The sequence below is a fragment of the Teleopsis dalmanni genome, chromosome X (genome assembly GCF_002237135.1).
Source record: "Teleopsis dalmanni isolate 2A chromosome X, ASM223713v2, whole genome shotgun sequence".
Taxonomy (NCBI): Eukaryota; Metazoa; Arthropoda; class Insecta; order Diptera; family Diopsidae; genus Teleopsis; species Teleopsis dalmanni.
Window position 1 is genome coordinate 49,272,033 of NC_051848.1, and position 144,179 is coordinate 49,416,211.

General features: G+C 30.8%; 1 protein-coding gene across 1 annotated transcript; it reads left to right on the forward strand.

Moving 5' to 3' along the window:
• Window positions 1-39,752: 39,752 nt before the first annotated feature.
• Window positions 39,753-62,082, forward strand: LOC119687407. Its single transcript, XM_038101705.1, has 6 exons — window positions 39,753-39,959; window positions 40,135-41,319; window positions 41,544-41,605; window positions 45,538-45,688; window positions 47,156-47,385; window positions 57,744-62,082. Exons 2-6 carry the CDS (start codon window positions 41,300-41,302, stop codon window positions 58,550-58,552), a joined length of 1,272 nt encoding a protein of 423 aa, XP_037957633.1. The 5' UTR covers window positions 39,753-39,959; window positions 40,135-41,299; the 3' UTR covers window positions 58,553-62,082.
• The last annotated feature ends 82,097 nt before the right edge of the window (window positions 62,083-144,179 follow it).

A 144,179-nucleotide genomic window follows, 5' to 3' on the forward strand; every position in this document is an offset into this window, starting at 1 on the left:
AAATTGATTTAAGATTATTCCGTTTATTATGATTGAAAGAATAGCAATACTATTTGGCTTAAGGTCAAGAAAATGGATTGTTGAAACATATACTTAAATTGACTGTTCGATTTATTTTAAGAGATATATACATTTAGTTAGTAATTTAGCGTTTTTGTAAAAAAATACCAGATGGATTGCTAATCATTTAAATAGACTTAAACTGTAACTGAATGAACACCTTGAAATGCATTGATCCCTTGTAAGGTGAATAACTTATGAATGCAGCTGTGCTTGCAGCAATTTTCAGTAACAACCACAACAACAACATTAGCAACAATATTAAAAGAGTAAATAAAGTTAATCATATTAAAACGATACATGAAATACTGGTTTAAAATAAATTTTATTTAAGCATATGTCGATAATATTAAAAATAAACTTAGTAATAAAAAAAACTTTAAAATGAATAATAAATATGGTAACCTTCAAGAAATTAGCTAGTTCACTTCCGCATCCTGGTGCGCTAATGGAAAATTTTAACTTCTGAATCTTAAGCTTATACCATACATCATTTGGAAGGGGTGCATATTGAAATTGTAAGTTTTGGGGTTCCCGAGAAGAGTAATTTTATTTATGAGTATGTGGATAATTCGAAAATACAACAATACTCAGGCGTATCATTTTTAAATAGAAGGAAAATCTTTTGAAGATATCACACTTCTTGAAGCTCTCATACTACTATCTAACGCAGCCAAAGATTTCGAAAATATTTTTGTATAAATCTCGGGTAGAGTGTATACCTGACGAAATCAGTCAACAAGATGTGATAACCTGTTAGTGTCTTGGCGCTTTAAACTTGGGGAAAAAGTCCTCAACCAATTTGTTGGTGATATCTAAAAATAGACAGAACACTTATGATGTATTATCATTTATAGCACTATTTCTAGTAAGACAAAAATTAAGAAAATAAGTGTTCAAAAATCACTAAGGTAAATTCAGTAATTGGAGATATTGTTTTGCGTCATGAGTGCAATTAAAGTGTGCCTAATAATTGTTGTGAACACACTTCTACAATTAATACCCCCACATTTAGCTATATAAAGTAAAGCAGTAAGCAGCGCTCTCTGGCTTTCAAAGAAGTCATAAGACCTAACAGTTGCTATAAAGACGTTTTTACAATTAACAGTTGTAGCGCGAAAGTCAAAGGGTGTGAAGAGTCCATATATAGCGGATTTTGCCGAACTTTCATGACATTTACTTTTTTCTGCATTTTTAATAATGAAATTCTCAAAAGAAGTCAAAAACAAGTACCGTACATAGACCACCAATGAATTTTTTGGTTCAATGTTTACTACACAAATAATATAAAACGCAAAAATTTAATATTTGAATAGTCAGGAAGTTATAAAATCTCTTAAATTCTGGACCACTAAGTCCAGCGTGGTCCAAAATAGTGGAAATTGCATATATGAGTTCGCAATAAAGCTTGATGGTAATGAATATGATGGTAATGAAACACCTGACAAGGCTGCGAAGGAAACTACCCTTATTCTCTTCATAATATCCAAACCTCTTTGCGGTAAATTCTCATGTCGAATTATCAATACTTTGAACTATCGTTAATGAATTGTTTGAGAACACGAGTCAATTTCAACGTTATAAGGTAGTCCAAATATTTTATTCGAGTCAATAACAAAAATGTTGACGGGGTTTTCTGTTTTAATTGTTGCGAACTTTAAACTATAACTGATTTCTCAATCGTTCGTCTAGTTAATTACTATCGTTTAGAATTAAAACTACAAAGCACTTTTACTTGCATATTACCTAAAATGTAGAGCGCGACCTTAGTCTAACTTGTCTGTTACTGCCCAGTGACTGTCAGGAAACGAGTCCAGCACCTGTATGCGAAATTCAAAATGTACAAATGAGCTTAAGAAAGTTTTCCAGGAATAACAACATAGATCTCATAGGTCGCACTGTGCCATTATAAGCTCTAGCCTTTTTAACTTAAATATGCAGATCAACTTAAAAAAGTTTTTCCAGAAATAGCAACATAGATGTCATAGGTTACTACGACCTACCATTGTCTCTTATAATATTAATACCAAATATTAGACAATATAAGTGTATTTAATACAAGTGGGAGTTAAGAATAATTTACTCTCTTCCATGATTAAAGAAGAATAATGATTACTAAAAAAAATTGTATCGCTATTTTTCTTATCAAACATTTTATTTAAAAAATGGCGTGATATTATTCTGTTTTACTAATGCCATATATCCTTTATATTTTAGAACTCTTATGTCTAAATATAACTACCATTTAAGGTTTATTCAATAAATTTGTTATCTGTTATTTGAACACCAGTGTGTGCGATATGAGATGTGAATTGAGTTTTACGGGGAAAAAGTATGGATTGCCTCGATATCATCAAAAAAACTTTGTTAAATTATTAATATGTACATTTACTATAAAGTAAGGTCTAACACACTGAACCACAACTGATATAAGTTTCTTTTAATAAAATTTCAATATGACTCTAGAACTGAAGAACAAAAAGCAATGGATCACATTACTTTCGGAACAAGAAGAACAATAACAGTTCGTTTAAATACTCCCTTAGTATTTTATTGATATTCTACCATAAAGCTGTGGACATAAAGCTAAGCTGTTTACATGGGTTCATAAGATGACATCCAAAACTTTCCGTTCAAAATAAACTGATTATCTATTACATAAATTTTTAAACAATCCGGGATGACGCTTTTAATGTGATGAATGCATCCTGCTGTAGTACTATTGTACGGATCTATCTTCCCTCTGTGGATAAGGGGTTAGAATATTCCCGACGTAAAGCATGCCTTTCGTAGAAGGCGTCTAAAATCCCAGCGTTGTGCCGATACTGGTTTGGAGTGTTCATGGTAGTAAGTGACATGGAACTTGCGACACTCAACTAGAGGTGTAAATCTGGTACTATGGGGGTCAGGAGCCTATAGCTTCAGCTGTTCTGGCCAATTAAAGTTGGCTGAGTTGTAGTGGTTGTGGTTAATACCCAAACATACGCGGGTAGAATGATCAGGTATTTGTTTATCATTTATTCGGTGTGGAGTTGCGTATTCACCACTAGGTGCTGTGACTCTAAAATCAGCAGAGGCATTGGTGGACTTCGCTCTTTACCAGGGAGAAAGTTATGTCCAAAACATATAACTTGATTTGAAACCGGCGGAAATTCATCAGAATTTCCAATGGGGCGTTTATCGGTGTAATATATCACTAGGTACTGTTAAATCTGACGTCTGTGTGAATTCATCGTGGAATTAGAGTCTCCACTATTAAATAAATTGAAAGAAACCAATTTTAATCAATTAGTTTGTCCACTGATGGATGGTCTAAGATTATTCTGTTCTCGAAATATTCGAGATTACAATCTCCATACTAGATACTAAATATAATTTTTTCTATATTTAATGAAATTATAAATATTTTTTATTGTGATAAAAACGAGTATGTTAGCAAACTGCAATATATATTTAATTCTAAAAACAAAATCATTTCTTATATGAACATGGAATAGAAAATATTATTCTACCTGTTCGGATACAAGTTCGAACTGCCATCAAATCAACGGTAGTTTTATAGTTTCAACTTGATACTTGGAAATAGACTCCTAGGAATGTATATTCTTACGGAAGAGGCAATAAAACTCTGTGAAGTAGGTTCTATATTACTTTTTATTGACGCCACAGGGCTTAAAGACCAGAAGGGGGCACAATAGACCCGACGGTCGCAGTGTCACATCCGCTAACAATAGTAATAAATAATAATACTTGATATTCGACATATCGGCTGGAGTCATTGTGATCATTGTCTTTTGATTTCGATTTTTTCATAAAAACAAATTGATAATTTATTCTAATTAGACGTGGATGTGGCACTAAATGGGTAAGGCTAATTTTCAAGGCATATGCACGTACAGTAGTGTTCAGTAGTGATCTATGTATATTAGAAACAGATTTTCAAATTATAAACTAATAATACATTTGTTAGATATTAAAACATAAAACTTCGGCAGTTTAGGAATTATACTCATTTAAATAAAAATATTCGATAGCCTTTTATAAGGAAATATCTGAAAATAAAACACACCCTCTTAGTATTAAAATTTCTTCATATTTTTTTCATTGGTTTACAACACAATGGATCTTTTGCATATAGTGATTCTTATCTCGAATTGCGTTTTGAGATTACTTAAGTGTAGCTCCAGATTCTTTCTTTTTTGACTAGGTTCACGAGAGCCATGATTATAGAGAGGGATGATGCAGGGATCGGAATCTCACTCATCAAAATAACGGCAGAGTTATTGGGGGCGTTTATAGCACAAGACCTGTATGAAATCCACGGGAAGAGTGCTGGGGGCTAAGATGTCGGGGAAGAGAGGGAGGGGGAGGTTGTGGAGCCTGGTGAGGTACTTTCTGCCAGATACAGTTTCTAGAATCTGAAGCAAAAGTATGTGTTCTAAGTCTATAAAGGTGTTTCGTTAGACATAGGTACATTTAGAACGTTTTGAATATATGTAACAACAATAATAATAAATTGTATTATTATATATGTATGTATTGTTCTTTTTTTGTGTTTCCTTTTTATCCATTGAGTAGTAAATATTTTTTGTGCCCCAAAATTGTAATATTAAACCATAAAGGCGGTAAGGCAATCTCTTTTAAAAGGTCAAAAAAATCGACCACAATTTCATGCGCAATTTCAGGTGCACGCTTAAATCACTTTTTCTGCGAAATTTCAAAAAAAGTATTAAAAACAAAAACGTAAAAAAAAAATTATACAAATATCAAAATATAAATAATAAAAAAAAAATAGGGAAAAAAATGCTGTAATTATTATGTATTAAATGAAGAACTCCGTCCAACTTGATTTATTGTTCGAAAAATGTGCAATGAAATTTAATATCAAAGGCAAAAACAACAACTAAAGTCGGTTCACAGTTAATAGTTTTTGGTTAAAAACTGTCAATCCAAGCTTTGAAGACAAGCGGGGGGAGTTGAAACTACTCGTATGTGCAAAAATGCCAAAATTACGTAGTTGGATAAGTCCTCAATTACCCTTCAATGTGAAAACCACGAAGACAGTAGCGGATTTGGCAAAAGCAGTGGTGATGCGGTATACCTTTATTGTTTACTAATAAAGTAAATTATTTATAATTTTATATATAAAAATATATATATATTTATATAATGGTGCATATACATATATAAAAATATATACTATCTGGCATTCTGAACACATAAATCACAAATTTGAAAAATAGTTTGTCAGATCTTTATAATATAGTGCACGGCACAACGGAGATCTTTGAGAGCAAGCATTCTCTTAATGAACTCTGTTAGAAGAAACTATCTTTTTAAATCTCGCTATCTTCATGACAATACAAGTAGATCCTAATTTCAAAGGAGTTTTAGCAAGGTTTGGAGTGAAGCCTTACTATACTACCTCAACCAAACTTTTTTCCAGACATGACAGTCTGTTATTTTTTCTATATCCGAAACTTACAAAGGACAACGTTTTTCAACATTAGATTTTATAAATTCAAATAAACAACAGATGTCTTTCAAAATCTTTGAAAAGACGTTCCAATAGTGTTTCCCAAATATAAGTGCTAGACATTGAAATAAAATTGGCTGCTTTGAAGGAGATGGAATAAACTTTGAAGATTATATTTTTCTTAAATACTTCAAGTTTATACTTTGCGATCACAACTCCAAAGTCAAATAATGTAAATAATGTATTTCATTATATTGCCAAAACACTATTAATGTTCCGACAAACGACTAAAATGCTATAGCTGAAAGCTTCATATATATGCAATTTATTTGGATAAATTTTTACGCAATACAACAAATTTAAAATGAAGTGAAATAATGTTAAAATACTACTACTATAATATATTAACCCGAAATAACTCACGATTGCTATATGGTAATGCAAATTAAGACGCTGCATGCCAATATATAACATATATATTATAACACCTACAGACAAAGATTGACCTCATACTCTTGCTCAGAAAGTCAAAATATATTAATAAAATATAATATATAATATATGTTATATATAATAATATGTCTCATTAATAAAATCAGCGACAAAAATAATTCTGGGTATTATCGGGTTAATAACAATTGATTCTATATTTATCACCACTAGAACGTGTAGTCGGATGGTATCAAATGCTACGAATTGTTTATGATTTTTTATTAAACTTAATAATCAATTATTAAACCATATATATTTCCCTTTATAGTTAATAAGTATAAATATAAGGACAAGAAGTGCTTTCATAAAACATATTACTGCTTCAGAGCATTATCTTCGTCATTATTTGCGCTATTATTTTAATTTTTGATACCGCCCGCATTAAAAGAATTGATTATATTTCCGTTACTTATTTTTTATATGATTCCTGGTATATTAGTAAAATATTCTTTAAAGTTATTAATATTATTAAAAACAATGCTATTTACATAAAGGCAGATAGAATATATTGTATTTTCTATAAAAAATGGTAGTATATTTTATTCGAATTAAAAAAAAATATTTTTTATTATGTATAATTATTGTATTAGAAAATAATTATTTTTTTTTTAAATATTTTAATTGTTTGTTATTTATTATTTTCCTTTTTAATAATATATAATAATTATTATAAGTAAATATTCAAAAGAAAAACTTAGAATCATCTCAAGCATCTTAACAGGGCATTGTAAACTAAAATACCACTTTACAAGACTGGGAGTCAGCCACACATGTGCTGTTAGAATGCCCTGCGCTAATGCACATACGGAATAGGTTCCTGGGAATGTATATTCTTACAAAAGAGATAATAAAATTCTGTAAAGTAGGTTTATTAACGCAACAGGGTTTAGAGACCTATTCTAAAACCCAGAAGGTGGCACAATAGACCCGACGGTCGCAGTGCCACATCAACTAACACGAGGCTCCATAATCGTCCCGATATCACGCTGCTTAATAAGAATGAACGTAAATGCTATTTCATTGATGTTGCGATACCTGCTACCAGAAACATGATCCGTACATACACAGAGAAAATTAGCAGATATACTGAGTTAGCAATGGAAACTAAACGAAACTGGAATCTTAAGGAAATCAAGACCATTCCAATAATAATAAGCGCTGATGGTGTAATTGACAAACATCTCTGTACAAATATGAGCACCTTTGGATTCCCGCAAAACCTCGTTAATACTATGCAGAGGTCAGTGATCGCCGATACCTGTCATATCACCAGAAGTTTCATTAACTAAATTCTCATATACAATATATTTTGTTTCAAGCTAAGGGGTTAATTATATTAATAATACGTTCGAGTTCTAGACTTTTTTGTTGCTGATGTTGTAAGCATAAATGCAACAGTGCAATTAAGTACTAAAATGTTATACTAAAACTTCATATTACAATTGTTATTTTAGTTATAAGCTTTCTCTTTAATAAAAGTCTTTGAAGAAAACGGTCGTGTGCGGAACTTAGTTTATATATCTAACAGATGTAACCCGCAGATACCTGACAGCAGAAAACATGTTAGATTTATGGAAGATAGATTTATATGGAAGAGGAGTGGATTACGGATATGTGGGAATTTTGGACTTTAGTTCATAGCAGGTAATCTGTTAATTAGCACTTAATATCAAATTTTTATACAAATTTTGAGGATATGTACGTCTCAATATAGTCTTAATATTTAATTAAAACATAAAATTATTTGCAATTAATTTAGTTTGACTTGAAAGTCTGATCTCATTGCTATATATATAGTATAAATATATATATAGTATAAATATATATATAGTACAAATATATAAAAATGCTCGTGAGAAAATTTATTTTCCGACCTTAGAAGGGGTTTTTTTCTGTAAGAAACTTCTAGTAGCTTCCAAATCCAGTTTCTAATTCCAATTAGAAACTGGATATAATGTGCACATAAGGGCTGGTGAGCGGTTAAGTTATATGTAACAATATTTAATTAAAAAAAACTGTGAATTGTAAGGCCCTTAAAAACAATTCCGCTGCTGTACGTGTGAACACGTTTCCTAAGCCACAACTTCAACAAAACATCAACAAAAAATGCCGCATTTTTAAGCGCAGCTCTCAACAGTGAAAGAGTTTAGTGCGCCCAGCCTTCAAGCGAAGCTCAGGTAATTTTTTCAAGCCTCTCTTGGGAATGATTTAAGCTTACCAGCCTCGTTCAAAATTTTGCTACTTAGTTTTTGTTTGCCTTAAATAAATATTTGTGTTTCGAAGTGAATTCGTGGTACAAAAATAAATAAATCTAATTTTGGAAGCGTTGAAATCACGATGTTGAGTCTTTATTAGAGCTAATCAAATTATAACATTCACGGTATGTATTTTCATTTATTCGAACACTTTTAGATATAATTTGCTACTAATTAAGACAATTTGTTGAAAGTATACATAACAATATTTATACATATTGTGTATATATACGTACATATTGTTTATACATAGTATGTGTATTGTTGATTTTAAACTTATATCTATTGATATAAAATAAATTAAATTAGTAATTGTTATCAATTTTTTTATTTAAAAAATAAATACAAAGTAAAATAATAATAAAAAAATAAACAAAAATAAAAAAATAATTATTATTAAAAAAAAGTTAATTTTAACCCAATTTGACAAAATAATATTATTAACAAATTAACAAAACTTCAATTTACAGTAACCTTAAGTAAGTTAAGTTAAGTGGGTTAAGTTAAATAGGTTAAGTTAAGTAAGTAGGTATAAATGGACTTTAGATGGGTTTAGATTAGTTGTCTCATCAACTTGGTTCTGATGTTCGTATTTCATGCGAATTTCTGAACAACAAATAATAAAATGAAGAAATAATTCCAAGGAACCTTGATGATGGGCATTTAGCGGTACTTAAAAAAGTTGTTTGGTTTAATTATTTAAAATTTAATTATTGGCTTAATCATTGCCTTAATTCATTACCACTTACAACCCGTTAAAGAAAAAAGTAGGTGGAGAGGTAAAATTTAAAGAATTTCTCTTCATACCCGTAAAAACAGTTGAACCAAAAAAAAGATTATTCAAATGAAATAATTAATGAAGTTTTGCTTCATATCTATTATTCTCTCATTTAATACAGAAATTTCTTCAAATTGCAAATCGAAATTGCTGTACAGATTATTACATTATACTAATAAAATCCTTCCACCATCGATCTATTAAATTTATGAATGTTTTTAATTAAATATTATGGTATTTGTCCTCCTTTTATTACAAAATATTATTTCAGACTTACTTTCAGGGATGATTTCCACCAGATATATTCCCCTTGATCTTCTTTTTCAGTTTAATACATATAAGTTCCAAATATCTCTTCATTGAGAGTGTGCTTCTCGATTGTTTTATTATTATCTATATATAGTTAGATTGATATTGTGAAAGAGATTGGTGTCTTCTTTTTGGACATTTAGTCTGTTTTTAATTTACAATGTTTTTGAAACAATTTTAGTGAATTTGACTTTTATACAACAACTAAAATTACTGACAGTTTGGTCTATGAAGATCTAATCCTAAGCATTACAAGAGACGATAGCTGCAGACTTTGTTACGAAGAAGAAGAAACAGCAGAACACATTCTGTGTCACTGTTATAGTCTCACCAGACTCAAACTTCCGTACTTATGAATTGGCTATTCATTTATAACGGAATAAGGCAACATTTTTTCAAAGAACATAACTGCTACTCGTCTATGGTATTGAAGTGGGTATGTCACAATAATCCTTAAAAGATGCAGTGACGTGATGACAAGTTCCCAACATTGAAAACCGCAAAAATTTCAAAATGACATGACCACGACTTTCTGTTTAACCTGGTCTCAAGGTCATTAAATAGTATATAATTTTATTATATATGTGTGTATAAAATTTTTCATATAATTGTCACGAGTTGTCAGATCTACTATGAATTGAAATATGTTGTTTAAAGACATTTAATCATAATAATCAGGAATCTAGTAATAACTCAAACAAAATTTTAAGTTATATTGGAAAGCTATTTTTTTTCTTAAATAATGATTAAAATGACTTTTCACTTGAGGAAACAAAGGCCGCTTTTAAATGTACGGAAGAACATGGAGCAATGTCTTTCCGGACATTGATATCCGAATAAAATTGATAAAATTATTTGATTAATAAAATTCCCCTGATATTAACAGCTGTCTTATATTAGGTATATTATATTAGGAGGTTAGATTATACCGGCTATCCAAAGGGAATCCATTCAGGCCTATTGTGCTACAGTATAATGGAAAAACTCTTATATTATATTATCTTATGTACCGGCAAACACTTCTCTGTGTCTGTCCTGTATGATAATGTCAGGATGACTCGCATTGACAAGAACCTTTTGCCACTCGCCCGTAGGTACCTCACCCTCACTGAAGACCATGTTTAAGCGTTGCGCTTTAAACCCCTCAATACCAGATCCTTTACTTCAATGAGTGAGACCGAAATCCTCACGTCATCGCCATTTATAATCGTGGTTTTTGTGACCCTGGTTACAAAGTTTACCACAAATCTCACCACCGCGCTTGCGCTATAACCCCACTCCCTTGCTTTGTGGCTTAGATGAACCGAGCCCATTAGGTATTAAACATATACCTATGCTCCCATCTTTCTCCCATGATTACTGAAATGAAGTTTCCACACTGTTGCGAAAATCTTTTCCATTCATTTCTAATAGGTGGTTTATTAAAAATAGGTGTTTTATATTATTTTACAACAATATTTAGTGATTACCCAACATATGTTCGTTTGGGTCACAAAATTTGAGCAAAAACTTACAGATTCAGAGCAAATCCAGATTTGCTAATCGAAAATGACATAAGACTCGCGTGTGTTCTATTTTTGCTTTGTCTATGCTTTATATATAGAAATTGTTAAGATTAGTTTTTTTGTTATTATTATTCCATTATTCCATTAATATTACAACTATCAGAGATATCTAGTAAAACTTTTAATAAATGACGTTTAGAAGTTTAAGTCATCTTAAATCAGCATTTAAGATAACATGTTAATGATAATTCCAATATATTTCAAGGCAGGGAGTTCCAAGGCAGGGAGTCTTTTCAATCCCAATTTAGATAAGTGGTTAGCACTGCTTTTTTGAATTGTGTCATGTATAGTAGGGATTTTCAGTTCTTTGTCAATATCGTTGTTTGTGATGTACCATTTAATATCTGCTATTGTTTGCAAGATTTTTGATTGCAACCTCTGGATAGTATTTATATTTGTCTTACAGGTAATTCCTCATATTTTAATTCCATATTTCCAAATCGGAACAATAATAGCTTTGTAAATTAGTAGTTTATTATAAACAGATTGGAATTTTTACTAAGAAGCCAATATAGATATGCAAATCTTCGATGCGATTCCTATTTTCTATAACAGATATTATGTCCTCCTTCCAAGTCAGCTTTTGGTCTAATAGTATGCCCAGGTATTTGGCTTTCTTGCAGATTGGTATATACATATATATTTTTACAATTTTCAGTTTCTGTTCTATAAATTTCCTGTTGGTGAACGGGAAAGTTTTTGGAAAATTTTTTCGGCGTTTATCTTAATCCCCCTAGTTGTTAGACAAATGTGTCAAGATTGTTATTTGTCAATTTGTTCACTCATTTTTATTAAATGTACAACTGTTACGTTTTAGATAATACTAATTATACAAAATAGAATTAAAAAAAACAAAACAAATTATATTTAGACGTTTCGGGGTATATCGCCGTTCCGTAGTTACCAAACTTCGTCCGTATTTCTCTAATATATTATTCCCAAATAATTAATGCCATGTGCGAGTTCAAGTAAATTGAGGTAAAGTGAATTTAAATTTCCTAGCAATTTTTTTTGCACTGCACCATATTTCTCTAATATATTACTTTCAAATAATTTAGGCCGTGTGTGAGTTTGAGTAAATTGAGGTAAAGTAAATTGAAATTTCCTAGGAATTTTTTTTGCACTGCACTTATGTTGTACTTTTTTAAACCTCGTCTGTACCATATTTCTCTAATATATTACTTTCAAATAATTTAGGCCGTGTGTGAGTTTGAGTAAATTGAGGTAAAGTAAATTGAAATTTCCTAGGGATTTTTTTGCATTGCACTTATGTAAATATTTATTTTTGCACTTATTTATTATTTTCAAATTTAGGTCGTGTGCGAGTTAGGCTAAGTTGCGTTCTAAATGAGGGAAATTCTAAGTTGTGCCGATAATGTAGTGATGTGTCGATACGTGTTGATAAATGGCCAAATGTGTGCAGTGGTAAAAATCCGAAAAAATCTCCCATTTGGTTTAGCATCAACTTAGCCTAACTCGCACACGTCCTTAATTATAAATTTATTACACATCTTTTAAAAAAGTTTCACAATGGGAACACCTAATTTACCTAATTTTTTCCTAATTTACACTACTCGAAATTCTGGTAAATATCAATATTCGCTGCCATACCGACATAATTTACTATTTCCCTCGATTTACCATTAATTTACTCGAATTCGCACATGGCCTTAGGGCTTTGGTGATGCTAATCTCTGTAGCGTTCACTTTACGGTTCACTGCACACGCATGTAGGCAGGCATAAGAGGCAGTGAAAACTTAAAAGTGCTGACAGCTGGTCACCTTAGACACTTCAACATCTTTTTTTTAAAACTTTTCAGACCAACTTCTGAACTGTCGATAAAAAGCCAGTAATTTCAGTTGTTGTCTGAAAGTCAACTTAAGCGTGCGCAGTATAAAAGTGTGGTGCGGTTCTAACGTGTGTGTGTACCGCGTAAAGTTTAACGAACGAACGAAAAAAATTTTAAAATATTTTTGTTTTGATTTTTTGTGTTATTTGTTTTATTTTCTTTTTTTTCTGTTTGATTGTTTTATTTCTGTATTATGTGTGAATTACTTCCTTGCAAATAATTTAATAAATGTTTAATAATTTTCTACATACATATGTGCATACATATTTATATAATTACTAATATAAATATAAAAAATTAAAATGTAAGCAAAAATCAAAATCACTTCTTAATTTAACATATTAAGATATATTATTTTTATATATAAATGTTTTTATTTTTTTTATATTGCATTATTATTTATTTATTTACATATGTACATATATTGCTCATGTGAAATCATGCTCTTGTACAAAAGAAAAAAAAAAAGAAATAATTTAAATTATTTTTAATTGCAATTGCATTTTGCAATTGATGAATTCTAATAAGAATCTAAGTTTTGTCAAAAAACCATCGCAACGACGAAATCCAGTTGGATACGTCTTCGTGACCGTGAGCGAGTGCATGCATGCTGTTGTGTTTTGTTTATATTAAGACGCTTTGCACGGCGCTTTTACAACAAAAACAAAATCAAACAAACCGATGATGTCTCCCCAAACAGTGAAAATAGCAAAAAAAAACAAAAACAAAAACAATGCAAGCAACTAAAACAACAACAACAACAAACGACAATAATGCAGCGTTAGATTGACATTGCGGTGTGAATGCACAAAAAAAAAAAAAAATTGTGTGTTTGAATTCAAATTAAGGGCGTATGCGTAGCATTTTAGTTTAAGCATAAAATCAACAAAAAAAAAAAATAAATAAATAAATCAAAAAAAAAAAAACAAAAAACTAAATAAATAAAAAAAAAGTCAAGAGCGAAGTAATTTCAGTTAATCACTTCTGTTAATCGTTTACCATAATAAATAGTGTGTGCAAAAATAATGTGTATATGTGTGTATGTGTGAGTGTGCAAAGTGTGCACTGCAAACAAGTCAATCAAATTAGGCTTTGCCAACTGAACCGCTCGCCCCGCGGCGTCAGTTGGCCATTGCCACAAAATTTTTGCAGCAAATCAGTTTAAAAATTCAAATAAGAAAAATATAATGCATGCGTGTTTGCGTGCGTGAGGCGTTGTCGACCCTGGAATTACTAGGTTTTTTTTAAAAAAAAAAAAAGAAAAATATATTTTAAGAAAGAATATTGTCACATTACATAAACTATTAAAATAAAAAAACAAAAAAAAATATATACATATATAATCAACTTTATAGTGCTTGTCACTGTAAAGTCAACTCGTTGCGGCAAAATTCTTTACTCTTACAAATCAAGCTAACTTCTTTGTTTACCCTAACAGTGCAAGCCATTAACGGCTTAACACAAGCAACAAAATAAAACAACAACAACAACAACAACAACAACAACAACAACAACAAAATAAACAACAACCACAAAAATAACAATTTGCAATAACACAATAATAAATGCAAATATGTAACTAGAATCACAACTACAATCAACAACAACAATAAGAACAACAACAACAATCAACACATTTTTACACATTCACTTAGTGTTTACACACAAATAAAAAGTCAGTCATCTTAGCTGCTGATACGTTGGCTAAATCTTTAATTTCTGCAATTAACTTAATTTCTATAATAATTTTTTTTTTGTTCTTAGATAATGAAAAAATAATTTTTTTAAAATTTAAAAAAAAAAAATTTTATATATTTTTTTTTTTATTTTTTCCACTTAATGATTTAGTTAACGAGTATGTGCTTAAATTTTACATTTCAAGGAATTAAGCTGAAAAGTTATAAAATCATAAAAAAAAACAAAAAAAAACAAAAAATTAAGTATTCACCCGTGTGTACATAGCGCTTATCAGTAATTGAGCCGTTCAAGTTCTCAGCAAATTATTCAACTCAACGCTGCTAAAACACACAAATTTGACAAACAATCACTAAAAAATAATTTAATAACGATTGGTGATAAAAAAAATATGATTTGCAAAACAAAAACCATCACAAAAACAACAACAATCAGCAATTAACATTTAGAAGCAACAATAACACAATTAACATTTATTAACTAATCAATCCTAATTTGTTGTTGCTTTTGTTTTTTTTTTCTTTATTTCAATTTCAGTTGCTTATCGATAAGAAAATCAAAAATGTTTGCTGTAAGTAAAAAAAAAAAAATGCTTCACAATATTGACAAAAGTAAAAAGCAAAAGCAAAAACAAAAGAAAAACAAAAACCGAAATCAAATAACATACTTTTTTCCACTGTTAATGTTAACAGACTATGTTACATATGCTTCTTCTTACCTGTTGAAGTTTTAACTCTGTTCAGATATGCAATTTCCTTGAGAGAACACTCCTGTCTTTTTTCCACTGTTAATGTTAACAGACTATGTTACATATGCTTCTTCTTACCTGTTGAAGTTTTAAATCTGTTTAGCTATGCAATTTCCTTGAGAGAACACCCTTGAATGGGTGTTACACTAAATTGGCCAGATAGATTTATTGTTGGCCTAATGCCACGCATAGAATAAACACACAAAAACAACTCTTTATGGATCTTACAAAGTTCGTAACTAAGGCCTTGTTTTCAACCCGTAAACACAGGCAGCATCCATCGAGAGTGAGAGTTGCTAATATTGCAATAAATTGGAAGGACACCTTCAAATATCTTGGAATCACGTTTGATATGTGATACACTTGGTACAAGCACATATAAGATAAAAGCAGTAGTCGTGCTAAAACACTGCATTGTTTACGACCACTTTTTAAACATAATAATCTTAGCGCTAAGCACAGAAAGTTGATCTATAGCCAGATAAACAGACTGGTACTTCTCTACAGATGTGTTTCGTATAGTAAAGCTGCCAACTCTACAAGTTGCTCAAAGTCAGATTTTCCGAAAACTCTTCGAAATGTCATGATACATCCGCAAGAATAACATGCTAAGAGACTTTAGAATTGACCCGGTCAAAAAATACAAAAGGGACAGAGCCCTGAAGTTATACGCGAAAACTAACAATCAGCCCTACATAGTATTATTTAAATTGAGAGTAGTCACTAGCCGTACGCGGCGGTATGCAGATCTTAGATCAGTCATCGAATAATCAACGAAGCTTGTGAGGAATACACATAAATAGTCAAAGAGAATTAGTCAAAAGAAAGAGTCTACAGAGAGAGACTTTGAAAGAAAGAGTAAAAGTGCCCAGTTGCACTAACTCGGAAAAATCTGCTGCTAGGGCTTATTTTATAATGATTTGTGTGTTTCTATACACGGATTTCATTTTGTATGTAGTTGAGCAGAAATAAACAATCTATATCTCTGGAGTAAGTGTGTTCACTGCAGTTGACAATTATGCGATCCAATATAAACTAAGCTGGTATGTTCCATATCAGCTATATTATATATTCTTTAGTCAAGATAACTTTTGTCTAGTAATATTTGTAAGCGTCAAATTAAGTGCATTATTACATGTATTAAATAATAATTAAATGTTATCAAAACCTTTGCAATCCAGGTTTGAATGTACAGAAACGTAACGTTAATTCTTCTTAACTTGGTTCAGTGTACACAGCGTATTCATATTTTTTAATCAATCAAGTCATATTTCTGGGTATATTTCATATATAACTCCAATGAAAATGTACATATTTGAAAATTAAAGTAAAGCGTTTCTGGTCCTAGAAGTTTGTATTTATATTTTGAAGAACCGTTACTTTAGATGTCCTAACTATATTTTGCAATTTTGACAGTACAACAGTGAAGGATCAGTAAGACATATATTTTTTATAATAAGAATATTATTATTACAATAATCTAAAAATAAAATATAAAAATGTAGAAAATAAACAAAAAAAGAAATAAACATAAAAATACAAAAAATAAAGATATTTTTTTTTCAATTGGATATAGATTGATTTCTGGATAGATCTTCTCAATATTTATTGTTTGTTAAGTTTGATGTTTTCATTCCATTGTGGGTCCATTTTTTTCTGGAGTAGGCTACTACTACTGCTACTTCTATAGTAGTCTTTTGGATTTTCGCCACTCACCAATATTTCATTGCAAATACTTATATTTCTGCAAGTATACGAGTATTACCACAAATACCTACTTTCGGTTTAATTTTGGACTCCACCTTATATGATTGTATAGGAAAATATGCAGTTTATTTACTGAAATAGTTTACTATTACTATATATTTAATATAACTACTTACTGTATTTTGAATACAAATGGTACATAAATACGCCACTCGGAGGCGTATATTGCCCATTATGATGCCCTTCAAATTTTTACCGAGAGAGGCAAGTTGCAAACCTTTGTTATCTTCGTGTATTATCCTTGTTAAACCATTTGGTTTTCTAGATGAACTTAAGGAGATCCGATAAGTTTGATTTTATTATCTCTGCCAGGCCAGTGATCCCTAAAACATTAAAGTCGCCTGGACAGAGACACAAGAAGTGGTTGATGGATTCTACACCCTCTTCATCTTGGCAACTCCTGCATAATCCACTTATTGGAACTCGCCACCGTTGGAGCATAGGCACAATGGCACAGTACTCCAGTAAATGCACGAACTGCAGGTTTGCTAAGGCCCAAAAGACTTTTCGTTTTATTTTTATCCTTAAATTACTAGTCATCGCATTGGTGAGCTCCTCTATGATCCTAAACAGTTCGCCTATCGGTGTTTACTGGCAGGTCGGCCTCTCTTATATGCAGTTTAGAACCTCTTCTGGCCATCTCATCTGCTAGTTCCTTTTCTTCAAAATATTGCAAAGAGAAACCTTGTGACGTTTGATGCTTATCAGTAAGGTGTGACATCTTAGTACAATCTTGGATTTGACCGTTATGGATACAATTGCTTTCAGTGTTGTGGCCTTAGGTATATAAAAGTATAAAATAAATTTTACTAAAACTGAAGTCTTCGTGTTTAGATTTACAGTATATTATAGATACTATAGTTTCTCCGTACAATATTGACTAAAAATAAATTCATATTCTTATCAAAACGAACGTTTTCAGGTTTCAGTTCTTGTTTATCTGTCATTCGTCTGTTTCATCTGAAAATTATTCGTTAATATATACTTCAATATTAACTTCTTTCTCTTTCGCCGTGACGTATTAGTCCACTTAATTACCAATTGACCATGTTGTAGTAAGAACTCAAATAAATACATTATTTAAGGTTTTCCATTTATTTATTTTTTTTATTATTTTTGCTCGTCATTATAAAATATGTGGACACCAATACATTGGGATCTATTGCGCCTTTTCAGTCTTTAATCAATTTGTATGCCACTTCTCACATACTGGGTGTATGTCACATACTATTTATATGCATATATAATTAATTTAAGAGCATAAAGTCTATGCACACAAACGGTGAACAGATAGCATTTCAATTTAAAAAATTTTATTAAACAATTTTTTACTTTCATTAGTTCATCAACTGGTCAATAAAAAGTAATTCATTAAAATTGCTTCCGATTGTTGGCATCTCAAGGGCGACAGTGTTCAGTGAAAGTCTCATACACAGCAAAACAAGCGTAAGTTCTCTGTTGTTCTGGAAGTGCGTAGACCTACCTTAATTTTCACATTATGTGCTTCACCGCATGAACATTGCTCTGAGTAAAGCAACGCCGTCGCTTTGAGTGTTAAGGAAGCTTAAAATTCTTATGAGTCATGTCTGAGATTAATTTGTTGATAGGTGTGGGGCGCGCGGAGCTTGAATGCTTGTCTTTAGAGCGACTGAGTCTGGGAATTTTCTTTGGGATTTGACGTTTACTTTTTAGATGAGTTTATTTTTTTATAAATAAAACTACTTTGACTTCGTGTCTAAAAAAGTTTTTATGATTTTATTTTTCAGTTTAAATTCGTATAGTGAAAATCATTGCAAAATATTTTTAGAATTTTTAATACTAATTTTGACAACACATCATCGCGGAATTTGATCGAAATGATTCATCTCGATCCGATTATCCGGTTATGAGTATTTGCAAACTTTTTGTGATCAAATTAAATTCGAAAACAATGTTTTAAGTAATAAATTAACATAAATAACATAATAAGTATGAATTCACTTTATTTTTAATTAATTATAAATATAATTTTTATTCACTACCGTCGCTTAGCTTGATAAGGAGCAATGGAGAACGCTACACTTGAATTATTAACCAGAGCAACGTAATGAAAATTATGCAATCTAACTATTAAATATAACTTAAGAATCAATACAGGTATTCTAATAGGGCACTGTAGGTAAACTATTGTCCAAAAGTCTCGAAACTTGCGAGTTATGTGGACCCACACATAACCTACACGAGAACACGAAACGAATACTGAAAGCTTCTCTGACACTGATCCATTAAAAAAGATAATGCTATACTAGAATTATTAACCAGGGTAATGCAATGAGAGTTGTGTTACCTTACTATTAAATATAACTTAAGAATCACTACATCACTACACGGATGCATTGAAAAAGATAATGCTATACTAGAATTATTAACCAGGGCAATGCAATGAGAGTTGTGTATCCTAACTATTAAATATAACTTAAGAATCAATACAGGTATTCTAATAGGGCACAGTAGGTAAACTGTAGAGTGTTTGCTTGAATCAAGCTATAAGTTCATACTTTTTCTATAACAAATTTGTGTAATATTTAAATAAAATATTTTTGTCATAAATCAAATTTTTAAGTGCAAAATTTAATTGGCAGTCAAGCACAAAGACCACTTTCCCTTTCAGTATTTATCGTATACGACTTACCTTCCAACATAATTTTCCATAAATTTTTTCTGGTTTTCGTTGTTCACTGTTTTTGATAAACAAATCAACAACTTTTTTTTACAAGTATTTCGCATGAGTTAACAAATTTATCACACGAATGTTCCTTTATCAGTACCAATTATTTAATTATGTACATTAGTTAATTATGCATGTCAAACTATATCAACGCTGCGAAGAAAGAAAATTTATATTTTTAGAGTCACATTTAGAATTCGGAACATCAAAATAATTAATTTGTTTGAAACTTTGACGTTATGACACTTTTTTTATTGCTTTATAATATATCTAGATCTCTCCAATTAAACAAGTATTATGATTGTCTAAGACCATTTTGTGGGCTTAAATGAGATCACTTAAATCTTTTCCATATATTTTATAAAGAAAAAATTGTTTTTCCAATGGTAATTAAATATGTTGTGTTCGAATTGAGAACATATTGAACAAATAAGATTCATAAGTTTTGATATATGGTGTCCTGAAATTCTAGTAGCGGTCATCGTTTCTTCATTTGACGCGTCCATAGCTGTTTTACGTGTTTATCTGCCCGTGTGAGCTTATAACCACAATTTTCTCAACACACGTATTAAGATAATGTGTAGATTAACACCCCATTGAAAAAGAACTTCACCGGTTCCAATTGAAAAAATATATTTGTACATAAGTTTCTAGAATAAACGGAGCACATCAGAGCTCATGCAACGACACATTAAGTGAAAATATAAATGCTAACATACTTCCTGGATAATTCAAGTAAAAAATCACTTGTTACCAGGTATAAAGTATGCCTCATTTCTGAAATATTCTATTCACTATTCTTGAATAGTGAATATTTATGTATTTATATTTATACTCATAAATAATTGTACTGAATTGCAACTGAAGCAAGTCAGCAATTGAAACTGCATTATCTGGATAAAGTATGACATAACACTAACAATACCCAGCAATTTTACGACAAATATTGAATGTTAAATCTTTTTATTTTGGAAACTATAACTTAATCTAAACCACAATGCTGAATGATACCGGTGATGTGACGTGAAGTATTCTCAACCTCATTTGACTGAGCATAAATGGAATGAAAACTAGAACACTTTTGGGATCTCAACGGAGCAATGCGCTGTGACCATGTTAGAATATTTGTCCTGTCCACCGATCCTAATCGAACGGAAGAACGTTTTGAAAGAAGACCAATTGTCTTCAATATCCTTATATTAAAAATTTAGCATTCTATATGTTTAAACAGACATATTCTGTGGTAAATATAAGAAATTTAAATCAATTTCTGGTAGTGTTAGAACGGTACCCACATTAAGTGGATATTCTTAAGTGGATATATTTTTCTATTATTAGTCAAAGTTGATAATCTTGTTTTTTTTGTTGTCTATTATTTTTGAATTTTAAAGACTAATAACATCACATTACAAATTATTTTATATAAACACACTATAATAAAATATATAATGATTTATAAATTATTTTAAGGGGTCTATGAATTAATTAGGGTGATCATCAATGGCGTGTCTATCATTCCGTTTCAGTGTAGAGGAATTTGTCATATTAGCAAGAAGTCTAGCCAGCGGATTTACATGGTTTTCAAGATTTGAAATATGTTTCTGCCTTATTCTTTCGAACTCGACTTTAATCATCGGAAATCTCAAATCGAAATGTTTGTTTTCATTTCTTAGAATCTTTGCTTGAGCTCTTTGCAGGATTTCTACTTTTGATGAACAGGTATTGCTATATACTTGTAATCCATACATCCAGATTGGCTGATGACCGATTAGCTAGCGAAGGCTTATAGCCTTGAGCTTCATATGAGTCTTTTTTATTTTAATATGTTTCCGCCAAGTTAAGCGTTTATCAAGGTGAATACAAAGGTATGTCACTGTTTCTGTTTGCGGAAGTACTATTCCGTTGAGAGTGATATTTGGTGAGAAGGATCCGTTAAGAGAGAATGTTATACGACGACATTTTTGCTCATTGACTTTAATTCGCCATAGTGATAACCATCTTTCCACAAAGGACAAATGAATTTAACTGGAAGCGATCATAATATTCTGTATATAATAATCTAATATTCTGTATATAAATGTATATATGTATATATATATATGAACTATATATAGGATGACAATTGCTTAATTTTATTTCCGCTTTTCTTATGAAATCGCAGTTCGACCTTCAGCTACTTTTGGGGTAATGACCAAAATTTTTAGTGATGCCAAAACTTTTTAAGTTCTCCTTAAATATACTTGGCAAGAGTTCTGTTCATATGTAGAATAATTTTTTTTCGGATGGTAAATTAGGTCTATTATAAAATTAGGTCTGTAATAAAAAATCAAATTGAAATTTGGTTTTTAGCACAAGTTTTTCCTGTTTTAGTTGAAATAGATAATAAATTTTATTTTGTTAGTAAATTTTTGAAAATTAAGTGAAATGGAAATTGCATTTTTTATTGCTTTAAAGATTACTTTTTAATTAAACCTAGATATTTTAAATATTCTAAATGTATTTTTTAGTAGAAATGGAAATTTTACTATGTAAATAATAATAAAATATCGTGTTAAAAATTGCATTTTGAGGAAATGTTGTTGTGATAAACAACCGGAATAAATGCATTAGGCAAATTGATTATACTCATGCATATATATATATATATATAAATATATAAACATATATATTAACTCTTGTTACATGCAATAGTTTTTACATTTGTATTAATTCTCATGTAACGTTTTTTTCCCATTACCTACGTATTGATATAAAGTATTATTAAAAAACTATTAAATGGAAATAATAACACTGCTAAATGGATAAATATATAAGTACTCAATAATAATTACCAGTTAAATTTAATCATAAAAGTAATTACTCACCAAATATTAATTTGTTATTAAGTTCAAAAAAACATATAAATTTATAGCGATCGAGTAAAATGAAACTGAGAAACTGTTCACTTGATATTTGACAGTAAAGCAAGCTTAAAACAAGTCCCAATAGAAACCCATAAAAATCATCGTAACGTAACGTAAACGTAACTTATCAATATTACTAACTTTCTAAAAGACAAGAGACCTGTTTGCAGAGACCCATTTCATCAAAGATTCGTATAACTCAGCACCTGAAGGCATTACGAGGAGGAAAAAGTCCAAGTTGGACACTTCCAGGCAAATGTAATTTTAGTTGAAATGACGACTATACACTATACAGACCCCCAGGCACCCTAATAAAACATTTTAATATAATTCTATGATAATAAAACTTAACAAGAAATTTACAATAGACGGAGATTACAGATAGATGGTTTAGATTACCAATTTTTAGACTTTCTACAATTTACTAACTCAATTGGGTCGCTTATTTTATTTTAATTGTTTATTTTTTTAAGTGTAAGTCCCCAATATGCCTCCAGATTAACGAACTCTAAATTAGAGTTTGAGTCAGAATTAAATTACAACGTTTTATATACCAGCTTTTAAGTTGATATATAAAATTTAAAAGTTAAATTTAAAATGCTATATTTTAAACCCAAAACGTTAACTCTTAAAGGTTCTAAGTTCTATTTTAAAACCATAGAACTATTTTTCGAAACCAAACGGTTGAGACTTGGTCACCATAAATTATAATATAAACATAAATCAGGGAAATAAAGATATTGTAATGCAATATATGAAATAATATCTTAATATATATTATATTATTAGCCGCTAATTCATCAGGATCATATATTATACTTGTTACATAGAATCTCCAACTATTTCTATGCCTAGCAATATAACGTAACTCATTTAAATATTTACCGGTTTCATTTGTTATCGTTCTTTTCTAGGTGTTACGTGGTCTTTTTTTTTGTCTGTTGCCTTGGGGGTTTTATAAAAGTGTTGCGTGATATATTTTGTCGGAGTGTGGCCAAAACAATTATATTTTCGATGCTCGACTTGCTTGTTGATATCTGGAGCAAGTATCTTGGTAAAGCTTTGAAGTTTTCTTTGTATATCACTGTTGACCAACCAAGTTTCTGATCCATAAAATATCACGGATTTTACATAGGCATTGTAAATAAGGATTTTTATTGGAGAATATATTTCATTTGAGTTCCATACACTACTAAGATAACTGAACGGTACTCTGGCTTTTGATATCTGATATATACATCGCACCTCTATGTGTATTAATGCAGTTACCCAAAAAGCAAAACTCATCGACGTAATCGATGGATCTAACCTCAATTGTGAGAGGAGTTGTTGATATATTCTAGACGATGCATGTTTTGGTTTTAGCAACATTAACACATAGTCCAACTTAAGCCGCGATTTTTACTAGATCGTTGATTTTTGCTTTTAGGTTTTCTCTTTTCGAAGAGACGAGCACCATGTCGTCAGCGTAGTCCAGATCTTCAAGATGTTGGTTAACTTTCCAATGTATCTCTCTCTTTTCATAAATTATTTTTGGGAACAGCATCAGGAGTAATTGCAAATATCACAGGCGAAAGTAGGCACCCTTCCTTTACATTAGTGAGCGTGAAGAAACTGTCTCTTATATTGCCGTTGTACAGAATCCGATCACTGCATTCATGGTGTTAAGCGCGAATGAAGTTTACTATTTTTTCAGGCTTCATACATGAGGATGTATGAATGAAAATGAAATTAATGAATTGATGAACACTCTAGTGATCGTTTTATTTTCATTGTGGTAGGAAATTGATATTACAACACAGATTATTAAAATATTTGTGATAGTGGATTACTTTTGAGACTGCAAGCTTTCTCTTGGCTAATTAAACAATAATACATTGAATGCTGTCATCAATAGGCTTTATTTATGTGTTGGTTGGTTGCAGTGGCAAGACATTAGATAACTCCTATGTACCTCAATTAGAGATTTCCCCTTCGATATTCCTATGTCCAGGAACTCAGATGAGGGTGATGTCAGTCAACCGATTTAGCTTGTCGATTGCCTCTCTAGATTCTTTTACTATTTTTGATTCTGTTGTGAACGATTCAAGGGCTTTGATTGCTGCCTGACTGTCAATAAAAATGACAACACTACATCTGTCCTTGATGTGACTTGCAATTTGCCGACAGGCTTCTCTAATTGCTAAGATTTCAGCCTGAAAAACCGTGACCTCATTAGGTAGCTTAAGAGAATTGTTTATGTTTTCAGATGATGCGAAGATCCCTGCTCCTGCCCCTCAGTTAATTTTCGAGCCATCCGAGTAGATTGAGATATCGTAATTTGCTTCGAAATTTTTTTTTTTCCATTAATTCCTTGAAGGAATATTATCTGAAAATTTCTTTCAAAGTCTAGACACGGATTTAGATAATCCGATGTGTATCATATACAGACAGTTTGGAACTGTATCTAGAATTCGACTATATGTTATCCATATGTTCGTTCCGACCAGACGTTTGTTGCTTAAAGTCTAACAGCGTAGTTACAAACGATATCTTTGTTGTGAAGATCGATGGGTAGCGGGTGTACCATCACGTCTGAAGGAATATTTATGTGTTAATTAAAAGACAATTGTTGTTTTTTTAAGTATATTAGGAATGTACTTTAAAACACAACATTTAAAAGCTTTGTGAATAAAGTCTAGAACTAAATTAAGAGAAGAGTTCTTAACCTTTTCTGATAAAAGAAGTTCTAAATGAAACAAGTTCCTTTTGAGCGTTGTTAAAGCTGGACATTCACAAAGAATATGCATGTTAGTTTTTTCAGATAATTGTGGTATATGCAGGTGGTATTTCAGTCCATAATGAACTGTAAAGAAACCCGTTAGCCGCCCTAAATTACATTTTGAGAATTTAAGGATGTTTTTGTAGGAGTACTGTGATATCAGTGCTTTACTTTGTCTAAGTCCTGGGAAGTTTTCCCAGTACTCCAGTCACATGTAATTTTCCCAGTCCTTGATTATTTGTCTTATACTGACCCAGTTTACCCCACAAAAGAGTTGACGTCATGTAAAAGCAGTTTTTGATGCAATTCTGGCTACCTCTTCAGCTTGTTTCCCAAAATTCCTCTGTGACCCGGAACCCAGTAAAGGCTAACCTTATTCCGAATTGCAAGTAGCTGTTAGAGCTCATAATACACTGTGGCTTATAATACAATACTAGCAAATTGATATAAATTATCATTGGAGAAGAAATAGTAGATGTATCAATATCAGTTGAAAACAATACTGTATTCTTAATTCTTAATGTAAATTGCATTAACTATGATCAGTATAATTACTTGAAATAGTCACTGTTTGAGAGCGTTAGAGTTTACGGTCGTGGTCTTTTCTCGTCTGGTGTCACCGCTGTTAACTGGTTTCAAATGCTAAATGTGGATTATTCCTATCCTGTTTCTGATTTTATTTCAGATTCATTCGCTAATCAGTTTTGATTAAAAACAAATTTTTTTTCCAAGCCTGATCATGCATTCTATATTGATCGTGATAATTTTGTTAAAGTGGAAAATATGTATATATTATTTTTATAGAATAAAGGTTAATTTTAAGTCGAATTGCTTTATGTAAAAGGTGCTAATTAAATTGGCATGAATTAAACTTAATGCAAACCAGAAAACGTTATTTCCTCGATTTTTCAGAATTCGCAAATAAAATTGGCAAGTAGCTTTGACGAATGTATAATGACTACTTTCGGATGAAATGAAGTTGATCAGTCATAAATTCTTGATCAGTCATAAATACGTAAAAGAAATGTCTGAATAGTATTAACATTTAATATATATATTACTCTTTTGTATTTGATCTTTTAATTACTTAGTCGGTGACTAAAAATCCAATCGTCGGTAGGTAATTGATAATCTTAATTGATAGCATTGAATGATATAATTGATGTAAATATTATGAAATCAATTACTTGACGCATAAATAAATAAATTAAATTTATAAAAACCGTTAATCGTGAATTAATTTATTTTAAACTCTTTCCAACGCTTTTTATTGAAACAGTAATTCCATGTAATTTATGGGTTTATGTTATTGAGCTGTGTAAACTCTTAAGTTAGACGATGTTAGGCAGTAGTGTTTCTCGAATTTAATACTAAATTTCATATACTCCTCACACAAGTAACATAGTATGAAGAGGATATTATATGGTATATATGACGAGAGTAGGAAATATTATTTATACTATGGACCGTGAGCATAGCTAGAGCTCTGGATGGGGAAGACATTTCATTTGTTTTCTAATCTATTCTCTCAAACAAACAATCAATAGAAACTTTATATAAACATATTTATATATATATATATATGTGTATGGTTAACGAATATTAATTCAAATACTTGTTGTATAGTAAAATGTCCAGTGTAAGCTATTTAAATAATCGTGTATTTACCACATAATGGCATGGTCCCAACAACATATTGAAATCAATATTTGGACAATCACAATATTTTATTACAACTTCAAGCTGTTTTTCTCCTTTATACTTTCCGGTTTTATAGAGTGTTTTGGCAAAGTAGTGAACTTCAACAACAAAAATTCTTTTCATATTATTTTAATTAATTAAATTAATTATTTTTATATTAATAAAAAATTAAATCAATTTAATTATTTTCGGTTTAATTGAAAATATATTTGTTCAATTTTAGTTTAGGGTCTGGTAGGATGCTCTTTTTTTGGTTTAGTTTTATCACAATATTTGTGTTTAGTTTGGTAATGGCAATGGTAATGGTTTATGAATTAGGCTAAGGACTTTATGCACTGTGTCCAGCTTGATCTATTGTGCATCACTTTGTATTTAGATATTTAGTATCTCAAGGAATCAAACCAACTCTTTTGGAGGGAGTTTTAGAAGGTCTTCATTCTCTAGTTGGTATTCTTCTTCTTCTTAATTCATATATCTCCTTGTGGAGCATAGGACCTTTAGTTGGTATGCGCCTAATATTTTTTTCCTTCTGTGGATTAGTGCATCACAGTTAGTGATTATATGTTCCATAGACATCTAATCACATTTTTAATGTATATAAAATAATTTATATGAAAGACATTAATCTCAACATTTTTCTATGAAAAAAATCATTGGTTTATTAATTTTTTTTTACAAAAAAGTTTTTTCAAACAGTAGTGAACAACAACAACAAAAATTCATTTTATATTATTTTAATTAATTGATTTTTTGGCTGACCATACAGCTGTTTCGACTATTGCCACCCACCATCAGTGGTCTTGGAAATAATTCTTGTATTTAATTATTCTTAAGCAATTATTTTTGAGACTCCAAGTGCAAGAAATCGAACTCGGGTCCTGCCAAAAGTGAAGCTCAGCATTGCTATGAAAGTTTTATTAACAAATTTACTATTAACAAATTTGTTTTTATATTAGAACGAAATCATAAACCAGCTGTAGAATACTGTAAGGTGCTGAATTAAAATAAACCGATATTTTTTTAGGTTCGGTCAGGTTTTCGGTCCGTCAAAAATATTGGCTTTTTCGGTTATAGAAAACCGTAAGGTTTGGTTTCAATTTTATGCTGTGGTTTTTTTTAATCTTTCGGAACCACAAAAATGGACAAACCTATGGAACTCAGTTGTATTGTGTAGTGTGTTTTTAATTATTAGAAGTAAATGTTTCAATATAAATATAAAAAAAAACACGCAATGCAACTTTAATCTCAGTGTTCAATGTATCTAAAGGGAAATACACCGAGTCTATTTCTACGCGTTCTCTATAAAAACTACTTTGGGGTTTTCCCACTTTCGATTTGTTTGATTCGTTGAGTTAATAGTAAAGCGGGTTTGGGTATTGTCAGTAAAATTTCAATGACGTATTATTTTAATAACAATGAAATACAGTACAGTACAGTGGAATACAGTAACAATTAAATAAATCTCATTCCGAATGAATAACCAAAAATGCATTCTAACATTCTGCTATCATGATCTTTGAGTCAAAAAATATTATAAAAAAATGTACATTTATATGTATAAATTTATATATATATATATATATAGTTGTATATATCAAGCGTTGATGTTTATCTTGGCGTGTTAAAATTATAAATTTATTTGCTCAGTCAATCACAAGTTTGAGCGGCTTGATTAACGATAATCATTTTGTTGATTTTGGTATGCCAAACTGAAGTAATTATATTAAATTAAATTAAAATAAAGCAAAATTATTAAATAAATGCTACAAAAATAATAAAATTTTTTTGTACCTGAAATAGTGTAAACTTTGTAAAAATAATTAAATAATTTTTTTTCACAAAATTAATTTTTACTTTACATAATTAAACACGTTTGTGTATTTTTTTAGAGAAAAAGGCAAAATTAATATAAAAAAATTGTATATTTGACGTTGTTCATCATTATTATTTGACATATGTTAAGCAAAAAATAAACAAAAAAAAAAAAAATTAAACTTTATTTATAAATATATATATTGGATATATTTTAAATTAAAATACAATGTGTGCCAGTAAACAGTGAAAGAGCATGAATTGTGCTGTCATTTTCAAGCGGCTCATAAATTTTCCAGCTCATAAAATATTGAGTTCTCTGAATGTAATAAATATAATTTGACTACTGAGCATGACTTTCTCAGTATTACGTTTCTAGATTATATATATATATATATATAGGTACATATAAGTTCTATACATATGAAAGAATACAGAAATCATAAAACAAACAATGCCTCCATTAACAGAATACTATTGAAATTTAACAATCAAAAAAAAAATATAATTAATTAATTCAATTATTCTACAGCTGATTTATGATTTCGTTCTAAGATAAACACAGCTAGTTAATTTGTTAATAAAAACTTTCATAGTAATAGTAACAAAACTCCAGAAAAATATGCGAACAAAAAAAGTCAAGTACGACTTTGGGTTATTTGGTCAAGCAGCGCTGACTTTGAGCTGTGAATTTGGCAGGGCACGAGTTCGACCACTGGTACTTACAGTGTCTCAAAAAAATAATTACGAATAATTAAATACAAAAATTATTTTCAAGATCACTTATGATAGATATTTGACAATACTTAAAACAATTAATTAAAATAATATAAAATGAATTTTTGTTGTTGTAGTTCACTACTTCTCGAAAACCTCTTTAAAAAATATGGTTTCTTTATTTTGCAATTAAAATGTTCGAGCTAAATTCTTTTGTATATTTTTGCTATATCTTTTTTTATCAAATTAAGTATTTTTGTGTATTCGTTATACAGCCAGGTTTTCAGAATAATTGGCTTTTCTAGAATAAGTTGATTAAGTTTGTCAGTGTCCAACTTATATGGGAGCTGTATACAAATCTCGCTTCATGAATATTGGTATTCCGCATACAACGATTCAGTTAACCATTATGCACAGAAATCTGTGAATGAAAAAGAGCAAATTTTGGAATAGTGAGATCATAATTGAGATCATAGTGAAAAGTTCCAGTCAGTTGCTGCCATCAAAGAGATACCTACTCAGTACGACGCTATCATTGCTGACTGGATATAAAATGAGTTTCAAAATGGATTTCAAAATGAGTTGATGCTTCATATCGCAAAAATGGCTCTGCATAAGAAGAGAAAACTATGTCAGTGTCGGTGTTTCTTTTTGGACTATCTTTAGTTGAAAGTTTTTGTGGTCCGTTGTCTTATGGACCTAATAGAGCTGTTATACCTTAAAATTAAGAACATAGTCAAATTAATTGATTTATCATGTTGGTTTCCTTTGACTTAAGGCGCGGTTCAGATTTGCAGTTATGAGTGTTTTGAGAACCCCATACCAAACGTTGTCGAAAGCCTTTGCAATGTCTAGATACACCGCCGAGGTAAATTATTTTGTTTCAATATCGCTTGTTATTTTATTTACAACTCTGTGAACTTGTTGTATAGTCGTATATTTTTTCCGAATGCCGAATTGATGTTCAGGAATAAGGTTTTCTTTGTGGAGAATTGGTTCTAGTCTTGATAAAAGTATTTTTTCAAATAATTTTGACATAACTGATAATAAGCTAATTGGTCTGTATGAACTTGTAAGAGTTATATCTTTATTTGGTTTGGTAATAGTTATTACTTCTGATACTTTCCATACATTTGGCAATTAAATGTAAAAATGCGCAATTAAATATTCATGCAGTGAGACTTGAACTCACTAAAACCACCTCTTATAAATGAATGGAGAAGATTTCTACAACAATGTAGAAACTACATTCCAGTAATTAGGAGAGAGAGATGAGAGCAGATAGAAGAAAGTAATTTAGTTATGGCATGTATTTAATTGCATTACTGTGATCTGCTAGTCGAAACGATTGTTTTTAGTTAGGTTCCTGCGAAAACATATCACTAGCCCCTTTTTTTATGGTTTTTCGTATGTAAGTCTTTAATCCAGGCTTCCTTTAGCCCAGTCATCACTACCGATATGAGTAAAGAATTTACTTGAGTAAAAAACTCAAGTTTAACACTATAATCGATATTATGTTAGGTTAATAATCTAGTGGGTTCTATGTCCACTCTAGACCAGTATGAAGCCTAATTTCACCTCTTGAAGCCTAATGTGGGAGACTGAAATTAGTTGCCATCCAACGCGGATGTACAAATAATGCATTTATTGGGATTGTGTGTTGTGACCCTGTCTATATACATAAAACGTGTATGTTTAAAAAAAATGAAATCCGTAGATCGTTTATAATATTTAATTGGCATATATTTTGGGTTAGCTCAACAGGAGACACACATTTTACGATGCACGTCTTTCTTCTTGATCATTTTGATATCGACAAATATTTAATTTTCAATATGTAAACATGTATATTAATGAATATATTTTTTAAAATCCTTCCGACCTATTTAATATTTCGCATATTTAAACCAATTTTTTTGCCTTATAATTTACGTTATTTTGACAAATTCAAAAATTGAAATTAATTTAGTTAAAGTTGTTAAAAAAGCAAATAAATCAGAAAAATATATAATGAAAAATTGTGTTGTGTATTACAAATTGAACTCTACCCGAACCCTCGGTATTCTTCTGCATGTACCTAAACTGGTACATGAGTTTATATGTAATTAATATCGGCGCAGTAATTAAAATGTAAATATTTAGGATGATAATCAACACTTTTATTTTGTCGTGATATGATTAACTCAGATTTATGTACACAGTGTATTTACCTTTCAATTATTTTAATTATTTGTTTATATACTTCCAGTGCCAATACTGGTGTTTGTAGAAAATATCAACTGTGCTGTGCTCTAAAAAAATTAATAAAAATGTTCGTTTAATATCAATAAATCTATTATCGGTCATAAAGAATTGAATGATGTGGATTCTAGACTTACATGGCGATATTTATTTAAACTAATACTTTTGAAAAAATAATTTTAGAAACCGAAACCCCTTCTTCAAATTAAGGTACATATTCGTGGTCTCAAACTACAATCCGACTTCGCTATTCAATGTTGTATGGAACTAGCCAGAGAAATCTATAAATTTGATTATCTCCCTACTTATAAAAGATTTCAATTTTATCAAAACAGTTAGTAAATGGTTTCCTAATATTTCAAATCCTTATTTGACTTTTGATGGAACTGACAACTAAGGTAAAATACAGTTCATTTCTTATCCGCAGAGTCGCAACCCCGAAAAATGTCTTGAACTTAGTCTTATTGAATGCTTTTCTAATGCGTAATGACCTGTTAGTACAGACAACGTAATAGACAAAAACTGATTGCATCCACAAAGAGTTACAGCATGATATGATATTTACTTCAGAGGTGTGATGAGCCCATGATGAAAGTGGCAAAGTACAAATGATAAATTTTGATTGCTACATTATTGCGATGTACATTATTTTATGTATGATTTCAAAAGGACGGATCCATTAGCCAAGCAATACATTTTGTTTTGGCTTTGTTGTGTGATATATTTTCCGGGTGTTTGTTTTGGGGATGTGAATTAGCCACCAAGATCATGCATTAGTACTTAATCACTAATGCATTTTCGTAGGTTTTCCTGAAAAATAGTTGGCTGAAGTTATGGCTGAACTATTATCAGCTCAAATCCAGTAACGTGGCATTTATGAACCTTGTCTAAATACAAGAGATTTCCAATTACTACGATCGCACGCTATTGCTCTTAACGTACTAAATGATTTGCTCCTTTCTTAACTGATGGTCTTTCTCCATGTTGTCTGTCGTTTGCCGACCGCGATTTCTTCTTCCCCGCAGATTCCACTCGAGTGTAGCATGAACAATTTTGGTGTTTGGCTTGTGAAGAGTATGTCCCAGCCATACGTATATCTTCTGAATTATTTCTTTATCAATTGACTGTTGGTTAGTTCGTGGCATGAGGAGTTCATTACTAATAGTTCGTGGCCACCATATTCTTAAAAGCTAACGCAGACATCTATTTGCAAACGTTTGTAACTTATGAGTGATAGCTGTAGTCACATACCAGGTCTCAGATCCAGTGATAGCTGTAGTCACATACCAGGTCTCAGATCCATACAGCAAAACAGATTTGATGCCGGCGTTGAAAATTTTGATTTTCATTTTAAGATAGATACTGATGAAGTTGATTTTCAACTGATGAAGTTGATTTCCAACTTCATCAGTACCACACTATCAAGGTATTCAAATTGAGTGACATCTTGAATATTTATATGTGCTATACAGAATAATTAAACGATATTGAGTTTTGCAACTAATGGCAATGTTCAAAAAATATTTTGAAATGAAGTTAATAGACATTTATAGGTCTGTTTTATTATGGATAATTCTATGCTTAATTGGTTAACCCAATTATAAGTGTGCATAGGTAATTCAATGCTTAAAACGATTTAACTTGATAAGCTCATTTTTATATAGATTTTGTATGGAGTTTGTATAGATTATTTATGATATATGAGAGTTCTTGCTGTATATTCTTTGGGTAAACTGCGGTAGTGTGAACATGCTGTTACATGTGTTTTGCTGATAGTGTAAGTAATGATTGTGAACACCCCTATTGTATTAATTTTCACTTCTTTATTTGGTTCGAGTATCGTGTACCTATAATTATAAATATTCTAATTGCATTGAGATACGTTGAGGACTAGCATTGCAATTTTTTTAATCAAGTCAATAATATAATTTCGTTAATTTAAAAAAAAAAAATTAATAAGCAAATTAAAAAAAAAACGTCGCGATGACGAAGATTTTCGATTACACTGAAAACATTTTTTGTGCGTTTGACATTTTTGTTGTTTTGTTAACTGATTTAATTGTTCTGATTCGAAAACAAACGATAAAAATTGTATAATTTTATTTGTACTTGACGCTGTTAGACATACAGACATGTTAGGAATTTGTTAAAAAGTTAAAAATACAAGTACGTCTGTCGGTTTGCGGGAATGTGTGACTGGAAATATTTACTGAACTTCTCGAACATTGAATAAAATCGAATTGGTGACCACGTGATGAACGGCAAATGTACGTCGAAATGAGCGATGAGTGATGAGCAATGCGCGCGGAAGCTAATAAAAACCGAACTGTGGAAAAATTGAATCTTTTCAATACAATTAAATCTCATATCTTGCAGATTGTTGAAGATTGTTGATATTGCTTGCATATATTTCATGCTTACTTTATTTCTGAATTAATTGCTTTCTGAATGAACGCTCCCTAGGAAGTGAATAGCGTAGTCTATAGAAACAATTTTTTTTCAAATGTCAAGAACATTTTAAATTAACATATGATTTGCTACCTAAGAAATGAATTGTCAACTAGAATTATCATATTAATTTTCAAACACATAATAATTTGTGTGTCTACCTTAACCATTTAACCAATCACTCGATTAGTTAATTATAAGTGTTACTTATAATAAATTAACGTTTTAGCAATTCAAATTTGTTTTCTAATTTCTCTATTACGCGACACCATTACACAAATGAACACTTCTGGTTAGTTAATTAATTATGGTAGAAGAAGGACCAAATCCTTCAATCAGCCAAGAAAGCCGTTTTGAATCTACAAATTCTCGTAATGATGGGTAGAAAAGAGAAAATCAAGCTAGTAACTAGCCAGAGGTATTTATAAAGGCAAGAATCTGGTCACTGCTAATGCTAGCGATATCACTGAGTGTGTTGCAGAAGGGTCCCACACATAAACTTAAGTCTAATTCTGGGTAAAGCTGGACATAGACACAGCAGGTGTTCTTGTGTTCCTTCTTCGAGAGCTGATAGACACGCATTGCAGAAGATACCATAGAGTAGGCCAAGCCTAGCTCCATGCTCTCCTATAGTTCAGTGCCCCATAATAATATTAATGTAATACAATAATATTAACCTAGATACCTCTGATTTGCTTCTGTGTATTAGGTTAGAGGTTCTACATTTAGAATAGAATGGTAATGTAGTCCTTGACCTGACAGCTGAGGCCGCATGGACCCATTGTCGCAAAAAATGGTGATAAATCAACCTCCGAGTAATCAATTTTTTTTGCAGCCAAATTTTTTCCATAGATCAGTTTATGGTTCCTAGTTGGTAGTAGCTGGAAATAGGATTCAAAATATACAGTGAATGGATGAGCATTTCAAAGTGCAGTTCGTACAATTTTGCCATCCTTATGATAGATCTATCACATGATGTGTTGTCTTCAAAGACGTTTTGCATGAAAGTAAGCCCGTCTTGCCCCCGTCTCCATCCCTATCGCGATCCATTAATACGAAACTCAAAATCTCACTAGTTGTACTTTGTGCTTTTAGTCGCTTTGGATAGATTTTGTCAGCTGACTGTCGATTTAAAGCTCGAGTCTAGTGATAAATCTTCGACACATCACATGATAATGAAAGTAAATCTTCGTTGTCATATGCTGTATGATGGAAATATTCAAAACTCTGTTGCTTTATTCCACCAGTAGAAAATGTATATATTCATTTTGAACACACCTTTCGTGGCGTCATCTACACATGTATATGTCATCTTACACACTAATCGAATGTTGCAATATTTTCAATTTAGTTTAAAAAACATGATTAGTTTTTTTTTTTTTTGAACTGAAACTGTAGTAACAAGACATCCCAATTTTAAATTAATTTTATCAGTTTATTTATTCAGATTTCAATTTTTGCACTTAACGATGAATTATAAATTTTAGTCTCACAGGATGAGCACCAGTACTATACACCAAAAAATTTATAAAAATAACAATATAATCCGGAATACAGGACTATTTAACTTATTGACAGATGAGTAATACAATGACTCTCAATATTTTAATTCATTATTAGAGAGTTTGTGACAGAGACAACACTCTTCAACATTTCATAATATCTTATTAAGTTAGTCACCATAGGAGAGGCTGTACCCTTAGTCGGAAGGTTACCACTCTAGTATTGGACTATTTAACTTATCGAGAGACGAGTAATACAATGACTCTCTACTCACTATCACAGAGTTTGTGACAGTAGACGTAGAAATTAAGACAACACTCTTCAGCTTCATCTTATTATCTAACTAAACGTAGGAGAAGCTGTACCTTTAGTCGGAAGGTTTCCCACTATAGTATTGGAATATTCAACTTATCAAGAGACGAGCAATACAATGACTCTCTACTCACTATAACAGAGTTTGTGACAGTATACAAAGAAATTAAGACAACACTCTTCAGCATTTCATTATATCTTATTATCTTAGTCACTGTGGGAGTGGCTGTAACCTTAGTCGGAAGCTTGCCACCACAATATTGGAAACTGAAACTCTTTGATAAGTAAAAAGTTCTTAAAAGTATATTGCTACTTCATCTATTTTCGAACTTTCGAAAATCCATGTAATGAATATTTTATTTATTAAAACATATTACTTTTGTTAGTTAGAAAAACATTGGAATGAATAAGAGCACTCTATCTCCATTCCAAGTTTCCAATAATTTTATCAGGTCTATAATTTATCACGAATTTACACAGATTCTTGAAATTTCGCTATTAAACGTAAAGAATAATACGTAGCTATTTTTATAACACCTGGTAATATTCGTATGAACCGCTATATATATTCGTTACTCTTTACTTCCCCTGCGATATTTCTAAAGAGAATAGTTACTACAATTTCTAGAGAGTATTATTGGGTGCGTCATGCAAGATAAATCGAAAACCTTGCGAGATCAGTTGGATACTCTTGGTCGCTAGTTTTTTAACTATTTAATTTCTAATCCTTTTTTTTAAGCAGTAAGCAAGTAAGGACAACACCGACGGGTGACTTCTTGTACGATTTAGGGTATAGTATAACTTCTATGAATCGATCGTTAATTAATTGGTTTTAGTATGTAGAGTTGTCATTATGTTATAGGTCACTTTTTAATTACACTTATCAAATCCTAAAAATGATATTTGCAAAACACATAAAACAATAATATATGCATTCCTATTTCATCACTCCATATCGGCAGTTAATCCATCATATCAGTAACTAAAATTATAATGATGCTGTCTGTATTTCTCGATAATATATGTGTGAAGGGTGTTTAAGCTTCGACAAGGCCAAATTTTTCTAATTTTTTGTATTTATTTTTGTCTTTTACATTCACTTAAATTTTTATCGACATTATTTTTTGACATTAGTTGTTTTTATCGTAGCGTTTTTTTTTACATTTGATAACTAATTGCTTGCATAATCGGAATATGAAATATGAAATAATGCCATTAGCCGCTTTCAATTAATACTTTTACTTATCAAATAAATTTTTATTCAATAAAATTACAAAACCTGAAGTAGTGATGACTTTTTCTTCACTTGTTTGCGTGCTTAACTTTTTTAATAATACTTGTCCCCACATAAAATTGATTACATTTTGTGGTGTTAACAATTTTTGTAATTACTCACAATCTACTCATTATATATATTGTTTTATAGGCATTGTATATATGTCTAGATATCGCACGCTACATACAAATATTGAGAACTGAGTAAATGCCATTATTTCTATAAAGAATCACACTCTCGCTTCTATAAAGTATTCTAATTAATTTCTGTCACCAGGGACTTTGTGGTTTGTGCTTGTCATTCTGCCTATCAGTCGTTCAATAAATTTTATCTAGAATTATAATATTGCAGACCTAAACTTTGTTTACATTAAGTTTTTGTTCAACTTTCTAAATGAAATCAGTAGAAATCAGTACATCTACTATAAGCTCAACAGATTAGTGAATGAATTATTCTGGAACATTCTATAAAAGGAAAGAGTAATTAATTTTAATGAATAATAATCAGATACTATCGAAGCAACATTAGGTTGGTGTGGCGACCTTGTGTACCAAGAAAGCCCACTTGAGCTCATATAACGGCTCAATGCGGTACCACAAGAATAGCGATGGTTCGTACGTAGACTAGGTGCTCATTATACGACCAATGCAGAAAGAATGCAACGATTCTCCCATTAGGTGAATGTAAACTAACCTGATAAATCTATGAATTTGGTTAAGTCCCTAATATTACAGTACAGCTCAATCAGATCGGTAAACAAAGTGGTCCCAAGATTTTTAATGTTCTCCTAGCTAAAGATAGGCACTGATACATAAGATAAAACACAGTTTCCTCCTCGTCCTCAGAGTCACAGCCGCGACAAAGGTGGTGATAAGAAAGATCTAGTTTCATACCATGCCTCCCAATTGTGCAGTGACCCGTCAGCAGCGTTGCCGAGCAAATTCTCATCCTTTCATCTGCAAATTCTCGTAATTTGTTATGATTCAATACAAACTTAATGGATATCGAATATCCATTATATTTATTGTGATCAAATCTTTCGTGTTTTTATTTTTTGTTTTGTAAACATACAAAGTTAAACTATATTAGCTATCTGTCGTGGTTGTTGTCTCCAAGTTTTTCTACTTCTCTTAATTCTACATCGAATATCCATAGTAATACCTAAAACTATATTAGATACCAACATAACACTTATCTATATCGGCTATCTATCGCCGTTGTTATCTCCTAGTTTCTCTATTTCTCTTAATACTATATCGAATATCCATACTTTATTAGACACCAACGCAGCAGTTATCTATATCGACCATCTGTCGTGATTTTATCTCCAAGTTTTTCTATTTCTCTTAATTCTTTATCGAATACCCATTGTAATATCTAATACTTTATTAGATACCAACATAACACTTATCTATATCGGCTATCTATCGGCGTTGTTACTCTATTTCTCTTAATTTTTTATCGAATATCCATTGTAATACCTTAATACTTTATTAGGTACCAACACAACACTTATCTATATCAACTATCTATCGGCGTTGTTATCTCCTAGTTTTTCTATTTCTCTTAATACTATATCGAATATCCATTGTAATACCTTAATACTTTATTAGGTACTAACACAACACTTATCTATATAGACTATCTGTCGTAGTTATTATCTTCAAGTTTTATTTCTCTTATTTAGTTACATATCAACAAGAAGCCTATCTACATCGACCATCCATCGTGATTGTTTTTTTTTTTCAACATAAAGTTCAACTGTATAGATTGTTCAATAGTATTTTCGACTCGTCCGTTACCCTGTATTTTTAGACTATATATAGATATATAGTGTATTATGTTATGCTCCTTACAAGAACTAAATAATCGATTTATAATTTTTTCTATTGAAGTAACTAACAATTTATACACTGTAATTAAAAACCTTGCTAATAGTTAGCAATCCTAAAAGTATGCTAAAAGAGTTCTTATAGATACTTTACTTATATTATCTCTGAGTTTTTGTTGTTGTTGTTGTTGAGGTTGTTGTTTTTTTAACTAAAATTGGTTGTAAAAATTTTTGTATATATTATTTTTTTTGAACAACAAAGATAACTTAACGCATAGCCCGAGCTGATATTCTGAGAAAGGCATTGCGTTGAGTAAGGCATCTGCCTACACCTGTGGAAGTGACGAGCGGTCTCTCAACTCTCAACTCGGCGTTCTCAGCTGAGGCTTATCAGTGTGCAAACTTAACAATTTTATCTGAGCGAACAAAAGTAAATAAATAAATAAAATAAAAAAAAAAAAATAAAAAATAAAAAAATTAAAAAGAAATAAAATAAAAATGTTGTTGGTTGTACCTTACAAAACAATTCGTTTAATGTTGTATATACTTTCTTATATTAATGAACACAATAACTGGTAAAGAGAAAAAAGGCAAAGAATTGCCTTATCGTGACGATATCTCAAAAACAAAACTAAAGTAGAATTGGAATTATTTCATCGCATTTTTGTTAATTACACCAAGCAAAGCGTAAAAGTCGAGCGTTAAAAGTTAAGCGTTAAGAGCGCAGCGTAACGCAGGCAGGGCCACTCACGGTACTTAAATGATTTTCAAACCTAATTGAAAGCACATCGGAAATTAATATAAAATATAATTAATAATTAAGAAAATTAATTGAAATTTATAGAGTAATTAGAATTCATACAATTAAGTTAAAAGTATTTAAAACAAATGATTTATCATATATTTTTCACAATTTTTCAACGACAGGTTTGTCTCGAAAACGCGGATAGCTAAGTGCAAATATTGATATTAGCATATAAAGAGCGGAACTAATGATTAAATAGCGGAGTTGCAGGCGGTTAGCGGTCTGGGAAGTATCATAGGGGCAGCTAGTAGTGTCGCACGGCACTACGACTTTTCAAACAAATCAAGTAAACACAAGTTAACGTCAAATAGAAAACTGAATACTGATACTGAAATACTGAAATACTGAATAAAATTCAATTTGAATAATAAAAACAATAATATTTGCAATAACAAAAACGATTTCAAACAAGTAACGAGTAAACAACAACAAGTTACATATAAAAAAAAATAGCTGCCAACTAAAAATATTTACTTGCAAGCGGTAAGCGGTAAGCATTAAGCAGTTTATATTAAGCACCAAGCGGTAAGCGGCTACCGCGCTAATCACAGACGAAACTAAAACTAAACTCTGAAGTCATTCGCATCAACTGTCGCAGACGAAGTGACAAGCAACAAAAACAAACAAAAAAAAAAATAATAATAATAATAATAAAAATATTAATAAAAAATTAAATTGAAACAAAAACACAAGATTGTATAGTGAAGAGCAGATTTGTCAGTTGGCGTAGATTTCTAGATTTCTAGATTTCGTGGTCAACGCAGTGGAGCAAAGATACTATTCAATAACTATTCAAACAAAAAAAAAAAAAAAATAAAAAATTTCTATAAAAAATTTAATTCTCATAAAAAAATAACTAAAGTAAATAAAAAATAATAATTAATTCACGCTAACAGCGAGCAATAAAATTATTAACTGAACATTCAACGGCCGCCCAAAATTAGCAGCTGATAAAGTTAAATATTGTTAGTACTTAATCTGCTACTCAATCAGGCGGTGAGGCAGTAAGCCAGTAAGGCAGTCAGACGTCTACAACTAGTTAAGCGCTTCCATGCGTTCTTCTATTTGAACGAGCATTAACCGACATTCATACAGCGACTATACAGCAGCGACTACAACAACTAATAAGCAGCGCATCTTCACTGGAATTGGTAACGTCGCATACGCATTCATATTTTCACCCGCAATCGCGCAACTACTTCGCCCGTTCTACTCTTTGCTAGCAGTTCTCGGCTAGAAGTTAGCATAAGCGTAATCGTTTGGTAAATATTTGGTAGCGCCAACAAAATGTGCCGCTGTTGTCAAAAGTGAGTACAGATTCTTAATAGATTTCCTTTTTAACACATTTTTATCAATATTTTCGTCTTGAGCGATTCTCTAAATCGCTAGAACGCAATTTTCTTTTCTTCCATTATTCTCACCATTATTCTCACTTCTATCCTCTCTCCTAGCCTCTCTATCCTCTCACATATTAAATATCTCATTTCCTTTGCGATTTTCTTTGTGCGCTTTAATTAATTTGCATTTACAGTTGCTGGGAAGATTTCTATTGGAATTGCATAGAGGAACGGTTCTGTTATGATGAGTCAATTGGTGAGTACAAAAAAAAAAAAAACAGAAAAATTCAAATAAGAACTATAAATGGGCGTCTTCAAAACGAACTTGGTAACTCAAAGTCTTTGTAGACGGAAAATTTATAATTTGAATCGAATGTATACTGAGTTCCCAATATTGATCTTAATATATCCATTCTCTACTCTAAATAATATTATGTAAATATACAGTGAGTTGTCGGAATAAACCAAGTTATAGCGCCCAGACCTTGACATTATATCCTACAAGGCTATAATGTTTTTTTTAACGTTATACTCGTATCATGTTTCATATGCATTATTTGTTATTTAGAGAGAAGGCTTTGGTATGTTTGTTTTTTACAAGTACTTTATAAGTTTTCATTTATAAAGTTCCAGAGCTTACTCTATATAAAATATGAGTTATGATATATAAACTAATAATTATGCATAAAAAATTAATATATAACATAGTCGTTGAATCAAGAAGTGAAAAATTTTATTAAGTCTTTATTTAGTTTGTTTATTTGGTCCATGCTCCTTTAAGGAGCTTAAGGTTTTACAGATCCAACTGAGCTGCAGCTGTACATGTTAACTGATCGTACTTTGTCGACTAATTTTTTTTCATAATATATACAATATTTTGTCAATATCTTAAAAATGCAACATGCAAAGTAACTTTCTATACATAAGGATCCATTCAGGAGAATACTTTCTTTCAAGCGATATTAGTTTAAATCGGTGTCGATTAATACTACATTTTCTGTCAAGTAATATATGGTAATTTATACTGCAACGGTCTATAATAAAGCAGTCTTCATAAATAATTTGTATATGCATACAAAGCAACTATGAGGTACACTTTTGTCTCAGTCTTACAGATTTTCGAAACAATAAAAAAAAAATAACATTTGGAGTAAGTTAGTTGAAGTTAGTAAGTGGATGGAGAGTAACGAATTCTTTTCAATTAGCTAAGAAAGCCGTTTTGATTCCACAATTTCTCGTAATAATGCATAAAAGTATGGTCAAGCTGAGCTTCGAACCGGAACCGAACCAAAAACCATAAAACCGATATTTTTGTGGGAGCGAAAACTGGAACCTAAACGACATATTTTTTTTTGTTTTGAACCGGAACAAAAACCGGAACTGATAAAATTCCGGTTCGAAGTTCTGTGTTCAAGTAAGAACGTTTCCCTAAGTCCAACTAATCGAAATCATAATTAGTTGTTTATGTCATAACTGCTTAAAAAATACCCTATATCAATATTTTCCAATATGGAGCGAATGTTTCTTAGCAATATTTTATCTCTTTTGGAGTTATTCCAGTTTATCTGAAATTTCGAGACGTCGGAAATGTATTCATGTTAGTTTCCTCAAAATGTATTTCACTTATTCTTCATTGATATATATAAAAATATACATTTAGATATATATTATATTAATTATATATATCGTTGTTATTACTATATCATTACTATATATATATTATATATAATTATAATGATAATATCATGGAGTATTAATTTTGTAAAAAATTGATAAAAGCTGTAATTAGTTTCTTATTGAACCTAACAAACTACAAAAAAAAAATGAACTAATCTACTAAGTTTAGAAAAGAAGCAGAGAGAAAACGGACACATAATATCTGGTGCCTGACTTCGTACTTGGTAGTGATATTCCCAATATTCGTTCAGAGAGAATTGAAGACTACAAAGGGCTAATCAAAACCTATGTAACCTATGTAATCTGCACATTACTATAAGATTAAACAATAATTATAAAAAAATTATTGTCTATAGCTTATTTAAGCTTAAGAATTTTTTATTCTTTACAAAACTTAAGTCAATATAGGTACTATATATTACTATATATATATATATATATCCAAACTAAAATTTATAATTTGAAAATGGCAATTATAATTAACTATAAATAAATATCAGAATATTAATTTAAGTGATATATGAAAAGTGCGACAGATGTAATGATTCAAGTAGATGGTTTTAAATTATTCAATTAGTATTATTTTTACTGGCAAGGCGAACTTTTATGAGAGAATAATTATTATCTTTTTATTTTTTCCATTATTAAAATTTTTTTTGAACAGAAAAACTAATAAAAAAAATAATTTAGTTATCAATTTGCAATCAAGTTAACATATTTCCATTTCCTAACAAGGCCATAGTTGAGGTAGGTGCTGTTTTTCTTATTCCCCGACAGAGATACTGCGAAAAGAGTCATTTCATTGTAATTTTTGGGTAGATAAAATATTTAACAAATCCAAAAAAATTAAAATAAACTTGTGATGAATTTTATGTTCTACAAATCTGGAGATAATTATCGTTAAGATTAATAACTGGGACCGCAGATATTAAAAAAATTTTCTGTTAATATGAAATATATACATAATATATATTATATATTGTTTTATATTATATATAATAATATATATATATAATTATGTAATAATATATATATATATTGTATTAATATACATATAATATATATATATATATATATATATATATATATATATATATATATATATATATATATATATATATATATTTCGGTAAATCCCTTATACCAAGTGCTGCCTTATTTGATGAAATGAAAAAGTTGACGACATCTTCGTCTGGAATATTTTATAATAAAAACTGCCTGCCTTTTATATGAATTTTTCCTTGTTCATTGGATTATGAAGACAATGATTACCGCAGTTAATTTTACTATTAAAAGCAACTTAGCGAATGTTAGTTATTTCCTGAGTAAAGAATTTCTTTGGTTCTTTGGGTTTTATATGGAAAACTGGTATTTAGAGTTATACTTCAGGCAACTGAATTAGATTTTTGTGATAATTTTTAAGATTTTGGTAGTATTTCAAATCATACAATGGACATATTATAACTTACGTGGTTAACTATTAGATATTAAATGGATTCATTAAAACTATGTGTACTTTATATTGCTATAGAGATTTCTGTTGAGTTTAAATTTTTATATATATATAATAAAGAGGTTTATCGAACAGTAGTGAATTACAACAACAAAAATTCGTTTTATATTATTTTAATTAATTGAATTATTGGGTGACCATACAGCTGCTTCGACTTTTGCCGAATACCCACCATTTAATTATGTATAAATAATTTTTTAAGACTGCAAGTACCAGGAATCGAATTCATGCCCTGCCAAATTTCAAGTTCAGAGTCGGCGCTCCTTAACCAATTGACCCAAAGCCGTACTTGATTGACTTTAATGTTCGCACATTTTTCTGGAGTTTTGTTAATTTGCTGTGAAAGTCTTTTTTTTTAATTGTTAAATTTCAATACTATTATGTTTGTATATATAATATTAATTAATTAAATCCTTTTTAACTTTAAGTAGTAATTATAAAAACAATGGCCGGTTCTCTTCTTTATACAATGGAACTTTTCACAAATGAATTATTTTCATTATAAGTGATTGGAATTTTATTCATGTAAACTCAATTAATTATTATTTCCTCTGATTAATTTCCTAATAATTTTGCAATACACCATGACGAAGGGGATTTGTGTTAATTTTTAATGCCATCCATCGCATTTTACGTCATTGCCACTAAGCAGTTAGAACAAAATACTCTGTATTTATATCTACAATAAATTTTTATCTATGTTAATTGCCAACAAACCAATTAAAAAAGTTAAAAAGTTGTTCCCCAGTTAGTGAGTCAGAGTCTTGGGTTGGAGCTGCGTAGAAATAGACTTTAGCCCCTCCATTTACGACGCCGCAAGATTTGATTGAAAGTACGTGCAAAGAGTGGCGAAGTGCTCGTACTCGTGTACTTGACGCAATTTCTGAAAATATTTTTATGAATTAAATTAGGCAAGAAGCTTATAATTTTTATTATTCAAATTTATTTCGTTTTTATCATTTAATTTTTTGTAATTTTTTCTTATTCGATATTTTCAGCCAATTATAACCCCGAAGAAGATGAGGATTACATTGCGTCGCAGAAGAACGGTGGCGTGATCGCGCACATAGAAGCGGCCGACAATAACAATTTGACAGTACCACCTATTTGCGATCAACCGCTCCGACGTGGTAATTCGGCGTTTTTAAGGTATAATTATTACAATAATTAAGCGTAAAAATGTTTGTTTTTTCTGGTACCTCAAATGGTTCACACGTCTCTGCACTAAACAAACCCACATGAAAAGATACGAATTTGATAAAAGCAAGCAGAACTGAAAAAAAATTATCAAAAAAATAAATAAAAATTGGAAAGAGAAAAAAAATTCGAAGAAAAGCATTAGAGAAAAAAGAAATGACTTAACTTCTTCTGACAATCGAATAATAATTCTATTTATTTTCTTACACGCTACACCAATAAATAAAGTCAGTTCAGTTCATATGTAAGTTTGTGTCAACTTAAGCCAACATAAGAATATGAGAGCATTAGGTATATATCGTTTATAATATTACAGATATTGGAGATATTAGAGATAGCGAAGAATTCTGCATGTCAAAAAAAATAGACTCTGAACTAGTCCTGAGATTCAATTTTGAAATACCAAAGGATTTCACCTACTATCTTAGATTAATTACTATTAGCAAATAGTACCTGTTATTTAAATAGATTGATAAATTATTCAAGTATATTAAATTCTCTGCCTCAAATAATGTTATAACTCAAAAACTCTGAAACTTTAAAAACATACAGTTAGGAATAATTGTTAAAAAAATTCCTATTAATCAGTAAAACTATTTGGAATTTTCTAATAAATTTATGAAAAATTTTTTAATATATAAATAATTTGTAGCATTAATGAAGAGCTGGTTCATTCCTACAGTTACAATAAGGTATCCTTCCTCAGCAGAACAGAATTGAGGTTGCTGGTGAGATATTTAACAAATCACCATGGACTACGTTATCTCCTTAGCAAAATGGGTCTGTTCGAAGAGATAGATTGTCGAGTCTGCATAGAAGCAGAGAAAACTTGCAGTCACATTCTCCAGCCTCGATCTGGGCCGGGAGAAGGTCACAGGGTCGAGAACAACTCTCCCTTTCTGTCATTAGAAGACTGTTAGGAATATTACGGGACGCGGCCCGTTGGGAGGACAGCGCCCTTTGGTACTCTAGACCAAAGGGAGAAAAGAAAGCACCAATACACCTTCTGTTACAGTGCCCTGGTTTCGCAAGACATAGACTTTCTTATTTAGGGTTTCAGTTTTTCAATTTGTCTCAATAGGCTTTGTGGCCAGTACTAAATGGTTATAGTGGAAGGTGTTGAATTCTTAAGGGTATCATAATGATCTAAGTGCATCTTTGGACGGCCTCAGTAACCAAACCTAATCTGAACTATTATCAGTGCTGAAAAAAAGTATTCTTTATAACATTGAAGCCATTGCTTCATGTCGAACAAGAAACTTTCGGCACGAAGGTGTCTATTTAGTACCAAAAAGTTGAAAAATTATTTATAATTTCCGAATGAATATTAAAAAATATAGACTATATCGAATTATTCACAAATTTTTAATTTTATTAATGAGCTCTCATTTTGAATTTATGTACTTCTTTTAATTTTAGTGATAAAATACATGAAGAAGATTTTCGCCGCGAAACACAGACCAATGTTCCCATGTTAGGTCCAGAAACGCTTGCAGTATTCGCAAATTCGCAAATATTTCAGGATCATCCACAGGCCAAAATCAATCGCAGCAGCACGAAAAGCTTCTTGGTCGGCGTACACTCGCCAAAAGAACGACCTTCGACTCCAAAGGAAACTGATCAGGAACGTTTATTGAGGCGTCTGGAAGGTAATGATGATGAGGTGTATGGTAAAAGTTCTAGTGGCGGTCGTACTGGTTATACGCCCACTCAAACCAAAGTTAAATTCTATATCAACTAAGTACTCTGTTGCACATATACTAGGTTTAAGTAATGCTTAAATACTTAAAAAATAAGTAATTCTTTTTCAGTAATTAGTAATTAACTTATATGTATGTATGTACTCTAGTTAGTGCGCAATGCAATGCAAAAATAGAGTCGGCATTGCGGCACAACGTTGCACAGTACAGTAACGAATATTTTTATAATTAATTGTGTGTGAAATTGAAGTTGTAGAAAAAAATATTTACAAAAATTTAAAAAAAAAAGAAAAAGAAAAAAATTTTACTAACTTTTAGTAGAGATTGAAGTATTAAAACCAAAGAATGACTAAATTTATTGTGAATGCTGTAGTTTTTAGTTTAACTGAATTTAAATTAAGGCAATTATTTTTACATCATAAAACATAAAAAAAAATTATTACACCTCAACAAAAAACAAAATTTAACATCTAAAATGTCAAAAATAATAAAATTTAAAATTAACAAGTTATTTTTGTAAGTGTAGTGGAAATATTGCAAAAAACTAAAAATCACAGACAGCAGCACTGCTGCTCTCCGAAATGGTCACCTACTTTTTATCCACTGCGGGTACAGTATTAAAAGTTGGTTTCGATGGAGTTGATTGCTAGTGCTTGGGTCTCGACTTTATCTGCACTTTACGATTATTTGTGGTTAATAAAAATTTGAATTGCGTTCTTCACAAACATTTTTTGTGCTTTTATCGTTTAATTAAGTAAAAGTTTAAATAGTTGCAGTCAATAGAATTTGAAGGTTAAATCAGATTTACTTACCAAAATAAAAGTCCGAAAATAAATCTATTGAAAGGCCTTTAAAGCGGACAGACCTGCTTTGCGGTTTTGTCTATATTTAGAAATCAGAAAATTGTGCTCGTAAATCAGTTTCAGTTCAACTGATAAATTACATAAATCGTCTGATAACGAAATTCTTAATGCTTTTGTTTTTATTCCTACTTCTTAGTGCTTTCAAAACGTCCAGAAGTCTTATGGAGTGAACATGGCTTCTGTTTTTAATAAAATTTCTTATCAGAGAGGTATTAAATTATGTCACAATCATTTAAGGTTTGGTAGGTGTGTTTTGTTCAGAAAGCAATTGAGGTCGTAATAGGTGACAAAAAAAAAAAATAAAATTTTTAATTATTATTGAGAAATAATCCGGTAAACGATTATTATCTGCTGTACTTAAAAAAACTTATTGTCAAATTAATAACTTGAAATAGCGACTTACGAGAATGATAAAGTCAATTATCGTCTTTAAAATATTTTTCAATCAGGTTGAGATACGTTAATATAAAGTAATTCTGCACATATTTTCATACCAAAGCCTTAAAACGTCGTATAGGCAACATAACTGAATGTGCTTTAAAGTCAAAATTAATTAAAAGTTGTTTTTATTCAATGTCTTCGAACATATGACCTATATGACTTATTCTTTAATTATGCCTCAAAAATTATGAAGTAACTTTTTTACGTACTCTCTATTTATACCTAAAATTTCTTTCCTCATATGTTGAGCCTTTTTCAAGTTAGTACATCTGGGCGCTTTTACTCTTTCATAACTGAGGGAGTTCCTACAGAGTCCTGCCCTTCTTACTGACTAATTCATGTATTCCTCAAAAGCTTCTTGATTATTCGACGACTGATCTAAGATCTGCGTACCGACCCGTGCGGCTAGTGATTACTCTGAGATTAGAAATTGCTACGTAGGGCAGCCTATCGGTTTTTGCGAATAGTTTGAGGGCTCTGCCCATTATATACTTTTTTTCTTTCGTAGCCATCAATAAGTATATTCCTGTTACCATGGTTTTCCATTTTTGTAATTGGTGTCCTGATTAATCGTTTCAATACTACAACTCGACTCATAGATCTTTTAACAATATATCACACAAAAAAGCAACCTTTTAATTTATTGATGCCATTGATGTCATGTCAACATTAAATATTCCTTCTAAAGCGCGGTGTAGACTTGCAGCTTTGAATGTCATTCAAGAGAGAAAATTCAAGATTGACAGTCAAAACTGCAAGTCTGCACCATTGAATGACACTCAACCAATATGTTGGCATGCTCACAAAAATTTTGATGAGCACAACAATCAGCTTCTCGCCAATATGTTGTGCATGATAGTCTATCATCTAAAAATTTTTATTCCGTTAGTCAATAGCATATTTTTGCGTGGTTACACAAACACACTTACAGCGTACGCAAACACCCTTATGCTTGCTTGACTGTGAACATGTTCAAGTTCGGTCGATTTTATTTTTTCGAGTGTTTGTTGAGCTGCTGAGCCTAGTTTTCGAGATGACACTCAAAAATGCTATTCAGACACTTTCTTATATTAAGGCAATTTATGACATTACCTTTGGTTACTATTTTTTCATTTATCTCTGTTGAATAATTCAGCAAGTATTATGGTAGAAAGAAAAAAATAGAAATCCACACATGTTTAAAAAAATTAGAAAAGTCTTATTTTAGACTTGTTTTTAGTATGTGTTTAGACTTTCAGTTTCTATCAGTGAAGTATCTTCAGTGAAGTATCTTCTACGTTCCTAGAATTGAAGAATAGATAATAAGATATTACTATTTAAAAATTAATCTAAAATGGAAATTTTTAAAAATTCCATAGGCACCGTAAAAATTTTTTCTCTAGGACGCGGGTATTTTTGTTTTAAAAAAGAAGTTTTTAAAAAAATTTTTTTACTAAATCGGTCAAAATCTGTTCCGCTTTTAGAGAAATAATCCATATACATTTATATATGATTCAATATTTACATGATTTTAAATCATTTTTACTAAATACTATTACTTCTTGTATTTGTTATTTTTAGATATTTCAGTTAACTATTTAGTAATTTAGGTTGACTCTTAGTTTTTGATTTTCAACTCAGTCTTTCAATAGAGTTTTTACCATTAACGTTTGGCATTTCTAACTTCTATAAATATTAACTTAAAACTTTCTAGAAAATAATCCTTCTAGACTTGTTATAGTTACAGTAATCATTTATACACGTCATTAAATTGTGAAGACAAAGTATGTGTAATATCTCTTCCATTATTCACCAGAACCATGTTTTAATGGACCAGTCATATGCATACTTATATCAATTGTATCAGAGCAAGGAATTGTGTAAAGTCGTATAGTGAACGGGAATATTAAAATATATATGCGTATGCCAAAACTATTATGCAACAGTAACAGCTGTTCTGCGGTTCGAATAACTAATTGATCCACTGCATACCCATTGTGGGTGTAAACTAATATAATCTATGGTGAGCATACAATTGGAATCCATTCTCAAAATATTGATCTGTTAACTCTATTCTGCTCACTCACATTTTGAAATTAACATGGGTCGTCATGTAACAGCAGTTTTGCAATTCGAATAACTAATTGATCCACTCTAAACCCATCGTGGGTTTAAATTAACATAATCATTGCAAAGCATACGATCAGAATCAGTTCTTAAAATTGCCAACTGTTAAGTCTATTCTACTCACTCATATTTTAAAATTAACATGGTTCGTCATGTAAGAGCTGTTCTGCGGTTCGAATTACTAATTGATCCACTGTATAACCATCGTGGGTTTAAACTGACATAATCATTGGTGAGCATACAATCAGAATCCATTCTTAAAATATTGATCTGTTTAGATTATTCTGCTCACTCATATTTTGAAATTGACATGGCTTGGCAAACTGATAAGATTGTTCACAAATTATAAATTTCCTTATATCTCTCCGTAAATATTTTGTTTTATTTTTATCATAAAGTCGATATACTTCTAATTACCCAAACTGGGCACCATTATCACTATAAAGAATTGACCAATTTGTTGCTGACTTTTATCTTTTTCCGCTTTACGTTTTTATTATACGTACTTAAAATGTTACGTTAGCACTTTTTTATCAGTCTAAACTTACCAAATACTATTTTGAGTAATAATATTATTTATAATTTATTGAAGAAAGAAATGTTCCTGAGTCATTTGATAATACTATATACATGTATATATTTTGAACTACTCTTCTACATGGTTTTTTATTCCACTTTTTGTGTTATATGTAGAAAGATTGCGTGGAAATTTATTCAGTTGCTTGTGCTTCACCCAATCACTTTTATGGCAGATACTTAAATAATGAATTTGTGATAGAAAAATAATTTTGTAAACTAAAATATGGTATAAAATGTTTTTAGTGCTTCACAAATTATTTATTCTATTCACGCTGCTAAATAATCCGAATAGAATATGAAAAGAATATGAATATGAATGAAATATGAAAAGATTTAAGTTTTTGATCATCATTAATAATTTCAAACAAAGTATATTTATATATAATAGAAAACTCATTTCTTTTCAATTCCATATTATCACAAATCAAATAAATCCATTAATGTAAAATTTCTAAGTCTCTCAAACCTTAAAAGATGATTTCTCGGTATGATCACGTTTTCTTGGGAACGTAAATTTGATGACAGATTTAAGTAAACACAGTTAATTTCAGCTATTTTTTCCCTTGTTAATCCGAGGTTTTATAATTATTGAACAATCTGATGTGAACACAACTTATAGGAAACAAATAATACCCATGCTCTGATATCCATTCCTGTCTGGTTGTGTTTTCATCCTAAGGTTAGGGTTTAATCCACTTTTGCTTTTCTATGAAGTCCAGTATATCTTCCACTGATACTAAAAAAATTAGTATTTTTAAAGAGTTTAACTCTGCATACTAGTGCGTAGTAACAGTATCGAATAGCGTGAGGGCTTCATCCATGATGAATATTTTGTGTATATCCGAATTTCTTGCATATCGCGGGGCTTTTACCAGTCTTCTTAGAATTATGTTTTGTTATGATTAAATTTTATTCCTCGGTTTATTAAGTAAATTTATTAAGTAGATTAAGTAAACTTAATCTGATTATCTGTTTACTCGGTATCTACAGTTTCTAGACTTTGGTAAGTTTTTTATATTCAAAAGCAAATATATAGAATCTTCGAACTATGTGAACACAAATTTCTACATGTTAGCGAAAATGAGAGAGAATTGCAAAATTATTTTATAGTTTAGCCACTAGAGATGCTGGGTAAGATTTTGTTTTCGATACTCATTTTCATCGCCTATAGAAGTCTTAGAGCTCGAAGTTTTAAAATATGTGCCATCCCCTTCTGTCTTATATGCTTGTTCCACAGTAATTTTTTGCTTAAAATTAGTCATAAATATTTTACTTTATGCTCTCACTTGATGGAGGAGTTCTTCATCCACAGGTTTTTTGGGCATCAATTTCTTTTCCTGGTGATAAATGTGGCTTTCGATTTCTGCGTAATACTGTAACTTAAGCTTTTCTTATTATAAAGCAGTGACATTCGATTTTATCATTAGTCTCCATTATTTAGAAAACTGCTAATAAGTTTGACTGGGTTATTTGAAATCCAGTAATATCTAAACTTAATTATTAGTTAAGTAGGTCAAAGAATCACAGATTTTCTCGTTATTACCATCCTTTTCCAATCGAAATAGATTTTTTTGTCCTAGGACACAAAATTCTTAATTATGTTATAAAATCGGTGTGACCGATTTTATTAAATTCTTATGGACCTGGTTGTCCAGGTCCAGTATTTAAAGTTTGTGCTAAGAGTATTTGGAATGGAGATTCTTTGTAAACGGTTTTGATCTTTGGAAGATTTTGCTGGACTAAATTTCGTTAACATATACACATAAAGAAAAAATTGAAAAAAGTTGGACTCGTGTTGGTTCAATCACATTCTCAGCTGCCATAAAAGAGATTATGTATAAAAATGCTTAATTTGTGTGATTTATCAGACAAATGCATTGCGAATGTTATGAAAATCGATTGCAACCAGACTAATGAGTCTTGTTTGGATAGGTACAAAGAAAAGGAAATAGTAATCTCCATTCTTTGTTTAGTTATGTTAATCTTAGCTCACCCATATTTTAACCGTATATGTCGATATTAGCCTGAGTACATCTAATATATTCGAGTCTAATAGTTTATATTCACAAATGTGTTAATTTACATTGTCTTTACTTATTCCTCTGATTCAATGCTGGTCTTTTGTTTCTCTATAGATAACTTTAAACCCTATCATCCGCATGGCTTAAAAGTTCAATATGAACCTTTTCAAATTAAAGTATTTTAGACCTGCTGGCCTAACTTTTGTTTAGCAAGGAGGGCTTAACAAATTTTTTATTGAAAAGGAAGTATTACGTAGGAACGAACAATAAAAAGTGCTTTTTTATTACTCAACCTTTTTCTCTACATGCTAGACCAGATAACAGAATATCTTCAAATTTGAAAACCGTCAAAAACAATACTGTCTCGAATTTGTCAGCCATCCTAGATAAAGCCAACTTGTGCATATCGTTATGTTAATACAGTACAGAATAAAATGAAGACTTGTGTTTATAATCATATTCTGATGATCCAACCTTTTTTCTGAATACTTTTAATTTACTCACTCTCTGACAAGGGTAATTAAACAAGACCTTGCATATAGATTAAGTTGGTATATGTCTAGAAATGGTATAGTATATCATATACCATCCAATGAAAACCTTTGTTAATAATATATTTGTGTTCATAAATTTAACTGGAACTTTAAAAACTTTCTAAGTAAAGTAGCAATGAGGAGTATTAAATTTTTGATAAGATCAAAGCTAACTTTTCTTAGCTTTCGCAGTTCTTAGTTCCACTTCTAATCTCTAGAATGTATCGATACGTTATGTGATGAATAACGGAAAAGAATTATTATTAACAGTATTATTGTTAACATAATCCAACCGTTATTACACTACTGTGTTCACTTGATTATTTTTTATTCCAATTACGAAGCAATAATTTTAGGCGTACGAATTAACCGTTATAATATTATAGAATCATTATATAGCATAGAAACTAAAAAAAACTATTCTTTGAATTATCCTTTTTCGTCTTGAAAAGCCCATTCTTCAAAATATAGCCTTTAGAGATATGTCCCATTGTCTTTATTCTTACCCAGAAACATGCTTCAAAATATAGCCTTTAGAGATATGGCCTATTGTCTTAATTCTTACCCAGAAATATTATTCTTCGAATGATCCTTTTTCATCTTGAAAAGCCCATTCTTCAAAATATAGCCTTTAGTTATATGGCCTATTGTCTTTATTCTTACCCAGAAACATTATTGTTTGAAATATTCTTTTTTATCTTGAAAACCCCATTCTTCAATATATAACCTTTAGAAATCTGGTATATTCTCTTTATTCTTACCCAGAAACATTATTTTTCGAATTATTCTTTTTCATCTTGAAAAGCTCATTTTCCAATATATAGACTTTAGAAATCTGGCCTATTGTCTTTATTCTTACCCAGAAACAGATAAAGCGGACTTTGGACATAATGTTGGTACCGGCGTACCGAAGAATCCAGTTTGGTCTATTAGCCCGTTATGTTAATACTTATTTAAAACCATATAAAATCTGTATATAATATAACCAAAGGTTTAAAATTTCGCTGCAGGTTATAATTTGTGAAGTACTAAGGGTTAATATTATCCAAATCTCACTCATTTATATTATGACATCTTTTCGAATAAACTTGTGAGTCTTGCTGTCTTAACTTATTTCTTATCATGAGTTATAAATATAAAACTAACTACTCTTCTGGTATATTTACATATTTGTTTGCAACATTTTCTTTTAAATTTCAATAACAGTCAAAGAATTTATGAAAATATTTCATCCATGTTATCAAAAGTAAACCCGTAGTACCGTCTGTCCATCCTCTTGGTAGAACTGCACTATATATACATATATATTTTAATTATTACTCATACGCTCTGGCAGCAATTTTTGCGTTTCAACAAAAAAAAAAAAAAAACAAAACGGTAGGTAGTATGTTTCTGTGATAAAAGCTAGCAAAATGGAGCATAAAATATAAAATTTTTTTAAATATAAAATATTTGAAAAATGATAAGGAATTGGTATATAAGGTATTGATCCTGATGTACATAATTCAAAATGACCCATCAACTCGTCCCGACATACGATTTTTTTGTCTCCAGAAACACCTTGTTTAAATAATAATAGTTAAAGTAATTTAAATTATATTAAATTATGTTGATGTTAATTAATTAATTATGATGTTAGGCATATTTCTGGAACATTATTTTGTAGAATAGGCACAAACTCATCTGAACTAGTCCTAATGATAATCCTAATACAACTAAGTTTTTATCGTATTTATTATTTATTAAATTATCAAAACTTATTAAAATATAAAAGACAAATATAAGAACTTTTCTACACATAAAAATACAACGATGTGCAGAAACTTCAAGTTAACTCATAAATTACTTTTTGAGTTTTTAGGCCACATACATACAAAAGTTTCATTTTTATATATCAGATTTGACTTTACACAATCTTGTACCTTTCTAAAAAGGAATTGTATTTAACTTTCCTTTATAAACTCTTAAAGTTCGTACCATATTCTTCTCATAAGTTTCTATAATCTTAATTCCACATATGCTATTTTTTGAATGCTTCTTATTTTAACGTTTTCTGAACCCATTCCCGGAATTCCATATGTTTATAAGTTGTTAAATTTCCTCCCTGGCTAAGCAGTTTGACTGCTCAAATACTTATATATATCATAAAATCTTTGTTAAAAATTTCTGAGACCATATTTACAGATCCTACTCTTCATGTCCTAATTCCTCTCGTTCTTTTGTTCACATTTCATATAACTTTTCTTCCTCTTTTCTGCACACTTAAACTATTATAATCCTAAGTCTTAAAGTGGTTCCATATACTATATGATTGAATTTATATCTGACATATCATTTAATAATCTTAAATAACAGATAGTATCCTTTTATATTTACTTTTAGCCTACAAAATTTATTAGTGCAAAAATCATAGATGGTCTCAAAAGTAATTAGAACATTGACAATAATTGACTTCTTAATACAAAATTTAAGTGAGTTGTATGTGTTCGGTGGTATCTTTGTGTGTCCTCTGTATGTTAATTCTATAACAAATTTAACCTCTCTCTTGACTAACCTTATATTATGTGTACTATTACTTGACTAATTACTAGAACTGAAACTTCTAACAAATAAGTTATTTTCTATTTTTTTATAATACCGTCCTAGGTGATATGACCTTTTCAAGTGAATACGTCTTAAGTCTTTTATGATCACTAAGTGTTAAGTGTTAGCGGGAAGTGCCACGTGGTTTAAGATAAAGCAGTTTTTGATTCTTGACTTATATAAACATTCTAGTCTGTATTTGTGACTAGCTCTCACTAAATCTAATAGTTTCCATATTTGTTAAGTAAGGCTATTTAGGTTAACTGATCACATCCGAAATCACTCTGATCACTCTTTTTGAAAATATGATGTCAAGAAAAAATTTCGAAATAATTTGGAAAAATTTATTTTATTGGAGTTGATTTTATTCTTTATCAAAACGTCATAAAGAAAGAAAAACTGTTTAGAATATTTAAAAAAACTTATTCTAACAAATTGGTAAAGTTTAATATTCGAAAGATGAAGGGTTCTACAATATACAAGCAATGACTTTTCTATTTTTTCCCAGTACGTACTTAAGGAGAATTTTAATGGCTTTTAGGCCTTAATAGTATATCTATTCGTTTCAGTTTCTTTTCAGACTATGTTACGAAATTACTACTTACTACAATCGTAGATGACGGCACATCTTCAAAAGTATTTGTAATAAGAGAAAATTTTTAAACTCTGTTCTAGGGTCTCCTTTTCCAAGTAATGTTGCTATCATAACTGTTATGTGCTGTGTTCTGTGTAGTAATGACGTTAAGAATTTCTTAGCAAATCAGACCTTGAATAAATCACCCCTACAGTAACTTTAAAACTGTAAGCTATGCATTTAGAACCTTCAAGATTTGTCCTTCTTAAGTAAGAAGGGGCGATACTCTTAAGCGTAGAACGAAAGATTTTAGTATATTAGCTTTGGTTAGTCCGTCATTTATTTAATATTTAAATGATCGATCCTTGAGATGTATTCACATAACGACTTTGTGTAACAATAATCGTTCCACACAATGTCCTTCATTCTTTCCTTCAAAGTAATACGGTTTAAAATACTCAGCCCATATCCTGCCCAGGTTTTGAATGATTTCCTATGTTTTTGTTTTCATATCTTTATTAAATATTCCTCTATTTGTTGAGCTTCATTAAAGTTTTGTTACAAAATTATTATTTTGTTAACTAACAATTTTTTTCTCTTTTCATAGCTAATCTTCATAACGATGTCCCTGATGCAACAAAAACGGTCACACCTATTTCTGCCGCTTCACATGAAACAACAGCAGAGAAACGTATTACATTCACACTTACCACCGATTCATCACCAGAGGGCAGTCAAATACTTACGCCGAAAAAGTTTGCTGCCATCGCCGAAGAAGAGACCGAAACAGATATCATAAAATCAGAAGAACCACCAGTAAAGAATGCAGTCGTGCAACGTGCTAATGCTTCCAGTGACAACGATACCGATGAAGTAATATTACGTCCTCGCTTCTTTGATCGCCACCAACACTTAATGCCATATGGTGGTGGTAACGCGACACCGAAACGCACGCTACGTAGCGCTAAAAGCGTACCACATTTCAATGTACGCGCAGCTGCAAGCGAAACCGATATTTTCTCTATCACCGGTTCGGTTGGTCAGATCAGTATGACACCTGAAGTGCCATCTATTTCATATTCCAATCTACCGAAGAACTATGAGGACACACCTACCATAGAAGAGTATCGCGTCTCACAAAGTTTGTATTCCATACAAGCAACAAATGCAGCACGTGCCACACAGGATGATTACTCCATGCCACGTTATTTCCGTCGCTCTGCTATGTTAGCGCAAAGCACTGAAATATTATCTGCTTCTTCGCTGGCCTCAGTCAATTCATCAAAGGAAGAAATGCGTCGTCCGGAAAAGGAGAAGAGCAAGCGTTTGAAAATGCTACGCGGCAATTTACCGCCACTATTGATACATTCGGTATCATTTCGTAAAAATCGGGATGAAGGAAAGCAACTTGATTGAAAGCAGTAGGGAGGGAGAAAGTAGTTAGTAGAATTATTGAGATAGGTGTGAAGTAAGACATGAAACATAAAAGATAGTCATTATGTAAGTTTTTTTTTTGTTCCAATTAATGATATTGTTTTAATTGTGTATAAAAAATATTATTTTCAATTTGGATTGGAGAAAGAACTAGGAAAACTAGGAAAGGAGAAATGAAAAAATATATAACATACAAAATATAAAAAGAAGATGAGGTGTGACAAAATAAGAGAGATGAAAATCGAAACAAGGAAAAGAATAAAAGAAGAAAAAAATACTGTTAGGGAAAAAAAAGGAGGAAAATAAGAAGAAAAGAAAGAAGAAAAATGTGGAAAAGTAGGATCAGTAGGAGGATGATATTGGAGGAAAACTCTTTTAAGTAAATAAATTGTTAGAGAACTTGGAACTTGGGAATAGATGATCTTAAAGAAAATGGAATTACGCACAAAAGTTTGAAGATGAGATAATGTAGAGGATGAAGTAATAGTAAACGGTCAGATAATATAAATGAGTATATAGAGTGTTGGTATACGCATTATTAAGTAGTATTATTTTACATATATAAATAGATAGATGGTTACTTACAGATCCATTTGTATATATTTATATAACTATAGATATAAAAATAGACTTTAAAATATATAAATAAAAGCAATTGGAAGTAAAGAACAGGTAAGATGAATAAGCGGCAGCTGTATCGATAACGTATGAATTAAGGCTGAAAATTATAAAGAAGGCAAAAAATTATGAAACATGCTGGTAATAAATATAACTGATATAATGGTTCCAATGGAAGGTACTACTTTTGCACATCTCTTTCTGCTCTTTGCGAGTTTTTCGTGTAATTTTGTTGCAGGTTTGAAGAGTACAAGCAAATGAAGTTAGATAGGAAATATTTGGAATAGTAAGGGAAGAATGAGTAATCGTTTACAGAGCTCAAGCAAAACAAAGTTAGAAAGAGAAGAGATCTTGGAAAAGTAATATTCTAAAAGTCTGTAGGTAAGAATACAGACAATATAATTTCGAATAGTTTTCCTTAAGAAAAACAGTATAATTATTATATTAGCTAGCAGAAAAAGAGATGACTGGAGATTAAGCTGAATAGAGACTTTTCCTTTTTAAACAAAATTATATAGAAGGTTAAAACAGAAAAGAATGTAGTCAAATGAAAGGAGTGTAATACATGAATACATCTACAATATATTATACGAGAAAAGACGTTGAGCAAGTGGTATCACAATGAAAAAGATCTATTTGCATTGGGAAAAGGTGCACTTTTTTGGTGTACCAAAAGAGCAAGATTTGAAGAAATTATAATGCAATAAGCAGAAGCAAGCCAAAACATGTTATAGACGATCATTTAAAATCAGGATACCAAGTAAATAGATTATGGATCAAATCTTCTGAAAAATATGAATAAGTAAAGCGCAGCATTAACAAAATATAACGAGCGAAGTTGAAGTGTGAAGAGTGAGAGTACAAAAGGAAACTATATAAAAGACGATTTTAGAAAAATCGGAGTACATATTTTATAAATAAATAAAAAAAGAAGAAGACATCAATAGACTATTGAAAGAATAACAAAAAATTTAATAAGGAAATGAATATATAGGCAAAATATTGTGAAATAATAAATTTAATAAGAGAGGAAACGAAATTGCAAAAAAAGCATTGAGAGATATATTGGTGAAAGACAAGATATTTTCAATATAATGCTTAAAGTATGAGATAAGGAAAGAAATAATATCCAGTAAAATGTGAAAAAGAAATTTAATAAGAGACGGCAATAGTTAACGAGTGAAAGACTCCTCCAGATATATAGGAATTATATTAAAAGTATAAAATCTTTGTCAAAAGAATTGATAAGAGTAGAAGGGGATAACATAGATATATAAATTATAAACTATGGTAAAGATAACATATCAGAAATTAAAAATGGGAAAAATAAATACGAATACCAAAATAAAGACAAATACAGAATGATAAGATTTTTAGAAAATAAATACAATTATTAAGTTTAAAACAAATAGAAGGAAATTTTGTTAAAGTTGGAAGATGAAAAAGAAATTTATGTATAAAAGAATATGTATTAAGAAGAAGAAGAAAAATACGAGATATGGACTGTAATAATAAGAGTAAAATTCTTAATTCTGTGAATAAGATAATTCCCAAGTTGGTAGACACAAAAAAATAAAGTAGATACTAATATAATTAGTAGATACTAATATAATTACTATCTTAATCTAAAATAATTTAATAGGAACATGAAGGGAACAGTATAAGGTTTACAGATAAAAAAGTAGAAGAAAAGTAAATAAAGACAATTAAATTACAAAAAATCGAAAACAATTCATTAAATTATCTATATGAAGAGAGACGAATATATAGAGTTATATAGAGTTAGCAAGAGAGTATTGAATTTAGTAACAAAAAGGTAAAGAAAAATTAAAAGAAAATCGAACAAAAGAATAAAGGATAGAGAAAATATTACACACATTAGTATATCGAACTAAAGGTGTGATAGTATAAGTAAGATGGCAATATACTTTGTTTTGAACGAGAATTTTCAATTTGGACCCGAAAGAGCACAGAATAGATAAGTTTGTACCAAATCTTAATATAAATTTTACAACTAATACGATAGCTGTATTTTGCAAATAAAAAAGTATATAGTCCATGGCGACGATATATTTAAAATCTGTAAATTCTTTCCTTTAGAGATGGAGGAAGATAGAGGTGGAGAGAGAGGAAGAGAAAGAGGAAGGGGTGAAGAAAGAGAGAGACGGAGAGAGTAAAAAAGAGTCGGGAAGTAAAGGAAGGAAGAGTTTGAAAAAAATAAAGAGAGTGGAAAAGATAGTGAAAGAAAAAAAGTGGTAAAAGAGAGAAATACACAGAAAAGAATAATGCATCGAGAAATAGAGAAGGAAAATGAGAAAAAAAATAAAGCAATGGAGTGAAATAAGTAGAAGTAAAGGTAGAGAGAGAGAAGAATAAAGTAAATATAGAGAAATATTTAATCTCTCAGGGGGAGAGAGATGAAAAAGGCGAAATAGGGAGAGAAAACCAAAAATAAAAATAGGAAGAATGTATTAATAGAGAAGAGCTAAATCAGATCTAATAGATTGACATATACCCAAAATAAAAACTTTTCTGAATGTTTCAGCATTATTGAAAATTATAAAGATGTCTTAACAAACTTTACGATGCATTGCTTAGTTTAGAAGTAGAAGTTCTATAAGAATTATCTAGTAACGATGATGCTAGTACCGCACTCGGTATGCATAGCAGTAGCATAAAATGTACTCTTCAAATAGCTTTTGCTATATATATTTTCAGTACATATAGGCCTAATTATTATCATCCAAACAGCGTCTTCTATGAATATATATATTTAAACTTAGAACAAATAATTATTAAAGAGAATGTCTTTGAAGAAAAGTTGAATGGGATTAGAGATATTATTTCTATTTTGTTGGTTCACACTGTCATGTATAATATATATTAATATATAATAACTCAGATATATTGGTATAAGATTATGTATTAAATATATATAGTAATATGTTATATATAGCGAGAGTGAATAAAATAAACAGTAGATTTTTTTTTCTTTTGCAAATAGTTACCATCAGTAGATACTAGTGATGGTATAGACAGTCAGTAGTGATTTTGAAACAGTGATGTGATTCGGTACTTAATTATATAATAAATAAATAATATAAGCGCAATATATTTTATAAAATTTTTTTGTTTTAAGAAATTGTAAACAATATGCATGATATATAAACATAATTTTTTTTTAAATAAAATAATAAATAAATATATGTAAAAATAGTTGGAATATTATTAAAATTATTTTAAAAATATATTTTATTTCATTTTATTCAAATTTATGTACATATGTATTTTTTAATGTGTTTATTACAATATATTAACGTTTGAAAATATTTAAAAATAAAAATGTAAATAAATCATTATGTAAAGTAATACTTTCTGTACAAAATTTCAATTTTTTTATAATAATCAATTTGCATTTTTTTTAATATAAAACAAAATACAAGAAAACAAATAAATATATATATATACATATATTCAATATATAATATATATATACCCGTATATTTATAAAAGAAATCATTTAAAATTGTTATAACTTTAATAATATATACATATAAATCATAATGAATCAAAATTAAATGTAATATTGTTATACATATATACATATATATATATAGCTATATATATATACCATATATATATACATATATTTGTATATATGTGTTTACTTTTTTCTATATTGTATATATTGTTTATATTGTATATATATATGTGTGTATATATATACGTAATACATATATATAATCGATATTCATATATAATAAAATATTTATATTCGAGAACATATGTCTAATATATAGACAATATTGGGTCCATTGTAAATAATATTAAATTGTATTTGTAAACAGTATTTTTATAATATACATAATATATTTATTTATTATAATAAAAGAGTTCAAAACAATTTTTTTTTGTAATTTTAATTAATTATTTTGGCTCGTCCGACTACAGAAAAAATATTTTTTTAAAGTCTCAACTAATTGGAAGCAATTGTAGCCAATGTATCTAAAGTGGTTGTAAACCAGAGAACTGTAGTGAGTCATAATTTTACAACTCAGAGTTTCACTCATAAAAATTCAAATCTAAATGAGTATAAATATTTTTCTCATATATTCATAAGCATATTCTTAAACAAATGCCGGTGCTAATCAAACATCTTCACATGAATACGTATGATTCATGACTCATAGCATATACTCAGATGAGTATGAAAGACTCGTGGACTCGCGTGAGTGCTGTTGTTTGCTAAGCAAAAAATGTCTGTGTTTAGTTTCATAATTTTGGTGTGTGTTGTTGTTGTTAGCATTGTAAATGCATATGATTTGTTTGGGTTCTTGAATATTTCATATGCATAAAATTAATGGTTGTTTTAGTAGGAAATTAAATAAACAGTAAACAACAACAAATAATTTTTTTTTTTTTTAAATTGATACAAAATTATTGAATGTAGATACAAAATAAACAAAAACAATTTAAAGAACTCATCGATTTATCACGCTCAGCCCTGGTTAAAATGCTTTGCTAGTAAAAAGGCATTATGCATTAAAAATTCAAGCCTAATATGTGGTGGGTAATATGAACTATATTAGAACCCTACATTATATTGGTATTTCTATTTGTACTAAATCAATTATGTCAAATCACGGATTTGCAGTGAAGATTTGCGTTAGATACGTTGTGTTACGATATGACGATCTCCAGAATTCAGAATTAATAAAGTCGACTGCCCCGTCATAGCAATGTTGAAAACAATTCATCAGTTTAGGAACTTGTGAAGCTTAGAAACTCAGCTTATATATGTATTAGTATGGAAAAATAAAATATGTAAATATTGAAGGCTATTTTGATTCACGTCAGAATTCATTTTCTTTAGTGTTCCATTTTTCATGTGGATAAGTAAAAAAATTAATAGTAGAATAATAAAGAAATTGCATATTACCTAAAATGTGTTTCTATACGGCACTTATGTGCTTGTTATTAGCAATATAATTATATTCCGGTGTATAAAAACAGTGTAATGTCAAGTATAGTATTAAGTTTTATTAATATAAAATGAAAACAATGCATAAAGCTGCTTAGTATTTGTTCCAACATCGGGCGAAAATTTTTTATTTCTATAAATACTTTTATATCTTTGATTTAAGTGAATATTTTCTTGGCTAACAATACTACGAGATCCTTCATTATCATCAAATTTATTTTGCGTTACACTTTATAATAAGCTTTGTAGATTTTTCAGACCTTAGACATTGGGAACTTTTCATCATGTCACATCCTTTGAAAGTTATTGTAACAAACCTACTTTAGTTCCATAGGCGAGTAGCAGTTAATAAAACTATTATGCCCTTTTGAGAAATGTCGCTTGATTCCATTATAAGTGGATAGGCAGTTAAGTACCGAAGTCTGAGTTTGGCAAGACTATCACAGTAACACGGAATATATTCTGCTGCTTCCTCTTCTTCGCAACACAGTCTGCAGCTATCGTTTCTATTAATACCTAGGTTCGATAAATGCTTTTCAACTCCACAATGTCCAGTGAAAAACCCTGTGACAAGTCGGATGGCATTTCTGTTCAGCACTAGAAGCTTCCTAGTTCTGATTTTAGTTGTATACAACACCTAAGCTGTCGTAGGTTGAAAGTTTAGTTGTAGTAGTACTATTCTTCTTTATTTTATAGAGGTTTTATTTACATTTACAGTTCATAAAGTTCATTTTACTTTATACATTTTTAATAATTCATAATATACAAAACATCAATATTATAAACATTATAAATAATTAGACTAAAAATTAGTAAAACCTAATTTAATTGAAATAACTAGTTTCTAATTTTTCCTTATACGATTATGGCTTCGCTGTCAATCGGAAGTTTGGATTTGTGTTTGTTGCTTTTTTTCATTGCAGTAACTATCATATGAGTGACACATTGAGAACTTCAGCCTATGAGTGTTAGAAAGTTTCTAATATAATATTTTCTCTATAACGCATTGCCGTTTTCACTTAGATCGATGTCATATGCCAGTTTTCACCATTTAGCAGCCTCATTAACTCGTTCATATCTAACGTTTGTTTTCCAAAATAATGAACCCGGAACTCCATTAAAATTGGACATTTACTAAGAAAATGTATTACATCTTCCTTTTCTCCAGTATTGCATAGTGTGCATCTCGGGTCTGACGAGTTCATATAGGGAGCGCAGTTGAGCTTTAACAGTTCTCCTCGAGTTTTGAGGATATATCCAATCGCTTCAGCAGTGAAACGTTCGGTGAAGTAATTGTTTTGCCTAAGTCAAAATTAAGTTGGCTGTGTAAAACACGAGTTAAGCTTTTTCGACTTTCTGCTATGAACTTTTCTCTAAACGCAGTACCGATTTTTATTAATATATTTTGCTGCCACTGCTTCCACGAATGTATGGTATGTTGTCGATTATCTGCGTTTCACCGTGAACCGTTGCTAGATCAGCCCACGTTTTAAAAAAGTGGCTCTTTTCTTGCAGTAGAGAAATAGCTAAGATTTAAGGTGACCGCGAGCTTTTCATGTTAAAAACTTCTAACATATACTTGAAGTGGATTGCTAAAGTGTACAAGTACAGAGGTGACAAGCCAGTCTCCAGATAAATCATTCGGTTGATGTGTTAAGCGGTAATCGCCATATTTTTTTTACAAAAAATCGTAAAAGTTTTTCTATTTCCTCATATTGAAGCACTCGCCATACCTGAGCCGCATAGCACAATAATGATCTTGTAGTAGCTTCGTAGAGTTAAAATTTTGTTTTGAACGGTACGTCTTTATTTTCAAATTTTTCAGGTAAATTTCTATTAAATGTAGCATTATAATACATCCATGTTTCAAGATACTTATATTTCTTAACTATTTCTACATTTTCTCCCCCTAAAATATGGACATTTCTTCATTTGTATATCGCCTGTGATGCTTTTTAAAGACTAGCGCTTTTGATTTCTCAATATTAACTGTTAACCCCCACAGCTTACAGTAACTGTGTAGTTCGTTTATCATAATTTGTAAACAATCGGGACTATTTGCTAGGAGAACGATGTCATCTGCATACAAAAGAGCTTTAATATTTACACCATTTATAGATGCGCCTCCAGATAGATGGTTACACATCTTCTATATAAAGTGAATATAATATATAAATATATAAATATATCTATATATCTATATAAAGTGAGTACAGAATCGGACTCAGTACGCTCCCTTGTTTAACTCCTGAATCAGGAGGAAACCATCCTGATAAGGGTTCCTCATCCCATACAGCTGCACGATTTTCGACATACCTATAAACCTATATACCTATATCTTCACTCATTTCAACAGAAAAATAATAGAAACAATCAATTCTACAAGATCAACTTAAAATATAAATTCCAAAAGCATTCTTAAACAATTAGAGAAGTGGTTAGCTCCATAAATAAAACGGATATCAAGATTTGTTCTGCTAAGACAAACCACCAAGGGATTAAAATAATGCCCGAAATGCTTTTAGCTAGATATTCGCCAGATTTTTCTTGACTTTCAAGTACATATTGGGTTACTACAAGGAATCGTTTTAAAATTAAAAATAGAGTGAAGAGTCCCTAACTATGTATGCAATATATACAGCTCTCTGGACGGTCAGGTCTCTTTAGGCAGGAAGTAATAGATAGAAGTGAGAGATTCCTTGCTAAGGGGTTAATATGTTCTGTCAGCCTTTTATTGTATTTATTTCTTATGGTATATTGTCAAATTCAGCTTTAACTAAGAGAATTTGTAGTACTCGCTGGTTAATTTCATTCCTAATATACCACGAAGCACCAGTCACTGCTCTTAGTATTTTTGACTGAGGTTATTTTATATACTTTAAGCCACGCTCTATAATTCTGTTCCATCAATTCACGGTCTTCATCAATGTTATTCAAGAAAACTAAAGGCGTGTCGTCCTGTACGTCCCATGTAGAAAATTGGCCAAATCCAGCTTTTTTAAAGCAGTGCACTATCGTTTGATTACTTAAATTAATATCTCAAACTTTTATTATATAAATTATGGAATCCATTAGTGTAATATTCTGCTTTTTGTTTGCTTCTATACTCTTTAGTGCTTCTTTTACGATTCTGTTCCGATAGAATTCCTAATCAAGCGGTTTCAATTTAGAGATCACACTCGGCGAAAGAAATGCCAATTCTATGCATTTGTACAAATATCAGCGACTGACACTTACACAAGGAAGCAACATAAGAAAGAAAAAAATTAACCTTTTGTTTGAAGAAAGGGACTTCCCCTAAAACCAAAATGGATTCATACCTTAAACAAAAATTCGACTTTTAGAATACACTTTCCCATATTCCTATTAGCACGTCACAATATTTTTATTCGAGTTACAGAGAAATTCGAATACAGAAATTCGAGTTATAGAAGTTCGAGTTTTGGAAGCAGAATTGTATGTAATTTGCTCTCTAAAAACCTGTTCCACTCTTCTTAGTACGAGTTATAGAGAAATTCGAGTTATAGAAGTTCGAGTTTTGGAAGCAGAATTGTATGTAATTTGTTCTCTAAAACCCTGTTCCACTCTTCTTAGTACGAGTTATAGAGAAATTCGAGTTATAGAAGTTCGAGTTATGGTTTTTAACTGTATATGTAATAATTAAATGTGATCTTAATGAATGTTAATTATTTTACTTAATTTTGCAAAGAAATGACATTAGAAATGAGTTTTTATTTATTATTTACAAATTTTTAAATTATTATTAATATATAGTATTAGTAATAATACAAAAAGTTGTAAATAATAAATAAAAACTCAATTAAGTAAAATAATTAACTTTCATTGAGATCCCATTTAAAAATTCAAATTGAATTTGTCTACTGCACGTTAGATGTCGCCACAAATAGATCCCACAAAAACTTAACTTTTTCAAGTTAAAAGTGAATGCAAGCGCTTTGGTGAATGCAGTCCACAGCATTTGACACAATCAATTAGTTCGGAAGTAATTCACCACGACGTCACAAACTGAAACTTCTGGCGAAGTTGAGTTTGGGCCGTGAAGCAAACTGTATTCTGTCTTTCGATTCAACGGAAAATGGTCGGTGTTTGCGGTTAAAGTTTTAAAGGAAAATAAAATTCCAATTGAAAGAAAGTAAGAAAAAATGTGAAAAAAATACGTTAAAGAAATTCGAATTCGAATAATTAATTATAAAATAAAAAATAAATTTTTAAGTGAAAAAAATTAATAGTGTTTACAAAAAAAACATTAAAACTTTACGTGCCGGCATTTGTACGCATATTAAATAACAACAAAAACCAAAAAAAAAAACAATTAATTGACAACAAAATTGTTTAGTGGTGTGCGTGCAAGTGTCGCTCTTAATGCGGCAAAGAGAAATAAAAACAAATCCAACGGCGAATGGCAGTTTCAGCAATTTTAGCAAATTTCAAGCAATTCTAATTAATTTAAATTTAAATAAAATTAATATTTTTTTTTTTTAATTGTTTACAAATTCCTTTAAACAAAATTGAGTTGAAATTATAAATAAATGTGAACGAAAAAAAAAAACAAGTATTCAAAACAAATCGTCAAAGTAAAATATTAAATATTCAAACACAAACCTGCCCAATTTTACTTTATTCGCTCTCTTCGCACACTGCTTAAGAGCGCAGCCACATTTTCGCTGGACCACCCCAGAGCAGCGGCAGTTACTGTGTTTGCAATGCGCCTACTGCAGTCAAATCGGACGGACATTCGACGAAATCGTACGGCAAATGCACACAATTTGCCTTTGTGCTTTGCTTTCAGTTTTAAGAGCATTCCTTTCTTCTCACTGCTCTTAAACACTTACCAGTTATCGTCTTAATTTGTTGTTGTTGATTTTGTTGTTGTTTTTGTTATTATCGTCGTAACTTGTGTTAATGTTATGACTTGTCCGCTTATGCCCTCTGCCCACTGCCCACTGCTGATTTGTTTATCTAACGTCGTTGTGTTGTGTTTTTGTTGCTTTTGTTGTGTTTTGTTGTGTTTTGTTGCTTTTGTTATCAATAAATTATCTCAGATTTTTGCTTGTGGTTTTATGCATTAAATTTTGTTTACGTTTTCCTATGTGCCAAATTGTTAATTTTTTTTTTTATAATTCAAAAAATTTCTTTCATTAATTTGTTCAAAAATAACAATAAATTAATTTCTTTTTTCCCCACTAATAATCAAAGAAAATACTTCAAAGCAAATTAATAAATAGCAAAATGTAAACAATAAAAGCCGCATAAGCGTTTTAAAAGTCGAGCGACGATATCAAGTTATGTGTGGCCAATAAGTAAGTGACTCTTTACGGTATACAGTGGATGGATCAAGAAGTCACTCACTTTATTTCCTAAGAAGAAGAGTGATGGATCATAAAGTCACACACTTCATTTCCTACGAAGAAGTCTGGGACCAAAAGGTAATAAGTTAGCTAATTACTTAGCTCACTAGATTGTGTGTCAAAATTTGACTAATAGCAAGTATACCCTACCTACCTACTTTGACTTAAGTCACTTTATTTCCTAAAAAGAAGAGTGATGGATCACTCACTTCATTTCCTAAGCAGAAGTCTGGGACCAAAAGGTAATAAGTTAGCTAATTACTTAGCTCACTAGATTGTGTGTCAAAATTTGACTAATAGCAAGTATACCCTACCTACCTACTTTGACTTAAGTCAAAGTATATAAATACAGTCTTCACTCGACAAAATGACAAACAGAATTTTTGTTTCTTTTTTTGCAACTTAAGTGATACTTAACTTAACTTAAGTATCTGTAGTTATAAGTATCTTACAGTTGCCTTGAATGTCCCTGTATCCAAGGACTCAAATAATAACAATACAGTTTATTAGTATTCTGTAGTTTTTTTCCTAGAGGTTTTTTCGAACAGTAATGAACTACAACAACAAAAATTTATTCTTTATATTATTTTGATTAATTGAATTTTTGGCTGACCATATAGCTGTTTCGAATATAGCCAAATACCCATCATCAGTGGTCTTGGAAGTAACTCTTACATTTAATTATTCGTAAATAATTATTTTTTGAGACTGCAGGTACCAGGAATCGAACTCGGGTAGTGGCAAATGTGAAGCTCAGAATCAGCGCACCTTAACCAACTGATCTAAAGCCATACTTGACTTTTTATGTTCGTAGTTTTTTTCCTATAATTATATTATCAAGAGTTTGATCCTTTTGATAACCTTCCCTGAATAAACTACCGCATATTATCCATGATTTTAAATACTATATGATAATAGACTACATATAATATTTATTCTAAAAACAGTCTTGTTCAACGGTATGGAAATCAGTTACTAAAATTGGAAATACTAGTGCCATTGACTTAGTCTGTATAGAACCAGAAAAAGTGGTTTAATATTAGATTTAACTTTAATTATAAACTATTCACTCTCAGATTCTTCTAAGCAGGACAATTTGATCGGATTAATAATAATTATGTTATTATTTTTTTCTATTTTTATCATATATATCATTGACCTTCTTTCTATCTTAGCTAAAACAGTTAGGTTAGATAGAAGTTGCAGTATAGACACTTTCAATATATCTCTAAACAAAAGAATTTCGTATTAACTATAGCTATATAAATATAGTCAAATTGTTAACATTTCACGATCGGAATCTCTTAATCTCTGTAAAAATGATTTAATATTTTTTTAATTAGATATCTGCAACGACTGTATCACAGAATGATCTAATATTTTATGATAACTGGGGCAATGTATGCTTTCCGTTTCATTGAGATTGCACAGTATACTGTTTCTATTGAACTTGCTCTCTAAATAAATCAAGTCGCATCTCTCCTTAAAAATCCACAATATACTTGCACGACAGAAGCTTTCTTTAAAATACTAAGTCCCTACACTATGGTCCAGGTATTTATAAGTCAGTCCACAGACTGACTAGTAAAACTATTTCGATTTTATTTTATTTATAATATTTTATTATGATTGAAGCACTGTTGCTTAAAATGTGTGGTTCCATAACTTTTACCTGAGCAGAAATGTGTCACTCTACCAATTTTGTCTTCTTCTCGCATCAATTACACAACTATCTTTATTGGTTGAACAATTTTTGAGTTAGTTCAAAATATTTACTGCACTTGGTAACTCTACACTGCAACATATCACACACCCAGTTCCTCCTCACTGCGCAATAATGTGCCAAATTATTCACTCATGGACAATGTTTTGATTTGTAAGTGTGGAAGATTGTATTGTGGATGAACTTAGAATCCACAAACGCGGCAGGATAACAGTCAGTTTATATTGTTGTACTTTTATCCTTTTGTGCTTTATTTTTTTGATTTTTGCAAAAACTACAACAAAAAAGCTTAGGAAAAAGAAAAGAAAATGCTTCCTATTTTTATTTTAAGGACAAAAACTTTGTTTCAAAAGTGAAGCGAAACAAAATATTTATTTTGTATCCTTCACATGCACATATCCTGCGTATCCTTCGGCACTCTTCCAGTGCACCAGCCATTTTTAGACAGACGGTGCTCTTCAGTAATAAGCCGTTACATTATGTTAGTGCTTTTATACGTTACTACTGTGGATTGCATTTTAATTCATCAAAAATTATCAAAAATTTTTTTGTTTTCGCGATTGTCAAGAAATTATTCGCAAATTTATGTGAATTCCGTAATTTTGGTACCGCTTCTTCCAAATTCCGCTTTGGTACCTTTTCACCATTTTGCTTAATGCCAATGGTTGTTATTGGAACCTAGTTATTTTCGTTACACAATTTAAAAACAGAATCAACTTTTTCCTCATTTTCATACTCTGGCCGATCTGACAAAATGGAGCTTCTGTCTGGAGGGGGATGATACATATAATGTTCGGTTTTTCTTTGGTTAAGGGAATCATTTTCTGGAAGTTTCATCATAAAATCCGTTTGTTTGGCAAGGATCAGTTGAGAATACAATAATTATTTAGAGATTAAATCTGTTAATTCCATAGGAATCATAATTCTCCATTTAATTCTAATTATTATAATTATATAGCAAACTCATAGAGCTTGCTTCTTCGTGGTTGTTTTTTATTTAAGGTGATGTCACCAAAGTTATGATGGAAAACTACATTTCCCATTTCGTAGAAACTTCGAAATAACCTTTACTAGTATTAGACGTTCAAGACCCGTAAAACCGTACGTGTTCCATAGGTTTCATTTACTAAGCATTATTATTAATTACCGTATAGTTAAAGGTAATTTGTTTCAGAATGCATTACAGTACCATATTATTATTGTTGCATGACAATATCATAATCATAATATCAATTATTGTGAATGACATTTAATAAATTTAATAAATGAGTACCGAATGCACTACTGCATTTGAAGTGTGAGTTACTTTCGATAAAGCGCCCATAGGCCCATTGTATTATCCTAGAGCTGTTGGTTTTACATATCCCTTTACGTAGTTACTTACTTTCTCTGAAGGGCTTCTGTTACGTATGTGTTAAAAATTCATACTCTATACGGTTGCTTTAATCAATTAATTTTCTTCTAGGAATTTTGTAACACTTCCGACAACACATTCTTTTATTTTCTGGATGTTTTCCAAAAAAGGTTTTCCAGAATTGCAACTCTCTTTTCTGCCAAGTCTGGACTTTTGCAATTAAAAGTGTCGAACTTTTACTGTCTGGTAGTCTGCTTTTTTTTCAGATTTTATTTATGCAAATTCTGGGGTCTGGATACTATTTGCTCTCTGAAAATGTAAAATAAGCTTTATATAATGACCTGAATATAGGACATCTATTGCAAGCTCTTCATTAGTTTAGTATCTTATTTCATATGGAATATGGATCTTTTCTAGATTTAGTTCTGGACTTTGTTTACAAAACTATAAAGGTCTTTGTGTAATCAATAGTGAAATTGGTAGAATAGGTTTCTTCTGGTAGCAGTACCGGTTGTTGGGTGACATCACGTCAAAAATTTTAAAAATTTTAATAATAATAATAGTAGTACCACATACTAATGATATATATGGTCAAAGGATTCTTAAAATAATTTTTATTGATACCACGATCTAGTTACGCTTAGAGTTTTAGGTATAACAAAAAGTTCTAATACTTGGTGCTGCTGATATCGATTAATTCCGCTTACAAGTTGAGTAGTTACTAAAATTTACATTTGTTTGTTCACAAAAAGAAAGACTTTAAATAGCATCCAGAAAGAAAGTCTTTGCTAAAACTTCGCGAAGTGGTTTTAAAATCTCTGAGTTTTTAGTAGACCTAGTGGATAGTGGCTAGCAGTCGCGGGTATAACCTAACCTAATTTATGCAAAAACAAAAAATGCATACATCCTCTTGTAAGTGGAATAGTTAGTAGAGTTGAATAATAATCTGTGTTGCGTGTATATTAAAGAAAATTTCAGTTATCCTTTATAAATATCATAACAGGCTTCAGAAGCTATTATTTTGATTTATAGATACTTTTGTACTTGTCATTGTAATAATGATATTACCTTTTTTTTTACGCAACTCATTATCCAGACATTTAGAAAACATATACACATCTATTATATTATAATTACAGTATAATATATATCTGAAGTCAGGCTTACATTTAAGTCTATTAAAAGTGAGAGTGACGATTCAGTTTGTTGTTTATGATTAAAGTGTCTAAATGGATTTACTTGACCTTTAATTCTAATAACCTGGAAGAAATTGAATGTTTCCTCTTACACACGTTTCGTTCCACAACAGCTGGTAACTCAGTTTTCCAGTGATAACCAATTGGACATCAAATTTGACATGTCCACAATCACAATTGGAACGCAAGGAGCGCAGTGGTGAGTTCGCTGTGCACATGTGCTTACTTTTGCATCTGCATGCACTCATTTACGCTCTCCACACGAAACTCAACACACAACAGAACGAACACACCTCCTTCGATGTTTGGAATGCGTTAGTTAGAATTTGCGTTTGATGCGGAATCGTCAGTTGTACTTTAGGACGTGAACGTGAAACTTTGTTATGAGCGCGTCGACGACGTTTTAATAAAAATTTTCTGTTTATTTGCGGCCGAAATTGTTCGCTAACAAAACGTAAAGTGATTATTTATTTATCAAAAAATAATTTAGTTTCAGAAAAAAAATAATTTGGTTTCAGAGAAAAAAAAAATAATAACATAGTTTCAAAGAAAAAAAAAATAAAATAATTTCTGTCTTAATTAATTAAAATATAAATTTAATTAATGTTGAAAAAACAAAGTGTTGTTCTTGTTAATTTGAAAATCTGCTTAAATTAAAATTAAATTTTTAATATGATCTAATTATAAATTTTGTTTGTGTTAAGTTCTTGAAAATATTTGCTTAAAAATATATACAAATTTTTATATATATGTATATATAACATATAATTATAATTGCAGCAAAAAAATAATAAAAAAATAAAAAACTTAATATTAATTAATAAAAATTTTAAAAAATACAATTATGAAAATAAATTGCTTTAAAATTTGTGTTATTATAGAAAAAAATTTAAAACACTATTTAATATATATAACTTGTTTAAAACTCTTAAATATATAAATAATAACATTGGTTTAAAATTTTAATTTTATTGTGAAATAAATGATTTTTATTTATTAAATAGACATATATAAAAAATAGCTTTGATAATTTTTTTAAATTAATTTATATTATTTACTTTAAAGTGCCAAAAATTTATAAAATAATATATATAACATATATATAAAAGAAATACTTAAAAATAACAAAAATTGCTTTGATAATTTCTTTAAATTAATTAATATTATTTACTTTAAAGTGTCCAAAATTTATAGAAATATATATATAAAAAAGTCATACTTAAAACTCAATTTGAAAAAAATTAAAACCTTTTTAAAAAAAAATAAATTTATTATTTTGACTTTAATTCGCATTTTTATTATAAACAAAAAATATGTAAATTTCTCGTTGCTTGCGATGTTTTTTAAATTTAACATAAATATCTTTTCTGTCCAACTAGAGAAGCAAAAAAAAAAAAACAAAAAAATATTAGAAAAAAAAGTAATAAAAAACATTGACTTCTTGCTTACGTGCTACTGCAATTGGAAAATCGGGTGCGGGTCCTTTCGTTTTGTCTCGCAGTGCTTCGTCCTCACACAAAACGACAACGACAACGACAACGACGACAACTTATGTATATTTCACATTGTGGAATTGTGCCCTTTCGTTGGTTGTTTAGTCTCAACAACTGAACAACTGACAGCTGGTCTATCCGTCAGTTGTTCGCTTGCCTCCATTGCCTTTGCAGGCAGGCAGGCAGGCAGGCAAGCAGTCCTGCTTTGTCGCAGTCGTTGTCCTGTGCATGTGGCATTAAGCAAATCCTTACTTGCCAAAGCAAATACACACAAACACAAACACATGTGCTTGCTCGTCTACTCACTCCGCAGTAAACAATGGTACACATGCTTGCTGTGTGCTGTGTGTTGTGTGTTGTGTGTTGAGTGCTGTGTGCTGTGGTGAATAGCCCACAAACAGCATTGCTCTCTGCCTTAATCCGCAACTTGCACTTGTGCTCAAACATTTGTTATCGCAACTCTTGCCTGTCGCGTTGTGCACTCGCTCTTCTAACCACTGCGCTCTGCTTGCTCTACTTGCTCTCTTAGTTTACATTTTCGTTCACGTTTTCGTTTTCGTCTTTGTTTTTGTTTGATTTTAGAAAACACGCGCTGCTTGTTATGTTTATTATCCTGCCGCAGTAGTCCTTGCATTTTGGCATTCCATTCATTCTCCTTTGTGGCAATTTTCTTTGTTTATTTCAATTTTTATTTTATTATTTTTCACTTTTTTTTTTATTTTCTTTTTTTTTTTATTTTGTTTATTTTTTTCCCCGTTTGTTTGAGTTTTACGTTTTCGTGAATATTTTTTGTTCTCTGCAATAAAAAATTTAAATTATCAACAGCAACATCAGCCATAAAATTTATTTAGTTGAAAAGTGTTTAGTGATTAAATTTTTACGAGTACACAAAACCCAACTCGGAAAATAAAAATATACAGAACTTTATCCACAACTTTTAAACAATTTATCGTAGAATTTGTCAAAAATTATTTTGTTCCGTTGGTATTCTATTCTCCTCCATTAGATTGCTAGTCGTTTCTAGGAACTTTAACGGTACACATTTTCAGAAATCCCAGTTTCGTGCGATATCTAGTAAATCAGTATTTTAATTATTCCCTATTTATAAATCTGCAATAATCTTATGAATTAATGCTTAATAGTATTAATTATTTTCAATCATGAAGTGATCATTATATCAAGAGTTCTTTTTCCAAAGAGTTTTCATAGTTACATTATCTACGTCAAAAGGTTTGTCATACTCGGCAGTATGAAAAATTATTAAGTGACTCTCTCACTTAATAATCCAATCTCTTCAATAATCTTACGAGTAGTATACGAGTACGAGTACAAGTAGTAAGCTAAGTAGTATAAATTATTTCTAATAATGAAAGGATACATACTAACAGAATTTTTAATTCCCATCTGTTATAAGGAAATCTCCAATGGGAGACATTTTGTCCTTCATTCGCAAGAATAAGTATCTTCAGTTCATATTGAACCGATTGTTAGTAAAAAAAAAGGATGTGATGTAGTCACAATACTTCGCTACCATGTATTCACTCCAACGCCTACGGATACGAGTAGTATTCTAAGTAGTATAAATTATTTCTAATAATGAAAGGATACATACTAACAGGATTTTTAATTCCCATCTGATATTAGGAAATATCGAACGGGAGACGTTTTTTCCTTCATTCGAAATCAAATGTAATGGGAGACATTTTGTCCTTCATTCGAAAGAATAAGTGTTTTCTGTTAAATTAGAAATGGTTATTAAGAAAAAAATGATGTGATATAGTCACAATATCTCGCTACCATCTATTCACTCGAATGCCCACTTGATTGATTATAATATCATATAACATAATAATTTCTTGATATTGTTTATAAATAAAAAATTTTTATCATATAACAAAAAACTATTATTTGATTTAATAAGGAAGTAATAGTAATAGTAATATTTTTAATTTTTGAATTTTAATTTTTAATTAAGTAATTTCTTACGGTATATCTAGCATAATAGAACTCATACGTTGTGGTGTACCGTTATAGTTTGTAATAAAAATCTTTCAAAAAAGATTATGGCGAATGAACCAGCTGTTATTGCAATAATAATAATAATAAACATTCATGTCATATAATAGATATTTATAGTATTAATATATCCGTATAATATATATAATAAAATATATGTTATATTATATGTATAAAAGTAGAATAATATAATATAGTAATATATTAGTATATATATATATATACATAGTATATATCTATATATGGCATATATAATAATATATATATAATATTATTATAATAATATCATATATATAATAAATATAATATGTATAATATATATAATAAAATATATATATTGTAAAATATATAATGTTTTCTATACATTATATTATAGTATTATATTATACATAACTATTTTACTATACCAGTTAAATTGTACTTGTCTCAAGGGATTTTAAAAGCATTGTGCTGGCAACTGCCGAGTAGTGATAAAGTTGATGAGTGACAGTTTTTACTTCCTTACCGTACAGGTGCGACAGTGCTCATTAGAAGTAGTTTCTAAGTAATTGATTTTAATTCTAATTTGTCAATACGTCAACAGTAGTGTGATTAGTGACTTAGTTATACGTCAACTTTTCTTATTATAGACCATTTATGCTACAAGTGTAGTCGACCTTTACTAACTATTCTTCACAACTAGTTAATTTGAAACTAGAGACTAATACGGCAAAGTCTCTACTACTACTTACTTTATTATTCATACTTTGTTCTTCATATTTGGCAACCTTTTTATTAAATAAGTGAAAAAAATTTACTCCTACTCAAAAAATGATTATCTGATAAATATTTTTTATCTGCTTTTATTTCTAAATATATTGTTGTAATATTTTAATTTAAGTTTAATTGTTTATATTAAAACTTGAAAACTTTAACTTTCTAATAATATTAATTAAATTTTAAAATATATTTTATTTTGTTTTACTTAATGATACGTAATTGGTTTTCTCTTTTAAATTTGTTATTTTATTTATTTTAACATAAATTATTATTTTGTTATACTTTTTTTTCACTTTAATATGATAAATTAAATCAGAAATCAATTAATTTACTTATATTGAACATAAACTGTCTCTATTGGATTGAACAAGCTAGATTCCCAATTCTTACACTTCTCAAGAATCTAATACATATATTAAACATATAACAATTAAAGTATTTAAACTATATCTCAATGTATAGAAAAGTTTAACTAAAGTAAATGAGAATTGTAAACATTTTTCTATGCAAGTACAATGGTATTTGTACATCAAATATGATTATTGTTTATATGACGAATAAATGAAGTACTCATTTTCTTTCATGCTCGAATTATTGTATTTTAATATTATCTGAAATAGTTTTTAGTTTTAATAATTTTACTTCAATTAATTTATTTTTACTTAATTGTAATAATTTAATTTTGTTGCCAATTTTACAATTTATTTTTTTTTTATATAACTTTAATATAATTAATTTTATTTTTTTCGTTTATTTAATTTTATTTTCCACTTAATTAATATATAGTTTATTGTAAATTATTTTGTTCTATTTCATTAGTGTTACATACTCTTATTTCTAATATTTTGATCTTACATTTCTATATTATCTTTTTGTTTCATTTATTTCAAGTTTGGCTTATATGAATTCACTAAATTCTGTTTATGTCAGCTGAAAAGTTTGAAAAATTCAGTAAGGTATTGTAATTTAATAGAGCACAGTCAGGTTTATAGTTCTACGCCTTGATTAGTTCATTACCGAGCGAGTACTTGAACACTGCTATAGGTGCTACATAAGCTTGGTACATTTGTTGGAGCTCTGTTGACAAAGTTGTATATTTAGTAACTTTGGTTGAATATGTATTCTGCATTCTTACCCATAACAAAAACCATCCAATTAGTTGGCAACTGTTGTTAAAACTGTGGTTGGATATACTGTGGTTGGATATACTGTGGTTTAGCCCAATAATAGCGTTTTCGATTGGTAAATCTGTTACGCTGGTTCGGCACAGAAGTCGTTACTGAGCCGCAAAGAGCAGCAAAGGTGACCAAAGGAAACTATACCCGAATGTGTGGCTTATATTGATGCTAGCAAAATTTCTAAAAATTCCAATCTGTCGTTAATTGATATGTGTGTTGAGAATACTGTGTGGTTAAGCCTTCACGGTAGTTAACTCTTTAAAGTTCTTTACTGAGTCATAACTATTGGTAATTCAGAAATATTACTTTTAGTCCACACTTTTTGTGGACTAAATAACAGACCTTTTTAGAATAAATCTTTATTTTTTCTTTTATTGTGAATTATTTCAGGTACTCTCTATAATGTCTTAGGTTTTTAGTATTTTGTCTTTAACGTTTTGTATAACTTAACTAAAACTGAATTTTTTCCTTCCATTTAAATAGGATCTTACTTTAATGGTTCAATTGGATATCTAGATATATTTTCTCATCATTCTAGCCACTTACTAGCCTTTATCATATAATTCAAAACTATCTTCAAACCATTGTAGATTTGATAATCCTACTTATTTCGCTCGTATGCTCGTATTTAGTTTTACTTATCTTAAGCACTATATTGCCGGTCTTTTTTCCCATTCCCCATTCCCCATTTTCCAGAATGTAAAATCTTTTATTTCGCTGTGCATTTCGTTTCCATGCCGTCTCGTTTTCCACAGTTTCGCCGCATGCAAAATGTGTGTGGCGTATCCTTTGCAATGGCCCTTCTGTTCCTTTTTGTGTGTTTTTGTTTCTTGCTTGTGCTTGCCAACATTTTTATGAATTTCTCTTTTGAGTCGCTTTCGTACTCATTCTCATTCGTTACTATCAATGCAATGTACTAATAATATTACAATGTGTAAAGTACGTACAAGATGAAGAAGAAGAAGAAGAAGAAGAACACATGTTTGCATGTGTGTGTATTTATTTTGCAATTTTTTTTTTATTTTGATATTATGATTCTCGTCTTGTACTTGCTTTCTCAGTTGGCGCTGTCTTCGCCCGTACATGTGCTTTTGCATGTGCGCTTCAGTTGTTGTACTCGAACTCGTGCTCCTGTTCCTACTTCTGCTCCTGCTCTTCCTTGTTGCCGCTATCACTGATGTTGCCATTGCCGTTGCCGCTGCCACTGCCGTTGCCGTTGCCGTTAAACTCCTTGCTGTCGTCAAAATAAGTCTAAGAATAAGGGAATCAAGAAAAAGCAAATATTTCAAAAATTTTGAAATTTTGTCTTATTATCCTTGCGCAGAGCAAAACAAAAGCAAAATAAAAGCAAAACAAAAGCAACAAAACAAAAAAAAAACAGAATAACAAAAATGCAAAAGTAAAAGCACACAAAAAATCAATAAAAATCAAAGCAAAATAGAAATGGAAAATTAAACAAAAATGAATGAAAATTATTTAAAAAATTTATGAAAATATTTAAGCAGCGGAAAAAGTGTTTAAAGTGGTGAAGAATTGTGTTGTGTTGTTTTATTATCCTTTAAAATTTTTTTGTTGGTGTGTTGGTTAAGGCTACATGCCACATGCCACACGCCACACCAACCCCCAATCAACACAAAGCATGCTAATTTTTTTTTATTCTTTCATTGCAGCGCCGTCGCATAAAACTTTTCAAAAACAAAAACAAAAAAATTAAAAATTTAAAAATAACTTGGAAGAATATAGCGAAAAAAAAAATTGTTTTCTAATAAAAAAAAAAAAATTAAAAGTTCATAAATCAAAGTGCAGAGTACTTACACACTTGCATACAAACTTGCATAAAAAAGCCGTAAGCGTTTTTTCTCTTCATATGTGCGTTTGCAGTGCAGTAGTGCTTATAGTGTAAGCAACGCCGCAGTCAACGTGGAAAGTGATAAAATTTATAAATACAATTTAGAAACAAAAAGCAACTTACTTGCTTCAACACACACCCCACACCCCACACCAGTGTTGTAGTTGTTGTACGAACTTTAACTGAACAACACTAAAGTTGAAGCATAATAAAGCATAGACTAAAGCAAATCGCCGCATAACGAGCTGTCGCGTGTGTGTGTGTGTCCCGCGTTATTAATTTTTTGAGCGTATTTCATTTTATTGTTGTTTGTGCATTTTTCCGCACATTTTCACTAATTTCGTTACTGTTATCGCTGCGCTATACGCTGCACAGTTGCAGTACACACTAGTCTAAGCGTACGTTGTTAAACGTTAGTCAACGTCAACATCAACGTCAACGTCACCGCTATCGTCAGCGTCATCGTTATCGTCAACTTCGTTACATACAATTGCCAACGTTGTCGTCCTGCGTATATTTTCATTTGTTTTTAACGGTTTCGGTTCGTTTATCGTTTATCGTTTACATACATACATACATACTCAGCTCGTCTGTGTTCTTTTATTATTAATACGTGTGTTAGTGTGCGTGTGTGTGGCTTTTTAAGTGCGTGCGTGTAGATGTGCTTTTCAACAAACAACAACAAGAACAACAAGAGCAGTGTCGACAGCAGCAGCAGCAAAAACATTGCCAACCTCTCTCCCTTTACCAAAGTAACAAAGTAACAAAGTAAAACAGTGAAGTGATAGTAAAGTGAAATAAGAAAGATTAATAGTAAAATAACACAAAACAAAATAAAAAAATAAATTATTTAAATTCACAAAGAAAGTTTCAAATGAAATTATTTTCTATCCGCTATTCGCGTTGTTGATAATTGTAACTTTTCTTACATTATCTATGTGTGTGTGAGTTGTTGTTGGCATCCTTTTGTGATTTTGTGCATCAATTACACCGCAAAGCCAGCTAGCTACTTACTCTTCTGCATATCAGAGCAAAATATAAAAGCAAAAAACAACAACAAAAAACAAAAATTAAAAAGATAATATCAAGTATACAAGAAAACAAAAACAACAACAACAAGTGCAGTGAGCATAAAAGCATAAAAGCAACGCGGAAAATATTATCAAAAACAACATTTGAAATCCTAGCAATTCACTCACACTCACTCATTCATTTGGCTGGCTTACTTACCAACCAACTGCATCGATATAATAACATTACAATAACAACAACAACAGCAGTAGAAAAACCAACAATAATAAAAAATAATAACAACATCAACTAGAGTGACAGCAATAAAGTCAAAAGCGCAAATCCTTAACTCTTCACATAAGGCATTTGTGAGCAAATAAATTGCATTTATTTAATCAAATCCATACTGACTGCTCTCGTATGTGTATATGTATGCGCACACACAACAATACATATATAGACACATACAAATAATTGTAATTATATTAATAGCTTAACGACGACAGTGTTTAGATTTGCGCGGCACTTCGTTGTTGTTTTTATGAAAATGTTGAGCTCGGCTTACACGTTGGCAAAAAACTCGGGAAAAATCGCATCAAGTTCGGCTTAAAAACATTTGCTGAACATTTCAACAACAACAACAACAGCAGCAAAAGCAAAAGCAGAGGAGTTCCACTTTTGTTGCGGTGTAACTGGCAAAAAGGTAAGTTTTGCATAAAATAAAGCTTAAATATATTAAGTCTGAAGTTAAGCTGTAAATGGGGCTTTATGTTTACATCTATTCAAAAATTTTAGTAACAATGAATTATTTTATTGTATTACTCCTTACCCTCTAATGTCCAAAAATGCCTAAAATTAAAGTGCTTTGACACCATAAACGAATTATATTTTCTGAAGCCCCATAACTTTCAGTTCTCGGATGGAGCTGAAAGGTCGTCAGGGGCGAGATAAATAAAATTATATTGACTAATGTACAATGGATCTTAAAACGATCTCTAGGGAAATTTTCAAACAAAAAAGAAAATCTTAGTATAGTTTCTAAGATTAAAGAGAGCGTTGCTATATAAGCGTTCCTATTAACGGCATAGACAATATACTTTCCAACAATTTATATCTGTCAACCAAAAGGAGCGTTGCACGGTATCTGGGATGGGATCGTCAGTGGCGAAATAAATAATAATCAGCATAATAACCAGCGGAACGCCCCTAAAAAGCGATTTGTACGATAACGTATTATTTCATCATTTTAGTTCCTTTCTTACTCTTTATCTTGGTTTTTTTTCTCGTATGGGTCTCAATAATAGATGAGAGGAGCCGTAGTAGTCTCGCTGTACTAATCACGCCCAGAGTAGCTGTTACCAACTGCCACCAGTGGCGGAGCTAGACCAACACTGGACGTCGGCGACATTAGAATTGCGAGGCCCCCTTTATAATCCAGTTGTAAAAGTAAATAAGTTACATTCACTAATATGATAAAGCATGATTGAAAGTTTTATTTCAAATCAAATTAACATAAACACAAATTATAATAAATGAATTTTCCAACTTTTAGCTTCACTCAATTTTTTTTTAAATTATATTATAATTATAGAATATATAGAATTTCCAATGGAGATAGTCTCTCTTGGATCATCATACTTTTCTAGTACGTCTTAATCAATTTTAACTTTGAGAAGCTTCTTTCCGTCGAAACTATACTGACTGGAACTGTGAACATGAAACTGGTTACTATATAAACATTCGGAAATATTTCGAATATGGTTAATGCCATCATCAAACCAAATTGTTCAAAATATTTATTAAGTGCTTAGTATCCACAGTCGGTATCTTTTGCGAGGCCCCTATGGGCGCGAGGCCGTCGACATCGCTGACGCCTAGCGACGCCACTGACTGGCACTGCTAGGTTAAGGATATATGATGCATTAACTAAGTATACAATACTATCCGTATAAATATTAGAGGGTATATTGCCCTTGAAAATAAACAGTTATTTAAAATTATACTATATGGTTTTCTGTTTAATACATCAAAGCAGTTGTGGCTGTTATTCTGAAATTTCAAATGAAATAAACTCTTAAGACTTTCTTTTTTATATTAAAACTAGAGAGAGAACTTTGGGTTAGCACGAATATATGTATATAACAAATACGTTTTGAACTTCACTTTTAATATTACAGATAATGTAGAATAAATCGTGACCAAAAGTATATAGCTCTTAAATACTATACCTTTTTTTCACTTTTCAAGAATGTAATTCTAAAGATATAATACTAGACTCCCAGATTTTCATTCTATTTATAGTGCTCATGCTATAGATAATGTTAATCAAGTAGCTCTTATTAATACACAGTTATTGCAAAATGGTAGTTGTTAAATGATACGAGGTGAATTTTTAACAACTCGGTCTCTATGAACCCATGCAGTATGAGATTGTACATTATCGTAGTGTAAAAATCAAGGATTGTCTATCTATAACTATGGCGTGTGAAACGAATAGGTTTAATTACATAAAGCTAAAATAAGATTCCTTGTTAACAGAGAGGATTACGCCAAGACATAAACAGTTCTTTATACATATACTATACTTTTCAATATATAAATTTTATTATAACTACTACTTTTTTTGGATTAATAATGTTAGTTCTTAAACTTTTGGTTACTCTGCCGATCTGTACTTTAATAGGCATAGACAATGTAGTCTTGAAAATGTTCGGTTTTTGGATACTATACCCAACTGATTTTCTTTTAAATATATTATATATATATATATATATATTGTATATATAGAAATAGATAGTGTAGGATATGATTATGTTAAGAATGGGCGGCTTTTAGAAACCTTGCGTTTTATATTTCAATATTAAGTATTATCAAGTCAAAAGTATTACCTGGTTCTGTGTAGAGATGTGCAAATCAGCTTGGGAGCCTTTGTTTTGATAAAAACTTGTTTAATGATTAAATGAAAAGGTGAAAAAGTGACATATAAGTAAAAAAGTTCCTTATATTATACGGATAATACGAATACGTATTTATTTATTATTAGGTTACCCTACTACTAAGATATTATTGCAGAACTCTCTTCTTATATCTATAGGTAGAGTGTATGTATATTAATTTTATATTTATAACACCACACAAGAAAATGTAATTCATTTGTGTGAATTGTAGTAAATACATGTACATATACAGTTACATGAACAAAGTTCAAGACGAAGCGTTTTCTTGTCGAAGAGATCTTATCTCTCTTAACATCTCTTAATACATTTTCAAACAAATTTCTAGAATGTCTTTAGTAAAATTATACGTATACGGAAGACTCAATGCGCCCATGTTTTGTACATTTGATATAGTACCGTGGTGGTATTTTCTTGTAATTTTATTTTACTTGATGTCTGCACTGGCCAGACTAAGATCAGATTTTTACGTTGGAATGCACATTCCAATCTGTCTGTTACCTTTGAATTTTGTTCGCAAGCAAAACTATATATTTTTTCACTATATGCTAGTCAGAAAATGAGAGCGTATGTGAAAATCTTTGCCTTCTTTAAGTTCTACATATCATGCATAATCAGCTTACAACTATACATAATCATGCTGTCCTATATATTCACACTCTCACGCCTTAAAGTGTCAAGGATTGCATATGCTGTTCTTGACTTACTCTCCTAACTCTCGTAACCAGAAGAGGGACACTTCTGATATTTAGTCTATCTTATATTTAGTTTAAGTGGTACTAAATTAGATTTTCTTCGAGTTGATTTTAATGCCTTGTTTTCACTATGTCATTTTAAATGACAATTATAATTGACTGGTGTGTTAAATGTGTTTTCATTATATGACAAGAATGCGAATATGACATCATATGACCACCCGTTTTCATATACTGCTAATATTTGACACTGAAAATGACATAGTGAAAGCGAGGCATAAGGTCAGATATACTGAACTAAGATGTATGTTTAGCTTTTACTAGTTTATAAGCGACTTCAGGAAACTGATTTTAGAGTTATCATGCCATTAAAACTATGTTATGGGATTACTATATAATATACATATGATTAATTAAACTACAAAAATTTTCTATCATAAGAGTATTTAATTTTCATATTATCCATAACTAGTAATATATAACTTTAGACCCCATATATGCAGTTAATTTAAAAGTTTTGAAAAAAAATTTTATTTGAAATGAAAAAAAATTATTTAATTGAATTTTACTTATGTATATTTATTTTGTTGTTTTGGGTGAATTCAGATTCAAAATTATTTCTTTTTTTGTTTTGTTAATTTTAGCAAAACTATTGAAGTAATTCATTTGGCATTCATTGAACTTTTTTCTTTTCACACGCAAACTTAACAGATGAGTTAAAATAAATTAAATTAATTTCGTATTTTGTTATTCGTTTAATTGAACTGCTTTTATTGTGTAGTTTCAATTTACACAGATCTGCACATACATGTTTATACATGCACATTCATGCACACACAAGCCAATAAACTGAAGCAATTGTTGTTACAATAGAAAAGTTTTGTTTTTTTATTATATTTTTTTTTTCCACAAAAACAATAAAAATAAAATAAATGCAATTTAGCACAATTAAAATAATTTTTAATTGAAATACACACTTAAATTAAGCAAATATTTTGTCTATTTTGTGTGCTCTTCTACGCAATTAACATGAAAAACGATATGCGGTGGCAAAGTGGTAAAGTGGTAAAGTGGCAAAGTGGTAAAGTGGCACAACGGCTGGAAAAGGTTGAAAGCTAGAGAGGTGTGGGATTATTAATTAAGAGTAAAAGTAAATTGATATATAATTTCATTAAAATAATTGTTTTCTTAATTTTTAATTAGAAGTTAATATATAAAATGTATAAAATATATTATCGAATATCGAATATCAAAAAGTAAAATTATTTTAAGTGGTCTGAAATGTGTTGAAAAATTTGCAATTTAATTTTAATTAAAAGGAAAAATGATATTAAATTGTACGTTGAAATTGAATCGTTAAGGATGTTTAAATACAATTATTTATTACACACCACTAAGTTGCTCATTGTTACTAATGAACTTCTTTTTTTCTTAATCAACTTTTTCTTTCTTAGTTAATTAGAAAGTAGACTGTAACGATGTTTGTGTAATTATATATATCACTTGAATTTTTGACAAGATGGTCTCCAAGAACTAATACAGTATGAAATTATGCATTGTAGTAATGCAAAAATCAATTATTATCTGGCAGATAATATCTGCCCATAATTCTGACCCAAGTAAAGGTTGCTTTACTGCCCATAATAAAGTTTATTGTTAATAGTGCGGCCTGGTAAAAGTAATTCATAATGCACTGTACTATGTTAGTCCAAGAAAAGTGTAAATATGACATCGATTAATGAACGACTTCGATGGAATCTATTAGGCTTTGGATCACTTTTGGCAGAATATTCGCTAGATTAGTCGATAGTAGGTCGTCTTCGTAGATTCACGTGTCATTTTCGGTTATATGATATATTTAATTTTTTCTGATAGTCAGAAAGCATTATTTGAGGCAGACTTCAAAGTCTGTGAGACCCTGTTAAAAATAAAGTATATACTTATGTATTTATGACATTACCGAGATATAGCTCTTTTTAGGTACAAAACATCTTTTAAAATGGTCTGTACTGGTCTAAGTGAAAAGTCAACAGTATTAGCGAGCTTTCCATATACCAACCGATTATTTTATTTTATTATTATTTTAACTGATTGTTTTTTAATTTATGCTATAATGATCGTTTCAGAGCATGACAACTGTAATTGTTTCTGTTACATTTTTTTAAATTGTGCGCAGGCATGTTTATGACATAGCCTAGCCACCTGAAAAGTCTTCTATAGCATTCTTAACATTTCTTCAACATTAAACAAAAGTTATTGTGATTTCTTTTCAGAAATTGATTTTAAAAAAATCAATGCCTTTAATGTTTCATTAAAGACAACTCTTTACTTTTACACGATCAACCATAACTCTGTTCTGCTGAAGGACGTTCCTTACTGTATTAAAAGCGAAAAGATTAATAATTATTGTACATCACTATTTGCGGTCATAATTTGGTTTTGGTAAATCAACTCTCTTATTCATAACTTTTAAATGTATTAGGTCTCACTATTTTTCTCCCCAACATTTCCCTTAAACTTCTATGGATAGCTGCGTGTGATGAATTGTTTATTGAAACCTTCTCAATTAGCTGAGAAAGTCATTCTGAGTCCATATTTCTCTTAATTTTGAATATAGAGTAAATCACTATAATATTGTTGGAAGAAATTGAGATCTTAATTTATTGATTTCTTCCACAACTTCTTTAATATAGAAATAGATATTCACTTTTTGGTGCATAGAATTTAACCAGAAGTATCTCGATTAATATCTGTCCTAACATGTAAGGCGATGGCAACCCTGATGAGAAAAAGAATATAAGAAAAGTAGTTAGTTGTTGGTTGATCGCCACGTGCATAAGACAGAATTAAACGAGCTACTCATAAATAAAATATTAAATTACCGTGTATATAAAATTATATATTAGATTGAGTTTAACACTGTTAATAACGTATTCTAAAACTGTTATATCGATTAACTTAGTATTTTTATTATCTTACAAATGAAACTTTAGGCTATAGGCTTTCCGGGTTCCACCGTATCTCTTATATTACCTGTTTACTAGCGCTACAAGAGCATGCACTTGTACTTTCTATATCTAGGGTTGTCCAGAACTAGGCTTAAGCTATTTGTTGTACCATTCCGGAAAACACTAGATATTTGCATATATCAAAGTGACCGGCTGGTTTCAATATATTCACCGTTCTACCCATAACTAAGAGAAGTATGGAATCAAAACTGCTTTCCTAGCTAATGAAGGTTTTTGATTTTCTTTCCACTTCACCTACCTAACATCCAATTTAGTTGAATTTCTTAATATGTGCACCAAGGCCAACTTTTGTTTTCATATAACCAATTTGACCCCCTTCGAGCATAAAAGCAACAAACGTCGCCGCCTGGGCCATAAATTAATTCAATTTTTCGTACAACTAATTGAAGAACGTCTCATTTTTCACCAACCCGACGAGTGCCGTGAATCCTTGCCGTGAAGCACAAAGCAAATGAAGCTGAAAATTTTTATTTAATTTTGTCCTTACTTCCGTTTAAAAATTCTGTTAATGCTGAAACAAAAGAATATAATTTCATTGTATTAAAAATTATAATTCCATACAGCGCAGCAAAAAGCTCAGGCTCAAGTAAAAGGTATAAACTAAAATAAATAAAATTGTAAAATAAAAAGATAAAAATGAAAAAAAAAAAAATAAAAAAGATTTAAAAAGTTAAAACGTTTTTATTATAATATAAAAAAGGGGAAAAAATAAGACAAATAAATTAACGTTAAACAATATAAAATTAAGGAAATAAAATTAAAATCCATTAAAGTCAATATGCAGCAAATCAACTGTAAAATCAAAAGTTGATTTTAATTATAAAAAAAAAATATAAAAAAATAGAAAAAAAAAAATTAAAGTGGAAAATGCATCAAAAATATATATATTTCTTGTCTTAAGTATGTTTTCCATGGTTATTCTTTGCTTCCACCGCACATGGTCCTCAAATTGCTGAACGGACGAAATTAAGGGTTTGCGTACGTAGCGAGACAGCGGAGCACAGTACTCGGATTTCGTATGCGGAGTGAAAAATTAAAGATTAGTTAATTTTTCCAATGGTGAACCACCGAAGACACTCTTCAAGTAAGCAGATACCTGTGTGTGTGTGTGTGTGTTGTTTGCGACATACTCATAAAGTCAGACAACTGCGGGTAGTACGAGTTGATAATGACTATCGAGGTTGATGATAAAGATGCGTTGCCGAGATGCGCTGTCAATGCGCTTGTGATGCGCTTGCTATGCTCCCGATAAAAAACGTTCCTTTGTAGACATGAAGGCCTTGGTATATATGTTATATGAAATTCAATCAGTACGGGTTTTATGTTTATTACGTTTTACACTTTATGTTGTTGTTATTGTTGTTGTTGTTGTTGTTGTTACTGTTATTGTCAGTGTATCCACATTTTCTATGCTGTTCAACAATTTTTATTGCTTTATTGCTTAATTTGAAATTCCATTATGTTGTGTCTCAACGATTGATGGCCCGTGTCGCTACAGACCAAAGTGTGAATTTAATATAAAAAAAAGGGAATTATTCATGAAAAAAATAAAAAAAAAATTAATAAAAACGTGAAGGAAAAAAATGAACCAAAGACGTTGTAGAATAAAATCAATAAGAAATCTTGTTTGTAATCGAAATCGAATTGACAACAGAAGAACTTGACAGTCAAAACTGTAATCGCCATTGAGAATCTTGTGTGGCGGTACACTGTGTGTCTCAGAAACTAGACGCGCGACATACAAAATTTAAGTGCACTACACTACACACTACATAAAAACAGTGTAATTTATTTTTGGGAGATCTTCAAAGTTCATAAATCAAAGCACTGACAGTTTCTCAAAATTTTTTTTTCACTACTAAAACTATATATCAATTTTTTTTTTTTAGTACAATTATGCACACACACAACATATTTACTTTTCTACAAATTTAAATACCGAAAGCCTTGATAATATTTATACACCCTACACACACACACACACACACACACACACAACACATATACACTCATAAGCACAAATGCACACAATTTACTATTAATAAGGATTTAGACAATAGTTAAATACAATGAGCGAGACAGACAGTCTGACAGTCGAATAGACAGTCACTAAGTTGCCATTGGTAATAGCGAACAAGAATAGCAACATAAACAAAAATAACAACAACAATAGCAACTACATGCACACCAATACAACAGCAGTAACAACAAATACAAGAATAAATTTCTTATCGTCACGGTCAATACTACAGCCAGCACTAGCATTAGCACCGGCAACAATAGCGTACAATACCATGCCTTACCATGGCAAATGAGCTGAACCACTGCTGTGACAGACATTAGACGTATCGTATAACACTTAAGATGTCACTCAGACATTGTATATGATTATCAGCAGGCAATTCAAGCAATAATCACAAAAAGTAAACCAACAAAAAAGACACAAATTGTTGAAAAAAATTTAAAAAAAAATTTAAATTACATGCTACTTTTGGTATTAATGACTTTAGTGTCATTTACAATATATAATAAGGATCGTAGTATTTATATCATAGAATGGAAAAGTAAAACACTGCAAAATAATTGATCTATGGTATTGTTCTTTACCTGAAGAGAGGCTGGTAGTTTCACTACAAATTGCAAATAATATCGTTTCGATTGCCAAATCTAGTGTAATTTCTTCACCTAGGATAGAAAAGAGATTTGGAGATAATCTCTAAAAATGTATAAAATAATAAGATAAGCGATATTGACTTTTAGACATGTGTTCAGCTGTCAAATAATTTTGAAAACAACCTAAAATGCTATGTTTTATTCTAGTTAAAAACGTATATCATTGGTCGTGTTAGTGGTGTACTATAAAAACTAACTATACTTTTCTGTTTTAATTGAGATAGTAAGTCTTTGCCTATATTTAGTTGCCTCTGTTATACAAACTATAAATATTTTTCTGTTTACTTAATGTATCAGATAGTATTGCAGTTATTTGTTATATTCGTCTTACTAAAACCTTATTCCTAGGGATGGCATTACTGTTTTATTATAATAAAACAGGCTTAAACACTTCTTGACTATGTAGAGCATTCTGTTTTCGTGTCATTCTGTACACACTATAAAAGTTCTGATCTATGATTAGATTTAGTAATTCACAATTAAGTAAGAACTGCCTTCGCATTTCTCGTTTTTGTCAAAATACTCATTAATTTCTTCAAGTACTCTTAGGCATAGACTTTTTAAATAGTCTAAAAATATAATAATAAATAATAATAATAAATAATAATAAATAGTAATATTTTGTTTTCTCTTATTGATTGCATATTATAAGATCTGCACGGATATATATTTCTAGGCAGAGATATTATAAGATTTTATGTTATATGATCCGTATTAACACCACTAAGCAGAGAAAGAACAATTTTTAGTTTGGGAACTTATTAATTATTAGACAATTATAACACAGACCATTTTTTTAAAATAGAAGAATTTAGTGTTGGAAGGGAAGATGTTACTGGATGAAGTAAACAAAATCTTTCATATGCATATATCACACATGTCTCTGTTATAGAACATCTAATGTGATTATATATATAGAAACCCTTGTTTTGTTGTCCTTTAATTTGGTAGTGTGTTGTTTGAAAAGATATAAAATGAGAGATTCTCACTTCCATAAATGCATCTTAAATCCATTATTTTGCAAATTTTGTTTGTTGACGATCTACAAACCACATGGTTCGCAGTAATTCGTATTTTCACCCGTCTATTTTAGTCCATTTTGAAGACAGAGATATAGCTATGAAACTTATATCACGCAAGTAAGAGGTTGAATGAAAGTGAAATCACAAAATTCCACTGAAAACTATTCAGTGAGATTTTAAAGAACATATATATATATATATTAATCTTTATGTAAAAACTGAAAAGAAATTTCTCTTTTTTCAGTCAGGATATATTATGTTGCTTAGTTGGTAGCAATCTACTTTTTGAGTTTTGATTTATGTAGATTAAAAAAAAAAAATAATTAAAGTGAAAATTTTTACCCTTAGCATCCCAAATTCTTAGTTGTAGTGCTATCGAATAAAAACAAGAAAGATATTAGTCTTTTCTCAGTTCAGATATATGATTCTGCTTTATACGTAGTTAAAGGTGCGAATTTTGAATAATTTAGTTTAAAAGGAGTTAATTTCTCAAATGAGAATTCTGAATCTTAGCACCCTAAATTCCTAACTGTGATACTGTGGTTTCCTAGTATGTAGTGCATTCCAACAAACTGAATTCTAACTTATGAGTAAGATCTTATGTCTATTGCTCTGATATAAACACCTAACTGTGGTACTGTGGTTTCTGAGTTTGTAGTGCATTCCAACAAACTGAATACTAACTTATAAGTAAGATCTTATGTCAATTGGTCTGATATAAAGAATGTTGGATTAAGATTTTTCACAAGGGATTTTTAAAGAATCAAAACCATCATATTTTCTTTCCAGCGAAACTTGTTAGTAAACTTGTTTCTGGTACATCGTTTTTCTAGCCTCTCTAATAGTAATTATGTCTCAAGCTGAAAGCTATTTAATTTCATGACACCATCATGTGCACACACATATACACTGATATTTTTTATAGGTTTCTGTACTTTCTTCTAACGAGCGTAGGACATAAAACGTAAAATTGTCATTCAGGCAAAGGACAAAGGACACAACGAGAATGTTGAGACGTGCAAGACAAAAAAATAATTTGTATTAGTGAGAAAGGAGAAACTAATAATATTACAGAAAAAAATATATATACAACGAGAAAAGTAATAAGAGTCAACACGTTTGTGGCAAATGGAAAGGCTAAGGCTAAGGCTATGGCTAGGGCTAGGGCAATGTAAAGATTGCCGCACGTTTCGACTACTTCCACTCGAATGCTACTTCAGCGTTGGTAATGCACAATATTAAACTTCAATACGAATTACGAAATGCGAAAAACACTTTGGGACGAAGACTTTCACGTTTCGTTTTGCACATTTAAAATTCCAATTTGAAATGGAAAACCAAACCAAACTAAACCAAAGCAAACCAAACTGAGGCAGCACCAAACAAACACTGCAAGACACAAAATATTGCCAAAAACAAAAAGTATGAACAATTTTATTCGCATTCTCAACAGCAGGCAAAAGCGACAACAACTTCAACACCAACACCAACACCAACAGCAACAGCAATAGTAGAAGCAGCAATTGCTGCTAGTTCAGTTAGCAATATTCACGTAAATTCTTGCTTTGCTAGAACATTTCTATATACAATACCTTCGGATTAAATTTCAAATATTTTAAGCTTTCCTAAGAATACACTGAAGGCACTGAAGACACAAAAAATTGCCATAAAGTCGAAGTCAAATTGTTACGAAATAGAAACAAAAACAGAATCGTTTAAGTTACAAAAGTAACAGATACAACGATAACGACAACCACAACAACAACAACAAAAATGTTTACTAAAATTATACTTCTCTGAAGGTGGCAGTTAAGGGTTTTCTCATTCAAAACGATACGTTACAGAAGAAGGTGTCATACCACCGAGAACAACAAACCACGGGACCACGCGCCGTTCAAATCATCAGCAGAAATGCTAACGTCATCTGTGCCTAAGAAGTTAAGTTGCTATGTTTAAGGATGTGCCGTGAATAAAAAGAAGAAGAATACGAGCACAAAAAGAAAAAAAATTCAAAAAAAAGACAAAGAAAGAGAATAAAAGAAATAAAAGTAGAAGTAAAAGAAACCTAAAAGTTATCGCCTCAGTGAATTGAAATTCTATGCTTTTATGCCGATTTCTTTCACTTGCTTACTCACCTAACCTAACCTCCTGACTTGTCATCTATTCGCGCTCTTTATGTTGGGCATTTGAATGAAAATTTGTGACTACAAAAAGTTACAAGATTCCATTTCGTTTTTTACTCCTCCATGTTCACCATGTTCTTAACTATCTTCCCATATTTCGTAAGTTATCTGCATCTGTATCTGTAAATTCTACCCTATACCCTTTAATAGAACGGGACTTGGAGCAGTTCAATACTGTTACTACAAGATTCTGATTTTGTTAGTTATCTGCGAGTTGTAATTAGTTTAAAAATAGATGGCCATTATCTGATATTTAACTTTGTATTGCATCTCCACAGTGAAAGCTATATTAAACGCATGCTTTTATTAACAGATATCGACTCTAACTCTTCCTCGATTGTAGAATAAATAGATTTCCGTGGGGTAGAGTAATGTTGAGTATATAGTGAATTTTGTCATGCCTAGCTCGAAAAAAAAAAAAAAAACAAATTAACAGGTATCTCTCTTAAGAGCACAATGTGTTTAGTCCAGAGTTTTCATATTTCATACAAAATTTATTTTTTCAAATCTCCAGCTCCATTAACTCTACAGAATTGCTGGTGTCGTTAGTGTGGGTTTTGAAGATTATAGGTGCGGTAGAAAGTGATTCCTGTCGACTCTGTCATGAGGAGAAGGAAACATCGGAACATGTTCTATGCAACTGCCCAGCGGTGGCAAGACGTAGACTCGATTACCTTGGTAGCGGGATCCTGGTCCCAAATCAAATAGGTAAAATTAAGCCCACTGCAATTATAAGATTTATAAATAGTCTAAAATTGTCCTAGTTGGGCCTATAGGCGCACAATAGATCTTTTAGGTCGGGGTGCACAAATAGCCTATTTTTAAATAATAATAATAGTGTGGGTTTAAGGGACTTATTACCGTAGTTAAGAACACAGAATATGTGAAATTTGAACACAGAATTTGAGAAGTGGAGAAGACTCTTTTCATGTTTATTAGTGGCCTTGATGTATCAAAGTTAGCTTGTGTAACTTTATTTATTTATAGGTCGTAGCGTTCACTGTTCTTAGAATTATAAATAATATTTTATTGTTATGAGTTCTCTGACGATCTTACAAAAGTAAGAGTGAAAACAAAAAATAATCAGGATTGAAGATTAAAACTCTGTTAACATTAAAAATATTTACACAGTAGTTTTCTTTAGACATTTTCAATCATATGTTAAATACCAGTTCCATTCTAGTTTTAAGTGTTATTCTTGTTTCTCTTTTTCTTCTTTGATTAGTATAACATTTTATATAGACAAGAACCTGAAGTCTATGTAACACAGAAAAGTTATAAACTGTTAAAAGGTTTTTAACCGAAAATTGTTTTTTTTGTATCAAACTATTTCTTATTATTATATATTATATATAAGAGTGTGTATTATATTTAAATACACTCTTATATTATATTTTTATTCTTAAATAACAATATTATTACTAAATTTTCTAATAGTTACCTTTTGATTACTACATTAATCTCACACAGCTATATATTAATACAATATACGGATTATTAATAATCCGATTGCACCATTCATCTGTCAGGTTTCGGAATATATAGTAACTGTATTTTTTGTGTCCCCTCTTGCCTATTATTTTTGTCGGTTAGCAATTATTGACTGTGTGTGGATTTGGTATCTGATTTATCAATGACCGATTCTTGAAATCTTCTTTAGTTGTTTTATGGGTTCGATACCGGGTACATATCTGGATACCATGGAAAAGCGAAGCATGGTGTGGGCAGTTTACCATTAACTAATAAGATATAAATAATACAGTTATGGAGTTCTTTGAAACTTTTTTTTGCTCTCTTCATCGTTTTCGATTTCCATATATAGAATCTATGTTTAGTTTAATCTATATGGTCTATACGTCAATGGTTACTACTCTTCGATTTCCTTTGCTTTCTTTTGATTTCTAGGTGTAAAATTTGTTTTTTTTATATTTGCTTCGATTGCTTGGTTCCTATTAAGACAATGATTAATTGTGTATGTTATTTGCATCTCATTTGTTAACTTTAAACTATTGAATCGTTTTCTATCTTTGCCTTCCTTAGTCTGGCATTCAAATGCAAAAATAAAATGTAATTTATGTAAAAATTTAATGCATTTTGGAAGTTTAAGAAAACAGCTTAAGAAATTGACTTTTTATTTATGATCACAGGCAATATCTCAAGATAAACATATATGCATTGCATATAGTAAGCAGTATGTGTTCGTAAAGTTTACTTCCTTACCTTTATTGCATGCCAATAAAAAGGAGAAACATTCAAGGAGCCTTGCCAAAATCGAATCAGAGTTAATATATTTCACTTCCGCTTGAACTGGAACATTTATTTTATTTAAATACTTAAGGAAGACAACACTCTCAGACATACCCACGTAGTCGTTGATACCCTTGTACACATATGAGCACATATATTTCCTATATGGAAATTTATATATTTTTGTGCTCTTTTATAACTGATTTTTCAATTAGAAATTTAAATAAAATATCAAACAACGAAAATTTATTACAATCCTAACCCAATATTCCTCTTAATGTCTATTCATATACATATCTCATATATCTATATGTACATATATACCATATAACTTAAATATATGAAATTTTAATCAAAGTGTTTCCAGTTGCCATTCTTCCATTCTTCCATTCTTTCCGCTCTGGCTGAAGTACATGCAAATATTGCAAATACGTTTGAATACCCGCTGCCGACTACCGACTACCGACTCCCGGGCTCGAATTCTTAAATGAATGTATTGTGTTCGCTTTGTACAATTGTTAAATAGAAATAAATCACATTAGATTAAAATAAGATTTTGTAGCAAGAAAGAAATCGATTTAGGTTTTTCTATTGCGGGTATATTCCTTCGTTGTCTCGAAATAGCAGAAAAAAGTAACGAGAAACGAATTTTTGTGCCTTTTGTTATAATAAATTTTAATCTACCACTGAGCCCGAATAGGCACTGCCATAGGCACACGGGTGCAGGCACATTTCCAAGCGGCAACGCCACTTCGAGCCTGAGGCTGAGGCTGAAGCTGGCCTATGCCACTTAAAGTGGCAAAACCAGAAAAGGCACTGCTGCACACACGCTAACCGGGTGACTTCTATATTTGGGCCTCTGCCACATATTGTATTTATTTATTTTTTATTTATTTATGAATCTTACTTATGGCAAAAAAGTACATTTGAAATGCAAAGATACAAGATACAAGATACAAAAAACCAAAAAATAATGCTCATATCAAATTAAAATTTCAACATATGGAAAAATAACCAAAATCGAAAAGTAAATATATGCAGGCAGGAAAATTTTAAAAGTTGTGCCGCACAGTCCAAATTTGGGAACAAAAAAGGAAAATCATGAATTTATTGAAATTTATTAGCATAAAAGTGCGTTGTCAGCGACGTCACCGACACATTACAGCTCTGGACCACTTTAACCGCTTCATCATTCTTATATAAACACGTACCGCAGCTATCCGACGAGAAGTCGTGTGGCCTGTGTGTGCTGTAGCGTGTGGAACTACGTAGAACTACCCACTATACTCAGTTACCTACTCTGCATATTATTTTACGTATTTATGAAATGCCAACAACACAAACAAAAATAGATACAAAAACTGACAGCTAGAGAAACCCTTTTCTCATAATTCTTCCTCCCGTTTTTTTAGGTAACACTACACTTTATGTAGGAATAATAAGTTCATACCAAAACATGTGATAGGTCCGAATAGCTACGAAATATGATAGCCTATTATAATCCGAAGTAAGAAAAACCTTTCGAACACATGATACACTCTACAGACATTTTAAAATGAAATAAATTAAAACAGATTTAAAATTTGTTGAAAATCAGAGATGTTTCAAGCTGAAAGGATCCTTAATATGATAATTCTGCTTGAATTTAAAGCACAATCGTACCATTACCATTCCCATAAACTATGGCAATAAGAAGTCTGTTTGTATTCAAATCACATAAGAAGACTATGGACATAGTCAGCTATCCGGAAATCACTGAAAAGTAGAAAAACTTGCTCAGGTACAATATGTTAGCTGACTCTATAATAACCCATTGTTAAATAAATAGCATTGAACCCTCAAGTACAATAGCACTCAAAGATTTGCTCTGAGCAACAGTAGACCATAATCTAGTAAGTTTCCAGATTTATTGATGATTGGTGAATGTATAGCGCTATTAAAATATGTTGAAGCTATCTCGCGGTAAACTTAATTATATTCAAATATTGGATTTTTATTTGCTGCTACCGATTTCTTAAAGTAATGATTTTTATGTTATGTTTGAAATATATTGAAGCTTTCCACAATTAATGATTCACATATAGTACTGATTCTGTCTGCGTTATATATTTTTAATCAGTTATACTTACCTGCTGAAGACTTTGATAGGGTGAGTCCATCTTCTCTTGAAGCAAATAGAAATATAAGAGAAAGAGAAAAACAAACGGAAGTTCAAAACTGACTTTAGAAATTAATATTTGATATATCTGTCAGCTGTTTGTCATGACTGCCTGACAAAGGTTTTTAATTAACTATTAATTATTCGACAACAGCTATATCGATTCTGTATCTGTTAAAGTCATGCAAAAAGCAGTTATGAACCTATTTTTGTTGCCAAAAACATTGTGAAGTGCTATATGCTCAGATATCGACTACAGGATTATAAACTAATAAAATAATGTTATAGAATTCTAACGATTTTTAGTTATTTGAGTATTACGTTTCTGACGTAAATCACTGTAGTTCATGGGTTACTGGATGACTATAATAGGCAGGCAAGTGATGTCGAGGTACACTGTAAAGTCATCTTCAATGAGGTACTGAACTTTTTAAATTACATGGCTTTTTAAAAACATAGGAGAAAATTGAGTAACTCATGTTTCAGCAAAAATGTACTCATAGTTAATAAATAAAAACAATTCTTTAAATAACTTCATTTTTACATATTTAAATTACATTGCTATATATTTATATTGTTGTATATATTATGTATATATTTTATGAGCCACATATATGTTATCGTTTTCAGTCTTTAAAAGAGTTGTGATTGGCATTTAACATTTAGCATTTAGCATTTATTTTGTGTGATGACTTTAGTCACGTCAAGTCGGTGTGTCTAGAATAGTGGTTCCAAACCGATGGTCCACGAGATGGTTAAAAATGGTTCGTGAATCAAATTTAACAGGAACAAATAAATAGCTTGTAGTTTGTTCACTGGGACCTCACTTATAAGAAAATAAGCACAAAAAATTTTCAAGTCATTATATACCTATTTTATAGCCTAGACCAGCGATGCGTAAAGCATATTAAAGTAATTATACAGTTTATTATTCATAAACTTTGTGCAATCTATTAAAAAAAATGCTATCATAGTGGGTCCTGGTCAAAGAAAGGTTGGGAACCACTTCTCCAGAACAACAATTCGAAATGTTAGATCACATGATATTATTACACTTAGCAAATACAGTGATCGTAGGTAAATGTGATGATTTACAGTTTAGACAGTTTTCCCTGTGGAGAGCTTTTCTGTTTTTTTTTTAAATCAGATTTTATTCTAATATTTAAAGTGGCGTTTTCCTTTTCAGACTTGTAAAAATTTTTGAAGTGGACATCAAATTTAAAGCAAGAGAGTTGGAATGAATTTATATTTTTTTATGGTACTTTTTGGCTTCCTTTATACTTCATCTTTTACCGGAATTATCCTAAGGTCCCCATGGATTTGGATGTTAGTTATATGCCGTGTTATATTTAAAAAAATCTTACACTATTAGAACAAGTATTTACTGTCATGGTCAATCGCCATATTTTTTAAACTGAAATAGCGATTATAGAGCCGTGTTTTTTATGTATTTAATGTTTTTATAGAATAAACAGATTGAACATTGTCTAAAGTAACTTTTCAAGTTCTAATATTGTTTGGGACCAGATATTTCGTTCGATTAAAAGAATTGTTCAAATAAAAAAACGTTCGCTCTTATCAATATAATATAAATATTAATATTATTCACTATTAATATAAAAATTCAGAACTGGTACTAACTGCTGTACGGTTAATCTATATTAACCGTCTTATTATAAAAGCATCCGTTCATCAGTGTTTTTACTGTATAATTAATTTGTGCTATAATTTTAATATTAAATTAAAAATTAGAAAATTTGATTTAAAATTAAGTATTGCATAAAATTTTCACACTGCAATGCAAACTTTACTTAAGGCGGCACAATTACTTAATAATAACTTAATTTCTAAACGGGAGGTCTAAAACATGTAACATGTCTCGTTTAATAAAGCTATAGCTAATGGGTAAACGAGTTCAATGAGTCTTTTAAGGTATTTTGAGGTATAATTTTTTATTACCTCTTCTATGTAGGGGACTTTAAGATCTTTATGAATGCAGTGGTTTGTTAGATACGATAGAGCATTTACATTTAATCCAAGTGTTTTAGATTGAAATCGATTAGAAAGTATTACTTGTAGTGCCCCACAGCTGTATCACATATGTCCAGATTGGTGCAACAATCGTTTTATATAATAGTAGCTTATTGCGAGTGTTTAATTCGGATTTTGGATCAAGCAACCCAGTACATCTTTTTATTTTCATATTAAGTTGTTTTCTTTAGTTAGAATTTGCTCCTTGAACGTTCAGCGTCTATCGAGATAAATACCTAGATATTTAACGGTGTCAGTTGATAGTATAATGTTTCCAGCAAAATTTACAGGCCGGCAGATGCTCCTTCTCAAAGGGAATGTAGTGTGAGCAAATTTTTCTGTATTAACGTTTATCTTTATGCGTTTCAGTCATATTTCTATTGAGTTTAGCTCCTCTTGAACTATGTCCGATGTAGTTATAACTAGTTATAGTTATAATGTAAGTAAGTGTTGAGAGTTGTTAGTAACTATTTCTTCGTTTTGCAATTATCTTCTCTATCTCTAAAGAATTAAATAGAATATCCACGTTAATTAAGTTTTTAATTTTAGGTGTAGCAACTTAATTATATATAGTCCATTTTAGCTTCTGTCATATAGGACTCAGTCTTTTTCATTTAACCTAGAGCTATTTTTCTGACTTAATTACTGCAAAAACTGAAATGGAATTGAAATGGAATAAACAGCAAGTAACAGCATATAAACAGCGAATAAGTGAAACCTTATTAAATGTAAAACAGAATAAAGATCTGCTAACTCTGACGGATATAACTTATGTAATTAAATCGGCGCATAAAGAAACACAAATTAGGGAACACTCCTTCGAGAAAAAACAAAATTGGTTTAACTGGAGATGTCATAAAGCGAGACAGGAAACATTCAAAAGCCTAGAAAAATTTAGACAAGTAAGTAGCAGCCAGAACAAAGAGATTTACTTAAAAGATAATAAGCACTATAAAGTTATATGTGCAGAAGCCAAACAGAGATACTACCAACAATTGGATGCTAAGATACAAAATGTAAAGACAAACAAAGACTGGTGGAAAATTGCGAGAGAAATAAATGGAAATACAAGTTCAACGATTACAATGGAGGCAGATATGCTGAAATTATACTTTAGTAATTTACTAAACCCGTCACAGACATCGTTAGATATACAATATGCTCACGGTTATATGGAAGTTTATGAGCTAGACAAAACTATAACACTAAGAGAAGTGAAAGAGTTTATTGAGCGAACAAAAAATTACAAAGCTCCGGGAGAAGACAGAATACCATACGAATTCATTAAATATGCACCTGATGACCTCTTATCAGATATAACAATAGCTTGTAATGACATGTTTAACAGCGGTATAGTTGATGAATCGTTTGTGAAAAGCATAATATACCCCATTCATAAGAAAGGTGATGTAGGATCACCGTGCAACTATCGCGAAGTATCGTTTATGAATTGTATTGCAAAAATTATGATGGGTGTAGTAACAGACAGGCTAACAAATTGGACCGAAAGTAATAGAATAATAAACGAATTTCAGGCTGGGTTCCGGAAGAATTATTCTACAGTGGATAATATTTACAACTTGTCATCAATAGTACAGATAAATTTTAAAAACAATAAGAAAACGTATGCCTTTTTTGTAGATTTTAAAGCAGCCTTCGATAAGGTCTCTCGAAAGGCGTTAATTTATAAGCTTCACGCAGCTGGAGTCTCAACTAAAATGGTCCGTTTTATTGAAAATGTGTACTCGAACACTAAATGTGCAGTATGGACTGGAAAAGACCTATCTAATGAATTCTCAGCTGTAAGCGGAGTGAAACAAGGTTGTATATTATCACCGCACTTGTTTGTTCTTTATCTCAATGACTTACATGATTTTTTGGGAGGAGGCATACAGATAGAAGAACTAAACATTCGAATTTTAATGTATGCCGACGACATTGTGATACTGGCTGACGATATAACGACGCTGCAAAAAATGATTTATAAGTTGGAATCATACTGCCGTAGTTGGAATTTAGAAATCAATCTAAGTAAGTCCGCAATTATGGTTTTTCGAAAAGGAGGTAGATTGGCAAATAAAGAAAAATGGTATCTCGGTGGAGAAGAAATAAGAATAGTGAATGAATACTGCTATCTAGGCGTGACATTGACTCCAACAATGAACTTTAGGAAGCATGTAGAGAGGAGAACTATTGCAGCTAAAAATAGTATAAATCTTACGTGGAACAACTTTCTTAGTAGGAACGGCATACCTATAAAAGCAAAATGGAATCTATTTCTAGCAATAAGTAGAGCAATACAATCATATGGTGCTCAAGTATGGGGTTATACTCTGTTCGAAGAGGTGGATAAACTACAATTATACTTCTTAAAGAAAATATTGAGAATGCCACAATTTACGCCAACATATATTTTAATGTTAGAGACTGGGGCGGAAGATGGACATTTATATACCTTAAAATTGCACCTCAATTACATTTTCAGAACCATGTATATATATGGTACCGAAAGATTACCCAATCAATTGACCAAAAAATTGTTAAATCTTAACCTTTCTTGGGTGCAGGTTCTAAATGAGCTGGGAAATGTTTACGGCATAAATTGGAATCAACAAACAGCATCGCGAAATCTTTGGAAGGCAAATAATGAACTGCTGTTGACATTTCTGAAAGCTGATTTGAGGGCAAAATATATAAGTAAATCTCAACAAACTAACCGAATATATAAAGACTTAACACCATCACTAGGAAAGGAATATATAGCTGACATAACACATATTAAAAATATCACCTGGATACTCAAAGCAAGAAGTAGCATGATACAGCTAAATGGAAACAGATTTGATATATATACGAGTAGATCTGCGCTCTGTAGTATGTGTAATTTAGATGAGACTGAAGATATTGTGCATTTTCTTGGTCGTTGTCCTATTCTACAAGAATTCCGATTGGCTTGCTTTGGTAAAGCTATTCTATCTTATGAAGGCATTATAAATGTTTTAAACGGTTCGGAGGTAGAATGGGTAAGAGTAGCAGAATATGTTAAAAATTGTATAGCATATCGGTATTACTTAATATCACAATATAATAATTAATATATAGTTTGTGGCTCTTCTATCATTTATAATGTGTTTATACTAGTGTATTGTTATACTCACTATTGCACAACTACTTTTAATACTACTATTACAATATAAGTCGACGGACGACATCATGTCACAGTCGCTATTTTAATTATATTTATTTTTATATTTATTTATATATTAATTTAAGATACATCATATTGTAAAAATGAAATTTAAAATGAAAATAAATATACATACATACATACATACTGCAAAAACAGATATTTTATGTTATGTTCTTCGTTTCTTGTGATTGTTTTTGTAATTTTTTTTGTTGATTTGATTTTAAATTTTTTCTGTTTTTTTTTTGTGCTTTTGCTTTGCAGTTTTTATATGCATATCTCTTATATTTTCACCGATGCATCATCTATTTCGTCTATTGGCATTTCAAAGGGTTTTTTTTTATCAAGTAGCTACGCAGATCTAATTTGTTTCACTTAACTTTAGTTTAGAATTTTTAAAAACTAACTGGAAAAATTTTATTTCATAGGAAATCTAGAGAGCTCGGCAAAGTGCACTTGGGTTTGTTAAATTTTTTTTTTTAGGGTTTCTAATTGAAAAAATTTAAACCAAAGTTGAAAATCAAAAAAAAAGTGAGGCAACAATAAATTTAGTTTGTAACAAGAAATAAAGTTAAAAAAATAAAATAACTAAAAATAAATTTTGCATATTGAATAAAAAAAAATTATTAAAAACAAAAAAAATAAATAGAAAAAGAAAATAAAAAGCTAAAAAAAAAATGCTACCTAAACCAAAATCGAGACCTACGCGACCGTTTCCTCTTCCACTACCACCATCGATACCCTTAACTCCAAGAACACTGCAGCCCAAGCTATTTTCAAATAGTCGCAGCACTTCGATAACACTTTACCCATAGAGAGACAGCACACTTTTCTCTATCCCTGCCCCATTTCTTTCTCTCCCTCGTTCCGGGCAAATGCCGCCGTCATGCTGTTATCATTTTTAGTTGTATGTTTTCATATAAGGCGTGTTTCGGGCACCTTAATACCAAATTAAGTCTAAAGCGGATTCCCAAAATGATTGATTGAATGGCGATTTTAATGGCGCTGGGTGCGACAGTGTCTATAATGATGACAATGCTGATAGCGCTGTCAATATCGGGCATGGTAGCTGCTACACTAGCTGACGGTACTTTTGGCCGTGATTGTGGCGTTCGACGATAAAACTCGTATCCACGGTGCTGGGCGCGGTGGGAGTGGGCTTCGACGCGTTTGTTTTTTTTTTTCTTTATATTTTTGGCACTTTCAACTAAAATGTTTGGTCATATTGACCCCGTAAAGAATGTATCCATCTAAATGTCTGTCGGTGCGTTTGTGGGTATTTAATTTAAGTGTTTGCTGGAATGCTTTATGTTATATACTTCGTTTTCGTTTATTTTTTTCCATTTTTAGTTTTGGTGTTGTATTTATTTTTAGCTAAATGGGATGCGCCAAAAATGATTAACGTTGATTTGTCAAAGAATTTGCATAATTAGAAGGACGGGCAGAAATGATTTTAAATATTTTATGGACAGTATATGTGAAATTGATTGAAATTGATAAAAACAAAAAATTTATTATATAAGCGCTGCAAAAAAACAAAATTAAATATATTAAAAAATAGTTGAGTGATATAAGTTTGGCATATAAATTAAGCAACAAATTTGTTGGCCAATGAGTGACTGACTGTTAGGGCAACAATGTAATGTTAAGTCCTTCCATGAGTTTTAATTTGAATAAATTTTTGTTTCTGCACTCAAAATCAGCGAACTATAAAAATGGAATTGTGAAAAAATAATTTTATTTTTTGAATAATTGAATAAATTTATTTAACTGATGAATTATTGATTAACAACAAAATGTAATTACATGACAATAAAAAAAATTTGTTGAAAAATTTTAGTTTGACGAAATCAGGTATTAACAAGTGAATTACAGTGTAGCTCCTATATATTTTTTGCACTCATATATAGAAAAGTAGTCATGCAACTCCATAAATTATAGCTCCATACTTAAATACTTAGCATACACATAAGCGCTAAAAGAACTTAGCACGACTATATATAAACACTTAGCATGTTGATGTGCAGATAATCCAAAAACATTGGTTTCCTCCAATTTTTTGGCATATCATTATTTGATTCATTCCTCGTCTCTTCCGCCTTTTTGAAGTCTTTTCTCTTCCATCTTGCTATGACTTGAAATCATTAAGCATGAATGTGTATGAATGTCTTGATATGTCGCAAAAAACATTAGTTTTTTACTTAGTGTTGGGGTATATATTTCAAAGAAATTTATAACTTTTGACATACTTTTCGACATGCTTCTTTATGAAACGTTTTCTCCCTCTTCCGCATTTATAAGTTTCGGAGCTTGAGACCCCAAATAATTCGTTATGCCTTTCCCTGAATGCAGCCAGTCGCAAAAATAGGTATAGATGTTTTCTTTTGTCTTTTTTTGATATCATATAATACGCTCCTTCGAATTTATGGCTAACTATTGCTTCCTTATTCTAAAGAAATAGGACTGATACTCGCTATTCTGCTCTCTAGCGTAACGTCCAAAATCACTAAGCATGACTCTATATAAATACCTAGTTTTCATATGAAGCTTGTGTCGGGTATAATAATTTTGGTAACTTCATCATTTTCCTCATATATTAACGTAGCTCAGTCGGTAACGTTGTTATCCTAGTCTACCAACGTGGACCAGTCAGTAACATTAGTTAATTTCCTCATATGTCAACGTGACCCAGTCAGTAAGGTTGATTTTCAATATTTATAATTTAATTGTAATTTATTTACGTATTCAATAAGTATTTAATAATTATATTATAAAATATAAAGAATAATAAAGTAACTGAACTAAAAATAATCAATCTTTAAAATTTATATCACGAGAAGATTCAGGGTTAAGAAGTAATATTCTTGTAACACCTCTGGAAAACTGTAAGCTATCATAGCTATCAATGGCTGTGAATAGTTTCATTACAATCTATTGCCATAAGCTTTAAGATAGCGGCAATAACTTGCTCAGTTAATTCTAAGGTTTTAACTTCGCATCCATCCTTCGACGTAGAATCGAATGCATTGCTTCAATATAAATTCATAAAAGACACGGAATTTGCTATTATCCTTTTATTAAGTTAAATATCGTAAAGCCTAAAAGCAGTAAACATGACTATATGAATATGCAGTATGTCGATATATTTCAACATACACATAATATACTATACCATTATCATACCATAATCAACAAGGTAGGATTAGGTTCAAAAAGTTCTATAAATTATAATATATTTCTTGAAATTCTACGTTTCGCTTAGTCACAGTGAAAAGTTCAATGATATGTAGACTTTATATCTGAAGTGGATTTAAAAATTACATTTCGATACTTTATCTTATATCTCCAGAACCTTAACTCTAATATAATTTTAATACGACCAATATATATGTTTGTTGAAACAATTTATCAAGAGTTTGAGTCGTTTCAAAATTGGATTAATAGATTAATAGAGTTTTGGAAGAGATGGTACAATACTGATATTATAAGTCACGGTGTACTTTGATCCTTAGTAGAAAAATAATAATATTTGATACACATATATTTAGAACTCCTTTATTGATCACATGAGAAGATTTTGGTGGATATGATAGGGCTTTTATATGGATAGAATTGAGAGTTAAAAGTAAACATATGTAGGAATAAACGGGGTACCAGCTACCAACGCAGCGGAGCTCTGCGACCATGGTTTGTCTTTTGTGCTGCAGTAAATGCTAATGTTATAATAATTACAATATTATATATTATCTCTGTTTAATTAATAAATGTTAAACTAATGAAAATTTAGTAAAACCTGGTTTTAATTACACTTCAAATCCTAGAGTGGCATTTTAATAACCAATTATTGCGATGTTATTGTAATATCGAGATAAATCGAAATGAAATATTGTTCGAAGAAATAAGCCATTAACAGCATTTAATTGTTATTTATTTTATTAATGTTACAAAAAATTATTACTCACACAATTTGTTGGAAACACTTGCCAGCAATTTGCTGCCCACAACCCACAGAGCAGCCGGTGAGCGCTTGAAATATTTCCAGCATTCCCGAGAAATTACTTAGCAGGGCACGCCCGACCGAGTGTGCACTGCTGCCGTTCGAAGGAAGACTGTTTATTTTGCACAAATTTAATTACAAATATTTTTTTAACGATGTGTAAATTCTCAAATTAAAAATTTAAATGTTTCCCAAAGTATCTACAAGTACCAAAACTTATGGCAGAAAATTATAGTCGAGCAGGAAAATAAAAGAAATGAATTATGAAAGTGAAGCACAAGTTTTTTTAATTTTCCATTGAAGATTGATGAGTTTTCGGCGGCCTTCGTCTTCTGTGCTCGCATTCGCATTACTTTGTGCAGGTTTCGGCGTTGGGGTCGTCTATAGCACTGGAACTAGTGCGATGGTGCTGAGTGAGGTTATAAATATTGCAGAAGAAATTTCGCTTATGAGGTACTTAAAAATTGCCTGCTCATTGTATGCGTTGTTCTAATACAGTGCCATAGATGATTGCTAAGAAAGAGGATTTTCTTGATTAAGTCCTTAATAAAATAAAAAGTGAATGAGAAAAAGTTTTACTGGCATTACGATTTTAAGGCGTTCTAAGTAAGTTTTATGTGCTACATACACAAAAACTAATGAATATATTTATATACTTTGAAATCAGGACGTCATGGTTTAAAGTTATTTCCAAATATCCGATTGATTAATCATAGTTAGCTAAAAATTGCATTAAAATTTAATTTATTAGGAAAAGTTTCAGCTAAAAAGCTAGCTAGAGCTCTCGTTGATATTAAGAATTCGGTTATTAAGAAAAAATTGGGAAAGTGTTGGATAACAAGCAAATCACCGTTACATTAGAAATTAGCCAAAGACTAACTATAATATTATGGTCAAAAATAACTAACTGTTGGGATGAGCAAGGTTATAAACAAATTTTTTGACTGTACGGTTTTGATCTCTATCACTAGCTGAATATTAGGCCGGGTTCTTCTATTTCCGCTTAATATTATAAAATGCTCAACGAAAATATTGTACTCTATATTTACAGGACTGACTGCTTCTGTTAAGTCAGGGTCGGATACTCGAGCAAAATAGCTTTCATGAGATCATTAGGTTAGTTAATCAAGTAAGTTAATCTGGTTGGTATAATATTGCAACCGGTGATAAAAATACTAGATGAATGCAATTGGTATTGAATATTTATTCAAAAAAGTAGAGAGTTCACTGAGGCTGTGTGCATTTCACTTAACTGTCTTTATAATATATACTTCAAATAGTTTTAAGCGTAAGAAAACTTATGGCATATTGGAAAACTAAAATTTTGACCAGGAACTACACAAGTATATATCATATGCGTAGCCAGGAGTATGAGTACAAATGTCACCTTTCAATGTAGAAACAATATTATCTAGGAATATTAGATACCATTAGTCAGTTCTTATACGAAATAACGTCTTTGTTTTATTGATGTTATATGTGCATTTCAATTCGTACGAATGACATGAAATTCTGATAGTAGGTCAGTAAAGGGTGTCCTTCACCAGATCATGTATTTATTTTTAAAAAAATTCTGTATACTTTGAAATGCCAAATTTACTGCGAAACTTCAAGTGACTTTAATTTCAAATAGTTGATTAAGATTTAGTGTATACTTCATTAATTTCGTAATTGTTGAAAAGTAGTCTCTCTTACTGTTAGGCTATACTTGGTAGCTTATTTACTTACTTACTACTGTCCTTCTCTTCTAAGTGGAGTATAGGGCCTCTTTCGGTTTCAGTCATCTGGATACTTAAACGTGAATTTTGCTCCTCCACATACGAACGCCTACTGCTGTGGCAGGGTTATTAGTCGCGAACCCCGTTGCTCCGTGGAGAAATAGTTCCGCTGTGGTCTTGATTTATGTTTGTTATGAGTATATGTAAAGATTAGTCAATAAGTGATGGGTTCAAGGACTAGAGTTGTTTGTCCTCTACTACTTTCTGAGATACTATGATGTTCAAAAAGCCATTTAGTTAAGCTGGTTACGTTCCCTCCTCCTGTTTTAACCGAATTTGGGATCGGCTATGGCGAAGTTGGTAGCTAAATGAAATTTATTCTGATATAACGCAGATTCTACTCCAGACCCACTATTATTTGACCTAATTAACTATACAGACACTTACTAATAGATGTGAAATGGTCAAGTGGCTTTCGGTCTTATTATTAAAATAACTGTACTTATTTAGTACCGAATTTAAACTTTTCAAAAAGAAAAAAAAAATGGTTCCACACCACTGTTTCTAAGCATTCGACTTCTTGACTTTTTGCAGCTCAAGGCAAAAGGTTTATGTGCGTGCTTTTTCGGAGAAATATATTTGTGTGCAATTCATGCCACATAAAAAGATTCAAATTTTCCACAAATAATAAAATAATAACAAAGAAAATAAAAAAATGGAAAAAAATACTTTTTTTTTACGAAAAACAAAAAAAAAAAACAAAAATTAATAATTAAATTACATGGAATTACATTTTTAGCATTCATTCTCAGTGTTTTTAGATGGACTGTGTGCTCTGTGCTTCTTCTTCTACTTGTGGCCGTTCCTTGCATTCATTTATAATTGGCTTTCCGTAATATATTGGCTTACAATGGGTTTTGGAGGTCAAAGGGAGTTACTTACTTTTGTAGAGCTGCGTTTATATCGCCACGGCTCGCATATTAATAAAAATAAGTTATACGAAAGAGACTATATTTTTATTTTTCTTAAAATAAATAAAAATACTTTTACTAAATTTTTACTTCTGCTTAATTTGTAAAGAAAATTCTACTGGCAAAAAAATATGTTAAAATAAATAAAAATAAAAATTAAATAAAAATTAATGGCGTTAAAGGAAGTTGATATATATGTATGTTTTTTTTTTCATTCCAAATTATTAGTGGTGTAAAATTTGTTTGTCTCTGTGTCCGTCTGTCTATTCATTTGTCAGTCTGTCCTTTTGTTTATCTGTTTGTCAGTTTGTTTGTTTGTTTGTCAGTTTATCTTCCCGTCTGTATGTCTGGCTGGGTTTTCAAAGTAAATAAAGATAAATAACAAAGGTGCCATAAGCCAAGAAGTTTATTTACAAGACCTTACAAAAATAGATTTATGATTGCGTATAAAATATGAATAAGCGTTTCATATAAAAGAATAAATTTTTGGAAGATTTATAGGCGTTGTGGCAGTGTATTTTAGTTCTCAAAAGTCACGCATTTCTTTTTCTTTTTTTTTGTGGGTTTTTTTTTTTGTTTTTTTAATTTAAATATTTTAATTATATTTTTATTATATATTTATTTTACTAATTAATGTACATCAAAAATATATTAAGTCTTGACATTTAAGTTAAATTTGTTGCAGCTTGTATTTTCAATTTAAGCATTTTTGTAAATAAATTTAATAAAGTCACATATAACATAATAAAGAAACAAAAAAATCTGCAATCAGTTTTTGATAATAAAATTTATCCACTTTTGATTTTAATGAAAAGAACGTTTTTCCAACAGTGGTGAACTACAACAACAAAAATTCAGTTTATATTATTTTAATTAGTTTTGAATTCTTGAAATCAGTGGTCTTGGACATATTTCTTGTATTTAATTATGTGTAAATAATTTTTTGAGACTACAGGTACCAAGAATCGAACTCGTGCCCTGCCAAATTTGTAACTGAGAGTCAGCGCTCCATAACCAACTGAGTCAAAGCCGTATTTGACTTTTATGGTGGCACATTTTTCTGGAGTTGAGTTTTGTTAATTTGCTGTTAATGTTTTATTAACAAACGGTACTTATCGCCGTTGCATTTATTCTTCATATGATCGATCAACTGTATTAAGTACACACAACTCTTTTTTTACACGGTATCTTTTTACACGGTTTTGAAGTTACACGGTTGAAAAAAAAATTTTTTTTGTAAAAAATTTTTAATCTAGTACGGTCTCAAAATCACTGTCTTGTTTGACACTTGGCATTTTATTTACACGGTTTTTTTTTACACGGATTTCTGAGGAACGTATCTAAAAAAAAGTTAGTAACAAAGAGTTAGGTGTATATCCAGTGTATTTTTATTACACACCGGAACTTACGGTTGCTAATCCCTATTAGCGCTCCCTGCTCCATATGTAGTTCAGTATTGTTGCTAAGTTTGTAATTAAGTTATTTTATATTTACTTATTGTAAGGATTTAAGAGGACTGAGTTATAGAATAACATTGTATTTACAGCAATGCTAGTAAATGCACTGAACTGAACTTAAGTGTAGAAGCATTTAGGCAGCAATTGAAAATAATTAAAACATAACTAATATAATAATATAATTATATAAAAAGAAGATAATTTTCCAAAAGCTCACTTTCAACGATTTAAGTGTAAACGCTTTGGTAAGCACTCGTTTTTTGAGCCATTGTTGCTAGAATAATTTGTAGCTGTGTTTAAGCGGAGTTTCGCTCCGAATAATCGCTCTGCGCGAATCGCTGAGCTTAGCTACTAAGTAAAGCTTAGCATAATTTTAAACTTTCCGTTCATTTAATCGTATTTATGCATGAAATATTTAATTCCATATTAAATGGAAAAAGCTTGTCGGAAGGCAAATTCTGCTAATTTGTGCATATATTTTACATACTAATTAATTTTTGTGTAATTTTACTGTGGTTAGGGGTTAGGGTTAGGGTTAGGTTTAGGTTAGGGGCATTTAACAAATTTGCACACGCACATGTATGAAACCACATACATGCTTATGCATGCATGTAAGTAGGCATATTTTGTGATTTGTAGGCGGTTTTTTTTTTATTTGTGCTGCTGGTCATTCTAAATTATGACAATAGCCTGAAAGTTACAAATGTATACAAATATGAAAGCCCGCCTGTTATGTTTGTATACATGTGTATATATGTATGTGTAAATGTATGCAATGTGCGGCGTATATTTGCGGTAATAAGAACTAAAACTAAAAACACAATACATCCTTGTATTCTCGCCTAAAATGTAGGTCTTTATGTTAGTGTTTGTTTAAGCGCACAACAAATAAAAATGATATGTTGGCCGTGTGTGTGTTCGTGTTAACTACACTACACAAGGTGATTTTAATTACACAAAAAATGCTTGGCAAGTCTCACGTCAAATAAATTTTAACCCTTTTGTATTAATTTCATTTGTTTAGGGTGATTTTATTTGAGTGTAGGGAAAGAGAGAAAATTGAAATTATTTGTTTTGTTAGTAATTTATATTAAACTCTTGTGGAAATATGATAATGGTAAAAAATAAAAAAAAAATTATAATTTGTTTGTCAACAATTTAAGTATTTATAATATAAATACTTTCATTCGTTAAAAATTAATAAATAAAAAAAGAAATCATTTTATTTTACAGTTTGTGTTTATAATTCAGATTATATTAAAAACGATTATAAGAAATTTTTTCTGTTTCTATATTTTATATATTATGAATTTCGTTTAATTAAGGATACCAGGATACCAGTATTGTATGAACTTATCAAAAGAAAATTTTAGAATTATCACAGGAATCCTAACAGGACACTGTAAACTAAAATATCACCTTACGAAACTAGGTGCAAACTGATGCAAACTGTAGATTCAGTGAAGAGAATAAGAAGTCAGCCACACATTTGCTGTTAGAATGTCCTGCGCTAATGCACGTACGGAATAGGCTTCTAGGAATGTGTATTCTTACGGAAGAGGCAAACTCTGTAAGACTCTGTAAAGTTGGTTCTACACTACTTTTTTTGACGCAACACTCTAAACCCAAAAGGGGACATAATGGACCAGACGATCGCAGTGCCACATCCCCTATAATAATAATAATAACAATTAAAATATTTAATTTATTTATAATTATAATAATTTATATTAATTCTATAATGTCAGATTTTTTATTTGCAAAATTATTTACTTTGCTCGAAATGCAGTTATAAATATGAATAGGAGCAGAGTATTGCAATATTTTAAATCTTGCAAAGAGATATGGCCCTTCATCTAGTTCCTGACATTTAAAAAAAATATTAAAAACATAACCAAATAAATAGCCAAATAAATTTTGATGGTTGTTTATATAAAGCCCGCCTTAAGGCGGGCTTCATGAAATTGTACTCATATGTAAATAATACTGTCCAATACTTAATTGCCTTTTCAGTGTTAGGCGCCATATACAAGAAATTTTTGTTTTTTTGCTTACTTTTTCGTTTGTGTGAAATGACTAATTACATATTAAAATTAAACTAAAACAAAAGTAAATATGGAATAAGTTTTCATTGCACCAAATTTTTCTCCCCTTCATTACACTAATCAGCTAAAAGTGAACAACTATTCTCACGTCAACAGTTGCACATACATTAAGACTGATTAGGTTGCCTCATCAAATTTTAATAATTAAACTAGGAGCAACCAGCACAACAGCAACAACAACAACAACAACAAAAGAAAAAATCAACAAATTTTCCCCCTATCAATGTCAGCACCAAAACAATAGTATTAGCTATGAAAGCAACAACAATTACAACAAATAATAGGCAACCATAGGAAAACCAAAAAAAAAACAAAAAACACACGCACATACATAGAAAATGTACATGTACCAGCTACAAATAATAATAATAATAACAACAACAATAGGGCAGTGTATTTTCTAATACACCTGTTTGTGTGTGCGTCTACGTTGCGCCTTACAATTATTACCCTATTTAATTTGGCTATTGTCGATGTGGTTGACGCTATATTCTAACTGTTGTTGTTATTGTTGTTATTGTAGTTGTTGTCGATGTAGTGCTGCTCTTGTTGCCATTTTAGCCTTTCATTGTAGCATACAAATTGCCAATAAAGCCATGCAATAGTTTATTAGAGCAAAATAAATGTTAGCCTAACTAACCATAGCAGCAGGCAAAGGTAGCAAATAAGCGGCGGTGCAGTGAAATATTACATGAGTGTAGTGGTAGTAGTAGTAGAGCACCGAACCAGCATTGATTGTAGTTAAACTTCTAAAGCCTTGTTAGCATTTTTTAATTTCAGTCAATCCTGTTGTCTTTCCCTTGGCGCCGCAAACCCGAAACAATACAAATTTGCCAATGCCAACACAGCACAGCGTAATTTAAGTGAACGCATGCATACATGTGAGTGTGTGTGTATATATATATGTAACGTGTTCTCTTTCCTATAATTTATATATAGTTTGCCAAATTAATGTAAGCAGTACTAGTAACGGAACAAGAGTATAAAGTAAAAATAAAAATATGAAAGCAATTATAAAAAAAACGAGAAAATACAATATAAAAAAAAAACAAAACACAAACAAAAATGAAGAAGAAAAAAATTTAAGTAATTTGTCGCATGCAGTCAATAATAACACTCACAATACTCACTCACAATTAAAATCAGCTGAAAAAAGCGAAATTACATGAAAACAACAACAACAACAGCATATCACAATAATATATTTAGCATTCTAGTAGCCATAACAACAACAACAACAATAACGTTAGTTAAAATGACCAGAAACAGTTGAAAGCCACATGAGTGCGCTCTATTAATTTGGCTTAAATGGAATTTCAAATGGCACAGCAAGGCATTATTACTGTTGTTGTCGTTGCTGCTGCTGTTATTGTTGTTGTCGGTTTTGTGTTTAGTTGTAAAATCAAGAATTATTTTGTAGTATGGTTGTAGTTACGAATCTTCTTCTTATCGCATGTACTGTAATTACTGTGTAGATGCGTAAGCCGTAGTAAATAGAAGGCATTGTAACATATATGTGCGGCAAAATTTCTTATGTGCATAATAAAATTTTTATTAAACCTTATATTTCATATTTATTAATTATTGTTTATTTACATTTGATGGAATTAAATTTAAAAAAAAAACAGCAAAATATTTCCGTATTTGCTAATGTAAAAATGTTTAATAAAATGTATTTTGTTTACAGTATGAGTTGTGTTACTCATACAGTTGCACAAAGTAATTTGCCTTTGTGTGCGTGTGTGTGTGTGAAAAGCAGCCAAAAAGTTTTAAGTGAGTCTCTGTTATTAATTATATGGTTTCTTACTCGCTTGTGTAAGCTGCTTATTGTTTGAAGGTGGTGAACGACGGATGGGTACGGTTGAGTAGGAGAAAAAAATGTTACTTCCATAAAATATTTTAAATGCGCTTTTGTCTATTAACAGAAAAAAGTTTTGCAAAATTATAAGTAAAACATGCGTGTGCTTCATTTAATGCTACTCGCTGTATATATCCCGTATACCGTCTATTTTTCTCCCTCCCACTACCATAACAACTTACACGTATAATAGCTGTGCTTAGAGAAAACAAAAATAAAAAAAAATTCTTACACTAAATTACAAGCTTATGCTAGTACCTTTACTCCTATATTTTTTTTGTTCTACTTTTTGGTTGTTTTTTTATTTCTTGTAAAATAATTGTTTTTTTTGGTTTCCTGCATGCTTGTCACGCAAAAATCTTGTAAGTGTGTAGGTGTATGTCGCACATATGTATAGTTGGGGTCAGAGCTTGTAGTTCTCGGAGTATGTCTGCCGTCAGTTCTAACACGCTTTTCTTGTACTTTATATTTATCATTTTTGATTTCTGCTTTTTAATTTTTTTTTATATTTTTTAAAAATTTTTTTTTCTGCATTTTTTTTTACGTCAAACAGTTCATTGACAGCTAAAGTTAGTCGCGTATGGGACCTGATATCCCATAAATGGCGATAGGAAACTCTTCATATATGTATGTAAGTAATTTATTTAGTATCAAATATGTCTTTTCAACTAGATTGTTGAAGTTAAAGTATTTATATTTCTTATTTTCCATTATACAATATAGTACCTTAGTTTATTTAAAACATGCTAGTTTACCGTTTCTATAAACGACAATTTAAAGGGAGATGAGTTGATCATGCCATTAAACTGTTTCTCCAAATTTATAGAAGCAGTTTACAATTATTGTTTTAAAGGCAGGGGCGGATTAATACGATTATGTTACTTGTACCTTTAAAATGTTAACAAAATTTAATTAATTTAAGTATGCGAAAAATAAAAACAAAATTTAAAATAGAAAGTATGACTTCAGACCTTGATACCTTCAGTTCAAGTTTTATTCAAGTTATATATCTTATGTTAAGGAGTATATGAGGAGATGAGAAGTATATGGCAATGGTTGGTTTGTTGATTGCAGTGGCAGTTCAGCAGATATCTTTCAGGTGAGTCTAATTAGCGATTTTTCGCCACTTTACTACTACATTCCTCGCAAGAAACGTTAAGATATTAAAGGACGACAATTAAATCTATTCCGTTGAATTTTAGTAATTTAATAGAACTTCCACCCTTACCTCAGAACTGCCTAATAAATTGTGACAAAAGCACCTTTTCTAAAAACCTTTTTCTTTTGAAGGCCATAGCAGGGCATTAACATAGAAAATGCTTAATAGTTTATTTTCTCTGTAAGCTTTCATACCAGTGACAAAAGCGAACTACAATAAACTAAGTAGTATTCACGCGGTTTCTTTCAATGAGTTCTCAAAATCTGGTCGTGTCATGTGTGTGGATGCTTTCAATTTGTACTGGATATTTATATGTCTGTAATTTTGACGTCAAATTTGCCTATAATTTTGAAGCAACTAATAAGCAACTAATAATTTACTAAAATAAAGTGAACCTCCATCCACCTTACGTCCGTTTTGAAGTCATCTGTACTACTCGCATATCTATAACTTGATTCTCAAATAATTGTAATTATATTGTAATAATATTAAATGATCACTTCTTTAAACAACGGATGGCTTAATTCACCAATCTCTGAAATAGCGAATAAGCACACAGCTGGAGATAAATCTCCGACCATGTTACGAGCGTCTTTCAGGAACTTGAAATTTTCACTTATCTATAGTTTTGTGATTATGAATACTTATTTACTTTTTTTTTTTTTTGACTTTTTTAAATTAATCGCAACATTGCATTCGTGTGAGCAAATTATTCTTCGGACTGGGCTGAAAATTAATATCAAAGCCCATAACAGAATTGTTTGGCATAAATAACTTCCTACTATTTTTAAGTTAAATGTATTAAACTTAAATTACTTACTTAGTTGGTTATCACAGACCACACAGGCATCGAATCTGCCAGTCAGCTCGATCAGTACCTTGCCAATTAGTAGTACAGAGCGCCGCATTATAATTGTTTTAACTTCGTTATGATCGGGAGGCAGGACGATTATTTCATCGTTTACGATTCTACATATATATAATACATATATGTTTGTGTTTTTGTAATTTGTTTTAATTTCTTAATTACCCCAATACGTCGTAATATTTTGTTTTAAATCCAGGCGAGTTTCTTTTATATATATATATTGTGTACTCAAAAAAAATAGAAACCCTACGCCCTAAGGCATTTTTTTCACTGCTCTACTATTTTTATTCTCACTCCGTTCTATTATCATCGCATTTAACATATGTGTAGGCTTTAACCGCTGACACCTTTGGATTTGTTTAGTTAGAATTAGTGTTGGCCTCATTTGCCAGTGGTTAACCACAAACGCAAACGCGTTTAATTTTAAATTAAAAATTTAATATGTAAACGCAACTATATGCATTTTTTTTGTTTTTTTTTTTTGGCCCTAACGCAAATGAATGCAGTTTGAGTTGTTATTGCTTTATTTTGGTGGCAACTCCAGCAGCTACGGCAACTACGGCAACTACGGCAACTCCAGCAACAACAACAATAACAACATTTTCTGTGTTTTTCATATTTGCAATTATTTTATTTAATATTGTAATTTTGATAAATTCTCGCCAGCAAGCAAACAAACACAATCGAGCAAATATCAAACAAAAAAATCAAATTAAAATAAGGAAAATTCAGGCAAAATATTTGTCCTACATGCATACATGCACACGCACGGATGAACGTGTAGGTCCACCGACTCGCTTGCCGTGGCTGGTCGGCCAGCCAGGCCTTTCATTGTTGTTATTTGCCATACATTGGCACGTATGCCTTATGCATTAAAACATTTAACATTTTTACGTTAAATAATTAATATTAAAAACCATAATTTACAATTTCAATTAAAAATGGCGTCGTTTGTGTGTGTCCATTTTTTCCGTTTCCGGTTTTTATATTTTTTCTTTTTGCTTTTTTTTTTGTTGGTTTTCTGGTTTGTGCTTTTGTTTGTGAATTTTTTTTTGTGTATGTGAAACGATTTTAATTTCATCATTGCATTTTTCGGCCTTTTTAATTTTTTTTATTATTAATTTTTAAGTTTGCTTTTTATTAAAAACATAATAAATATTAACTAAAATTTTTTATTCAATATTTTTATTGCATATTAATTTTAAAATTTTTCCTTTTATTTTAATATTTATTATTCCTTTAAAATTGCAAAAAAATTCTTTCACACATAGACGTACACAAACACAAACACACACACATACATACACACACAACATGCTTATCGAAAAAAATGCAAGTTTCATCAAATATTTTTATTAAAAATTAATTTTCATAATATTTCAGTAGCACAAAGAAATTGTTTGACTTTTTCAAAAACGTCAACACATGGGTTAAGTTAACCCTTTCATGAATGAAATTGTAGATTACAAAAAAAAAAAATTGTGATGTATGAGATAGTTAAGTTTGGTGGTAGTATAGTGTTTAATAGTTGTAAATGGCGATCATGATTTTAGATGGGCGATCCTGCCATGAGTAAGAAAATTATGGTTCCACACATCCCAGCACGCCAATAACATATTCTTTGTTCTGTCCGAACACAATATTTAACGACGGAATTTAATAAAACCATCTCATGTGTATTGGTATTTGATCGCAAGTGGGCTTTGGGCACGAGACCGTCACTTCACCCTAATCTTACCTTATCAAGTGTACAATTTTAAACATTAATATCTAAGAAGTAGGTTCAATCAGCTTAAGGTAAAGGTTGCTTACAATATTTTTTTTTACAATAAATTTTTTTATATTTATTTCTATTTTTATTTTTTTATTTTTATTTTTTATATTTATTTTTTTATTTTTATTATTTTTATTTTTCGTTCTTATATTCCTTAAAAAAATGAGTAATGACTTTTTGTCACTATTGAAAGTACGATTAGTTCTATTAAGTTAATGAAAAAAGCTAACTGATTAGGTCAATAAGGTAAAAATATACTAATAAATACAAATTTTATAAGAAAATAAAGACCATCCATTCATTTACATGGATTGTGTAAGGATTTGCTAATAAATTCCACACAACTCCATTATTCGTTTATTTTTTTGTCGTATAATGTTATGCCGTAATTAGAAATCATTTCCTAAAAATAGAGCTTAGGATAGACTCATTGGCAGATTGTGCAAAAATTTCATCGAAACGTTAACCCTTGAAGTTTACTAATCTCATTATTTAATGAATTCTGTAATTTTTTCTGATTCTTACCAAAATAAAAAAAATAAAAAAAAGAGCAAATAAATGTTTACCAAAATAAAAGAGATATGAGATTGTAACCCTCGGTTAATTATGATCTATATCCTATTCCTTGCTTCTATTCAAATTGAATAATGGCAGTTTCTCTAAAATTGTAATTCAGGTCATTTTGATTATTCTCCTTTTCTAACACTAAACTTAGGACTATTTTGATATATTGAAATGCTCTCCAGTATTTTGTAAATACATTGAATACATATGTGTTGTTTAGTGTCTATGTTTAGAGTACTTGACAAAGAAGAGATTTATAAATAAGGTATGTTTCGCAAGTGGTATTTTTCAAGAAATATAAATTTGACAAAGTCTGGTGTAAAGTAAAAGACGTCTAACTGAGCGTAATTTTTAAATATTTAAATGGTCTGTGCAACATTAAATTCAAAGAGATATTTCTCTGTTTGTCTATCTATCTGTCCATATGTCTCTCTGTCTATCTATCTGTCTATTTGTCGTTTATGTCTGTCGTTTTTGTCTACTTAACAACAATTTTGTAACTTTAAGATATTTTTTGTCATTTGAGATTTTTACTCTCAGAAGTTATTTACTTTCCGCATTTAACATGCACTTCACTCTGGCAATGCTGCAGTACAATTGCAGAATCGTTTTTTGCTGTTGCAGCGATTTTTCGTCGTTGTTGTAGTAGTTTTTGTTGCTGAGACTATTGCGGCTGCTTTTGCAACTGTTGTTTAGAGCTGCTATTGACTTGACAACTTGAAAATTTCAATTAAAGTAATTTGAACTGTGTCCAGAGCAGACTCTGTCAACTGTGTATGAACCGATGCGGTACGATGCTGGGTGGCGCGTGAAGCGTATAGCGGCATCTCTTGTTCTATGCACTTTTAATACTGGTACCAATGTGTACCGACATTGTTTCAAATGGTTGACAATGTCTTATGTCTTACTACAGTCTTTAGGTGTGTAGTAACGGTGCTGGCAACGGCAGGGCATCTTCGACATAGAACTGTCAAGCTTACATTCTAATAGTGCAACGTATATACCATACTATGTACACTAAATTGAATAGCAGTGAACCAAACTGAACTCAATTTCACTCAATTCAACTAAAATGAACTGAACTGAACTGAACTGAAGTGAACTGAAGTGAACTGCAGTGTTTGTGTGGAACATTGGTCAAGATGTTATAGTGTTGATGAGAAGGTACTGCGGTTATAGGATTATTCCACATTGCAAGAATAGCGGAAAATGTCTTCATCAATCAAATTTGCTGCAATATTGCAACTACAACTTCAAGTTAAACTTGCACTGCTGAAGGCTGTTATTCATTCAAGCATTTATACGAAATTTGTGGTACGGAAGTTGCATTACTGCCTATAGCCCTGCCAAACTTTAACTATAACATTTAATTGAAACAACAACAACAACAATGACAGCAACAGCAGCAATAATAACAACAAAACGATATCAACCACTACAATAATATTATTGTAATTATTATCAGTTGGATTAAGTGCTAAGTTGTTGTCACTACAGCCATACCCCACTAACATCACACCATAATCGTTACAACGCCAAAGCCAAAGCCAAAGCCAACGCCAACGCATTGTCATGCCGTCATTCGAAAATTGCTATTTTGGATTTGTTACCAGATGGTTTCTGCATAAATTTCCATATGTCGCGTTTCATTCGAAATCGTTCTATTAATCACTTGCATATTGAGGAAACTACGAACTGCATAAACAACTTAAGTACTTGTGTCAACAGCACTTAGTAGGCGCGAAAAATACATTAACAACTGCAGATACTGTAGATACTGCCACAGACCGGCACAAATGGGCATAGACGGGCAACGACGCCTGCAAGTCGTGTACGTAGTTCCTTGCGAATCGAAATATTTGTTTTTGTTTTTTAATTTTTACATAAAACATCTGGAAGCATTTAATCTTTCATTTCCCCTCAATGCGTAATATGGCACAAAATAAAGCTCTGCTGGAAGTGCGTTTTACGCACATCATGCCCTGGGCACGCAGAAACATGTCAAACATCTCGCTTAACCCTTTCAGACAAGATTACCATGCGTAACACTTTTGCCCCTTGTGTGCATTCTACCAAAAATAATATTATTTGCGTTGTTGGAATAATATAAATACACACAAAAAAAAAAAACAAAAAAAAAAATTGGAAAAATGTGGGGTTGCGAAAGGAGTTCTCGAAATATATTGAGTTGAGGAAGTAAAACATTTTTTGCAGTGTTCTCTAAGCATTACGAGATAACTAGCTGGATCTCACAAAAAAATTTAAAAAATTTTATCTTATCCAGTGCATCATCTGAAATTACGGACTATTCCTAAACTACTGAGTTCTATAAAGTTCATGGGTGCCATGATGTATGGCGGTAATGAAAACATGTTAAAAATCACAGTTGGAAAATCATAGTTTCTAATCAGTGATAAAATACTTCCAACTCATCACGTAATTAGTCTTTGTCATTTGAGTAATGTGTATTTTCACTTTTCAAAAAGGAATAGGAATTAATTAATATTAGAGACATTATATATAATTACAATCAGTACACTACCAAAAATATCGTTAAACATAATTTCCGCTGTTTTTTTTCCAATGTAAAGATGCTTTATCCTAGAACATTTGAAACGCAGGGATTAATTGTAGCTTTCTTTAATAAACTGTAATTTAAGAACAGTTTCTAACTTTAAACTTTGATATCTGGAGAATTGTGCTATATCGCAAAATAGCGAAGTGAAAAAAGTTGTTCACAATAGGTAATTTTATTAAAAATCACAGTGAAATCGGGGCTCCGCACAAATAGGCATCATGTCGGATATCAATTACAAATGGCATAGTAAAAAACTTTTTGTGAAGCAACAAATTGACTCAATTTAAAATGGGATTTTATAAAAACCAATTCTTTTTCTATCTGAAATAATTTCGAACTGCTTCTACCCTCAAAATAGACTCTATACAATTCGCATCATGATGTCCTAAAATTTTATATTTTGATTTCTTTCAATCAATTTTACATTGTTTCCAGGGTCTTCTACTTTCTCTGCTATCTGGTGGGTTATATGCGAAAACCCACCTAATCGCGTTGATTAGGTTGCACTTGATATTCAAACATAACACTGACTATTATACATTTATGGTATCTTCACACTTATCTTCACATTTATGGTATCTTAATTTGTAGTGTAAATCTATGATTTGATCGATACTGTTTATCGTAGTGGGAACGCTCAAGCTCACAATGATTCTTTACGTACAAAATCGTTTTCAGTGATGAAATATACTCTACATTAGTCTAATTTCTCAATAGACAGTATGTATAGACAGGTAGTATGATGAAAAGTATCTTTTAAGTCCTTTCATTTTCCATATCCCAATTCTTTGAAAGTCAGCAGAAAGACTGTGATCTTATAGGCAGTTATTTTAGCAATATTGTGCCGAATGCATTAGTGTAATTATATATTTATCTTTTAAACAGAATCATTTAATTCTAAATATCAGGGTTTTACTAACTTCTTCAATTTTTTTAACAATATTGTGATTTCATGTATGAAAGTTCTTGAGATATTGCTAATAAGTGATAATCTATTTTATTTTATTAATTGCTGCTCCAAACCGAGTTCAATTTGTTAACCATATGTCTGTTATTTATAAACTGATTTATCAAAGTAAATTCTAGAAAAATGGGTTCATATTTATTTTTTAGGGTCCCTCGCGATTAAGCAATATTTCTACTGTGCTGTGTTCTTTGATAACATTTTATATATTCATCCCTGTTTGCATCTTTGACTCCAATTACTAACTGCTGCTTAATATATTAAAAATATAATGTGAATGCGTATTTAATCTTTATTCCAGAATTGGAATTAATATTTGCCGTGTGAATATTGCATGATTTAATGATTTTGGTAGAATTCAACTAATGCATCACTTTCTTTTCTTTTATTCTAAGGGCTGTGTGTTTAAAAAAATTTTTCTATGTTCCTTTCCTTTGTAATAAATCTAATTCGAGTTTACACGCAGTTACTGTCACATCACGTGCGCCGATTTTTCACGCTATGATCCCCAAAAAGTGCCTATGGCGCTTTTTCCATAAATTCACACATTTTGATATTTTTCGACTATCTGCGAAATTCTTCTTGCGCTTTTTCAAAGAATTCAATTTACATAAACTCAATTTTGACAGACAACATGCGACCCCCTCTCCGACCCGAATTGGCGCGTTAGCAAGAATGTCACACATGCACTACGCTCACGCACTTAGTGAATCGCCGACTTAATTGCAGGGTTCGTGCAGCTGTGTGTGCTGTTGTGTGTGCTGCATGTAGCGCCTTAAGGCGCTATCGGCTTAATTCCTGCTATTACCATACCTCCTCGTTGTTGTTATCTATTTGTTTGTTTGTTTAGTGTTATTTGTGTTGTTGTTGTTGTTGCTGCTCGGCTTTTGCTGTTAACGCGTTTGTGCTAATTTCCTTGCAGTAAATGATGCTTAATTTGACATTTTTACATTGTCATTTTCCACACACACCCAAGATTCACGCTACTGACATCTGTGCTCTTCCTTAATTTGATTATTTTGATGTTTCCTGCTTTGACTATTTCGGTTATGTGTGTGTCCGTGTATGTGTGCATGTGTATGTCAGTTGGCCTTAGTAAGTATCGACTGTCGTGTTGTAGGGGACATGCCTATATCAGATATATGCGTCACTTGTGTATATCATTTGGCGCGCTACATTTTAAGCAAATATTTAATACTCGCAAGTTGCGTGCTGTGTTGTTGTAGTTGTTGTAGTTGTTGCTTCGCCTTAGGCCGTCACAAGTGTATTTAAGCTTTCAGTGAAGAGGAAACGGAAATCGCAATTTAAGACAACTCTGCCAACACAGCAGAGACTTTAAGTAGACTTTGCGTTGCTTACGTCTTTGCGTTGCGTACATCTTTGCGTTACGTACGTCTTTGCGTTGTCATCAGCGAACTTAAGTCTTCCTTCATTTAAAGCTGAAAGTATCAATCAAGAATTAGTGTTATAATCTGAGGAAAATTCCGTGCGACTGTGTGGTAACGCCAGAGAAAAGAGGCTCAGTATAATAAAAAAATTATTTTATTTCGAAAAAAAATAAACAAAAAAAAATTAAGTTAAATAGAGTTGAAATTATAGATTGCTTTTTCTATTTTATGAAAAAAAAACAACAACTTTAAAAAAATGAATAATGCTGTTGTCTCATCATCTCATTACACATTTTCATGCATTTGTTTTGTTTTTTTTTGGAAAATTATTTGCCATAAATATTAATTTAACAATTCTTATTTTTATTTTTCTTTTGTTTCATAATATTTTTATACTCACGGTACTAATTCACCGAGGCTCATGTCACCCTTTTTATTGGCATCGCAATGTATGTATGTGTGTATGCGCAAAAATTAATGTAAGTAAATTTTAAGTTGACCTCTAGATGAAAATAGACGTTTCTAAGTGTTATACCTGATATATACTCAGTTTCATAAAGTAAAAATATTCAAGTTCTGCAGACGTTAAAATATTGTGGTGTTTTCGCGGATTTGTTGTAATTATCGCTTTGTCAAAGATAAAAAATGTTTTACTATGGTATTATTGATGAGTTGTATATTAAGTTCTCAAACAGTTGTAAAATGCCAAAAATCGGAATAATATACGGGACGGTAGTTAATGTTTTTTGCTTTTTAGTGATATTTTATCGTGATATTTACTCGCATAACAAATTGCTTGCTATATAATGGGAACCATTTATACTTCATGACGTGATAGTTTCGCTAAGCGCCTTATGTGCCAAAATAGTTTGCTAATATTTTATTATGGCTTAAGAAATATATTTTCATTCTCTCTAATTCCCATTTCAACTTTGAGCAATAAATTAATTCTTTCAATTCATAATAGTTAATAAAACAGCTAGCAAGCAAAAACAAAGTGATGCTGTGCTGGGTCACACAGAAATTAATGGTAATGAGTCTGCGGCCAATTTTGCGAGGATAGGATCTGCCATTCAATTTTGTGAACCATAGCTATATTAGACTGGTCTACAGTTAGGTTTCTGATTGAAAAATTGTTTTTAACCGAAAAAAGTAGCTATTGGTGCGATATTCCAGCTTACCGTCAGGCTAAAGAGTTGATTCGTCTCTACAGTTACGGTGTCGAAAGAGATAGATTGTCTACTCTGTTTAGAAGCAGACGACTCTTCCAGTCATATTCTCTGTAACTGTCCAGCCTTGATCTGGGCCAGAAAAAAGTCACTGGGTCTAGAATTACTTTCCCTTTCTGACATAAACAGTTCTTTAACGGCTGACATTTTGGCTTTCATTCGTAGAACGGATTGTCTTCTGCTCGTCTATAGCAGCATAAGAGATCAATTATGGTTGCGGTGCTTCGTCCCGTTAGGGGCTAGTATCTTGTTTATTTATATTCTGAGCTATGTATTTTCATTATGTATGATTCCTGAGATTATTTCGTTTTCTTTGTAGGAAATTATGAATTATGATTAGGTCAACAATATGTATGTTTTATTCTCTTCTGGCTTCAAAAAATGGCATTATTGGTCATATATATTCGTCAAAATCGCTAGTAAAATTTCGTAATAGACATATCTTATGTAGCGGACTAATTGATCTGTTTTGAGATCAATTAGTGAAAGATTCGGTTTTAGTTAAAAACTTAACAGCTAATAACCATAGTCGACAATTTCTTCGTAAAGGAAATTGAATTTTATATTTTTTCTGTTTTTTTTATAAGTGATATATTGTTTAGGAAATCTGCGATTATTTTATTTAAAAAAAAAAACTTTTAATGTATCTCAGTATTTTTTTTCTAAACTATCTAATACATTAAATATAAAATCAAATTATTAAATATAATGAATAACAATTCCTTTTTCTTTCAGGTAAATAGCAAATCTACATAATCTGATTTGACTCTTCATATTGTAAGTATAGCTTATATATATATATATATCGATTCTTTTAAATATTGTGTTATAAATAATGCAGTATAGTTATATTAAAAGGTGTGTAGGCCACAATAATTGTATTATACTTACTCTAATGGTTACATATAAACGAAAGAATCATTGTATTCATCCGTGTTATGGCATTATGACTGTAAAAAATATAATGATGCTGAATCTACATGTCCCTAACGGAGGTTTGCTTAGTGGGCTCTGTTCACATTTCCTCTCAATTTTGAAGGAAAAGTTTTTACGAAAAGTATTTAAGAAATATGACAGCGAATACTTTGTGGATTAAGAGTATATGTAAAGATTAGTCAATAAGTGATGGGTTCGAAGACTATGGCGACCCGCTTTCTTAGTGAGTTCTAGAAAAGTTGTTTGTCCCTAATTACTTCGTGAGACGCCATGATGTCCAAAAAGCCATTCAGATTAGCTGGTCACGTTATCTTCTACTTTTTCAACCGAGCTTGGGACCGGTTATGACGGAATTAAATTAAAAGTTTCTTAACTGGATATGTTTCTGTTGACTACCAACATTCAAAGATGCTAATAAGAGACACTACTACCTGTAGATCATTAATAATAATAGGCATATATGTATTGCGGTTTAAAAGTTTCCAGTACTACGGAATATATTCATCAAAATTTTAATGAACTACAGACTTTTAACTGGTGCGCCACAAGAATTATAATATTTCCATTCCATTATAATTATTTCGTTTGAGAGGTACAGAAGTTCGGATAATCTTCTCCCTATCGTTAGTTTACATCGTTAGTTTGTATGTCTAATAAACTGCAAGTATATGAAAATATTTGCTATTAAATTGTGGTCGTATTTCGGTATGTAATGTGTCAGATTTTTTTCAGTTCTTAATTAATTCGATGATATTTCAATTTTAAAATTTATTCAATTTTTTCAAATCAATTTATTTATTTTTTTCAAATCAATTTATTTATTTTTGTTGAATTTGATCCCCCATTCTCCACTGATTGCAATTCAATAAAATTCAAGAATTGAAGTGCTGTACTCAAATTGGGTATTAATTTTGAATATTCCCACGGCTCCAAATTACTCGGAACAGATTTTTACATTTTAGGAAAAAAAATGCAAGAACATCAATAAAAACCATTTGAACGGTTTATAAATTTTTTTTCCTAAATTGATATAAAAATTATTGAATTCAGATACAAAATAAACAAAAACAATTTAAAGAGCGCATCGATTTATCACGCTCAGCCCTGGTTAAAATGCTTTGCTTGTAAAAAGGCATTATGTAATAAAAATTCAAGCTGAATATGTGGTGGGTAATATGAACTAAATTAGAACCCTACACAATATTGGTATTTCTATTTGTAGTAAATCAATTATGCTAAATCATGGATTTGCAGTGAAGATTTGCAATCTCCAAAACTCAGAATTTATTAAAGCTGATTGCTCTGTCATAACAATGGTGAAAACAATCCAACTGGTTAGGAACTTGGGAAGCTTAGAAACTCAGCTTATATATGTATTAGTATGGAAAAATAAAATATGTAAATATTGAAGGCTATTTTGATTCACGTCAGAATTCATTTTCTTTAGTGTTCAATTTCTCATGTGGATAACTGAAAAAATTGCTAGTGGAATAATAAATAAATTACATATTACTTAAAAAGTGTTTCTATATGGCACTAACTTGTTTGCTATTAGCAATATAATTATATATCGGTGTATAAAAACAGTGTAGTCATGTATAGTATTGTGTTATAACTATTATATTATTGATATATATGAAATACAAACAATGCACATTAGCTGCCGATGTCTTTATCAACTTTTGAAGTAATTTTTTTATTTCGAGCTAACAATAGAGCTGCAATGGTTCTTGAAAGCCTATGTGATTTCTAAAACACTATAATATAAGATTGCAAGACTATAGTTAATATTTAGAAGTTAATAACTGTAAAAAATTTACTTCTGAAAAGAATAATTCACAATTTACTTCAGTCTTTTTGTGAAAACAGTGTCTCAGAGTTAACTTGAAGCAAATATGGTCTAAAATTATTTAACATGATTAATTAATTTATATATATATAGTATATATATATATATATCTTCAACAGCGCTGCCAGTCTATAGTGAAAATTATTGTATAATACTATTTATACATATATCTCTTTGATTTAAGAACTTATTTGCTCTCTGGCTTCAGTTTGCGAACTTGTCATCTAGTCTTTGCATCTTTAGAGGATTATTGTGCCAAACCCACTTTAATTCCATAGACGAGTAGCAGTTATAAACGCCATTATACCCTTTGGAGAGATGTTACCTAATTCCGTTATAAGTAGATATGCAGTTGATAAGTACCGAAGTCTGAGTCTGGCGAGACTATCACAATCACACAGAATGTGTTCTGCTGTTTCTTCTTCTCCGTAACAAAGTCTGCAGCTATTTTCTCTTATAATACCTAGGTTCGATAGATGCTTTTTAACTCCGCAATGTCCAGTGAGAAACCCTGTAATAAATCGGATGCCATTTCTGTTCAGAATTAATAGCTCCCTAGTTCTGGATTTTAATCGATTCGGTATGAATTCTTTAGCTTGTCTGCAGGCAATATCATTATCCCGATCACTCAAAGCTGCTCTTTCCAGTCATTCATTAATTTGAAAAAGTTTCAAAATGCTTCATAAGGACCGCAGAATGGTTGTGCCACAATGTAATATGAGGCCGCTACTTTTCTGATTAGTTCATCTATATTAATGCTATATTAATATCTGTGGTATAATATCCGTTAAAGAAGGTCCAGTTTAAATTTGAAGAATTGTATAAAGTTGCAATAATGATCAAAAGTTTCATCAGGATGAAATAGTAATCGGAATCGGCCAATCGACTAAAAAATTATTTATAATTTTAAATGAACCAATACGTATATAAGTATATATTGTGCAATATAGACGATAGAATAAAGAGCTTGATAAAGAGCGTAAATATAGTTTTAGTAATATTAATTTATGTTAAATCCTGATCCTGATGATGATTTTCAAAGAGAATCGAAATATAGAATATAATAAAAAATATTAAATGTTGAATTATTTAACAAAAAGGAACCTATAGCCGGATTAAAAAATATATAAAAACCGTGATTAAGAAATGATTTATTAAAAAAATGATTTCAAGATATATTTTGTAGATGTTTAGTATCCATTTGTACTACACGATCAGAAAAATCATTGAGATTTATAATCTTTTTTGTTATTGGAGTATTACTTCTTATATTCAACAGTTAAGAACCAGAAATAATATAAATTTTGTCTTTTTCAAATTTTTTTAGTTTTAAATATTATTAGTAGAATTCTTCAGTAGAGTTCCTAATAATATTGGAAGAATTCTCCAAGAGAATATTAGGAGAATTCTTAATAATATTAGGAGAATTTCTAATAATATTAGTAGAATTCTATAGGAAAATTTCTAATAATATTAGGAGAATTCTCCAGCAGAATTCCTAATAATATTAGGAGAATTCCTAATAATATCAGGAGAATTCCTAATAAAATTAAGAGAAATTTCCAGGAGAATTCCTAATAATATTAGGAGAAATTTCCAGGAGAATTTCTAATAATATTAAGAGAAATTTTCAGGAGAATTTCTAATAATATTAGTAGAATTCCCTAAAAGAAATCCTAATAATATTAGTACAATTCTCCAGGAGAATTCCTAATAATATTAGGAGAATTCTCCAGCAGAATTTGTAATAATATTAGGAGAATTCTATAGTAGAATTCCTAATAATATTAGGAGAATTCTGTAGTAGAATTTCTAATAATATTAGGAATTCTCCTGATGAAGGCAAAAGCGAATTTGCCGAAATACGTATTGAGATAACATAATATAACGCACGGAATGATAGTTGAAATCCTAAAAAACAAAAAAAAAGAGTTCACATATATATGTTAGTTCTGATTGACTACATATGTACATATAACTACCCGCCGAACTTATGTGACCGATTGTAGCAAACGAACGACAGCGCACCTATTGTGAGAATGTAAACATGAAGAAAAATCAAAGCAAATTTAGTAAACAATAACTTATCGGCAGTTGACAATGAATGTAGAGGCAAGACAGTGAGTGCCAAAGTAAAGAAAGCACAAAAATCAAAAAAGCAGAAAATAAAAAAATTTTAAACACTAATAAAGAACAAATAAAAAAACAGAAATAAATTTGATATAAAACAAAAGACTTAAAAAAAAATGATTAAAAAAGAGCCAATAAAAAAATGGGAAGGAGGAACAGAAATCGGTAAAAAATGTTTTCAATTTGACAAATCGACCGTAAAGTCGGGGTCGATAAAGCCAATGATGCCATGAAGCATGCATGCATGCGTGGTTTTCTTATCACGCTTCGTGGACAGCTGACCAAGCCCGAATCAAATAACAAATAACGAAGGAAAAAAAAAAACAACAAAACATAAAAAAATAAAACCAAAAGATAGTGTGTGTTTTTTATTTGTGTTTACTTTACTTTATTTTATTTGGTTTTGTTTTTACTGCTTTAATTTATGAAGTATCAATGAACGCGTTCACATGCATTCGCCTTCCGAAACAGCATGCAGGCGTATGTGTGTTGATATGCGTGTAGTTATGCGTTAGTGTGCGTTTGTGTGCGTTTAAGAACAATCATTAAAAATGGTTCGTTCAATAAAGCATTTCGAATGTCGTCCGTCGGGTGTGCGCTTAAATTTAGCTCATTTCTTCTTAAGCATGAGTCAGAGTTTCCAACAAAAAATAATTTATTTCAATTTAAGACACAAAAGTAATAAACCCTGTATTCTGCACGCTGTGCTCTCGTTCTCAAGTGCATAACAAAAGTTACCAAAAAAAAAAAACAAGAAAATTCCTGTGTGTGTGTGAATGACGCATGGTAATAACTTTTTATACAGCCTACAAAAATTCTTGTGTGGTGTCAATAACAATAACAATAACAATAGTTCTTAGTAATAAGAGTAGAAGAGATGAAAATAATTGATAATGAAGCAGCAAGTATGAAAGATATGTTGTGGAACTATGACTTCAAACAATGGACGTTGGACGTCAAGTGTACTTTCAATGAAATAAATTTTTCATATTAAAAATTTTTTCACAGAGGTTTCAATTAGAAATTTTCCAACACAACAGGACCTTTATTTGCCAAATATTTCTGTTTAACATATAGTGAACTTTTAATAAAATAAATTTTTCATATTGAAAATTTTTTCAAAGAGGCTTTACTAATAATAGATTTTCCAACACAACAGGACCTTTATTTGTCAAATATTTCTGTTTAACATATAGTGAACTTTTAATAAAATAAATTTTTCATATTGAAAATTTTTTCAAAGAGGCTTTACTAATAATAGATAATAGATTTTCCAACACAACAGGAACTTTATTTGGCAATTTTTTTCTTTTTGCACTAACCTTGTGTAGTTGGATTTCTATTTTTTTTGTTTTATCTTTATGCAAGGTACATGGCAGTTTTAAATCCAATACTTAAATCTAATACATCTAATACTTCCGAAGAGGTAAAACTGCCACTATTTCAAATCAGTTCAATATGGAAGATGATTGACCACACTGAAACTGAGGTTTAACCTCGAATGTCTATTTTGCTAACCTTCAAATGTGGTATGTTGGTCGTAAAAAAAGTGTAAGCTATCCAAATACGTCATCGAAATGCATTATTTTGTTATATTAAGATGCTTAATTCTAAAGTCATAAAAATTGCTGTTAATTATATTCTTATAGTTTTTGTTCTCAAAACAGTTTTTAAACTGTATAGATGTTATAAAGTCTGTCAAGGAGTAAAAGTCTGGAAAAAATTGGACCAAGTTTTTTAAACCACAACTTATAAGAAGTCCACAAATCTGAAAAGACAGTATATTTTCAGATGTTTAAGCTTGGCCATTTACCCAAACGTCAAGAAATTTTAAAACTTTATTTAAGTATATCCGTATTTCTTAACGTAATTAGAATTAGGAAAAAAAAAACTGTTTGTAAATTATTTATTAAAAATCTACTTCAGTATTTCTAAAGAAATAAAAGTAAAAAGGCATCAAATGGACAGGGGCTTACCTCAAGGTGCATTCACACCAAAGCGAACTCTTGCAAACGAACGAAAATTCGCAGGTAATCGTACCTGCAAAAGTTCGTTCGTTCGCAAGCGTTTTCTTTGGTGTAGATGCACCTTAAGAAGTAACAGAAAAGGACACAATTCCGATTTTCTATTTAAAAACAGTGTCTCTGTGCGGATATAGCTCATACTGTATTCACAACAGAGTTTCAATATAGAGTTATGAGAGTATTGTTTTCAATATAAGCTATCATTTCGACTTATTTTTGATTTCGATAGCAAATCAAGATGAAATCAAAAAGATTCGTGTGGAAATATAGATATCAGACATTAGAATTGAATCGTAATATAACCATAACTTTACTTAAACATCTCACTACAACTGCTTACAAATGCTCACTCAATTGCAACTGCTTATCGATATGTAACAAACCAAGAAATATATAAAGACTTAAAAGTTATAATTGTTAAAAGAACCATAAAAAAAGAGAGAAACGATTATTCAATTACATCAATATAAAAGCTATTCAACTGTTGGATATTACCAATAAACTGAAAAGGATAAACTGAACAAAACCTCATGAGTAAACATAGATAATATTATATTATAAATTATATGTATGAAATCTCACTTCAACTAGTACTATATATAATCACTTGTGACTTGTTGTTCGTGGTTTCCAATTTTTAACTTTAAACCACGATATCTTAAACTATGTTGATATATATCGTAGGTGAAAAAGTTGTTCAGAATAGGTGTATTTTATAGGCATTCTACTTGCCACAGTTTAACTGGCAATTAAACAAAAATACCTGAGCATAGCCACGCAATACTGGGCTGATGAACCTCAATGTTAGATATCTAGGTTAACTTAGTTTAATTTAGATAAGAAACGAACTAGTCAGCTACTTCAACTAAGGCGAAATCTGCTCAGCACCACGGTATCTGTGCTGATGCGCCAATGTGAAATAGGAAGGCATGCTATGAGACTGGGTCTACCTGTGCTCCATCTCATGTGTCAGTGATCTTCTTTAGCTAGAAGAAGAAATCCCTTGTGAAATGAGCATACTCGGGAAATTAAAATAAAGCTAATGTGAATAATTGCAACAAATACCTTTTCTACAAAGCCTGGTTAATTTTTAACCAATTTTATTTTTAACCACAACATTTTTTACTCTACTAAAACCAATTTTGTTTGATTGTTCTGACTGGATGTAAGCCATTCACAGACTTATTGGTCCTTAGTAGTATCAGATGGTGCATATATTTGTTATAGGTTTTTTTCACGATTTTATCTCAATGTATTACGTAGCAAGCCAACACATTTACGAAATGTAAATGCAACCTTTTAAAGTTTACTTTCACTTTCCTATAAATTATAAGCTTCTTAGCCAAAGGCTACATCCAAAATTTTTCGTACAGTACCTTTACAGATTAGCTTCCAAGAGAAGTCGTCAAGTCGTGCAAATAAAAAATTTAATTAAATTTTCCTTAAAATTCGGTTTAATATAAAATTAATTTGCTTGGTTACATTTAAGTTAATCGTTAACCCTCTAGGACCCAATTTGTTTTCTTTTGTTTTTATTTGAAAGAACTACTGGAGGTAATTTAAAAGTATATAAGAAATAATTGTTAAAAAAAGTTGGTAAATAAATATCATTAAAATTTAGTATTATATTATATGTTTAAAATTTAGAGAATTCGCAAAATATTAATTCGCTTATGATGTAATTTTGTTGATAATTGCCACTATCACAGCAGCTTAATTCTATGCTGCCTGAAGGCTTTCTTGGGTACTAGAGGGTTAAGGACTATTTGTTAAACTTCTTTTGGTAGCACTCAAGTCAGAGTTGTTATTGCATTAAAGACATTATTTTAAGCCCTGTAAAGCTTCAATGCATTTCGGTAGCGATTCAATGTCACTTACGTCACAAAATCCATACACACATGTCCACTTACAGCTCTACAATGATTTCCCATATATTTTAGATGCTCTTTAGCACACACATACATACATACATACGTGCAGCCGCAGTACAGTATTGTACCCTTCGTGCAGTGAAGGGTGAATGCTAGCCTGCAGCGCATGCTATTTCCACCCCAAAAACCGTTTTAATATTTCTTTGTTTGAATTAAATTTCCTTAATTTAATTTTTTCTATAATCCACACCCTGTCACAGCTTAACACTGATGATATTCCCTTTCCACCTCGCTACTCTGTTGATGCAGTGTACCATATACACTGTGCACTGTACATTTGTTTTGCATTAAAATGCCCCGCCAAAAAAGCATGGAAGCAGTGAAATGCACCGAATGTGGATTTGCGTTCAGCGTTCTGCGTTCTGCCCATGCGAGGTTGCAGCCGACAGTCATGGAACTGAAATTTCTATTTAAGCCCAAATATGATTTTCAATCAAAATTCAATGAATCAAAAAATTAAAAAAAAAATAATAAAATAAAAATAACGACGAATTACAAGTACATCCATTTTTCAGTCATGCCCGCGGTCGCACACAGCAAATAATGTTGACCTTTACAACAACAAATAATGCCTTTGTTTTCCCAATGCATTTGTGCTTTTGCTTTTTGCATTTCGTATTTCGCATTTGTAAATAAATTTTATTTATTAAGCGCAGATGTGAATTTTCTCACAAATTCCCTAAAAGCGTTGCGAATTTCATAGTTTTGAAATATTGTAAATAAGCATGAATATATGCACACATACATACAATAACTGTATGTATAGACAACGTACAACTTACACATACACGTTGTCCATATAAATGTGTGTTCACAGAAAAATCATTTTAAATCAAACGAACAACCAATAGATGGCGGTAGTTAAAATATATAGATTGTGTGAGTCATATTAGACAGATTATATAGATTGAAGAGACTAGTAATCCTATACAGTTAATGGAACTTACTTACATAGTTGGCTATTACAGATGTGACACGCGCTTCAAACCCCCCTCTATATCTGTTCCATTATTTTGATGACTGCGGCCGTAATTCTCACATCACTCTCCGAAATAGTCTTGGTTTTTGTGATCCTAGTCACAGAGTTTACCGCTAGTCTTACCTCTGCGTTTGTTTTATAACCTCATTGCCTTCACTATTCCCAAATCTCCGTAATTACGCCCATGCTTTCTACTTTAGATGAACCTCGCCCGATAGGGGTATTAAGCCTACCTGCTCTCATCTTTCTCCTCTAATTACTGAAATAAAGTTTCCACATTGCTGTGGAAATCTTCTCCATTCATTCCTAAGAGATGGACGAGAGTTGCCCTTCTGCGCGTCGTGTAGTCTCCGCCAGGCTATCCGTTCAGTAGCTTGTTCTTCATTTTCATTGGGATGATGTTTGATATGCCTGGTTTTAAGCCCGGCGAATAACGTCATACATCTATAAGGAAAGTTTCGCTGTATATGTTAGTTCACTACTCGTATGGATGATTATTGCTATCCAGAGAGGCCAAATGGGTAGCTAGTTGTGTACCATCTTAGAGAGAAGAGTGGCATTACACAAATTAAATGTAATTAAACACTTTAAGAGAACTGTTCCTTTAAAAGAATGTGCTTTGTGAGAAATATAAGAGTTGCTAAAATGACACATCCGTTTGTAACAGCGTCCCTTTAACAGACCCTTAGCCGTTGTTTATGTTAACTTTTAGTAGCGACTCTTCATTATTTAAAAAAGCTTTTTTAATATCTCTAACTATACACACGTAACGTCTATTATGTTTGTTTAAGTTGACCAGGCTAGCTCTGAGCACTTCAATATCATAATAAAACTCCGATATATTTGCCTTTAGTGATATCAAATAGCTAGACCTATATGTGATTTGTAGTAGGCACTAGTGCTGTGCATATTATTCGGATATTTTATAAATCAAAGTTATTCGATAAATCCGATAACAACGACGTCTACGGAGTTAGTCCTCGAATATCTGGATTTGTGAATATTATTCGTAGTAAAATTACTCGGGGACTTCGTGAGCAAGAGTTAAAGGGAGAGTAGAAAATGCATCACACATTAAACACAACTTTTTTTAGGGATGATGAAATTTGTTGTTGTTTGTACGATTTTGTGTGCTTATATCTATTATATATCTATTATATCTATTATATAATGTGTTTTTTTATTATTAAATATTATTAAATAAAAAATTTGCATTTTAAATAATACTGTTATAATTTATATTAAAGAACTCATATTAATGAAAATTTGAAATATAATATAAAAAGTGTGCTGTTAGGATAAATATTACTCTAAAAACTTCCGACACATTTCAGTGATTCGATTAAAGTCATATAGAAAAATTTATACATAGAATTAAGTCTAAAAAGTCTATTTTTTTTATGTGACCGAAATTAAAATTGCCATTTCACAGTTGAATTAAATATCATGGAGTTCAATTCAATAGATTAAATCAGAGACCAAGATTTTTAGGAGGTCATCTGAAAAAGTGCTTCTGAAAAGGAGCATAACAGTTTCGATGACTACGAAAAACTTTAACAAATAATATAAAGACCTATTTTAAAGGTAATGAAAAGTATTTTCAGTAATTGTTTAATACCCGTGTTTGTGAACCGTGTGTATGCTAATATACTTAACTCTTATCGCTCCGTCATATATCAATCAATTAAAATTCATAGTTGCATTTATTATTGAAAGGAAATATAAAAAATCAGTGTTGCACTGAAAATAACGTTTAATGGATTTCTACCATGAAATTGTTTGCTCAAACTTCAGCTCCGGAAAAAAGAACCCTAACAGCTAATGGATAGTTAAATCTTTAACGACACAACATACGCAAAATGTATGGTGTACAACACTCATCCCCACTTACCTGTACAAATCCCAGCAATAATTTGCCAAGTTAGACGGAAACAAACAAATCGAAAAAAGAGTAGAAAAAGAGTAGAAAAAGAGTAGAAAAGGAGTAGAAAAAGTGAAAATGAAACAGAAACAAGAAGTGAAAATAGCTCAGAAGATATTGGTTGGGAAAACATTTTTGGAAAGCGCAAAAGTTTTGAAATCCTTGAAATCGCGACATTCTTTCGGTGTTGGTTAAGGAGGCATGTGCACACGTAGCTCGCTTGATCGATGTAAAATATTGTGCAACAAAATTTTTTACTTAACACTCAACTCACTTGAAAATCTCGACTAAGTGCGGCACAGCAGGAAGGCGTTGGCATTGCAGGTGTCTGTCTCAACGTAGCCTGGCATGTGTGGTGTCTGCTGTGTGCTTTACGGCGGGTACACGAGAATGTGTATGTGCCTTGAAAGGGGCATATCACTATAACGTTCAATGGGGAAAGTTATGAAAAGTACCGTTCTGCAAACATAACATAAAAATATAAATTATGGCGTCATAAAAGTAAAGGGGGATATAATGACGACAATGAAAACGACGACAATGGTGAAGTGGGATGAGGTGTACGACGAAGACGGCGAGCGATGAGCAAGAAACGAGTGCAATAAAAGCGATACGCTAAGGAAAGTTGTGAAAAACATGGTGGTTGGTTGGATGGGATAGAGCTTGGGGTATGGGGTGCCCAAATCAAGAGGTGAAAAAATTGTTATATGAAAGTATAAATTTTTGATGTCGTTACGTCTAGAAGGGAACTAAAATCAAAAGGCAAAATGTTTCAGAATATCGCGTGCCACAACTTCGTGTTTTTCTTCTTCTTAGCTAATAATGATAACAGAAACAAAAAAAAGAAAAAGACTCATATAACCAAATTAGGAAATATAAAAAAAATACTTCGAAGGAACTTTTGAAAATGTAATTTGTTGTAGTGCGACAAAATCTAATTTCGTTTTTCAAGTTGTATCTTAAAACGAATTTCAGAATTTTGATTTCTTTTCTATTTGCACGTATCGTCTAAATATTTTCCTTAATGTGCACATTACATTAAGACCGAAAAGTTTTCGGAAATTCTCATTTAAAATTCGCGCGCTGTATATTTTTCGATATTTTAAGTTTATGTAGTTTGGCAGCACTGTCCTTAATTACTATGCCAAAAATGAGCGCGATCTGTCAGACAGTTCGTTTACGGCAGCTGTTGAAACCAGTTCACCTCAGTAGGGCGTTGCGAAAAAAACAATGGAAAAAAATATTGAACAAAGAGTTTGCATCAAATTTTGTGTTTCGAACGAAATTTCGTGTGCAGAATCGTTGCGAATGCTACAAAAGGCTTATGGGGAATCAGTTTTATCGAAAACTCAAGTTTATGAGTGGTACAAAGCCTTCCAGGACGGTCGTACGACCGTCGAAGACATTTCGCAACGCACTACTGAGGTGAACTGGTTTCAACAGCTGCCGTAAACGAACTGTCTGACAGATCGAGCTCATTTTTGGCATAGTAATTAAGGACAGTGCTGCCAAACTACATAAACTTAAAATATCGAAAAATATACAGCGCGCGAATTTTAAATGAGAATTTCCGAAAACTTTTCAGTCTTAATGTATGTCACTTTGATATTCATAGAGAATAACTTAATAGAGACAGAGCAGTACTTATATATTTTCGATGAAGGCATGAAAATCTATAGAGCATTAGTTCAAATCACTAATCGGTACATTGTAGAGCTCTGGAAATTTGTCACAATCTAATATTGTGCGAAAAGTACAGCTAAAAAAATGTTATTCTCTTGTAATAATTAAGATTAAAACACAACTGTCTTATGTGTGATTGACAGACACGAATCCCCTGGAGTAATGATTTATTATTAAAATTAAACAAAAACCGTAAAACTTCCCTTTTAATGGGTGGACGCGTGCCATCGATATTTTGCTCATTATGGAATTGTGGGATGAAAGCAGTTTAATGGAAAAAATTGCATAGAAATAGCAGTTTTCAAGTAATTTTCATATTTTTATTTTATTGAATTTTAAGCATTTAATAAATAGCATTAAAATGCAATCAGAATTGCATCGCAATTTTAATAGACATGTACACATAGATTGATATTTGGAAACAATGCATTAACATATATCTTGTGTTATCATCTTGAATACCATGAATATAGACGGATGCAATAATTTTCGTTTTTGGATATTTTGGACGAAGTTCATTAACCTCACCAGTTGTTAGTTCATTAACCTCACTACTGTTTCGACTTTGGATTGTAGTTGTCGATACAAGTTTCGTAGTTTTCAACTTCAATAGCCCCAAATAGCACTCAGAATCATCGATGCATTGTTGTATACAGTATCCGCGGCACCCACTTCAAATAGACCTTCCGCAAAGGCAAATGCTTATGAAAAATTAAACCGACATGATCCTTTAGAGTGTTTAAGGTGCTATCTTAAACCTTTAATTTTCTTTTTCTTTAAAGAGATCGATGCGTATAAAATATGCACAATATTTTTCTACCATTACTTTCGTTGGAGCCGAGTCCAGGCAGCATTTATTAAGCCAAGCTTTTGCTGTTACTGTATTTTTCCTCATCAAAAGACAATTATAAAGCAAAACACGGAATTGTTTTGAATCCATGGTTCTGAAAATATGAAAAGTAGCCACTAGAACAGGTATAACTAGATGAGTAATCGTTCAAATGTCATTGAATTCTTACAGATTTCTACTGATATTTAAAAGTTGCACGGCTTTCTAAAATTTATATAGATTTCTCATTTGTGACTGCCAGTGTTCTCCTACGGATTTTATTATTAATTTATTATGAAAGTTTTTGACGTGAAATCGCCCAACAAACGGTACTGCAGCCAGGAGAACCCAATTGTACCAATTTTATTACACAAAGTCCTTTAAAGCTTTATGAACAAAGTCCACAACTAAATCTAGAAACGAGCTCCTAATCTGTTTTGGTGACAGAAACTCCATATAAAATAACTTTTTTCTTCGAGGCATAATCTGTATTCTGAATTAGCAGATAATCGTAATTTATAGAGGTCATACTTCAGACCATAATGACCTGTAATGAAATCAATCTTAAATTACCTTTTGAAAATTTAAGAATGTTTTAGTAGGATTACTGTTTGATAAGTGCTTTGCTTTGTCTAAGTCCTGGGAAATCTTTTCAGTACATTAACCGCAAGCGATCCTCCTTCTCCTTGATTATTTATTTTGTACAGGTTTAATCCACAAAAAAATTGAGGGCTTGTAAAAGCAGTTTTTGATGTAGTTCTGATTAACTCATCGGCTTGTTAATTTCCCAAAATTCCCCTGTGACCTTGAACTCAATAAAGACTTACTTTATTCCGAGCTGCAAGTAACTGTAGAAGCTCGTAACCCAGAAGAACCTGTTTCGACTTGAAAGTTCTAGAAAACGGAGCTTTAAGCGCAGCCAGACTGTCAGAGTAAATAACAATTCTCGAGCCAGACGGTTTTTTGATGATCTTGGATCTTACGTATAAGTTGATTCGGTGAATTTTAGCTCGAAAGACACTCGGCCATTGCCTCCAAAATTCTGGTGTTGGGTCCATATACATCAGTACCAGTACCTTCGTCCATTTTTGATCTATCTGTGCAATAAATTAAATTTTTTGGGTCCACCTGTGAGCTTACGTACTTATTAGCCGATGTGTTATTTAACATTTTTTTCCCTACAAAATGAAAGACATGTCAATTATGAAACATAACTTTTAAATTCACATGTGAATGTTTTGAAGAGAATGAAGAGAATTTATATATGTACTTTTGTGGGACAAGCGTAAAATGTATGGTACAATACCCAACGCGGTCTACAGTGCCAGCTAATACCACTAAAAATGGACAAGACAAGCTAAAGAAAAGATTCGTTAGGCTTAAATATTTATATATACAAGAAGAGAGATAAAGAAATTAAAGAAAATTAAATAGAATGGAAACAAATAAGTGAAAAAGAACTGGAAAGAAAGAAAAGGTGTACAGGTACGGAATTTTTAGTTACTTTTTAAGGGAAATATGTATAAATGATTAAACTTGGAAAAATTACAAACTTTTGAGATAATTCGTCACTCAAAAATTTTTTGTTTTATTATTTCTATTACGTTTTTCTGTGGCACTGCAGTTTGCACCTGCAAGTCATAGCTGCCTATACGTGTCTATAATAACCAGTCAATTAACTTGACTTTGTTTATTCCTTTGCGCAGTTACAACTTACCACGGAACAAGAGCGTTTCCTTGTCCGTCTATTGCTTTAACTGCCTTCAAAAAAGCATAAATAATAGCATAAAATTAATTTATAAAGAAGGTACACTCCACTTTTAATGTTGCGGCTCTACTGTCCTGCTGCCCTGCTGTCCTGTTGTCCTACGTTTATTGCTACAACGTTTCGTACACATGCCATAAAGCAATAACAATGATAATATAGAAAACAATAAAAGTAACAACAGCAACAACAAGAATTACGTGTACAACAACAAAAACAATAGCCATTCTTGGTCTGCTATTTATGCACTTCACTGCGTGCGCTACATGTCGTAAATCAATTTTATTTATTCTAATTACCTGATTAAGTGATTTATAACAGAGTTTAAGTTTATATGTTGTATGTATGTATGTGTGTGTGTGTGTGTGACCATATGCATGTACTTACCTTAACTCATACTGACTCGGTAGTGTTGTCAGTATGATAGACGTACATACACGCTTACTTTCAATAAATTTACTCTAAGTTGAGCTCAGTGTGTGATTAAAGGCTCAACCAAAGACTATTCAATACATAGACTCGTTATGACTCAATTTTAAATTTTGCATCTTTATGATGCGAAAAGGGTTGGGGTGTCAAAGCATTTCATAGTCAACGAGTGTAAAGAAATTTGAATTGTTTTCGAGTCATTTTGTGCGCTCTGAACCATAGTTGTTGGTATTTTTATGCACAAACGTGCATTTAACGAGAGAGAAATGAAGAAGAGCAACATAAGAGAATATCAAAACAATAAATGTTTGCCAAAATACCAAAAACTGAAGTTTTGTTTTTTTTGGTTGGTTTTCAATGCATTTGATTTTATTCATTTTAGAATTTTTTGTGAAACCTAAATTTCTTCTTTGTATAGAAGTAAACACCACTGCATTATTTTGTAAATTATTATAATTTGTTTAAAGTTTTATGAAATTTTAGTGAAATTGAGATTTTTTAACTACTAATTGAAATATCATTTTTTATATATATTTAAGCTTAGAATATTGTTATCTACAACCATGTTTAATTTTTAAAAGTAAAATTTTAGAAGTAATATTTTGCAAAAATCATATTTTTATCGCTTTTTTCTCTTCTATCTGCGACACCCAAAAAATGTATCCAAGTTTTTCTATAAAATTTTGCCTACTAATAGCCAAACGTTAAAGGTTCACTAAAATTTGTTGTTCCCACTCTATGTTTCATATCTATTTCAGATCTCAGAAAGTACTGAAT

Bases quoted from the DNA above. Each gene is read 5' to 3' on its own strand.
- LOC119687407 (XM_038101705.1), top strand. From the start codon at position 41,300: ATGTGCCGCTGTTGTCAAAA. The intron at 41,606-45,537 runs GTGAGTACAAAA...CGATATTTTCAG, and splicing joins CTGTTATGATGAGTCAATTG to CCAATTATAACCCCGAAGAA. The intron at 47,386-57,743 runs GTAATGATGATG...CTCTTTTCATAG, and splicing joins TTTATTGAGGCGTCTGGAAG to CTAATCTTCATAACGATGTC.